The sequence below is a fragment of the Lissotriton vulgaris genome, chromosome 4_1 (assembly GCF_964263255.1).
Source record: "Lissotriton vulgaris chromosome 4_1, aLisVul1.2, whole genome shotgun sequence".
Lineage (NCBI taxonomy): Eukaryota > Metazoa > Chordata > Amphibia > Caudata > Salamandridae > Lissotriton > Lissotriton vulgaris.
In genome coordinates, this window is record NC_141691.1 from 623,232,312 (window position 1) to 623,376,490 (window position 144,179).

A 144,179-nucleotide genomic window follows, 5' to 3' on the forward strand; every position below is an offset into this window, starting at 1 on the left:
GGACTTCTTTAGTGTTTCCACAAAAAAGGAAAACCTCGCCATTTGTAGCATTTGTAAGTTGGCAGTTAGTCGTGGTAAGTTTGGTTCCAACTATGGTACCGGAGGCCAGAGAGGTCATCTTGAAAGAAAGCACGCTGTCCAATGGTTTGCGCACCTACAGGCGATCAATGAAGGCCGAATTGCACGTAATGATGTTTCATCTGATGATGACGAGGAGGAAGAAGACGTGTCAAACATTTCACTTACACCCAGTACCCCTGTCAGCAGCACACCCCATGTGAGCCACACTAAGAGTGTGGGAGAGAGTGATACACCATTGCAAAAAAGTTCATCAGCGAGCGTAACTGGGTCGAAGATATCATCATCATCCCGTAAATCTTTGGTCCAGGGCAACATTAAAAAGATGTTGTTTACAGAAGCGCAATATGAACGCAACCACCCACTGACGCGTCTGTATAACACTAAGCTGGCTAAAATGCTAGCTCTGGACCTTCTCCCTTTTTCTTTTGTAGAAGGGGTTGGTTTTCTAGAATTAGTGGCAGCGCTCTGCCCTAAATGGAAGGTTCCTAGCCGGTTCTATTTTGCCCGAGTTGCGGTTCCAGCACTACATGAAGATGTTCTGAAGGTGATTGGGCAGCTTTGCAGAAGAGTGCTGTTCACACTATACATCTGACAACAGACATGTGGACCAGTGGCGCAGGCGCTGATTACATGTGCATCACTGCACACTGGGTCTCTTTTTCAGGGGCTAAAGCAAAGCTAAACGCAGGTGTTGACGCGGACATTGTTTTTAAAGCTGCTCGGAAACATGCAACACTAGCCATGTTTGGTTTGGAGAAACGTCACACAGCAGAAAACATTTTGGATGTCTTTAACACAAAGGTCCTTAACTGGCTGTCCCCACTAAAACGCCAGGTTGGTTATGTTTCCACGGACAATGGCGCCAATATAGTTAAGGCCATGAGGGACGGTTACTATTTCAGAGTGCCGTGTTTGGCGCACTGTATAAACCTGGTTGTCCAAAAATTCTTGGGTAATAAAGGCAGTGCAGCGTACAGTGTATTGGACACCTGCCGAAAAATGTGCAACCATTTCAGCCATTCTTTTAAGGCCCGGAAGCAGCTGAGGAGCCTGCTATATCAACGTAAAATGCCAGTGAAAGCACTCATCCAGGAGGTGGTAACACGTTGGAACTCAACCTTCTACATGCTTGAGCGTCTGTATGAGCAGTATACGGAACTCGATCAATATTTCCTTACAGAGGGTACAGAGGAGCTGAGGATGGGTGCGGCGCAATGGAACATAGTTCAAAGCCTGACACGCATGCTTCGTCCTTTTGAGTTCTTCACGCGTGCAGTCAGAAAGGAGGACTCTAATTTGGGAAACGCTATCCCATTGTTGTACATGCTGGAGGACCAACTGAAGGAGGTGTGTTCTGTGTTTGAAAAAGATGACAAAAACCAAGACTCTTTGCTTCTGGCTGAGAAATTATTAGAGCTCCTACAAGGTGATGAACGTCTTAAAAAGATCCACTCAGAACAGCATTACATTTGTGCTACTATTCTGGATCCACGCTACAAAAAGGCGCTGGCAGGCCAAGCATTCTTTCCTTTTGATGATGAACATGTTCCAAAGTACAAACGTTGGCTAGCCTTGTCAGCCAGGAGGTTTGAAACAGAACGGCTGAAAATTGAAGGAAATGGCAGTACATCAGCAGGCCATCCCCAGTCAAAACAATCCACTTCTGCACCTGTGGCTGTGGCACAAGTGACCTCTCAGCCGTTAAAGACACCGGCAACCGGATCATCTGCACGAGACACAACAGAAACATTGGAGGCTGAAGAGGATTGGCTATCTCTGCGTGGGTTTGGTTCTCAAAAGGTCAGAGGCACAGCAAGAGCTAAGCAAAGTGGAGGAACCTTTGATGAGGACCTTGAGTCGATGGTGAAGGACTATCTGAATGACTCAACAGAGGTCTATGTTAATTCTGACCCATTGGCGTATTGGCATGGGAAAAAAGAATTGTGGCCACAGCTCACCAACCTGGCTTTAAACTACTTGTCTTGCCCACTCGCAAGTGTGTCTTCTGAACGGGTTTTCAGTGCTGCTGGTGGCATTGTAACTCCCAAACGGAGCCGCCTCTCGCCCAAAAATGTGGAGAGGTTAACAATGATCAAGATGAATCAGCACCTCATACCACCAGATTTCAGAGTACGAGAAAGCGTGCCGGATGAAGAGGAGGTGGCCAGCAACATAGATGATGGAATTTCTACTCTGTCAGGTGACACTGAGCTCACCCTGCCTGAATTCGCAGAGTATGATGACGAAGCCTTATTCTTATTCCTGGACCGTGATACCGAGCCCTGAAAATGAGACAACGAATCAATAACTTTCTTTTTCATCCTTATTCACTTTTATTCCTGTGTGTCTGTCTTTCTTTGTTGTGCACAGTTAATATATTTCAAACTTTAATCAGATAATCACAAAATCAAGCCCATCAGCAGAACTGTCTTCACTGGTTTGCTAATTGATTTGAAGTTGCCGCAGTCTGCATTCCTCAGGTTCACAAGTTCAGAAGAACATGCTCCTCTATCCTCCTCCTCCAGACTCCTATTTCCATCAAACCAGAGGGCTGGTTTACGCCCAATGAAGAAAGACTCAGCACTTGTGGGGGTGTTGTTGTACCTCTTTGCAGGTGAGTTGACGGCTCTGGGGCCATTGCTGGGAAGCTCTAATACCGGATAAAAGTGTTTTTGGACCAAATCCCAGGCGGAAATATTTTTATGTTTTTGATGAATTGCTTGCCTTTGAGGTGCTCTTAGGGGGGGTTCCGTCTGTTTGTGGGTGAGTTTCGGGGTCTGGGAGCACTGCTGGGACACTCTAATCTTGATTGCATTTGCTTTTCAGGAAATTTGTCGTGGCAACCCCGACTTATGGCCTAGCTACGTAGCGCATTTGGACCGAAGGCCGAGAAATATTGCAAGTATGAGATTTTGCTTTTGGCCTGTTTGGGGGTGTTATGCTTCTTGGCGGGTGGGTTGGCGTGTCTTGGGGCATTCCTGGGAAGGTCTAATACCGGGTAGAAGTGGTTGGGACAAAATCCAGGCCGATTTTTTTTTGGCTATTTCTGACATTTTGCTCAATGTAGCGTTTTCGGGGGCCTGTTTGGGGGGCTTCCTGGTGTTTGTGGGTGAGTTTCGTGGTCTGGGAGCACTGCTGGGACACTCTAATCTTGATTGCATTTGCTTTTCAGGAAATCCGTCGTGGCAACCCCGACTTATGGCCTAGCTACGCAGCGCGTTTGGAACGAAGGCCGAGAAATATTGCAAGTATGAGATTTTGCTTTTGGCCTGTTTGGGGGTGTTATGCTTCTTGGCGGGTGGGTTGGGTTGGCGGGTCTTTGCCTTGGGGCATTCCTGGGAAGGTCTAATACCGGGTAGAAGTGGTTGGGACAAAATCCTCGCGGAAAAGCCTTTTGGCACTTTTTGTAACTTAGGGTTCGTTAGGGTTAGCCCTAGCAGCAGGATTGCATGTGTTTCGGGGTGTTCTAGATTTTTGCAACTGAGTTCTGGGGTCTTAGAGCACTCGTGAGAATGTGTAATTTTGGTTGCAAGTCATTTGAAGAAAATCCATGGTGGGAAAGGGGGGATTTGGCATAGTTAAAGAAAGCCTTTGCCACTATTCTTAACTTAGGGTTCGTTAGGGTTAGCAGTATTTCTATTGCATGTGTTTGAGTGGGGGGGATTTCGAGTCTTGGAGCGATGCTGGCTATGGCTAATTTTGCTTGGTTGCTTGCAAGTGGTTTGAATGCAATCCACGGTGGGTAAGGGGTAATTAGGAAGGGGGTACTTCGGCCTACTTTTACTTTCAAAGTAAGTTTTGTCACCAGTTTTCTGCTAGGCCTCGTTTTTTGAGATTTGATTGGGGGTCTTCTACATTTTTGTGACTGGCTTTAGTAAGGGTCTGGGTGGGAGCACTGCTAGGAAGATCTAATTTTGTTCTAAAACACAGTTTACAGTACACCTAGCTTGAGGGGAAAGATCCGCTACATTAATTTGCCCATACTTATTTATCCTTCAAAAGGTGACTCAGACAGAGTACGCACTTTCAAAAATATTGTACTGTCTACTAGGAAAATCAAATTGTGACTTTTTGCACTCCACAGCCTACATACCTTATATTTATTTATCAGTGGTGTTGTAATATTATATCACTTCCTGTTTTTCGTTGAATAATTACAGGCCGGGTTTCAGTCTCTGCAATGGGGAAAAAAGGATGGAGTCAGGCTTCACAGTAGCGAGCCACAATTCAGCATCAGGCAGTCAGTGGACAGGGTGTCTTCTGGTGACCAACATCGATGGATGAAGCGTCGGCTAAAATGGAGGAGTGCCGCTAATAAGAGGATTTTTTTTCTGCAGGCAACTTACTTACCACTTCCAACAGGACAACTACAACCACATAGATACAGTATCCCTTGCCTTTTTCTCTGACTGTGACTGCATTTCTTGGATCTCTCTCTGCTTCTAAATTGATCCCTTAACACATCACTTAGTCCACTCCACTATCACATCTGCACCACACATAGTCATTTGTAAGTGCTCCTACGTAATTCGCAAGTCGCAGCACGCCCCAGGCCGTAGAGGACTGGGATGGCCCCAATGATGAAGCATGTCACCAAGGGGCAACCCTGGTGAGTGAGGGGACACCTAGAAAAAAAGCAATTTCTCCTTTTCTATCTACTATACCTTCCAGACCAACCCCATTGAGTGTTGTTGTGAATGGATTTATAGTGACCAGCAAGGCTCTCGGGTATCTGGCTACAGAGACCTTATGTTGAATATCGTTATCAATAATTCCACACAGGCCCTGTACTGTCGCATTCTTTCTTCCACAGTTGTCGAATGTACTACTTACTTTTCACTGACATGCATGCAGTAGTGCATGCACTTTCAAAGATTGATGGATAGGTTTGTACCCAAAGAATTGTTTATGTTCAATTGTTTGTCTATGCTGTGCTTTTTTTTACAGGGTGTCTTCTGGTGACCAACATCGATGGACGAAGCGTCGGCTGCAATGGAGGAGTGCCGCTAATAGGAGGATTTTTTTTCTGCAGGCAACTTACTTACCACTTCCAACAGGACCACTACAACCACATAGATACAGTATCCCTTGCCTTTTTCTCTGACTGTGACTGCATTTCTTGGATCTCTCTCTGCTTCTAAATTGATCCCTTAACACATCACTTAGTCCACTCCACTATCACATCTGCACCACACATAGTCATTTGTAAGTGCTCCTACGTAATTCGCAAGTCGCAGCACGCCCTTGGCCGTAGAGGACTGGGATGGCCCCAATGATGAAGCATGTCACCAAGGGGCAACCCTGGTGAGTGAGGGGACACCTAGAAAAAAAGCAATTTCTCCTTTTCTATCTACTATACCTTCCAGACCAACCCCACTGAGTGTTGTTGTGAATGGATTTATAGTGACCAGCAAGGCTCTCGGGTATCTGGCTACAGAGACCTTATGTTGAATATCGTTATCAATAATTCCACACAGGCCCTGTACTGTCGCATTCTTTCTTCCACAGTTGTCGAAAGTACTACTTACTTTTCACTGACATGCATGCAGTAGTGCATGCACTTTCAAAGATTGATGGATAGGTTTGTACCCAAAGATTTGTTTATGTTCACAATTGTTTGTCTATGCTGTGCTATTTTTTCTTGTCTCCCAAAACCTTTCCCAAAAACCCCCGTACCCATCCATTTTTCAAACCCTAACCCTCTTCCCCCGGGCTGTGTGGTTTTGATTGATGTGTGACTAAATTACAGCAATAAATCCACACACTTGCTGGGGAGGATAAGGTGATAGCAACAGGCTGGTGAAGAAATCCGAGGATATATTCTTACTCTGCTTGACAAAGAACCATTGCTAATGTGAAAGAACTTCAACCGAATTAGTAGTTATACTTTACCATTTGTTAGGCTACAATGTGGCACTGTTCTACTGTACTTCTGTCACCTGCTATATTCTCAGTTGTACCGTTGAATTGCTCAGGAGGACAAACCAGATTTCATTTTCTTTTTTTTCATAGGCATGCAACTGCCACTGTGTCACACCACTAGTACCACCGCTATGAGGAAATTTTATCCGACCAAGATTGCCAACCTTATTCGCTGTTTCCCGTGGAGCCAGCCCTGGGTCTAGCCCTACTTTCAAACACAAATTACAGGTAAGATAAGCGTTTGGTGGTTTGGGGGTATAATGGAGTATTAGTAGGAGAGACGAGAGACTGAAGGTAGTACTACTAAAGTCCTAGGACTCTTGGATTCACTTCACTTAGTCTGTGAGAGGCACTTAGTGTTGAAAACATTTGGGCATTTACACTTAAAGGAAGAAAATGGAACTAAACTTTCAGGAAAACAAAGTCACTGTTAAACCCCCACCCACCAGGCAAGCAGTAAGAAACGGGTATGCTCAGATAAAGTTTGAAAAAGTATATTTATATCCCTAACAAAATAATCTCCCGCAAGACCCTCCCTAACCCCAACGATTGTCCTTCAAAAGTCCCCAAAAACCCAACTCCCAATTCCCACCCCCCAAAAGTCTCTAAAAAAGGGGCAAGGGACACTATGGGTGGATGCTGTCAACTTTTTGGGCCAGGGCATCATGCTCCTGGCGGAGCAAGGCGTGCTCTACGCGGAGCCCCTCCAACTCCTTTGAAAAGTGGTGGAGCTCCTGCTGGAGGCGGGACACCATCAGGGTACTGCGGCGCAGGCGTGCCTTCAATGCCTTGTAGGTGCAACGGCTGTGAGAGGAAGCTGTTGTCCTTGCTACTCGGCGGTGGCGTTTGGCTTTGGCAGCCCGGCTCAGTCTGGGTGGACCACTGTGCTGGGTGGCACTGGCAGCCCATGGGGGAACGGAGGCCGATGCAGACGACGTAGTTGTTGTGGTCGACTGCACACTTTCTTCGTCCTCCAGGGCCACCAGCCGCCGATATTCGGCCACAGTGGCATCGATCCTCCGTTGCCGGGCCGCTCTAGCCAGCTCCTTCCTCCTTGTTCGTTTGGAAGGAGAACCTATATGAAGAAAGAAAGACATAGTCTGTAACCAATGCTCTTTAAGATTAACTCAATCATTCAGCAGAAATTTGTGTTGCACTACAACTAGCAACTTGCAAGCGCATTACATAACTATTGAGGCCAGTATCTATCTAACCTCACACTTCTTCATCCTTGCTCTAACATTAGTGGGAGTTTAAGGAACAAATTCTACGAGCACTATGGACTTCCATTGGAGTCGACTATGAAAGTACACCAGTCTTATTCTTCTTCTTGTCTCTTGTTTAGGAAAATTGGTACGTTATCTTCTGCAAGCCGGCATAATGCCAGCGCAGTAAACTTGCACCCGAGAAAAAGAGACGCACGCCATGAGGAGTGACCTAGACTTGCGTTGCGTTACTGTACCCGTCCAGTACATGCAGGTGGTGAAGCTCTTACTTTTCTATTACGGGTGGCACTGAGAATACTCTGTTACAACTCAAGGGCTACTGCTTAATTAATTTAACTTTCACCCTACAGTGGAAATGAGTACTAGAAATGGAAAATTGAAGAAGATAAATAATCTGATTATCTATCACTTCACATGGGATGTTTTTGCTTATATATGGGATGACTTTAGGTGCTTTGCTTTTTATTGAGTGACCAGTGATACATCCACACATGAATGACTGAGTACTACTAAACTTATTAAGAGAGGCAGGGAGTGGCCACCGTAATAACCGGATCTATGCTGTGCTTGCAATACAAACTACTGCTACTATTGATGGTAGTATTTGGACAAAATTAAAACTTCTTTTCCTTGCCTTTCCTACACTGGAACGGACGTGCGGGTGCAGGGTTACATGCTCTTCAAAGTTACACTTAGTTCATCCACTGACCGTCTACTCTCTCTAGATCATGGGTACTCACAAACTTTCTCTCAGGGGCTAAATTTACAGTGTAGTTTGTGGCCGAGGGCCGCACTGGTGGGGGCGGAGTCAGAGGGGGCGGGGCTAAAGCAAAACGATAACTTGTGACCATGAGGTTGCACACAGGTCCCTGCAGCAGATGCCCTCATCCACTGAGCCACCAGACCCAGCATTTACATACATCTCTCTCCCTCCTGCTCTCCCTCCTGCCCTCCCTCTCCATCTCTCTCTCCCTCCTGCCCTCCCTCTCCCTCCCCCTCTGTCATCTCACTGTGTGTGTGTCTATCTGTGTCAGCCTTCAGCCCGGGTTGAGACCGCTTCCTCAACGCGCACACACAGACAACAACACCAAAGTACTTAACAGGTCTTTAAAAGACCATTAACATATTATTGAGGCTTTGTTTGTTGTAGCGCCCCTGCTTCTCCACCCTGACAATCACTGCTTGCCCGGCCCCACAGAGCAGAGGCTTTGTTCTATTTCACCTCTTTGTGGCCTTGCATCTCCACTCTGCTCTGTGGGGGCCGGGGGAGCAGTGATTGTCAGAGTGGAGATGCAGGGGCGCTAACAAGTGAAATACAAAAAAGCCTCTGCTCTGTGGGGGCCGGGGGAGCAGTGATTGTCTGCAAGGTCTGCACACCGCCAAGGAAGGCTTGCCGGGCCACCACCGGCCCGCGGGCCGTACTATGAGTACCCCTGCTCTAGATACACATATGCTATCTAAGAGTCAGATAGTAGCATGATCCAGGTATATGGACACATACAGTTTCTGTGTCACCCACCCAGGCTGTTGTCCTTCCACCCATCATTGCTTCATCATTCACCCAGCCATGCATCTCATATTCTTGCCATCCCAGCTAGTCTTCAATCTCAATAAGTAAGGAATATATAAGAGCTTACCTCTGGCCGCCACCACCACCGTCTCAACTCTCACAGCCGCCGCCTCCTCCCCTGAAGAATCGCCCTCCGCCTCCGTGTCGAGCACCACCACCTCCACACTGGCCCCGCCACCAGATGTTCCACCTACAAAGTACATTTAAGAATGTTAGAATAAAGCACTCACTAGTCTTTGGTCTAGGAATGAAGACATGTGAAAACAATGTAATTTGTGACTGTCTACTTGAAAGTTTAAAAAAATGTCCCTTTTTCCAGGGAAGGTTGTCTTGCTGCACTTTTTGGCACAACTGATGAAGGCTGTTTTTTTAACACGCACCATTTTTCTCCACACAGACAGAAGATGGACTTCTAACAACAAGATCAAGTTGAAACCAGGTGAGAGCTCGGCTCGACCACAAGAAATGTCTTCAATTAATCGTCAGCACTAACCACTTTTCCATTATCAGTTAAACGTTTAGTTTTATTATGACTTCATTTTAATAAATGTGTTTACTTTTAATAAAGCTTTTAAACTTAAATACAATCTGTGTTTTTTGGTCCAGACTAGAGTGACTGAGCGAAAGGTTTTGCAATTTTTGCAAGCATGAGTCCAGATAGAACACTTCAAAAGACATTATGGACAATCCCAGAGGACTGCACTAAGTTGAGCAAGCTATTGCTGACTAGAATCATGGGAGTTTCGCCAACCGTGCAATCTTAGTTAGCTACACAGACAGACTAATAAGAATAATCTAGTAATACCACAGGGAGTCATAGTAGAGGCAGGATAAGAATTTAGATACAGTCTACAAGAAGATCAAAGACAATTTTGAAAAAAGTCAAATGAGGAACGCTAGGAAAAATAGGTACTAGTCTAAAATGAAAACTTACTGGGGCCAGCAGAGGAGCCCTCGCCTGCCCGATCCTGGCCCTGTTGAACAGCATCCGCCGCCTGCTGCTCCTGTGTCCTCCTCTCGCCCCTGGGGGGAGCTGACGTACAACATGAAAGAAAGAACAGAAAACATGGATGATTGTAGCTTGTCAATGTCAACCAAATCAAACATTTCAAAAGAACAATAACAAAATATTTCCGCAAAATTATATTGATTAGGGTTAGTTTTCATTTATTTGCGGACCTGTGACTTCGAAAGTCACGTAACTCACTAAACAAAGTACTGAAACGTTCACCTAGGACTGGCAGGCAGCAGTCCGCAGGCAAGACGCAAAGTGACAGACAAACTCCATTGTGATTTCAGTCAGATCAGTGACAACACTAACAGTTGCCTGCTACATTACCAGTCATTTAAATAGTCAAACTATCAATCCACCGCCACTATTTTTCTTATTGTCAGGGGTACAAAGGAAGGGGCAGATTTAAGCCCCTTGCGGCTCTTTTGCGCCGTTCTTGCGTGACTTTTGTGACGCAGCAGCTAAACAAAAAAGGGCGCCATGGTGCGGCGTATAATATTATAACAACGTGACGCATTTGGGAGATGCATCCCGTTATAAAGCCCTGCGCCATCAGGGGGCGTTCCGGCGCAAGGGAGGGCATTCCTGCGCTGGAACACATCCTAAAAGTGGCTGAGGGAAATCTACAAAATTTCAATCAGTCACCTTTAGGACAATGATGCGTCACACAAACCCTGCACCTGCTTGAAGCAGACGTACGGCTTGACCCAGCATTGGGGAGATAGGGTACCCCAGAGCATTGCTGGAGCTGCGCCATCGTTGTGACGCAACTCCAGCAGTAAAGCTTCGGTGACGTTTTGGGCCCATGGTGCGCCGCATTGCAAATACGGCGCACCATGTTTGGTGGTGGTAGTGGGCCGCACAATTAATGGCGCATCCCTGCTACTTTGCAGGGATGCGACGGTAATTGCAATTCTGCCCCTTAGGGGCATACTTACTTACGCGTTCTGGCGCATCTCCAGAGATGCGCCAGATCAAATGCGTCACGCAAAACTACCCTTGCGACACGGCAGATGCGCCTCATTTACAATGCGGCGCGCCCTGGCGCAAGGGTAGGCACTTGCGTGACGCATCTCGTCACGTAAGAGCGGCGCATCGCTGGAGTCACGTCGCCAACGCAATGCAACTCCAGTAATGCTCAGGGCCACCCAATACTTAACATGCTGTGTCAGTCCTTTCGCCTGCTTCGAGCAGACATAAGGAATTGAATTGACGTAGCAGCGTCGCAGAAGTGCCTGCGTTAAATCTTGTAGATTTCAGGCAGGCAATTTTGCGAGGCGCACAGCCGCCGGACCGCCCACCCTGCGTACTAGGAACGCACCCATTGTGGTGCAGGCCCATGGCTTTATAACGTGACGCATCTCCCTAGATGCGTCATGCTGTAAATGACTCGCAGGGATGCGGCACGTTTACGCCGCTGTTGCGTCACGCAAGGCAACGTAAACGTGGCGCAAGGGGCTTGTAAATGTAATCTGCCCCCTAGTGTCTAGCATTACGCAGTTCTGTAAAGTACACTCATACATAATAGTTACTCAGGCCAATGAGACCACGAAATAGAAAACAAATAAGCATAGTAGCAACGCCACTGAGAAGGAGAGCAGTGCACCTGAAATGCACAGAAGATTTTGAAATATAATTTAACTACAATGTAATCGTCATCAGCGGCATTATTGGCTTGCTCCATGTAAAAAACAAATATTTGCAATACAACAACACAGAGCAGGAGAAAACATCATAGTAGTGGGTGATTAAATGGCTACTACTACTCACCAAGCCCGGGGATCTCCAAGCCGAGCTGGTCCAGCAGGTCGCGCTCGCGGTCCAGGAGGTCCGTCCAGCGATGGGTGACCTGGCTGTAGGTGCGCTGGACCCCGTAGAGGTGGGATATGGCCCAGCACACCTTCTCCCACCGCTTCCGGCGCTCCCGCATGTTGTAGCCACCGGCCGCGATCCTGCCGCCTCCCGCGATGGTCCTGGGCAGGCGGCGCTGGACGAAGTAGACCAGCGCGCCCACTTCCTCCGGGCTGAATATCTCCCGTCGCGTCACCTGCTCCCCCCTCAATCTCCCGCATGCTGTCCTGGCACAGGGTCCAGCACTACTCCCCGCCGCCGCTGCAGCCCTCAAGTGCCTGGGCAGCTTCACGGCGCCTGGCTTGACCATGGTCTGGGCAGGTAAGGTAGGAAGAAGTAGAAAATTAAGAAAGAATAGGATAGGGAAGAAGAAAAGAAAAGAGTTTAAAAAAGTAGTTTAAAAGTAAAGAAAAATAGCAGAAAAGACAAAAATATACAGCTAGGAAAAGAGAGGGATAGATAAGAAGCAAAATCGTAAAAAAAAAAACTGAAAACAAGCAAAGGATGGCAAAGATACCAAGAGGATTAAACACCATGCCCAGACACAGGAAATGAATGAAAAACAAGATGGCCGGCGCCCGTTCACGAGCGCGAAAGTAAGTTCGCGCAAGATTTTCCTTGCGATCTCGAGCGAACCTCTAGATTTCCCGCGCGATCTCGTGCGAACCTCTACTCGCAATGCGCTTACTGCGCGAGATTATACATAGCGGGCGGAAACGGAAATACGTCACGCAAACAAAATGGCCGCGCCCGTACTCGACCTTGGGGTAAATTCGCGTGTTGCGCTGCAAGCGGCTCGCGAATACTGCAAAAAAACTCGCGAAACAACAAGCCGCAAAAAAATAAAATGCTCATTCACACGAATTGGCGGCTTCCGCGGTCGGTTTCGCACGACGCCGCGCCCCGCGAATAGCGCGAAAAAACCGAAAAACGATTTTAGCAAAAGCAAAAGCAATGAGCAGGTGCAAAAGGTCAACCTCATGATTTGTAACGATTCTCTGTAGTGCTTCCTGAGGGGGCCCTCCAGAATTCGGTTGCCTGCTTGCAACTATTGTGTGACCCTGCTCTGACCTTAACTGTATGCCACAAAGGTCCTGATTTACAGCTAAAGGAGCAGACAAGCAGGTGCCAGGCTGGAACTTGAAATTCTTTCAGTGACACATTAATTAGCCCCTAATTCATTATTGTCAGTTGGGGCAGGGCAGGTGTTGTTAATAAACTAACCCCAAATTAATTCATGTCAGTTCAAGCAGGGCAGGTGGGCTTGCTTTTCCCCCCATCTTCTACAGTGATGATGAACCAGAGGGTGGCATTGATGTAACAGAGGGTGGCATGGGTCAAAGAGAGGGTGCCAGTGGTGAAACAGAGGGTGCTGGGAGGCTGTGATGATGAACCAGACGTAGAAACAACATAGTCGCGACCGTTGCGAGCCGACAAGTAAGTTCGCAATTGCGAACTAGTACCAAATCCTCGCGAACTGGCAGAAACACTTGCGAACACAAAAAAAAAAAATCCACAAATTCGCGAGAATTCGCGGATTTTGCGGATTGCGAATTCGCAAATCCGCAAAATTCACGAACGCGAGATTCGCAAAATTCGCCCATGCTTACCTGTGACCTTTTGAGAACCAAACCCAAGCCGAGCTACCCAATCCTCTTCAGCCTCCAATGTTTCTGTTGTGTCTGGTGCAGATGATCCGGTTGCCGGTGTCTTTAACGGCTGAGAGGTCACTTGTGCCACAGCCACAGGTGCAGAAGTGGATTGTTTTGACTGGGGATGGCCTTCTGATGCTGATGTACTGCCTTTTCCTTCAAATTTCTGCCGTTCTCTTTCAAACCTCTTGGCTGACAAGGCTAGCCAACGTTTGTACTTTGGAACATGTTCATCATCAAAAGGAAAGAATGCTTGGCCTGCCAGCGCCTTTTTGTAGCGTGGATCCAGAATAGTAGCACAAATGTAATGCTGTTCTGAGTGGATCATTTTAAGACGTTCATCACCTTTGAGGCGCTCTAATAATTTCTCCGCCAAAACAAAAGGGTCTTTGTTTTTTTCATCTTTTTGAAACACAGAATACACCTCCTTCAGTTGGTGCTCCAGCATGTACAACAATGGGATAGCTTTTCCCAAATTACAGTCCTCCTTGCTGACTGCACGCGTGAAGACCTCAAAAGGACGAAGCATGCGTGTCAGGCTTTTAACTATGTGCCATTGCTCCGCACCCATCCTCAGGTCCTTCTGAGCTGTACCCTGTGTTAAGAAATATTGATCGAGTACCGTATACTGCTCATACAGACGCTCAAGCATGTAGAAGGTTGAGTTCCAACGTGTTGCCACCTCCTGGATGAGTGCTTTCACTGGCATTCGACGGTCATGTAGCAGGCTCCTCAGATGCTTCCGGGCCTTAAAAGAATGGCTGAAATGGTTGCACATTTTTCGGCAGGTCTCCACTACCTCGTACGCTGGACTCTATCACTCAAGAATTTTTTGACAACCAGGTTTATACAGTGCGCCAAACACGGCACTCTGAAATAATGACCCAGCTCCATGGCCTTAACTACATTGGCGCCATTATCCGTGGAAACATAACCAATCTGGCGTTTTTTTGGGGACAGCCAGTCAAGGACCTTTGTGTTAAACTCATCCAAAATGTTTTGTACTGTGTGACGTTTCTCCAAACCAAACATGGCTAGTGTTGCATGTTTCCGAGCAGCTTTGAAAACTTGGTCCGGGTCAACACCTGAGTTTAGTTTTGCTTTAACCCCTGAAAAAGAGACCCAGTGTGCAGTGATGCACATGTAATCAGCGCCTGCGCCACTGGTCCACATGTCTGTTGTCAGATGTATAGTGTGAACAGCACTCTTCTGCAAAGCTGCCCCAATCACCTCCAGCACATCTTCATGTAGTGCTGGAACCGCAACTCTGGCAAAATAGAACCGGCTAGGAACCTTCCATTTAGGGCAGAGCGCTGCCACTAATTCTAGAAAACCAACCCCTCCTACAAAAGAAAAAGGGAGAAGGTCCAGAGCTAGCATTTTAGCCAGCTTAGTGTTATACAGACGCGTCAGTGGGTGGTTGCGTTCATATTGCGCTTCTGTAAACAACATCTTTTTAATGTTGCCCTGGACCAAGCATTTACGGGATGATGATGATATCTTCGACCCAGTTACGCTCGCTGATGAACTTTTGCGCATTGGTGTCTCACTCTCTCCCACACTCTATGGGGTCGATTAGGATCGCGGACGGACTTGCGTCCGTCCGCGACCCCAGAGCAGGAGGGAACCTCTGCATGGCATGCGGAGTTCCCTCCTGTGCAATTAGGATGTGACCGCAAGGTTTGCGGTCACATCCTCTATTTTTAACATTGCGGCGGGTGGAGCTTCAAGCTGCACCCGCCGCAATGTTAAAAATGCACGCATTGCATTTGCATGCAGTAAGAGGCAGGCACCGCGCGGTGCCTGCCGCTTTCTTCATGCAAATGCAGGGGGGTACCATAGGTACCCCCTATGTGCACCCCCCACCCCCCCTTCACCTAGAGGGCCCGCAACGGGCCCCTGCAGTGAAGTTCCATATGCTTTTCCACGGCGGAAAACCAGCCGCGGAAAAGCATAATTTAAAGGCCATCCTAATATGGTGGTCGGTGTCTGGAAGACACCGTCACCATATTAGAGCTTTTCCGCCGCGGTTGTAAGCCGACCGCGGCGGAAAAGCTGCAGACGGAAACCAGGACCCACCAGCCATCCTAATGTGGCGGTGGGTCTTTGGTCAGTCCGCTGCGGTTTTTCTGCATCCTCGGGGCCGGCGGTGGCTTCCGCCGGCCCCGAGGATGCGGAAAAACCGCAATCATAATGACCCCCTTAGTGTGGCTCACATGGGGTGTGCTGCTGACAGGGGTACTGGGTGTAAGTGAAGTGTTTGACACGTCTTCTTCCTCCTCGTCATCATCAGATGAAACATCATTACGTGCAATTCGGGCTTCCTTGATCGCCTGTAGGTGCGCAAACCATTGGACAGCGTGCTTTCTTTCAAGATGACCTCTCTGGCCTCCGGTACCATAGTTGGAACCAAACTTACCACGACTAACTGCCAACTTACAAATGCTACAAATGGCGAGGTTTTCCTTTTTTGTGGAAACACTAAAGAAGTCCCAAACTGCGGACTTGAAATGTCTTTGGGGGCCGGAGGAGACGGCGATACTGGTGGTGGTGGTCCTGCTGCTAATGCCAGATGTATGTATGTATGTATGTATGTATGTATGTATAGGCATTTATATAGCGCACTACTTACCCGGAGGGTCCCAAGGCGCTTCGACCGCTGCGAAACCCTTCCTGGCTTCCCTGAGAGATGGTCCCTTAATGGGTATCTCCAGGGTGAGACCAGGCATCCCCGGCGGTCTGGTGGGGCCGTTAGTGAAGATGAGGCAAGCTAATGCCCAGAGTTGCCGAGTGTGATCACTGATCAGAGTGGGCACCGAGGCGAGAGAATTATCGAGTCCGCTGACCCTGGTCCAGAAACCTGCCGCGCCGGGAATCGAACCCTGGTCCCGGGCCGTCCTCTGCTCGAAGTGGAGGATGTGGATTGCCGAACTTCAGTACGTTTTGCACTTTCACCACCACTAATTGAGGTCGAGGTGGATGGAGGTCCCTTCTGGCGACTAAGAAATATGGAAGCGGTAGGTGTTGGTGTACTAGTTAACTCCAATGATTGTGGTGTTTCTTCCATTGCCTCCTCGTCGACAACATCATCACGCTCAGCAGCTTCTCGGGCTAGGGTCAATATGTCTTTTTGCTGCATGCCCGCTGGGGCTGCAGTGACCTTTATGATGACTGGCTCGTCGTCGTGAGAGGCTTCATCAGCAGCAGTATCCGTCACTTCTTGTTGAGCCTCATCACACTCCATAGCTATGAGTTTTTCAACGACCTTCCTTTTATGCTTAGGTACCTTTGTCAGATCATGGTGTGCCTCACTCTCAGACGGCAGTGGTGCTGGTTCCCAATTGGGATCCGTATCATCAGAAGGAGGTGGGCTTGAAGAAGATGTAGACACCCTCCTTGATCTTTTCCTTGCTAGGGATGTGGAAGACAATGAATGATCATCAGGAGAAGTGGCTTCCTCAAATGATACCTCGGTTTGATTGTCGATTTCCTGATGTGCCCCTACTTCGGGAGGAACAACTATTGTGGGCACTTGTGACCCTCCATGCACCTCTGCTTGCGCATCTCCTTGCGCTGCCTCTCCTACACATGTACTTGGGCTTGTACTTGCACATATGGTTGTTGTTGCGGCTGTGGTTGTTCAACACTTGTCAGATGAGTTACAACAACCTGTGTTGATTCAGGGACATTGCTGCTACTTTCTTGCGATGAGCCAACATCACTGGTCGATGGTGATTGAAGAAGTACACTGACTGCCTCTGCAGCACTCAAGAGATTTGACTTAAGTTGGCGTGGTGGTGGTGGTGGAGGCACTGAGCCCAATGGAGCGGGGGTGCTGCTACCAGCTTGGTCCCCAGCAGATCCCGCTGCTGCTGCAGGCGTACTTTTTTTTTTACTCCCAAAAAACACGGCGGCCGGCACACCAGCCTCCTTGGTAACTTGCTTCTTCTGCTCCTTACTGGCAACTTTCTTGCTAGAGGAGCTACAGAGAAATTTTTTTGGGGCCATCTTCTTCAGAGCAGGTCAGAACAGCAGGCCGCAGTTGCACGAGTTGCAGAGTTGTCTGTGGCCAGACGTGACGTCGCGTGACGTTATGCTGCACACACACACCGCTGCAGGACTTCTTCCTGGCACTGGTGGTTCTCTTGAGTCTTGTGCACCTAAAAGCAATGGAAGACAGAGGAACATCAGTTCAGTTATACACCCCCAAAAAATCGGAAAAAAAACAGAAAAATCAGCACAATCCCATGCCCTCCATGATGTTTAAATTCAAGACACCCCACAGAAAGACTAGGCCCATGCAACACTCACTAGTCACTACCCCTGGTGAAAAGGCCACAACAACAGGCCAAAAAACGAAAATCACAGAAAAATCAGCACAATCCCAAGCCATCCAGCCCCTCCATGATGTTTAAATTCAAGACAACCCACAGAAAGACTAGGCCCATGCACCACTCACTACCCCTGGGCATAATGGATGAAAGCTAGTCAAAATGGGTGCAGGCCTGAGAACACTGCCTGCATTTAAAATGGCCCCCTCCCTCACAGCACACGGCCAGGGCCTGTAGCAACACTCAAAATGGCCCCCAACCACATGGCCTGTCCACAACAGGCCAAAAAAACGAAAATCACAGAAAAATCAGCACAATCCCAAGCCATCCAGCCCCTCCATGATGTTTAAATTCAAGACAACCCACAGAAAGACTAGGCCCATGCACCACTCACTACCCCTGGGCATAATGGATGAAAGCTAGTCAAAATGGGTGCAGGCCTGAGAACACTGCCTGCATTCAAAATGGCCCCCTCCCTCACAGCACATGGCCAGGGCCTGTAGCAGCACTCACAATGGCCCCCAACCACATGGCCTGTCCACAACAGGCCAAAAAAACGAAAATCACAGAAAAATCAGCACAATCCCAAGCCATCCAGCCCCTCCATGATGTTTAAATTCAAGACAACCCACAGAAAGACTAGGCCCATGCACCACTCACTACCCCTAGTGAAAAGGCCACAACAGGCCAAAAAAACGAAAATCACAGAAAAATCAGCACAATCCCAAGCCATCCAGCCCCTCCATGATGTTTAAATTCAAGACAACCCACAGAAAGACTAGGCCCATGCACCACTCACTACCCCGGGGCATAATGGATGAAAGCTAGTCAAAATGGGTGCAGGCCTGAGAACACTGCCTGCATTCAAAATGCCCCCCTCCCTCACAGCACATGGCCAGGGCCTGTAGCAACACTCAAAATGGCCCCCAACCACATGGCCTGTCCACAACAGGCCAAAAAACACGAAAATCACAGAAAAATCAGCACAATCCCAAGCCATCCAGCCCCTCCATGATGTTTAAATTCAAGACAACCCACAGAAAGACTAGGCCCGTGCACCACTCACTACCCCTGGTGAAAAGGCCACAACAGGCCAAAAAACGAAAATCACAGAAAAATCAGCACAATCCCAAGCCATCCAGCCCCTCCATGATGTTTAAATTCAAGACAACCCACAGAAAGACTAGGCCCATGCACCACTCACTACCCCTGGGCATAATGGATGAAAGCTAGTCAAAATGGGTGCAGGCCTGAGAACACTGCCTGCATTCAAAATGGCCCCCTCCCTCACAGCACATGGCCAGGGCCTGTAGCAGCACTCAAAATGGCCCCCAACCACATGGCCTGTCCACAACAGGCCAAAAAAACGAAAATCACAAAAAAATCAGCACAATCCCAAGCCATCCAGCCCCTCCATGATGTTTAAATTCAAGACAACCCACATAAAGACTAGGCCCATGCACAACTCACTACCCCTGGTGAAAAGGCCACAACAGGCCAAAAAAACGAAAATCACAGAAAAATCAGCACAATCCCAAGCCATCCAGCCCCTCCATGATGTTTAAATTCAAGACAACCCACAGAAAGACTAGGCCCATGCACCACTCACTACCCCTGGGCATAATGGATGAAAGCTAGGCAAAATGGGTGCTGGCCTGAGAACACTGCCTGCATTCAAAATGGTCCCCTCCCTCACAGCACATGGCCAGGGCCTGTAGCAGCACTCAAAATGGCCCCCAACCACATGGCCTGTCCACGACAGGCCAACAAAACGAAAATCACAGAAAAATCAGCACAATCCCAAGCCATCCAGCCCCTCCATGATGTTTAAATTCAAGACAACCCACAGAAAGACTAGGCCCATGCACCACTCACTACCCCTGGTGAAAAGGCCACAACAGGCCAAAAAAACGAAAATCACAGAAAAATCAGCACAATCCCAAGCCATCCAGCCCCTCCATGATGTTTAAATTCATGACAACCCACAGAAAGACTAGGCCCATGCACCACTCACTACCCCTGGGCATAATGGATGAAAGCTAGTCAAAATGGGTGCAGGCCTTAGAACACTGCCTGCATTCAAAATGGCCCCCTCCCTCACAGCACATGGCCAGGGCCTGTAGCAGCACTCAAAATGGCCCCCAACCACATGGCCTGTCCACGACAGGCCAAAAAAACGAAAATCACAGAAAAATCAGCACAATCCCAAGCCATCCAGCCCCTCCATGATGTTTAAATTCAAGACAACCCACAGAAAGACTAGGCCCATGCACCACTCACTACCCCTGGTGAAAAGGCCACAACAGGCCAAAAAAACGAAAATCTTAATATCTTATCTTATCTTAATAGTCATTTGTTGAGCGCACGTACACCCTTGGGTTTCTTGGCGCTATAGAATCAAGACAACAACGCCATTCCTAAGCATAGGCCTGTTGGAATAACCAAGTTTTTAAAGATTTTCGGAACGTCAGTAGATCCTTGCTCTGTCTAATATAAAGGGGGAGAGCATTCCAGAAGGAGGCAGCCAGATGGTGAAAACAGCTGCCGCCCTGGCGTTTTTTTTTAAATGAGGAGACATTTGCAAGAAGTAGATGTTTAGAGCGTAGGTTGCGCGAAGGTGCGTAGTTGGTAATAGATTGCCTAATAAATCTAGGGCCATAGTCATGGAGCGCCCTAAAGGTGATACATCCTGCTTTAAAAGCAATCCGCTGGGCCACTGGCAGCCAGTGAAGTTTTTCTAACCCAGCTCTAATTGATTGCCACTTTGGTTGTTTCCAAATCAGTCTTGCCGCCTGGTTTTGGACAATCTGTAGGCGTTTTAGTAGTCCCACCGGAAGACCTAAATAGAGACTGTTTGAAAAATCTAACCGGGAGAGAACAAGGGCAATCACCACTTGAACAAGTGCAGAATGTGTTAAGAGATGGGCGATCTTTCTAATCTTCCTAAGTTGGTAGAAACTAGCAGAGACTACCGTTGCCACCTGTCCTTTGAGGGATAGATCCTCATTGAGTGTAATCCCCAGGCTTTTTACCGATTGGGTCTTTGTTGGGGGGGATCCCATGTCTGTTGGCCAGCACAGTTGCCCCCAGCTCAGTCCACTTTCCCCAGGCAAGATCAATTCTGTCTTGCCTGGGTTCAGTTTAAGATGGTTATAGGTCATCCACTTTTGTATGTGTGACATTATGGCTGAGCATTCGGTTGCGGAGTTTGGGGAGTTTAGAGGGATGATCAGCTGAAGATCGTCAGCATAATTAAATAGGGTTAAGTTATAATTTTTTAAGGAATGAATCAGTGGGCGGAGGTAAAGGTTAAATAATAAGGGGGAAAGTGATGAACCTTGGGGAACACCACAGGTCGATGACATCTTGGGGGCTGTAAATGATCCCAAACGCACCGATTGTGTGCGGTTTGTGATAAAAGAGGCAATCCAGTTCCGAGCAGGGCCCCTGAGGCCGGCCTGTTCGACACGGTTGATCAAGATGTTATAGTCAACCGTGTCGAACGCGGCCGACAAATCAAGGAGCACCAGGGCCTGGTGGATGCCTTTGTCAGCATTAGATCTTAGTTTGTCTTGAACAGCCAGAATTACAGTTTCCGTGGAGTGACATGGCCGGAATCCTGCTTGGTTAGGTTCCAAGTATTCAGAGCTTTCAATGAAATTGGAGAGACATCTGGAGACATGTGCCTCCAGAAGCTTAGAAAAAAAAGGAAGAAGGGAAATGGGTCTATAATTAACTAAAGTTAAGGGATCAGCTCCTGGTTTTTTTAATAGTGGAATCAAGGTGGCGTTTTTAAACCCGTCAGGGACTTTGCCCTGGTTGAGTGATTCGTTCAGGAGGGGAAGAATTGCTGATGGGATTGCTAGACACACTTCCTTTAAAATGTGAGGGGGACAGCTGTCAAAAGGCGAGCCTGATTTGACACGTGAAAGAAGTTCAAACAGGGTCTTCTCATCGATGGGGGGGAGTGTGTCTAGTGTGGTTGGATTGAAGTAGATATCTTCAATAGGTTCCCTATTAGAGAGACCTTGAATGCCCTTTTTAATAGTGGCGATTTTCTCTATAAAAAAGTCATTCAAGGAGTCGCAAAGCTCTTGTGAGGTCGCCAGGGGAAGCACAGTCCTTTCACTGTTACACAGGTCATTTACAATGTTAAAAGTTTCCTTTGTTTTGTTTTGGGAGTTTAGAATTTTTCCAGAGAAGTAGTTAATTTTGCTTTGTAGGATAAGCTTCACATATTTCCTCCGGGCTATAATATATTCCTCCTTGTCTTGAGGTTTATATTTTGTTCTCCATTTCCTCTCTTTTTGGCGTACCTCGAGCTTTAGATGTTTGAGATCCGAGGTAAACCATTTGTGTGCATCTCTGGTACGTGCACGTGTAAATTTTGTGAGAGGAGCATGAGAGTCAGTTGCCTCTGAGAGCCAGTGTGTAATGTCCTCTTCCATAAGATTTAAGTTTACCTCCTTTCCGGACAATGGTACCGTAGATGCCAGTGTTGCAATAAAGGCAGGTAAATCTATGGCTTTCCATTTCCTGGTTTCGCCGCCCGCCAGAGGTGGATTTTTTATATAGCCATCGCTAGTTAGCATGAACTGGATAGTAGCATGGTCAGACCAAATGCAAGGCGTTATAGAAATTAATGTACAGGAGAGATTATACGACCAAATTTGGTCTAGCGTGTGGCCTTTCTCATGCGTAGCTACATGTATATGCTGTGTAAGATTAATGTTAGAGAGTAGCTCTGAGACTTCAATCACAGAAAAATCAGCACAATCCCAAGCCATCCAGCCCCTCCATGATGTTTAAATTCATGACAACCCACAGAAAGACTAGGCCCATGCACCACTCACTACCCCTGGGCATAATGGATGAAAGCTAGTCAAAATGGGTGCAGGCCTGAGAACACTGCCTGCATTCAAAATGCCCCCCTCCCTCACAGCACATGGCCAGGGCCTGTAGCAGCACTCAAAATGGCCCCCAACCACATGGCCTGTCCACAACAGGCCAAAAAAACGAAAATCACAGAAAAATCAGCACAATCCCAAGCCATCCAGCCCCTCCATGATGTTTAACTTCAAGACAACCCACAGAAAGACTAGGCCCATGCACCACTCACTACCCCTGGTGAAAAGGCCACAACAGGCCAAAAAAACGAAAATCACAGAAAAATCAGCACAATCCCAAGCCATCCAGCCCCTCCATGATGTTTAAATTCAAGACAACCCACAGAAAGACTAGGCCCATGCACCACTCACTACCCCTGGGCATAATGGATGAAAGCTAGGCAAAATGGGTGCAGGCCTGAGAACACTGCCTGCATTCAAAATGGCCCCCTCCCTCACAGCACATGGCCAGGGCCTGTAGCAGCACTCAAAATGGCCCCCAACCACATGGCCTGTCCACAACAGGTAGAAAAAACAAAAATCACAGAAAAATCAGCACAATCCCAAGCCATCCAGCCCCTCCATGATGTTTAAATTCAAGACAACCCACAGAAAGACTAGGCCCATGCACCACTCACTACCCCTGGTGAAAAGGCCACAACAGGCCAAAAAAACGAAAATCACAGAAAAATCAGCACAATCCCAAGCCATCCAGCCCCTCCATGATGTTTAAATTCAAGACAACCCACAGAAAGACTAGGCCCATGCACCACTCACTACCCCTGGGCATAATGGATGAAAGCTAGGCAAAATGGGTGCAGGCCTGAGAACACTGCCTGCATTCAAAATGGCCCCCTCCCTCACAGCACATGGCCAGGGCCTGTAGCAGCACTCAAAATGGCCCCCAACCACATGGCCTGTCCACAACAGGTAAAAAAAACAAAAATCACAGAAAAATCAGCACAATCCCAAGCCATCCAGCCCCTCCATGATGTTTAAATTCAAGACAACCCACAGAAAGACTAGGCCCATGCACCACTCACTACCCCTGGACATAATGGATGAAAGCTAGGCAAAATGGGTGCAGGCCTGAGAACACTGCCTGCATTCAAAATGGCCCCCTCCCTCCCAGCACATGGCCAGGGCCTGTAGCAGCACTCAAAATGGCCCCCAACCACATGGCCTGTCCACGACAGGCCAAAAAAACGAAAATCACAGAAAAATCAGCACAATCCCAAGCCATCCAGCCCCTCCATGATGTTTAAATTCAAGACAACCCACAGAAAGACTAGGCCCATGCACCACTCACTACCCCTGGTGAAAAGGCCACAACAGGCCAAAAAAACGAAAATCACAGAAAAATCAGCACAATCCCAAGCCATCCAGCCCCTCCATGATGTTTAAATTCATGACAACCCACAGAAAGACTAGGCCCATGCACCACTCACTACCCCTGGGCATAATGGATGAAAGCTAGTCAAAATGGGTGCAGGCCTGAGAACACTGCCTGCATTCAAAATGGCCCCCTCCTTCACAGCACATGGCCAGGGCCTGTAGCAGCACTCAAAATGGCCCCCAACCACATGGCCTGTCCACAACAGGCCAAAAAAACAAAAATCACAGAAAAATCAGCACAATCCCAAGCCATCCAGCCCCTCCATGATGTTTAAATTCAAGACAACCCACAGAAAGACTAGGCCCATGCACCACTCACTACCCCTGGTGAAAAGGCCACAACAGGCCAAAAAAACGAAAATCACAGAAAAATCAGCACAATCCCAAGCCATCCAGCCCCTCCATGATGTTTAAATTCAAGACAACCCACAGAAAGACTAGGCCCATGCACCACTCACTACCCCTGGGCATAATGGATGAAAGCTAGGCAAAATGGGTGCAGGCCTGAGAACACTGCCTGCATTCAAAATGGCCCCCTCCCTCACAGCACATGGCCAGGGCCTGTAGCAGCACTCAAAATGGCCCCCAACCACATGGCCTGTCCACAACAGGCCAAAAAAACAAAAATCACAGAAAAATCAGCACAATCCCAAGCCATCCAGCCCCTCCATGATGTTTAAATTCAAGACAACCCACAGAAAGACTAGGCCCATGCACCACTCACTACCCCTGGGCATAATGGATGAAAGCTAGGCAAAATGGGTGCAGGCCTGAGAACACTGCCTGCATTCAAAATGGCCCCCTCCCTCCCAGCACATGGCCAGGTCCTGTAGCAGCACTCAAAATGGCCCCCAACCACATGGCCTGTCCACGACAGGCCAAAAAAACGAAAATCACAGAAAAATCAGCACAATCCCAAGCCATCCAGCCCCTCCATGATGTTTAAATTCAAGACAACCCACAGAAAGACTAGGCCCATGCACCACTCACTACCCCTGGGCATAATGGATGAAAGCTAGTCAAAATGGGTGCAGGCCTAAGAACACTGCCTGCATTCAAAATGGCCCCCTCCCTCCCAGCACATGGCCAGGGCCTGTAGCGGCACTCAAAATGGCCCCAAACCACATGGCCTGTCCACAACAGGCCAAAAAAACGAAAATCACAGAATAATCAGCACAATCCCAAGCCATCCAGCCCCTCCATGATGTTTAAATTCAAGACAACCCACAGAAAGACTAGGCCCATGCACCACTCACTACCCCTGGTGAAAAGGCCACAACAGGCCAAAAAAACGAAAATCACAGAAAAATCAGCACAATCCCAAGCCATCCAGCCCCTCCATGATGTTTAAATTCAAGATAACCCACAGAAAGACTAGGCCCATGCACCACTCACTACCCCTGGGCATAATGGATGAAAGCTAGGCAAAATGGGTGCAGGCCTGAGAACACTGCCTGCATTCAAAATGGCGCCCTCCCTCCCAGCACATGGCCAGGGCCTGTAGCAGCACTCAAAATGGCCCCCAACAACATGGCCTGTGCACAACAGGCCAAAAAAACGAATATCACAGAAAAATCAGCACAATCCCAAGCCATCCAGCCCCTCCGTGATGTTTAAATTCAAAAAAACCCACAGAAAGACTAGGCCCATGCAACACTCACTACCCCTGGTGAAAAGGCCACAACAGGCCAAAAAAACGAAAATCACAGAAAAATCAGCACAATCCCAAGCCATCCAGCCCCTCCATGATGTTTAAATTCATGACAACCCACAGAAAGACTAGGCCCATGCACCACTCACTACCCCTGGGCATAATGGATGAAAGCTAGTCAAAATGGGTGCAGGCCTTAGAACACTGCCTACATTCAAAATGGCCCCCTCCCTCACAGCACATGGCCAGGGCCTGTAGCAGCACTCAAAATGGCCCCCAACCACATGGCCTGTCCACGACAGGCCAAAAAAACGAAAATCACAGAAAAATCAGCACAATCCCAAGCCATCCAGCCCCTCCATGATGTTTAAATTCAAGACAACCCACAGAAAGACTAGGCCCATGCACCACTCACTACCCCTGGGGAAAAGGCCACAACAGGCCAAAAAAACGAAAATCACAGAAAAATCAGCACAATCCCAAGCCATCCAGCCCCTCCATGATGTTTAAATTCATGACAACCCACAGAAAGACTAGGCCCATGCACCACTCACTACCCCTGGGCATAATGGATGAAAGCTAGTCAAAATGGGTGCAGGCCTGAGAACACTGCCTGCATTCAAAATGGCCCCCTCCCTCACAGCACATGGCCAGGGCCTGTAGCAGCACTCAAAATGGCCCCAACCACATGGCCTGTCCACAACAGGCCAAAAAAACGAAAATCACAGAAAAATCAGCACAATCCCAAGCCATCCAGCCCCTCCATGATGTTTAACTTCAAGACAACCCACAGAAAGACTAGGCCCATGCACCACTCACTACCCCTGGTGAAAAGGCCACAACAGGCCAAAAAAACAAAAATCACAGAAAAATCAGCACAATCCCAAGCCATCCAGCCCCTCCATGATGTTTAAATTCAAGACAACCCACAGAAAGACTAGGCCCGTGCACCACTCACTACCCCTGGTGAAAAGGCCACAACAGGCCAAAAAACGAAAATCACAGAAAAATCAGCACAATCCCAAGCCATCCAGCCCCTCCATGATGTTTAAATTCAAGACAACCCACAGAAAGACTAGGCCCATGCACCACTCACTACCCCTGGGCATAATGGATGAAAGCTAGTCAAAATGGGTGCAGGCCTGAGAACACTGCCTGCATTCAAAATGGCCCCCTCCCTCACAGCACATGGCCAGGGCCTGTAGCAGCACTCAAAATGGCCCCCAACCACATGGCCTGTCCACAACAGGCCAAAGAAACGAAAATCACAAAAAAATCAGCACAATCCCAAGCCATCCAGCCCCTCCATGATGTTTAAATTCAAGACAACCCACAGAAAGACTAGGCCCATGCACAACTCACTACCCCTGGTGAAAAGGCCACAACAGGCCAAAAAAACGAAAATCACAGAAAAATCAGCACAATCCCAAGCCATCCAGCCCCTCCATGATGTTTAAATTCAAGACAACCCACAGAAAGACTAGGCCCATGCACCACTCACTACCCCTGGGCATAATGGATGAAAGCTAGGCAAAATGGGTGCTGGCCTGAGAACACTGCCTGCATTCAAAATGGTCCCCTCCCTCACAGCACATGGCCAGGGCCTGTAGCAGCACTCAAAATGGCCCCCAACCACATGGCCTGTCCACAACAGGCCAAAGAAACGAAAATCACAAAAAAATCAGCACAATCCCAAGCCATCCAGCCCCTCCATGATGTTTAAATTCAAGACAACCCACAGAAAGACTAGGCCCATGCACCACTCACTACCCCTGGTGAAAAGGCCACAACAGGCCAAAAAAACGAAAATCACAGAAAAATCTGCACAATCCCAAGCCATCCAGCCCCTCCATGATGTTTAAATTCATGACAACCCACAGAAAGACTAGGCCCATGCACCACTCACTACCCCTGGGCATAATGGATGAAAGCTAGTCAAAATGGGTGCAGGCCTTAGAACACTGCCTGCATTCAAAATGGCCCCCTCCCTCACAGCACATGGCCAGGGCCAGTAGCAGCACTCAAAATGGCCCCCAACCACATGGCCTGTCCACGACAGGCCAAAAAAACGAAAATCACAGAAAAATCAGCACAATCCCAAGCCATCCAGCCCCTCCATGATGTTTAAATTCAAGACAACGCACAGAAAGACTAGGCCCATGCACCACTCACTACCCCTGGTGAAAAGGCCACAACAGGCCAAAAAAACGAAAATCACAGAAAAATCAGCACAATCCCAAGCCATCCAGCCCCTCCATGATGTTTAAATTCATGACAACCCACAGAAAGACTAGGCCCATGCACCACTCACTACCCCTGGGCATAATGGATGAAAGCTAGTCAAAATGGGTGCAGGCCTGAGAACACTGCCTGCATTCAAAATGGCCCCCTCCCTCACAGCACATGGCCAGGGCCTGTAGCAGCACTCAAAATGGCCCCCAACCACATGGCCTGTCCACAACAGGCCAAAAAAACGAAAATCACAGAAAAATCAGCACAATCCCAAGCCATCCAGCCCCTCCATGATGTTTAACTTCAAGACAACCCACAGAAAGACTAGGCCCATGCACCACTCACTACCCCTGGTGAAAAGGCCACAACAGGCCAAAAAAACGAAAATCACAGAAAAATCAGCACAATCCCAAGCCATCCAGCCCCTCCATGATGTTTAAATTCAAGACAACCCACAGAAAGACTAGGCCCATGCACCACTCACTACCCCTGGGCATAATGGATGAAAGCTAGGCAAAATGGGTGCAGGCCTGAGAACACTGCCTGCATTCAAAATGGCCCCCTCCCTCACAGCACATGGCCAGGGCCTGTAGCAGCACTCAAAATGGCCCCCAACCACATGGCCTGTCCACAACAGGTAAAAAAAACAAAAATCACAGAAAAATCAGCACAATCCCAAGCCATCCAGCCCCTCCATGATGTTTAAATTCAAGACAACCCACAGAAAGACTAGGCCCATGCACCACTCACTACCCCTGGACATAATGGATGAAAGCTAGGCAAAATGGGTGCAGGCCTGAGAACACTGCCTGCATTCAAAATGGCCCCCTCCCTCCCAGCACATGGCCAGGGCCTGTAGCAGCACTCAAAATGGCCCCCAACCACATGGCCTGTCCACGACAGGCCAAAAAAACGAAAATCACAGAAAAATCAGCACAATCCCAAGCCATCCAGCCCCTCCATGATGTTTAAATTCATGACAACCCACAGAAAGACTAGGCCCATGCACCACTCACTACCCCTGGGCATAATGGATGAAAGCTAGTCAAAATGGGTGCAGGCCTTAGAACACTGCCTGCATTCAAAATGGCCCCCTCCCTCACAGCACATGGCCAGGGCCTGTAGCAGCACTCAAAATGGCCCCCAACCACATGGCCTGTCCACGACAGGCCAAAAAAACGAAAATCACAGAAAAATCAGCACAATCCCAAGCCATCCAGCCCCTCCATGATGTTTAAATTCAAGACAACCCACAGAAAGACTAGGCCCATGCACCACTCACTACCCCTGGTGAAAAGGCCACAACAGGCCAAAAAAACGAAAATCTTAATATCTTATCTTATCTTAATAGTCATTTGTTGAGCGCACGTACACCCTTGGGTTTCTTGGCGCTATAGAATCAAGACAACAACGCCATTCCTAAGCATAGGCCTGTTGGAATAACCAAGTTTTTAAAGATTTTCGGAACGTCAGTAGATCCTTGCTCTGTCTAATATAAAGGGGGAGAGCATTCCAGAAGGAGGCAGCCAGATGGTGAAAACAGCTGCCGCCCTGGCGTTTTTTTTTAAATGAGGAGACATTTGCAAGAAGTAGATGTTTAGAGCGTAGGTTGCGCGAAGGTGCGTAGTTGGTAATAGATTGCCTAATAAATCTAGGGCCATAGTCATGGAGCGCCCTAAAGGTGATACATCCTGCTTTAAAAGCAATCCGCTGGGCCACTGGCAGCCAGTGAAGTTTTTCTAACCCAGCTCTAATTGATTGCCACTTTGGTTGTTTCCAAATCAGTCTTGCCGCCTGGTTTTGGACAATCTGTAGGCGTTTTAGTAGTCCCACCGGAAGACCTAAATAGAGACTGTTTGAAAAATCTAACCGGGAGAGAACAAGGGCAATCACCACTTGAACAAGTGCAGAATGTGTTAAGAGATGGGCGATCTTTCTAATCTTCCTAAGTTGGTAGAAACTAGCAGAGACTACCGTTGCCACCTGTCCTTTGAGGGATAGATCCTCATTGAGTGTAATCCCCAGGCTTTTTACCGATTGGGTCTTTGTTGGGGGGGATCCCATGTCTGTTGGCCAGCACAGTTGCCCCCAGCTCAGTCCACTTTCCCCAGGCAAGATCAATTCTGTCTTGCCTGGGTTCAGTTTAAGATGGTTATAGGTCATCCACTTTTGTATGTGTGACATTATGGCTGAGCATTCGGTTGCGGAGTTTGGGGAGTTTAGAGGGATGATCAGCTGAAGATCGTCAGCATAATTAAATAGGGTTAAGTTATAATTTTTTAAGGAATGAATCAGTGGGCGGAGGTAAAGGTTAAATAATAAGGGGGAAAGTGATGAACCTTGGGGAACACCACAGGTCGATGACATCTTGGGGGCTGTAAATGATCCCAAACGCACCGATTGTGTGCGGTTTGTGATAAAAGAGGCAATCCAGTTCCGAGCAGGGCCCCTGAGGCCGGCCTGTTCGACACGGTTGATCAAGATGTTATAGTCAACCGTGTCGAACGCGGCCGACAAATCAAGGAGCACCAGGGCCTGGTGGATGCCTTTGTCAGCATTAGATCTTAGTTTGTCTTGAACAGCCAGAATTACAGTTTCCGTGGAGTGACATGGCCGGAATCCTGCTTGGTTAGGTTCCAAGTATTCAGAGCTTTCAATGAAATTGGAGAGACATCTGGAGACATGTGCCTCCAGAAGCTTAGAAAAAAAAGGAAGAAGGGAAATGGGTCTATAATTAACTAAAGTTAAGGGATCAGCTCCTGGTTTTTTTAATAGTGGAATCAAGGTGGCGTTTTTAAACCCGTCAGGGACTTTGCCCTGGTTGAGTGATTCGTTCAGGAGGGGAAGAATTGCTGATGGGATTGCTAGACACACTTCCTTTAAAATGTGAGGGGGACAGCTGTCAAAAGGCGAGCCTGATTTGACACGTGAAAGAAGTTCAAACAGGGTCTTCTCATCGATGGGGGGGAGTGTGTCTAGTGTGGTTGGATTGAAGTAGATATCTTCAATAGGTTCCCTATTAGAGAGACCTTGAATGCCCTTTTTAATAGTGGCGATTTTCTCTATAAAAAAGTCATTCAAGGAGTTGCAAAGCTCTTGTGAGGTCGCCAGGGGAAGCACAGTCCTTTCACTGTTACACAGGTCATTTACAATGTTAAAAGTTTCCTTTGTTTTGTTTTGGGAGTTTAGAATTTTTCCAGAGAAGTAGTTAATTTTGCTTTGTAGGATAAGCTTCACATATTTCCTCCGGGCTATAATATATTCCTCCTTGTCTTGAGGTTTATATTTTGTTCTCCATTTCCTCTCTTTTTGGCGTACCTCGAGCTTTAGATGTTTGAGATCCGAGGTAAACCATTTGTGTGCATCTCTGGTACGTGCACGTGTAAATTTTGTGAGAGGAGCATGAGAGTCAGTTGCCTCTGAGAGCCAGTGTGTAATGTCCTCTTCCATAAGATTTAAGTTTACCTCCTTTCCGGACAATGGTACCGTAGATGCCAGTGTTGCAATAAAGGCAGGTAAATCTATGGCTTTCCATTTCCTGGTTTCGCCGCCCGCCAGAGGTGGATTTTTTATATAGCCATCGCTAGTTAGCATGAACTGGATAGTAGCATGGTCAGACCAAATGCAAGGCGTTATAGAAATTAATGTACAGGAGAGATTATACGACCAAATTTGGTCTAGCGTGTGGCCTTTCTCATGCGTAGCTACATGTATATGCTGTGTAAGATTAATGTTAGAGAGTAGCTCTGAGACTTCAATCACAGAAAAATCAGCACAATCCCAAGCCATCCAGCCCCTCCATGATGTTTAAATTCATGACAACCCACAGAAAGACTAGGCCCATGCACCACTCACTACCCCTGGGCATAATGGATGAAAGCTAGTCAAAATGGGTGCAGGCCTGAGAACACTGCCTGCATTCAAAATGGCCCCCTCCCTCACAGCACATGGCCAGGGCCTGTAGCAGCACTCAAAATGGCCCCCAACCACATGGCCTGTCCACAACAGGCCAAAAAAACGAAAATCACAGAAAAATCAGCACAATCCCAAGCCATCCAGCCCCTCCATGATGTTTAACTTCAAGACAACCCACAGAAAGACTAGGCCCATGCACCACTCACTACCCCTGGTGAAAAGGCCACAACAGGCCAAAAAAACGAAAATCACAGAAAAATCAGCACAATCCCAAGCCATCCAGCCCCTCCATGATGTTTAAATTCAAGACAACCCACAGAAAGACTAGGCCCATGCACCACTCACTACCCCTGGGCATAATGGATGAAAGCTAGGCAAAATGGGTGCAGGCCTGAGAACACTGCCTGCATTCAAAATGGCCCCCTCCCTCACAGCACATGGCCAGGGCCTGTAGCAGCACTCAAAATGGCCCCCAACCACATGGCCTGTCCACAACAGGTAAAAAAAACAAAAATCACAGAAAAATCAGCACAATCCCAAGCCATCCAGCCCCTCCATGATGTTTAAATTCAAGAAAACCCACAGAAAGACTAGGCCCATGCACCACTCACTACCCCTGGTGAAAAGGCCACAACAGGCCAAAAAAACGAAAATCACAGAAAAATCAGCACAATCCCAAGCCATCCAGCCCCTCCATGATGTTTAAATTCAAGACAACCCACAGAAAGACTAGGCCCATGCACCACTCACTACCCCTGGGCATAATGGATGAAAGCTAGGCAAAATGGGTGCAGGCCTGAGAACACTGCCTGCATTCAAAATGGCCCCCTCCCTCACAGCACATGGCCAGGGCCTGTAGCAGCACTCAAAATGGCCCCCAACCACATGGCCTGTCCACAACAGGTAAAAAAAACAAAAATCACAGAAAAATCAGCACAATCCCAAGCCATCCAGCCCCTCCATGATGTTTAAATTCAAGACAACCCACAGAAAGACTAGGCCCATGCACCACTCACTACCCCTGGACATAATGGATGAAAGCTAGGCAAAATGGGTGCAGGCCTGAGAACACTGCCTGCATTCAAAATGGCCCCCTCCCTCCCAGCACATGGCCAGGGCCTGTAGCAGCACTCAAAATGGCCCCCAACCACATGGCCTGTCCACGACAGGCCAAAAAAACGAAAATCACAGAAAAATCAGCACAATCCCAAGCCATCCAGCCCCTCCATGATGTTTAAATTCAAGACAACCCACAGAAAGACTAGGCCCATGCACCACTCACTACCCCTGGTGAAAAGGCCACAACAGGCCAAAAAAACGAAAATCACAGAAAAATCAGCACAATCCCAAGCCATCCAGCCCCTCCATGATGTTTAAATTCATGACAACCCACAGAAAGACTAGGCCCATGCACCACTCACTACCCCTGGGCATAATGGATGAAAGCTAGTCAAAATGGGTGCAGGCCTGAGAACACTGCCTGCATTCAAAATGGCCCCCTCCTTCACAGCACATGGCCAGGGCCTGTAGCAGCACTCAAAATGGCCCCCAACCACATGGCCTGTCCACAACAGGCCAAAAAAACAAAAATCACAGAAAAATCAGCACAATCCCAAGCCATCCAGCCCCTCCATGATGTTTAAATTCAAGACAACCCACAGAAAGACTAGGCCCATGCACCACTCACTACCCCTGGTGAAAAGGCCACAACAGGCCAAAAAAACGAAAATCACAGAAAAATCAGCACAATCCCAAGCCATCCAGCCCCTCCATGATGTTTAAATTCAAGACAACCCACAGAAAGACTAGGCCCATGCACCACTCACTACCCCTGGGCATAATGGATGAAAGCTAGGCAAAATGGGTGCAGGCCTGAGAACACTGCCTGCATTCAAAATGGCCCCCTCCCTCACAGCACATGGCCAGGGCCTGTAGCAGCACTCAAAATGGCCCCCAACCACATGGCCTGTCCACAACAGGCCAAAAAAACAAAAATCACAGAAAAATCAGCACAATCCCAAGCCATCCAGCCCCTCCATGATGTTTAAATTCAAGACAACCCACAGAAAGACTAGGCCCATGCACCACTCACTACCCCTGGGCATAATGGATGAAAGCTAGGCAAAATGGGTGCAGGCCTGAGAACACTGCCTGCATTCAAAATGGCCCCCTCCCTCCCAGCACATGGCCAGGTCCTGTAGCAGCACTCAAAATGGCCCCCAACCACATGGCCTGTCCACGACAGGCCAACAAAAACGAAAATCACAGAAAAATCAGCACAATCCCAAGCCATCCAGCCCCTCCATGATGTTTAAATTCAAGACAACCCACAGAAAGACTAGGCCCATGCACTCTCACTACCCCTGGTGAAAAGGCCACAACAGGCCAAAAAAACGAAAATCACAGAAAAATCAGCACAATCCCAAGCCATCCAGCCCCTCCATGATGTTTAAATTCAAGACAACCCACAGAAAGACTAGGCCCATGCACCACTCACTACCCCTGGGCATAATGGATGAAAGCTAGTCAAAATGGGTGCAGGCCTAAGAACACTGCCTGCATTCAAAATGGCCCCCTCCCTCCCAGCACATGGCCAGGGCCTGTAGCGGCACTCAAAATGGCCCCAAACCACATGGCCTGTCCACAACAGGCCAAAAAAACGAAAATCACAGAATAATCAGCACAATCCCAAGCCATCCAGCCCCTCCATGATGTTTAAATTCAAGACAACCCACAGAAAGACTAGGCCCATGCACCACTCACTACCCCTGGTGAAAAGGCCACAACAGGCCAAAAAAACGAAAATCACAGAAAAATCAGCACAATCCAAAGCCATCCAGCCCCTCCATGATGTTTAAATTCAAGATAACCCACAGAAAGACTAGGCCCATGCACCACTCACTACCCCTGGGCATAATGGATGAAAGCTAGGCAAAATGGGTGCAGGCCTGAGAACACTGCCTGCATTCAAAATGGCGCCCTCCCTCCCAGCACATGGCCAGGGCCTGTAGCAGCACTCAAAATGGCCCCCAACAACATGGCCTGTCCACAACAGGCCAAAAAAACGAATATCACAGAAAAATCAGCACAATCCCAAGCCATCCAGCCCCTCCGTGATGTTTAAATTCAAGAAAACCCACAGAAAGACTAGGCCCATGCAACACTCACTACCCCTGGTGAAAAGGCCACAACAGGCCAAAAAAACGAAAATCACAGAAAAATCAGCACAATCCCAAGCCATCCAGCCCCTCCATGATGTTTAAATTCATGACAACCCACAGAAAGACTAGGCCCATGCACCACTCACTACCCCTGGGCATAATGGATGAAAGCTAGTCAAAATGGGTGCAGGCCTTAGAACACTGCCTACATTCAAAATGGCCCCCTCCCTCACAGCACATGGCCAGGGCCTGTAGCAGCACTCAAAATGGCCCCCAACCACATGGCCTGTCCACGACAGGCCAAAAAAACGAAAATCACAGAAAAATCAGCACAATCCCAAGCCATCCAGCCCCTCCATGATGTTTAAATTCAAGACAACCCACAGAAAGACTAGGCCCATGCACCACTCACTACCCCTGGGGAAAAGGCCACAACAGGCCAAAAAAACGAAAATCACAGAAAAATCAGCACAATCCCAAGCCATCCAGCCCCTCCATGATGTTTAAATTCATGACAACCCACAGAAAGACTAGGCCCATGCACCACTCACTACCCCTGGGCATAATGGATGAAAGCTAGTCAAAATGGGTGCAGGCCTGAGAACACTGCCTGCATTCAAAATGGCCCCCTCCCTCACAGCACATGGCCAGGGCCTGTAGCAGCACTCAAAATGGCCCCAACCACATGGCCTGTCCACAACAGGCCAAAAAAACGAAAATCACAGAAAAATCAGCACAATCCCAAGCCATCCAGCCCCTCCATGATGTTTAACTTCAAGACAACCCACAGAAAGACTAGGCCCATGCACCACTCACTACCCCTGGTGAAAAGGCCACAACAGGCCAAAAAAACAAAAATCACAGAAAAATCAGCACAATCCCAAGCCATCCAGCCCCTCCATGATGTTTAAATTCAAGACAACCCACAGAAAGACTAGGCCCGTGCACCACTCACTACCCCTGGTGAAAAGGCCACAACAGGCCAAAAAACGAAAATCACAGAAAAATCAGCACAATCCCAAGCCATCCAGCCCCTCCATGATGTTTAAATTCAAGACAACCCACAGAAAGACTAGGCCCATGCACCACTCACTACCCGTGGGCATAATGGATGAAAGCTAGTCAAAATGGGTGCAGGCCTGAGAACACTGCCTGCATTCAAAATGGCCCCCTCCCTCACAGCACATGGCCAGGGCCTGTAGCAGCACTCAAAATGGCCCCCAACCACATGGCCTGTCCACAACAGGCCAAAGAAACGAAAATCACAAAAAAATCAGCACAATCCCAAGCCATCCAGCCCCTCCATGATGTTTAAATTCAAGACAACCCACAGAAAGACTAGGCCCATGCACAACTCACTACCCCTGGTGAAAAGGCCACAACAGGCCAAAAAAACGAAAATCACAGAAAAATCAGCACAATCCCAAGCCATCCAGCCCCTCCATGATGTTTAAATTCAAGACAACCCACAGAAAGACTAGGCCCATGCACCACTCACTACCCCTGGGCATAATGGATGAAAGCTAGGCAAAATGGGTGCTGGCCTGAGAACACTGCCTGCATTCAAAATGGTCCCCTCCCTCACAGCACATGGCCAGGGCCTGTAGCAGCACTCAAAATGGCCCCCAACCACATGGCCTGTCCACGACAGGCCAACAAAACGAAAATCACAGAAAAATCAGCACAATCCCAAGCCATCCAGCCCCTCCATGATGTTTAAATTCAAGACAACCCACAGAAAGACTAGGCCCATGCACCACTCACTACCCCTGGTGAAAAGGCCACAACAGGCCAAAAAAACGAAAATCACAGAAAAATCAGCACAATCCCAAGCCATCCAGCCCCTCCATGATGTTTAAATTCATGACAACCCACAGAAAGACTAGGCCCATGCACCACTCACTACCCCTGGGCATAATGGATGAAAGCTAGTCAAAATGGGTGCAGGCCTTAGAACACTGCCTGCATTCAAAATGGCCCCCTCCCTCACAGCACATGGCCAGGGCCTGTAGCAGCACTCAAAATGGCCCCCAACCACATGGCCTGTCCACGACAGGCCAAAAAAACGAAAATCACAGAAAAATCTGCACAATCCCAAGCCATCCAGCCCCTCCATGATGTTTAAATTCAAGACAACGCACAGAAAGACTAGGCCCATGCACCACTCACTACCCCTGGTGAAAAGGCCACAACAGGCCAAAAAAACGAAAATCACAGAAAAATCAGCACAATCCCAAGCCATCCAGCCCCTCCATGATGTTTAAATTCATGACAACCCACAGAAAGACTAGGCCCATGCACCACTCACTACCCCTGGGCATAATGGATGAAAGCTAGTCAAAATGGGTGCAGGCCTGAGAACACTGCCTGCATTCAAAATGGCCCCCTCCCTCACAGCACATGGCCAGGGCCTGTAGCAGCACTCAAAATGGCCCCCAACCACATGGCCTGTCCACAACAGGCCAAAAAAACGAAAATCACAGAAAAATCAGCACAATCCCAAGCCATCCAGCCCCTCCATGATGTTTAACTTCAAGACAACCCACAGAAAGACTAGGCCCATGCACCACTCACTACCCCTGGTGAAAAGGCCACAACAGGCCAAAAAAACGAAAATCACAGAAAAATCAGCACAATCCCAAGCCATCCAGCCCCTCCATGATGTTTAAATTCAAGACAACCCACAGAAAGACTAGGCCCATGCACCACTCACTACCCCTGGGCATAATGGATGAAAGCTAGGCAAAATGGGTGCAGGCCTGAGAACACTGCCTGCATTCAAAATGGCCCCCTCCCTCACAGCACATGGCCAGGGCCTGTAGCAGCACTCAAAATGGCCCCCAACCACATGGCCTGTCCACAACAGGTAAAAAAAACAAAAATCACAGAAAAATCAGCACAATCCCAAGCCATCCAGCCCCTCCATGATGTTTAAATTCAAGACAACCCACAGAAAGACTAGGCCCATGCACCACTCACTACCCCTGGTGAAAAGGCCACAACAGGCCAAAAAAACGAAAATCACAGAAAAATCAGCACAATCCCAAGCCATCCAGCCCCTCCATGATGTTTAAATTCATGACAACCCACAGAAAGACTAGGCCCATGCACCACTCACTACCCCTGGGCATAATGGATGAAAGCTAGTCAAAATGGGTGCATGCCTGAGAACACTGCCTGCATTCAAAATGGCCCCCTCCCTCACAGCACGTGGCCAGGGCCTGTAGCAGCACTCAAAATGGCCCCCAACCACATGGCCTGTCCACAACAGGCCAAAAAAACGAAAATCACAGAAAAATCAGCACAATCCCAAGCCATCCAGCCCCTCCATGATGTTTAAATTCAAGACAACCCACAGAAAGACTAGGCCCATGCACCACTCACTACCCCTGGTGAAAAGGCCACAACAGGCCAAAAAAACGAAAATCACAGAAAAATCAGCACAATCCCAAGCCATCCAGCCCCTCCATGATGTTTAAATTCAAGACAACCCACAGAAAGACTAGGCCCATGCACCACTCACTACCCCTGGGCATAATGGATGAAAGCTAGGCAAAATGGGTGCAGGCCTGAGAACACTGCCTGCATTCAAAATGGCCCCCTCCCTCACAGCACATGGCCAGGGCCTGTAGCAGCACTCAAAATGGCCCCCAACCACATGGCCTGTCCACAACAGGCCAGAAAAACGAAAATCACAGAAAAATCAGCACAATCCCAAGCCCTCCAGCCCCTCCATGATGTTTAAATTCAAGACAACCCACAGAAAGACTAGGCCCATGCACCACTCACTACCCCTGGGCATAATGGATGAAAGCTAGGCAAAATGGGTGCAGGCCTGAGAACACTGCCTGCATTTCAGGTCAACAAAAACGAAAATCACAGAAAAATCAGCACAATCCCAAGCCATCCAGCCCCTCCATGATGTTTAAATTCAAGACAACCCACAGAAAGACTAGGCCCATGCACTCTCACTACCCCTGGTGAAAAGGCCACAACAGGCCAAAAAAACGAAAATCACCGAAAAATCAGCACAATCCCAAGCCATCCAGCCCCTCCATGATGTTTAAATTCAAGACAACCCACAGAAAGACTAGGCCCATGCACCACTCACTACCCCTGGGCATAATGGATGAAAGCTAGTCAAAATGGGTGCAGGCCTAAGAACACTGCCTGCATTCAAAATGGCCCCCTCCCTCCCAGCACATGGCCAGGGCCTGTAGCGGCACTCAAAATGGCCCCAAACCACATGGCCTGTCCACAACAGGCCAAAAAAACGAAAATCACAGAATAATCAGCACAATCCCAAGCCATCCAGCCCCTCCATGATGTTTAAATTCAAGACAACCCACAGAAAGACTAGGCCCATGCACCACTCACTACCCCTGGTGAAAAGGCCACAACAGGCCAAAAAAACGAAAATCACAGAAAAATCAGCACAATCCCAAGCCATCCAGCCCCTCCATGATGTTTAAATTCAAGATAACCCACAGAAAGACTAGGCCCATGCACCACTCACTACCCCTGGGCATAATGGATGAAAGCTAGGCAAAATGGGTGCAGGCCTGAGAACACTGCCTGCATTCAAAATGGCGCCCTCCCTCCCAGCACATGGCCAGGGCCTGTAGCAGCACTCAAAATGGCCCCCAACAACATGGCCTGTCCACAACAGGCCAAAAAAACGAAAATCACAGAAAAATCAGCACAATCCCAAGCCATCAGCACAATCCCAAGCCATCCAGCCCCTCCATGATGTTTAAATTCAAAACACCCCACAGAATGACTCAGTGCACCCACCACTGAGTACCCCTAGGCAGAAGGCCCCAAAACAGCCCAAAAATCGAAAATTCCAAAATTGTAGTTGCAGCAACTGTAATGCCCCAAACAAACTTACTTGTGAAATTTCTAATCCAAAAGTGATCCAAAGAAAGTCAAAAAGGCCTCAAATCCAAATATCCAGCAGCATCCACAAAAAGTAATCCTTCCAGCTCCAGATCCAAATGAAAAGTGACCAGGAGATGGACAAAGCACTGGGAGGAGCCTGCTGGACAGGAACAGGAAGTTGAAGACTGTGGGGCACTTCCTTCCTCCCACCCCCCCTCCCCAAAATGGACTCCTCGCAAAAAAAGTGCAGGCAAATGTCAACCTGAGGAGTTATTCAGATAAAAATCATCATTTCCAGAAGGTTTATGCTGCTTGCTGGTGGATTTCTTGTGCAGAATTGCAAATTTTGTATTTTCGCGAGTGCGAGATTGTTGCTGCTCGCCGCATCTCCAAGCTCGCAATTGCGAAGTACCGCGATACGTGATCACGGCGTACTCGCGTTGACAAACTCTCGCTGTGCAAGTTGGCAAGCCGCGATTATGTAATCGCGCTTGCCAAATTCCCGCGGGATCCCGCAGCAAGATCCAAAATGGCGCAGCACTCGCAAAATATCAAGAAAAATAACTCGGCAAATGCTGAATGACGGTAAGTAAACGCTGCGTGCCGCAAAATTGTATCACCAAGAAAAAAAAAATCTGCTGCGTGCGAATTTGCGGATTTTCGGCAAATTCGCGAGCGTTCGCGGATTGCGAATTTACCGAAAATCCGCAAAATCCGCGAGCGTAACGGATTTTCCGCCCATGCTTAGTCCTCCCCATTCTGAAAAAAACATTATTGAACCCAGCCTCCCCAGACAACTTTAGACCAATTTCCAACATTCCTATCTTGGCCAAAGTGTTGGAAAAGTGTGTAGATTTACAGCTAAGTCACCACATCAACAACTTCCATCTACTCGACGACTGCCAATCCGGCTTCCGACCAGGACACAGCACTGAAACCACCATGCTCCACATTGTCGATGACGCTCTTCAAGCCCTTGACAAAGGCAAAACCTGTATCCTAATCATCCTGGATCTATCCTCGGCCTTCGACACAGTCAACTACAAGATGCTACTCGAACGCCTCAAACTGAGGATGGGATTCGATGGCACAGTCCTTGACTGGTTTAGTTCCTACCTTCAAAACCGTTCTCAGAGATTCCTTATCAATGGCGATCTGTCCGCTCCCTCCGTGGTCACGGTGGGAGTCCCTCAAGGATCAAGGTTGTCCATCAATCTCTATTTAGAACCTCTTCCTGAAGTCCTTCGTACTGCAAATATCTCCTTCCACATGTACGCTGATGACACCCAGATCTATATAAAAATCTCCTCTCTGGCGGAGATCCTCACCTTGAATGAAGCCCTGAAAGTGACATTCAGATGGCTCTCCTCCAACCAACTCAAACTCAATGCTAAGAAAACCGAGTTCCTTTTAATCTCCCCGCCCAAGAGCAACCCTGAGATCCAGTCATGGATTAAAGCCATCACATCCTTAAACTGTACCCCAACCATTGTGGACTCGGCCAAATCTCTGGGAATTACCCTGGATTATAACCTAAACATGCGAGACCACATCAACGCAATGGCCAAAACTGCCAGATTCCACCTGAGATATCTATGGAAACTGAAACCCTTCCTTGACGCTCCTGACCTAAAACTAGCAGTCCAATCCCTAGTTATCTCTAGACTAGAATATGGTTGCTCAACCCTCTCCGGTTTACCCAAGACCTCGCTGGCTCCATTAAAAGCCTGCCTCAACGCAGCCGCTAGACTACTTACAGGCTCCAGAAAATTTGATCACATCACTCCTCACCTGAAAGCTTTGAAATGGCTTCCCTTCGAGGCTGGGATCCACCTCAAGCTGGCTTGCATCACGCACAAGGCCTTACACTCTAACTCCCCTGCGTATTTTTCACAGAAGCTTGTGATATCCGGAGGAAGCAGAAACCTACAATCGACCAATGTCCTCCTCCTCCGGCCTGCACGCTTCAGGAAAATAAAAACCTACAATCGGGCTTTCACCGGGACTGCACCAAGAATATGGAACTCCCTCCCTCCTGATATCGGAAGAATACCTTCCCTGGCACGCTTCAAAAAAGAGGCTAAATCCTTTCTAATGGGTAAATTCCTTGGATAATCCCGCTCCACAGCTATCGGAGAGACTATTTCTGCGACCCTGTACAGGACTCATGTGATATCCTACCTATTGTATGCCTATTGTATGATTCTGTCTCCTCACAATGCCCTGATGTACAGTTTTCCCCTATCCCTAATGTACTGTACTTGTGTGATATCCTGCCTTCCCCATGACCCCGCACCCTCCCTGATGTACAGTTTGTCCTACGATGACCCGCCTCTGCATTACCCCATGAATATGTAAAGTGCTCTGATCCCCTCACAGGTCATAAATAAATAAATAAAATAGCTTACTACAGATCTGATCCGGGATCAATGTTACAGGAGTGAACATCTCTATGTCCAAATTGACCTCTGCCCCCTTCTGGCCCAAAAAAGCCTTCTTACAATTCATCCCTCCACAGCTGAAATATCTGCATGTTCGGTTACAGCATTATCCATGGGCCTCAGGCTAGTGGATGGATGGGCTGAGTCTATCTGGACATTGACAACCGCAGGGATATCACAGCAGGTTCATGCTGGCAGGTCCCTCCTAGCATCTTCCAGTGAGAGCCTCCTTTCAGTAACTGAATTTCCTTAGATGGCCCCCCACCCCGCCGCCTGCACCAAAAAGGAATCAATGGTGGCAATTGTGTTACCTGCAGTAGCACTGCTCCCTATTTTCCTATTGCCCATCTGTCCACCGGGAAGGATACTTAAGTGGTGGCCGCTGTTGAACAAAGGGGAGTGGCCCCGCCTCTAGAGGTGAACAGTGCCCTGGGGGATGTAGTCCTACCCCAGGACATGCAGCGGCTACAGAGTTTCAAATGTGGTGCAAACAAATGTCCTGTGCGTTTTAGCACCTGTGAGGGCTGGTGACCCTGCCTCGCATGTGAACAGTGCCCTGGGTGAAGTAGTTCCACCCCAGGGTATGCGGTAGCAACAGAGCTTCAAATGGGGTGCAAACAAACAAGTAAGTCATTTTATGCTATTGTATACAAAGATGCCAATTGCTCGTAAAAAGTGGTTATTACTGATATTTAAAACCTTTCTCATTTAATGATCTACAGATGCGCTGTCACTTTGTTACAAGACTGATCAGCCTGCGATCTTTTTTACTGTAGCAGTATAGATATGGTCTGCTTGGTTAATAACATTTACGGGTAAATAGGAGGAAGAGTACAATAGTGTAACATTAATTTTCCTTTTTATTTTTATAATATTAATTTACCAGTGCTGGTCCATTTTATGAAAGTATCCTTGCCTTTGCATGAAGGAAGATAATTGTATGGCAACTTCTGTGGTGTAAAACTACTAGAAACGAATGGAGCAGACAGTTTTGGAGACATAGTGGAGTAAAAAGGGAGCAGACAAATAGTTTTTGGGACATAGTGAAGTACCTTTTCTGACTACAGAGCAGTCTCCCACCCCCTCTGTTGTTGTGATTATCATTAAACTGTGATTAATGGTTAAAGCTCCTGGTTTTATAGTATTTATTTTTCTGACTCCGTGTCTATCCATATTTATTTTTGATTCTTCGAAAAAATAACATTGCAATTTGTTTCACATTTATTTTAATTAGAAATGTAAACTTTCTTTCAATGCCTTAAGTAGCCATGTAAAAACAACAAAATATTTTTCTACATTTATTTACAATTAAATATTAAATCTCAAGACACATTTCGATAGCACTGAAACCTGAAGATAGCCAAACATTGTAATGTTTTTGCCGTTTTCAAATTTCCTGTATTGAAGTCCTCCAAACAGGCTTGTCAGAAGGTTTACTGGGCCACAGGTTGACAAACTCCGGTGGGGTCCCCGTAGCATGAAGCCTGTTACAAAATAAACAGACCTTTTGGGTTTGTCAATGCTTGCTTTGTTTTGTCATGGTTTTTGCAAAACTGTATTGTTGGGACGCTGCCGAGAATTCAAATTAAATTAAATTAAAGAATGAAAACTGTGATTATAAGGAAATACATGTTTTTGGCCTCAAAAAGTACACATTGTCATACTAGGCCCAGGCACTTAGCCAAACTACTTTGTGCGTGTATGTGGTCCTTGTGAAAGGGCAGAATGCAATCACTCACAGTGCAGTTAGCCAACGGCTATGGTGCGTTGACCCATTGCCCCTTGCTGTATGTTTTAGGGAGGCAGAAGTAGAATGTAAATGACCCAATAGTTGGCCAACAGATAAAAGGGTTGGCAGAAAGCCTCTATAAATAACAATTTTATACTTGTAATTTTTGTAAAATGTAAATGTCTTAGATAAAGCTAGACCCAAAAAACCCAGCCCTGTGGGAAAAGAGGCAACACAGCAGTTCCAGCATCTTTTGCCATTTAGTGATATTAGCTATATTAGCTTGCTCTTCACTTATGCTTAAAAATCCATAAATAAATGATGCAGCACGAGGACAAGTACTAAAAACGTGTGGGGCCTGGGGACCTTTAATACCCATTGCTTCAGAAAGTATTGTCTATACAGGAGGACAAGACTACTCACAAAGACTCCCATATTACAGATATTCAGAGAGTGTGCTCTCAAGGGTGAGAAGTTGCTTAGCTGTACCGAGTAAAGTTGTTGATACTTCTAGCTCCACTTAGGATTTTAAGCAGATATTCAGGGTATTTTTTAAATTCCTTTACACGTACCCTCATTCGCAAACACAAAAGAAGTATCCCTTCTGCTCAATGGGAATGGAGGTTGTTATTAATCAACTGAAGGACAGAGGGAGAGAAGTACTGAAAGACGGCAAAGCAGGGCTAAATGCAAGGAAATGTCTTGCTTTTTTCTAGTCTGTCATTCCTCACAGTCTTCAGCCTAGATGGCTTTGGTCTTCCTCATTGTGAACTGGCTTTTCAATTCTGATATGAGGGGTAATTTTTGTTTGTGTTTATCGTACCAGTGGATAAATATCGTACCAAGTACTGGCCTTTATTTGAAAAGGCAGCTAATAAAATTAGTTGATTTCTGTTGTGCCTTTTTTTCATAAAGCATAGACAATAAAACATTGTATTCTTTCTGCATATTTGAATCAAAAGGAAGTGAAAAGAGGAAACCTAAAACGTTGAGTCTTATTCATGTGTTTAGTGGAAAACTATAGGTAATTAATTACTGTGATCTTCCATGAGTAACTGTTTCTTACAAATCATAGAAGGATTGCAAAGTTTAAAGTCTACTTTGTTAGGTTAGCATAATATGAGTTATTACAAGTATCTTGATTCATATCATTGGTGGGGAAGATGGCTGCATCTAACTTTGCCCCTTGTTGACTCCGGTTTATCTCCACTTGAATTCGTACAAATATTTTCACGTTTTCTTTCACGGTGACAGTGGCAGTGGCAGTGGCACTGGAAAGAGGGGTGTAGGAGGAGCTGCAGTGTAGGAGGTGTAGGAGGAGCTGAAGTACCTTCAAGTAACCTCTAAAGATTTAAGCTGGAAAATCAACAATAAGATGGTTTGAAATGTTCTTTTTCCTGCAGTGATTGATCCTTTTTAAAAATACAGAAGGTCAAGTGTCAGCCATCTTCCTAAGTTAAACATATGCTAATTCTTCTCACATCAATGTCTTTGTTTACCTTCTATTTCATTGACTTTCAATATGGAACTTTTATCGACAAATAAAAGCATTATCTTTATATGTTTCTCAAAATATACCAACAGCATCAAAGGTACAAATGTGATACATTGGCTTTTAACCCTGTAGAGAACTCCTGCCATATTCATTTTACTCTGTGGACTCATTATTTCTCAGTTCCATTTAGGTCTGCCAGACTCATCTCCGTCCTCCAATATCTGGCAAAGGTCACAGAGAAACTAACTAGCTCACCGACCACCTCTGCAACCACCAGTTCCTCAATGCACGCAGTCCAGATTTAGGCCCAACCGCAGCACAGATGCAGGCTCGTTACCACCACAGACGACATCCGCCTGATGCTCAACAGAGGTGACATGGTATCCCTCATTTCCTGAACCTTTTTAAAGCATTTGACATGGTCTCACACCAAATCCTCATCAGGACCTTTCACAAGATTGGTGTTAGACCCAGCGGTTTCTGGCTGGCTGGGATGGATCAATCAATCAATCAGTCAATCAGGGGTTTATAAAGCACGCTACTCACCCGTGAGGATCTCAAGGCGCTGGGGGTGGGGGGTTACAGCTCAGGATCAGTCAAAGAGCCAGGTCTTGAGGCTTTTCCTGAAGGTGTGCAGAGTGGAGGAGTGTCTGATGTTGAATGGGAGCTCGATCCAGATCTTTGCTGCGACGTAAGAGAAGGTTCTTCCGCCTGCTCTGGTTCTGTGGATGCGTGGGGTCTCTGCCAGGGCGAGGTCGGTGGAGCAGAGGTTCCTTTTGGGCACATGGAAGGAGACAGAATCCACCATCCTAGATAGGATGAGTATTATGCACTTGTCAGATAACCTGTGCTCACCCTTGGGTAGCTAGGCACAGAGAAGGCAGGCTTATTCTCAGGGTCAAAATGTAAAGGATTGGCACAACACCCTGCTTGCAACACACTGAGTACACTACAAAAAGACTCCACATGGTATGCCTAAATCACTGGACTTTGTATTACACACATATTGAAATCAAAACAACATAGACATTGGATATATGCTTCACAGTTATATGCAATTGTCAAACTCTACCATTAGCAGCGGAACAGCATGAACAGATATGTACTAGTTGTAGGTATTCTCTTGCCCCATTATCAGCTCGGGGATGTATGACATCACAACGCGTGCTTTTACCACGCATGCTTTTACATTGCAAGTTTTACAACGCATGCCTTTACAACGCATAGTGTTGAGGGGTGCTGGATAGTGAATAGTTTAATTTACTATTCCAACTCCAGTCCCCGTGGATAGTAGGGAAGGTGTTGGATAGTAAATTAAATCTATTCCCTATCCTAGAGCGCCCCCCAGCGCAATGCTTTGTAATGGTTTGCGTTGTAAAAGTTGCGATGTAAAGGCACTGCGTGGTAAAAGTTGCGTTGTAAAGGATGTTTCCCCAGCTCAGCCTTTCAAGCAACAAAAACCCATGTGCATACTTCCCCAGGGTGTTACGATCCAAGCAATCTCCCCACATCAAAACTGACAGAAACATATATGCAGGCTGTTCAGAGGTATTCTACTTTCCTGCTAACAGATTAGCATAAAACACAACATTCCCAATATCGCATACCCGTACAGTTGAACTGGTTGTAGGAAATGACCCAATTAAGGTCATCCGGGTCTCTTACGACCACCTCATAGCCTTCCAAACAAGTGAAGAGTCAGTCAGACAGAAGAGAATATAAACAATCATTTATTAGTAAAATACACTGCAACGGATTCCAATCTGACCAGCACCCAGGGATGACTGTCGAGGGGACTGGCTCCCCAAAACTCAGTAACATATAATCATTCTTCTGACAACCCCCAACCATGCCCCCGGTGGAAAGTTACCAGCTTGAGCAGTACATGAACAAAGAAGGAACAGAAGGATGGACTACCACCTGCGAGATGGGTACACACTATCACTATCTCAAGGTTGCCTTGCTAGGGCTCGGCTCCTCCTAACGTGGGAGCAAGGCTGAGAGAAGGATAGGCATGCATGGGCTGAATGGCCTATTCATTAGTAAGTCGGAATCCAACCTTGACCATGAGCAAAAAATTGCTGAACACAGACTTCTGCTGAAGAAAGCAATACAGATAATTGGAGCTTAATCCAGTCACAGTGTACCATAGCCTCAGAACTGCATAATGGTGCTACAAACGCTAACTAAGGAAAACTCAGTGGGGTACATTAGGCGTGGGGGCTGCTACTATGGACATGGACTTATAAATGCTAACCTAACATAATGCAAAACAAGTCTGTGAAAGTACATCAATTGCTAAATTCCAACATGGTCAAGAAATCACAGGTTTGTCTACACTGTGGGATCCAGTCCCTCAGCCACTCAAACTACACCAGTCAATGATGCACGTTGCACCCACTGATAACACTATGATTAGATTGCCAGTCAGTTAGTCAAAACACTTTATTTGACCTAAAATCACATAGATCATAAAAGTACAAATTTATATCGACAAACATCTTTTAATAAAAATATCAAGAATAAATATTTAAAATATATCAAAAATCCATAAAACAGCAAATACCAGGAATAGATTTTCAGGACCACCAAGTGGAAGGAAAAAGTTACTTAGTTTCATCCCTCCACATTAGGCCTTCAGGCACCAGGCAGCACCTTCACGATTGTGAAATCTCTATCCCCCCCAGAGGCAAAAGACTGTAGCACAGGAAGCTGCCACGCTTCCAAATTGGAGAAATGTTCCCCTCAGGCCCTACCCTATCAAAGGAAACTGCAACCACTGGGAGTGGAATTGAGGGGGCCTTTGTAGTGCCACCTAACTTACCACTGGCTTGGCAGGTGACACTGGAGTGACAAATCCCCTTGGTATCTTCAGACATGTGGGGCCAGTGAAGGTGAGAGACATGCCTGCCCCATTATTTGCTTTGGCCAAGATGTCCTGCAAGGGGAATGATATGTACGAGGTTTAATAGAAACCCCCTAACTTTCTGAGATATGACCAACATCCTGGTGGCACCAGGCTTGGGGTCCCTACTCTCAGAAAGCAGGAGACCATCTTCCCACTATGTCCTATGGGGCCACTTACATTCCCTGCCTCCTCAGTAGCAGCTCGTTGTCTGAGTTGTTGAAGAGAGGGGCAGAGTTTCTGCTCTAGGTTCAGGTTTTTCAAGGAAGGTCCCACTGCTGCCAGCAGCTCTGCCATGTCAGCCCACGTTTTTCTGGGACAATTCCTTCACAGGTACTGAAATCATCTCATTCAGGAGACTGAGTCTCACTGGGAGTTTGTCAGAACGATAAATCCTTACCCTTCCTGCTCTTTCTCTTGTGAGCTCGCTGGTCCATTGTTTCAGGATCCAGAGCCTCCTCAGCGCTTAACTGTTTAGCCGGAGCCTAGCTGACAGCAAAGGCACAGGCTGAGATTCCGATCATCTCTGTATCCATTCTGATCTCCACTTCAGACCAGGCTGACATTTCGAAATCATTGCCCAGCAGGTAGTCCACAGGTACATCTGGGGAAGCCACTACTCTCTTTGGGCCAGTTACCCCTCCTCAGCTGAGATTAACAACTGACCTGGAATGATCAGTCCTGACATTGCAAGCATTGGTTACTTGGTAAAGAATTTACTCTGGAGACACAAGTTTCTGTGTCACCACAGTGACACTGGCCCCTTTGTCCCTGTAAGCTACAGCTTTCTGACCATTTACGAGAGACTGCTGTCTGTACTTGCCCAAGTTGGTGGACCTTACAAGTAAGACTAACACAGCCTGAGTGGGTGTCCTGACTAGGCCAGACCCCACTTCAGTTCCCAAGATTAACCCTACTAAACACTCTGGGACACTGCTACTACCAGTGCTATTACTAGGGTCACTATGTGTGCTTTAGAAGCAATAGTAGCAGCAGTAGTAGTATCCTTGGTGCTAGATGTAAAGCAAATGGCATTCTCTGCCCTAGGGCCTTTTTCCTTACATAGATAGCACCAAGGTTTCGTGATAGAAGAACAAGAGTGTTGGGACCCACCTCCAGAGGAAGACTTTTGGGGACCTTGTGAAGACTCTTTCTTGTCCTTAACTTTCTCCCCAACCTTCTCTTGGGCCTTAGAAGAATCTTGCTTCTTCTGGTTACCACCACCATGAGATTTATGCTTCACCCTGGCGTGGACCCACTTGTCTGCCTTCTTTCCCAGTTCTTGGTGAGAGGCCAGATCCGAGTCCACCAGGTACCAGTGCAGTTGCTGATTCTGACAGTTATTAAGGATGTGCTCCTTCATCAGTAATTGTACAGTCCTTCACAATCATGCACATTACTTCCATGAAGCCAGCCTTCCAACGCCTTAATAGCATTATCGACAAAACCTACCAAGTCTTGAGTGTGTGCCTTCTGTGTGTCCCTAAACATAACCCTGTCTTGCTCAGTAGTTAAACTAAATCCATCTATGAGGGCATTCTTCAAGACTGTGTAATTATCTGTATCTTCCACCCTGCCAGTGAGAAGTTTGATCTCTACCTTTGTTAGGAAAGGAGAGCCACAGGATAGCTGTCCACTCCCCCTAAGGGGCCCTCTCTAAAGCAGTGATCCATTTATGGATGTCATCCCCCTCCTGGTAAGGAAAGACTATCCTGCTCAAGTTACTAGTGTCAAAGGAGTGTTCCCCAACCCTGGGGTCACTGGCGCTGCCACCATGGGATCCTAATGCCAAATTCTTCCTAGCCCTGAAATTCCAGGGTCTCCCTATGTAGGGCCAACAGTTCCTACTTGATTCTGATCTTGGCTCTCTCACAGTTGAGCAGATAGTATTCCCTTTCTAAGGAGTCCTCCCTCTGGCTCGCGATGGAGGTCCCTATGGAATCAACAGAGGAGGCTGAATTTACAGAGGAGGACTTCATCCTCCCCTTGACTCTTTGCACCCTGCCAGGAGGTATAGCGGGGTCCAACTCTAGGGCCTCCCTCTGTGTCACTGGAAATATTCCTTGGAGGATTAGATATCACTAGTGAGGGGTCTTCAGACTCCTCCAGGTCAGGATTAGAATTGCAGTCACTGGGGTGAGACACCCTAACTCTGTTTCTGCAGCCACACAAACCATACCCACATCGATCTGCTCTCCTGACCTATCAGGATTCTGGAGGTCATCTTGCAGGAGCAACTCTAAGAACTGCTTTGTGTTAGGGTTGCTGCCTGTCTTACGTTTTCTGGATGCAGCCAGAGCCCTACGTTTCTGGAACTTAGGACCACTGTATCTCGAGATGTGGGGCTTCACTGGGCTCACCAACTAAATACATGGTACTAGGTGTAGTGTGGTGTTGCACCTACCTACACTAGTGAAATTTTAATTTCCAAAGATTCGAGAAAGGGTTGTGCTAGACCCTTAACTACCAAGTATTTATATGTGCCTGGCTAGTGATGGTCCTTCATGTAAACTTTACCTAGATTAAACGGTAAAACAGTGAAGGCTCTAATCCTAACTGTTGCACATCAATATAGGAGGCTGGCTTAGTATCTGATGTGATACACCTTGCACTAATCAAGACAACCCTTGTGATGATTGTAGTGGTCTTTGAAAGCCTTTGAAAGCTCTCAAATTGGTAGCTGTGGAGAGCAGCCTTCAGGCGTATCTTGAAGGAGTGTACAGCAGCTTGTTTTACCAACTTTAATATGTAGATGAAAAGAAACCACACAGTGTTTATAAAAATAGGTCTAATTCATTACACACAATATCACTAACACATTTGTATATCTCCAACCGGAGATATCAACACAATACACAAGAAGTAGCACAAATGTAGACTGGTCTCAAGGGGGAAACCAAACCATATATTAAGGAAGTAGAATGCGAACTGCAAAGGAGAGTGCGACTTGGACCAGAATGTCCAGAGGAGCAGGGGACACAAGGTACCACCCAGGTAAGTACCCAGGAACCCCACGAAGGCTGTGTGTAGAGTGAAAACACAGCTGAGTGAGCAATGGGAGTCAAAGGAGAAGTCGAGTGTGCAGTTTTAAAGAAGAAGGACGCTTCCTGGAGGACTAAAAGAAACCCTTTGGAAGATGGAAGGTTGGAAAGCCACCCCCATCTGTGGATGTCCCGGGAACCAGATTATCTGCACCAAGGAAGCAGGGTGTATAGAGGTGAATTGACATTGGAACCTGCCATAGACAGCAATGGGAGACTTCGAAGAAGATGCCTCTGGAGAAGATGGCGAAGGAGTCCGGTGGAATCCAAGGGTGGATTCTGGAATTGTAGAATCTGCAAGCAGACGGTACAAAGTCTGAGGTGACCAGGAGTCACGGAAGAACAATGCACTCCAATGTCAAGAGTTTCTGAAGTGTTAACAGTGACCCTGTCACTACAGCTGTGAGTACCAGGTGATGCTGAAGAAGACCAAGAGCCGTACACATGTTGTCCCATGTCTGATGTCAGTATCTAGGTGGTCAGTGTCCTACGGGAGCACCAACAAGTCTTGGTAGCCACAACTGGTGTGGAAGGTAAAAAGGAGCAAACGCTGGGACAAGAAAGGTTTAAGGGACTCACTAAATGCAGTAGAGTCAGAGCAGGCCTCGAGCAATCAAGGGGGAGCCACTGAAGCAAGATAAGACTCCTTACTCAGCCACTAATACACCCACTCACTCACTAATACAGTGCCTGACATATCTACTCATAAACACATACAGCAACTCACACACTGAGTCAGTCACCCATAGAACTACTCACACACCTAGTCACCCACCCATACAGTCTTCACACAGCCACTTACTCACCCATACAGATACATACCCACCCACTCACTTACTCATACAGATACTAACATGTACTCACTTACCTATACAGTCACTGACACAAGCACACACTCACCCACACAGCCACTATCACATTCACTCACTCACCCATATAATCCACCACTCGCCTATACTGTCTTTCACATACCTCATTGCTCACCCATATACCTAACTGACACATCCACTTATCCACCCACACAGCCATACACACACTCACTCACCCATACAGCCACTGACTCTCCCCCTCAACCATACATACATGCAGTCACACACACACCCTTAACCGCCCACACAGACACTCAGACAACCATACAGGTACTCAGCCAACCAATCACTCACCCATACAGCCACTCACATACACACTCACACACCGATACAGCCACTTAAACACAGTGGCGTAGTTATGCCTTTTAATGCCAGTACCAGCCTTTACCGCCCGCTGCGGCGTGACAGTGGTGGGACTGGCGATCGATTCCAGCCTTTGACGCCCCCACGTGGCCGCAGAAAAGAGTGGGGGGGTGCCACCCCAAAACTCACCCTCGCCCTCCTTTGCTACGCCACTGCTTAGACACCAACTGACAGACTGATACAGACATTCACACAACCTGTCAATCACCCATACATTCACTGAGACACCTAATCACTCACCTATACAGTCAGGAACACACCCACTGATTCACCAATACACGTTGGGGTATATATATTTACCACTCATACACTCACAGTCAATGGATGATATCAGTGATGTCCGTTGAGATGCCTTCGGTGATGTCAATGACCATTTTTCATGAGTGATGTAATATGTGAGGTCATAAGCAGTGCATTGCGGGGCACGAGTTATAGTTAGCTCAGTGAACTATAACTGCTGAACACCACTAGTTGTCTATGAGGCAAAACCCGAGTCTATCTATAGAGTCCCTGTAACCTTTGTTTTTTTCAGTGAATTTCTAAGGTTTGTGAATTCCATTTCCTAACTATAACATTCTGGTAACCTTTGCTTTTTTCAGTGAATTTCTAAGGTTTTATAAATGCTATTTCCTAATTATAACATTATTGTAACCTGTTTTTTTCAGTGAATATACATATATGTATATATTTAAAAAAAATTATATATACATATACAAATACTAGATATATATAAACAATGTTAGAAAATAGTGGAGCCTGAGAATAATAAATATAGTATTCCTCCTATAGTCTATGCAAAACTAGGACAAAATTAGACTTTCAGAGGGGTTACATTACTATTCTCATTCCAAACAGGTCAACAGTAGGGAAAGTATTGGACTTAGAAGGGGTAAAACGTACCCTTCCACCTCCTGTCTATGCAACTGTAGTGAAAACATTGGACTTCAAGGTATAGGTTTTACTTTTCCCACTCTAGTCTGTGCAATAATAGGGAAAGTCTTGGACTTTGGAGGAGAAAGATTTACTGTTACCACTCCAGTCAATGCAACAGTTGAAAAAGCATTGGATTTCGGAGGGATAAAATTTACTATTGCAATTCCAGTCAGAGCAACAGTAGCGAAAGCATTGGACTTCGGAGGGGTTACATTTCCTATTCCCACTCCAGTCTGTACAATAGTAAGGAAAATGTTGGACTTCGGAGGCGTAAGATTTACTATTCCCACTCCAGCTTGTGAACAGTAGGGAAACAGTGGGACTTTGGAGGGGTTAAATGTATTATTCCCACTCCAGTCTAAGCAACAGTGGGGAAAGTGCTTCACTTCAAAGACATTGCATATTTGAATAACTCTATTGATTTAGAACAAACATAAAATTCTTAATGTGAAAATTATTAATTAACCATAAAATACACATATAAAATAAAAAAATTACATGATTATTAAACAATTAAATAATAATCCATTTAAAAAAAAGGTTAATTATATTTTACTTAATTCACTTCTCACACTATACTCCTACAAACCTAGTAGCCCTCACATAAAATATAACTAAAATAAATAAGTATACCATAATCTATATAAGTGATAACCAAAAAACTAATTATTAAAAAATGTATTTTGGTTTGTTAATTAATTATTACTTAATTAACATCCCACCCAATACCCCAAAAAAAACCATAACTACAGTATAAATCAAATACATCAGTATTGCATAATGTACATAATTAATTATCAATTACATATTTAAATAAAGTATTAATTGTTAATTAATATTTACCTTCCCTCCCTATATCCCTGCAAATCCTACAGCCCACACCTAAAATATAACAAAACCATATTATTATTACACAATTTATAGAATTAATAAGAATTCAACTAATGAATATTAAAATAATATGAATTGGTAATTATTACTTAATTTACTTCCCACCCTATACCCCTACAACCCCAGCAGCCCACACTTAAATTATAACAAAAAATATACTTATTGCACAATTTTCATAATGAATAACCAATTAAATTATTAATAATAAATTAATATGTAATTGCTAATTATTACCTCATTAACGTCCCACCTTATACCCCACGAACCTAGCAGCCTACTACAACATTCGAGGGTACTAATAGCAATGAAATTAAACATTGAATATCTCTTAAAATTACAAAGTGTATTTAAAAATATTATTAACAATTGTACAAACAATAGTAATATATACAATTAATGTTTAAATTAAAACACATTAAGAAAATTTAAAAAACTATATTTTTTACAACTATATTGTTGACAACAAAGTAACAACAACGATATTCTTAAAAAGGATATTACTTATCTGAAAAAAAACGATATTCTTGACAACAATATTTCGGCATCACAATTTTTTTGTATCAAGTTATTTTTTTCCTGATATTTCTGTCTTCCGATATTCCGAATCATATTTTGTTTTCACTTTACTAAGGCAAGTAGCATTTAGAGACAAAAAGAGCGAGCGAGAGAGAGAGAGAGAGACCCTCATCAGAGACACAATCATTGTTCTGTTTGTTTCAAACTTCTACGTAACTTTTGAAGATGGGCCACCCTAAACCTAAGAGGCAGAGAACAGCAACCAGAAGCTGGGTGGAAACACTTTCTCATTTAACATATTTGCATGGGCCAACAGGAGGTCAGCCAGTGCTTAATTTATAAAAAAAATATAAGTGCAAGCAGGGTCTGCATTACCTACTGACAATCTCACTTAAACAAGTGTACCATTTGTTTACTATTGCAATTCACCACAAGTTGTGATAACCTGGAAGTGCAAGGTTTATTATTTTAGGTACCACAAATCGGGTGTGAGTGGAGCCAAGTAGGTACATAAATGTTTAGGGACCCTTCAAGGTGGTCTGACTGCAAGACGAAACCTCTCTACACCCGAGGGGTCCAAACCTGCCCATTTCAGGGTACCATTGGATAGTCAAGCATTTACTGCCTTTGCATGCCTTAACATAAGTGCATGCCACAAGGAAAATGTGGTCACAGGGCGTCACCGGGGGAGTATTAGTAAAACAAACACACACCCTTTCTCTCTTGAAGCAAAAGGATACCCTTAAGTTATTTTTATTATTTTGTTCTACATTTCTGCATTAAATTGCTAAACACTCATGCTGTGCTACAAATGGGCTGAGGTTGCTACCATGTAGTGTACAAGTGCTGGGGTTTAAAAATGAGTGCCGGTGGCAAACGTCAACACAATTTAAGCATTGACTTGTCAGCACAGAGCTTTGTCATGGAGGTGAAAGGTTTACAGCACAGCATAATCCATGTTCAGACACCTGAGTTCCCCAGGTTTGAACATTTTTTCAAGGGCCTTTTTTGATACTCGACTCAGGAGTAAAATGTAGCACTTAACTCAACCTCAACTCGACCTCCGCTGCCTGCACATTGCCCTTCATGCCCAGATTCTGTGATTTGTTGTGTTATCCATCTGCACAGTATTTGGGATCAAGATGTAGTGGTGATATTTGTCGTTAATGTAGGCCTTGATGGGGAGGAAAAGACTTGCATGCTATCACAACCAGGCATATCCTTCAATGTGCTGATGAAAGGGTAGTTCCCATGGAGTCTCTATTTGTTGCACTCCCCTACTTTCCAAAACCATAAACGTCTACAGTAAGCAGACTATGAGACAAACATTTCCTCTAACTGAACTGTCTAGCCTTGCTGTATCTGCAAGTGTGCGCCTGGCAATGAAGTGTGTCAAGAAGCAAATGTGAAATAATATTGGCAGAGAAACCAGACATTTTGTGATAACCTATCTCAGTCTGTCGAATACACACCCTGCAGCTAGAATCGCAGATCCTCAGACGACCGTAGCTGGTTGGTGTTGGCAGCCAGTTAGTGGTGTCTATGACATGAAAGTTCCACGATGTAGCTACCAAAATCATTTCTTGTAGATATTACTTTGTTGGTAAGGTCCCTGATTTCCTGCCCATGACATGTTACTCTACATGCATATAAACTTACACCCAAAGTGAAATACAAGAAAGATTCTACTGGTCTTCCCTGTAATATTGACAAAGATCGCTGTCAATAAGAAAAGACTGTGGATCAGATTTAGCAAGCCTTTGCATTGTCTTGGCAATCACTCAGGGCAACACAAGGACAAAGCAATGGCTTCCGCAATATTCATAAAGCCACGCAAAGGGAGATTTACACAACTTATACGTGGCTTTGTAAAGAAAAGTGATGGAAAGAAGTGGCTTTAACTGTATTACATTACATTTCAAGCTGGGAGGCATTCCGTGAGTGGAGCTTGGTCTTTCACATGCAATCAGCTATGGATTTTGGCACATTCTCAAATTTACTAAAGCTAGCAGACATGAGAATGCATCAAGATGCTACGCCATTCCCAGTGACACGTAATGAGAAAAAATATGTTTATTTCACCTTATTACTTCCTCTTCCCATATGTGCTGCATTCCGCATTGCACATAGAAAGATGAAAATGCCTCTAAGGCACACAGTGGGCCAGCGCAAGGAACGAGCAGAAATACTCAATATCTTTGTAAACACAAAGCATATCTGCTCTTTCCTAATCACACAACCCAGCGCAGCAAACTTTGCTTGATGCCTTGCATCGTGTGAAAGAACAGACATCCGTTGGGAAATAAATAAATGATGGAGACATATCTAATATTTCCCATACATCTGCCCAGATGGAAACATAAGCACTTACCCCAGTTACATCCAACAAAAAACTAAAATCAAAGAAAATTCCAAGTAAAATGCAACCTTTACAAAAATCTGCTTTACAATGTGTGTATAATATGTACATTTTTCTTAAAAGGCAAGAGATACAAGGCTAACCATTGCATTAGTTGCAAAAAATCTGCACTTTTGTTTGCAATTTACAATCTTTTTATTTATTTATTTATTTCAGTTTTTTCTCATATTGGGGCCCCACCTAGCTTGCTGTAATAAATGTCTCCATAGTTCACATATATAAACAAGACACTCCAATATGCTTCAGCCTCTACCTTTTACAATGTAAACACTCAATACCTAATTGATGACCAATGTCAGCTTTCATACAAATAAAAGAAAAATATTTTTCAGCAAGTGTACAATTTTCATTGTATGTGTTTGCATGGTGGCATTCTATATTTAATCCGAATTTCCTTGTAGGAATTAGACAAGACAAGATGAACAACAATGCCAATAATAATCTGGATATTTGATTGTAAAGTGAATCATGCCATTATTATAAATGATGTGATCTGACGTCATTGAAGTTCTGAAAGAGGAGAAAGTAGAGGCCGTGTGGCTGGTTTGTAACTTCAGTGGAGCCATTGATTGCACATGAGAAACCGTGGTGGTGCAGACGCAGGCAGAAATCAATTTTGGCAATGCCAATACATTAGGCTTTTGTACAACGAAAAGGTTTTCTCTGCCTACAGTAATACTCAAAGAAAGAGTACCAAATGGGAATCAGAATTTCAAGCTTCCTTCAAATACCCAAAATTGTATCAGCAGAGTCACTGAGGGCCTGATTAAGAGTTTGGGGGATGGTTTACTCTGTCACAAACGTGACAGATATCCTGTTCGCCAGATTACGATTCCATTATATCCTATGGAACTTGAAATTTGTTGTTCGTGATATTCGTCATGTTTGTGATGGAGTATCCCATCTGACAAACTCGTAATCAGACCCTTAGTGTAGCCTACATACCGCTAATTGTCCACTGAACCCACCATCTGGTATCGTAGCGCTTCACCGCTTAACTCGCTCTTGCCTGCCTGAACACTAGAAGACATCTCAGCGCTAGTCTAACAGTTTAGATTCAATATCGGCTAAAGGACATAATACCGCTAAATTACCTGTTTAACTCATTATTGCCAAGTGAATTTCAATCGTAGCGCTAGACTGCCATAGAGCGCGATTTTAGAATATTTTAATTGCATAGTCGTGTTTAGATCGTCTGTGTCTGTACTTGCATAGCGCCCACTCGGTCTTTACCCCAATCCTGCTTCGGTGTTTAGCTTGCAGCCATTTTTGTTGTTGTTGTTGTGCCCCCTGGCCGGATATCCTCCACGCACCTGCCTCCCAGCTGCTCCTCCCTCCCACAAGCATTGTAAGCGCCGCTCTCCCCTCCGCGAAGCTGTGACTGCCCAGATTCCCATCAGAAGCGGCTGCTCCCTCACGCTGCTCCCAGCTCCACTGAACCCACCATCTGGTATCGTAGCGCTTCACCGCTTAACTCGCTCTTGCCTGCCTGAACACTAGAAGACATCTCAGCGCTAGTCTAACAGTTTAGATTCAATATCCGCTAAAGGACATAATACCGCTAAATTACCTGTTTAACTCATTATTGCCAAGTGAATTTCAATCGTAGCGCTAGACTGCCATAGAGCGCGATCCTGCTTCGGTGTTTAGCTTGCAGCCATTTTTGTTGTTGTTGTTGTGCCCCCCTGGCCGGATATCCTCCACGCACCCGCCTCCCAGCTGCTCCTCCCTCGCCCCTCCCCTTCCACTATCCGTATATGACAGATGCATTCTCGCGCAGCATTCACGCGCAGCGGACGCGCCCCATGCGCGCCGAAGGTACGCCAAAGGTAAGCCCGTCCACGCCTGGACCGCGCCCAGCGCCAGACGCCTTACCCTGCCCACTTGCTTCACATATGATGCCGCAAATCTCCTCGCCCTTAACCACGGACACACACCACAATGCTATGAAGCTGCCCCGGGACGTACCCACGGCCCCTTCGCCTGTTGCTCCTGCAAATTTACCAGCGATAAGACCCATACCACATCCACTAACCCCAAACACAACTCCAACTCTAACCACCTGAAGTGCATCCTGCTGAACACCCGCTCGGTCAACAGACAGGCCACCGAACTCTGGGATCTACTCGACACTACATCACCGGACATCGCCTTCCTTACTGAAACATGGAAGAACGCATCATCAACACCCGACATCGCCATTGCCATCCCTGACAATTACAAGATCATCCGGAAAGACCGCCCCGTCCAAACAGGAGGAGGCATCGCCATCGTCCATAAGAACACCATCAAAATCACGACCAGCTCCGACGATAACCTCACAACCGCCGAAGACCTCCACTTCCAGATCCACACCGACCCCAGAACCACACTTACAGGCACCCTCATCTACAGACCACCAGGAACATGTAAACAATTCAGTGAAGGCATCACTGACTTCATCAGTCCACATCAGTCCACATGCCCTCGCCTCCGAGAACTACATTCTACTAGGAGACCTCAACTTCCACCTGGAAAAGAAAAACGACAGCAACACCACCACCCTTCTCGACAACCTGGCCAATCTCGGCCTCAAACAACTTGTTGACACCCCCACCCATGTATATTTTCAAAAAACAAGGGGGACCCAATCAGTACCTAGGGACCTTGGGCAATCAATTATTATGAAAAACAGTGGTCCATAGGATTAAGTTTTCACAAAGACAAATACAAATATAGACTCCAATTAGTACTATATTGACAAGTTTTTCAGTACCCAGCCGGGCCTCAGGAGGCTGATGTAGATTGCTCGGAAAGGTGCGCTCTTTACCTACCATTATGGCCAATTTTTGAGGCATGCAAAGAATCCACGTTCACGTGACGCATGGTTATACCACATCGATACCTTAGCCACAACCTCCACTGTCCAAATGTGTTTAAGCTCACGGGCTGAATGCACACAATAAAATTAGCGCAAGACACTGCTTCACCACTGCGCCACTCTTTAAAGCGACACATATAGCCACAACCACGTTAGCTTTAAAGGCTCACAACCACGTCAATATAGTACTAATTGGAGTCTATATTTGTATTTGTCTTTGTGAAAACTTAATCCTATGGACCACTGTTTTTCATAATAATACCCCCACCCATGTAGCCGGACATACGCTCGACCCAATCTTCACCTCCAGCAAACACATCTCCTTCGATCACACCACAGCCCTCCACTGGACGGACCACTGTTGTGTTCACTTCAGCTACAAAACCACCTCGACCCACAACCCCCCACAACCTATTCCCCGAAGAAAATGGAACAAAATCACCACCGACCAACTCCTCACATCGCTCAACCAGAACCCAACTGCCCTCTCATCGGACCCAAACCAAGCTGCCATCAAATTCAAACAATGGAACACTCACAGCACTGATGAATTAGCACCCTTGAAAAACCATCACACCAAACAAGACAGCAAAAAGGCCCCCTGGTTCAACGATGACCTCAAGAAATCCAAGAAGCTATGCCGTACTCTCGAGAAAACATGGAGAAAAAACCCAACCACCGACAACATGACCACCTTCAAGTCAGCCACCCGCAAACACCACCAGCTGATTCGATCCACCAAGAAATCAGCATTCAAGAATCGACTCGACAACAACGCCCATAACAGCAAGGAACTATTCAACATCGTCAAGGAATTCACCAACCCCACCGCAGCCTCAAACGACATCACTCCCTCCCAAGACCTCTGCGACTCGTTATCCTCCTTCTTCTACAACAAAATTGCAGACATACATAACAGCTTCGAAAACAGTCGAGAACGAACAATCCTGTCCACCGCCCTCAGAACCTAAACCGCCCTCCAACTACCTCAACGCCTGGAACCCAATCACCACTGAAGACACCATCCGCCCAATGAATTCCATCCACTCTGGCTCGCCAACCGACCTATGTCCCCACCACATCTACAACAAAGCAGACTCCATCATCGCACCCCATCTCCGTGATGTCATCAACTGCTCCTTCAACTCTGCTACCTTCCCAGAAAGTTGGAAACATGCCGAAGTCAGCGCCCTCCTGGAGAAACCCACAGCAGACCCCGCTGAACTTAAAAACTACCGCCTCATATCCCTCCTCCCATTCCCGGCCAAAGTCATTGAGAAAGCCGTTAATAGCCAACTCGCCACCTTCCTGGAATCCAACAACTCCCTCGATCCATCACAATCCGGCTTTCGAGCCAAACACAGCACCAAAACCGCCCTCATCGCAGCAACAGACGACATCCGAACACTACTGGACAACGGAGAAACAGTGGCCCTCATTCTACTCGACCACTCCGCCGCCTTGGACACTGTCTGTCACAGCACCCTCATACAACGCCTCAGCAACATCGGCATAAAAGGTAAAGCCTTGGACTGGATCATCTCGTTCCTTGCCGGAAGAACCCTGAGAGTCCGCCTCCCCCCATTCAAATCAGAGGCCACCGAAGTCATCTGCGGTGTACCACAAGGATCATCACTTAGTCCCACCCTCTTCAACGTTTACATGAGTCCACTCGCTTCCATCGCGCGCCAACACAACCTCAACATCATCTCCTACTCTGACGACACCCAGCTGATCCTTTCCCTCACCAAAGACCCCAACACCGCCAAAACCAATCTTTACGAAGGCATGAAAGAAGTAGCCATATGGATGAAAAACAGCCGCCTAAAACTTAATTCAGACAAAACGGAAGTGCTCATCCTAGGATCATCCCCCTCTGCCTGGGACGACTCATGGTGGCCTTCGGATCTGGGCTCCGCTCCCATACCCACAGACCATGCACGTAACCTAGGCTTCATCCTAGACTCCTCCCTCTCGATGACCAGACAAGTCAACGCCGTCTCATCCTCCTGCTTCAACGTACTTCATATGCTCAAATAAATCTTCCATTGGATCCCCACCGAGACAAGAAAGACTGTCACCCACGCACTGGTTACGAGTCGACTAGACTACGGAAACACCCTCTACGCCGGAATTACAGCCAAACTACAGAAAAAACTCCAACGCATCCAAAACACATCGGCGAGACTCATTTTAGTCATCCCTCGCCAAGATCACATTACCGGCCACCTGAAAGACCTCCACTGGCTTCCCGTCAACAAGAGAATAACATTCCGTCTCCTCACCCACGCACACAAGGCCGTCTACAAACTAGGACCCGAATGCCTCAACACTCGACTATCCTTCTATACACCCACCCGCCAACTAAGATCCTCCAATCAAGGCCTTGCCGCAGTCCCGCGTATCCAAAGGTCCACCATGGGAGGTAGATCCTTCTCCTACTTAGCGGCCAAGACCTGGAACTCACTCCCCACTCACCTCCGCCTCACTCAGAACCACATCTCCTTCAGAAAAGAACTTAAAACCTGGCTATTCGATAAATAATGAACCCCCTCCCAAAGCGCCTTGAGACCCTCTGGGTGAGTAGTGCGCTATACAAATTCTTGAACTTGAACTTGAACTTAGTGTGCCATTGCATGCACCATAGAAACATAAAAATCTTCTGATGTGAAATATCTACAGTATCTCCATTGAAGGCAGCCATTCTAGCACACAGTCCATGTAAGCACCTGGAGGAATAATCTCACATACTGACATACACGTAGGGCCCTACTATGGGAGTTTATTTACAAGACCCTGTGTATCTGTTGAGCAAAAGATATTTATACACACCAAGACAGACTCGGGAATATTGTGAGGAAATGGTTTATTAGTTGGGGTGTATTGGTGTTCAACACGAATAACAGAGTCACAATCTTTTAGGTCCAGTCAAAGGTTCCACTGATTTAAACCTAGTTCAACCCCTGGTAGCTATGGCACAGAGCTGAAAGGCTTAATTGAATGAAAATGTGGAAAGCATCTAAAAGTACCAAAACAGTTCAAATGTCCAAAAAAAACAATCATAAGTCCTCTCCAGTTTATAAAACTAGAGAAACATTTAGTAAGCAAAATAGCACCATAAAGAATGACAAAAATCCAGTAAAAGGAAATAGAGATCTGAATTTTTGAAGATGTAAGTGAAAATTGCACCAAAAAGTGCAAAGACCCGGTAGACCATGCCTTAGCCACGATCAGACAGTTAACAAAGGCGAACCATTACCCAGCACTTATGATTGTATAGAGTGTTGTTCAATACATGCTGAAATTCCAATGGTCGCCTAAATGTTCTACAGTGAAACCAATTGCTACATGTTTTAGGGATCACGCACACACAGTCGGCTCTGGACAGCAGAGCCCCATTGTGCAGTATCTAAAAACCAGCAATAAAATTAAGTAACAAATGGGGAAGACCACGCAACAAGGAGAATGTACTTATAAATATATAATTGCTCTTGTTTCAATTCACACACTGAAGCTCCAGGGCACATACACACACCACACACACTCATTATCTATCAGTCCTTCTCTGCTCCACAACTGACATGTCATCTCTCTCTTAGAAAGTGCCTATTCAGAATTGTTGTACTCATTCTCTGGGCAGCTAGCTTAATTAATAGTTAGATGGCAACATGTTACTGTAAGCAGGGGCGAGATCAATTTCAGTGGCATAGTATGGGTGCCATTGGTCTTAATGCAATGCAAGGAAATTACCTGCCTAGCACACTTATTAATGAGTACAAGGCAATGGTAACTGGGATGCAGTGGGCCTCTCCCACCACAGCGTCGCTGTGCTACAGCACCTACCGTACTAAAAATACCCGTGTTCCTTCTTCCATGGACCTCTTAACCCCCAAATCTCTGCTTGCTTCCTAAATCTCTTCAACGCCTTCCTCTTGTGCTTCACTCTGTATCACGCTGATTTTTACTTTTTAATCTTTCCCACTCCCCTTTTATCTGTCGACTTCCCCTACCCTCTACATTCTCATTGATGTTTCTTTTCTCACAGCATCTCTCCCTATTTGTATCTCCCTTTTTGCCTTGCTTGTCTAATTCACACTCCCTTCTCTGCCTGTATATATTTACTTCCCAAGGCTATTCTTCATTCATCTAATTTCTACATTTTTTATCTACATGCTCCCCTTCTCTCCTCACTTTCTCTGTATCTGGCCACATTCTGCCTATCACTCTCCCCAAACGCCACCCTTTAGCTCTCCATTTCCTTCCCCTCACTCTATTGTCCAGCGATGTTCGCATACCACTGTGTATTTAGCCCCTGTGTATCTTTTTTGTCTTCCATTACTCCGATTCTTATTGTTCTCCTTTTTCTCTCCTCATCTTCATATTTGCAAACTGTCCTTTTTATTCTCTGCTGCATCTCTGCATCTGTCCACATCTAGTTACCTTCTACCTTTCACTGCTTTCCGCCTTTCATCCTCTCGCCTCTCTCCCCTGTAACTCTCTGCTCTTCTTTCCCTTTTACTCTTCTCTCCTCTGTCGTTTTAATCTGTTGTTTTTCTCCATTCCTACCTCTACCTTTCAGTCTAAACTTCGCCACACCACCCCCATTTTCTCTCCCTTTTCCGTCTTTTTCTATGTATCGCTCCACACTTTCTTTTCCTTACTCTGTTTATCACTCCATCATTCCATTAGATCTGCCATGAATCACTCCATTCCTCACTTCATCTGTACTCTATAATATCATTTCCTTTCCTTGTATCTGTCCACCCCCTCTGATTCGCTCACCACTCTCCAATTTAACTTTGCATTCTCCTCGGTATCCCTCTGTTCTGTTCTCTATATATTTTTGAGGAATGTGTAATCAAAAGAACTTTGATGACATCCCTTAGGCACTCATGTAGGTGTAATCCTCCAAAAGATTCAATGGGAAATAGGTATTTTCAACTGAGTTTATTTCTCATTTTTCAAGTTTTTGATAACTTTCAATTCAAAAGATATATCCACTGCCATAATGCATATTAATATTCACATTCCATATTAATATTCCTGCTCCAATGCATTTCGGGCTACCAGCCCTTCATCGGGGAGCCTATACAAACAAAAGACGAACATATCTGTCACATGTTGGCAACTGTTTGTCAAGTGTAATTAAAAAAAAATGGTAAGAGAAAATAATAGACCCTTAGTTCAAAGTATTCACCAAGTAACGTGAAGAGAACAACGATTCCGTGTGAACTGAGAGAAAATACGCGATGCTTTAACCTTAGAGTTACCAATGGATAGTAAAGTCGGTTAACCCGAGAGGGCTTGACAGAGCGTTAAACCAATGTAGTGCACCGGTGTCTTAAAGTACGTAAAAGTGAAACCAGTCACCGAAGGTAGAAAGCGTGCTACGAAAGCAATGCATGAAGTTCTAAAGCGTCATGAAAACTTACTTATGGCGAGGTTCATAGCGTTTCGGAAAAACGCCGACCGCAGACCGGCATGGTAATCCGGAAATGCGGTGGTGAAGTTAATAAATGATCGTGAATGGTTAGTTCTAGGACACGTGATCGCAAGTGGAGAAAAATGAAAAGAGGACTGAAAAATAAACATATGTCAATGTGTAGAACAATAAAGTACGTAGTGAGGCAAGATGGTATAAATAAGGATGTATAACAAATGTTAACGTAGTAAAACAGGTTGTCAAGTTGCACCTGTTCTGATCCCATCTCCACTGTGTGGTTTTTTTAACATGGACGTTTGTCAATTAACCTGCCACCTTCAATCAGTCACCATCTTTCTCAATACATGTCCCACCACAATGTGTTCGCAAATAATTACATGTGAGAGCTACCATCAACAGTCCTGAATACCAATATAACTTGCACATTTACCGCAATGCTACTTTATTTGTTTATAAACAAACCTAATTAAAGAGGAAAAATAACATAATGTAAACAATAACAAGATAGATGAGCTATGTGCAAAGGGGGGAATCAGACAGGAGCTAACGTAGCGCCGAAGTGGGACCTTCCACATGGGCTGGTAGGGGGAGGAACCCCAATTATCAGCAACACCATTGTATTGTAGTGGTAAGTTACCATTGTTTGTATTACCTCAGTCGGTCACCCATCAGGCGAGCACCCGGTGCTATCTAAGGGCTCAGTGGGGGTCTCAGGTAATGCATCTTCAGAGCGGGGTCCCTGTCCTGTGTCTGAGTCCGTCCGATGAGACATTCACTCCTCTCGATTCTCCCAGCTCGCCATTACCTCACTCCATAGCCCGGCTATTGGATGCTCCTCATGCCCTTTAGATTCCTCCCAGCTAAGCGCCCTGCCTTCTGTCCCCACCCACATGATGACGTCTCTATTCCAGGCCTCAAATTGGATTCCTCATAGAGATCTCCATTCTATTGCAATTGGAGGTTTAGCCAAACCCAGCGCAAGATCTTTCAGCCTGTTCCCAACTTTACGCTTTGGTAGTCTGGGGGAGAGACCTAGTAGACAAGTCTGTGCTATGGGAGGCAACGCCCTGCCCAGAATTTCTCTAACCTTTCAGAGTACAGCCTCCCAAAAAGGCTGCAGGTTTTTGACAATCCCAGGTCATGTGTCCAAAATCCACATCTGGGTGCATGCATCTCGGGCAGTGGCGGACTTCAACCCCTTAAGTCACATTAAGGCGGTGAGGCATCATGTACGTCATGTGTGTGTAGTTGAATTGTATATACTTTAGGCGTGTATTGCGAGAGATCTTCTTGAGGTAACGCAAAACCCTTCACCTTTCTGCGTCCGTAAGTACTGTGCCTCCAGTCTTATCCCACTTCGCCCGCAGCTTGCTCAGGGGTCCGACCGATGATGTTTGCAGAGCTACATAGAACCATTTCACTAGGTGCCCACTGTCCCAAGTGTAAATTAAGCATGTTATACTGGATGGGTCTCTGGTAACCTTAGGAGGAGTTCGCGGAATTGCACTACGGGAAGTGCAAAAAAACCTTCCTCACACTACGCGGAGCTCCGGAACCGGCGGAGTATGGTAGAAAAATGCAATTTGGGGTGATTGCACAGTGCTGGATGCTTGTCCACATTGTGCAATCATTGCGAACAGCACCCTGCACTGCGCAACAATACCTTTTCTGCCGCTCAAGTAGATTATTACTTGAGCAGCAGTTTTCTGAAGACGAATGGGCAGTTTCTCAACGCAAGCACTCGTGAGCATACGCGACCACTCGTAATGAAAAACCTGATCCCCGTGTTGAGAAATCTCGCGGGAGGTTTATTTGCCTCGCTTGCGCATGCCAACTTGACGTTGGTGAATGCGAGTGAGGAAAAAAACTCCACAATCGCAGCGTGAAGCGGAGTTTTTCGGAATTCCGCGAGCTCCGTGTTACGTGGAGTGCAGGAAACACCGCAAACTCTGTGAGCGGAGCGGAGTTCAACGCACAGGGTTTGTCTCTGGCTCGTACCTCCATTTGTGCCATGACTGTGCAAATGTGTGTACCAGGACCACATATCACAGGAACTGGTCCGGAGGAAGGGCGCAGTCCTCCACCAGACTGACAAACTGGAGCAGGGACTTGTCCTGGAAGCAATCCCCGACGTTGTCCAACCCCGCCTCTGTCCAGCAGGCCAATTGTTTGCTTGTCAATGTAGTCTGAGGATCGCCATGCAGCAGACCCACAAGTGGCAGCACGGGGGTGTACTTTGCAAGTTAACGCTCCCTGTCCTGGCACCGCCTCCAGGTTTGGAAAGCAGTGCACTGTAACAATGAGCAATACGGGGTAGGCAGATCACTAGAAACAGCGTATCGCCAGGATTCAGATTTGTGGAAGGTACGTCTGTTGTTTAAAAATAGTATTGTTTAAAAATAGTATCACCCCACTATAAATAGAGCACTTGTTTAGGTTTCTTCAAATTGAACTTTATTATTCACAGACAATGACGAAGAGTATATCTACTATTTTACATTGAGAGAAATTCATGATCTTTGAAAAAACATTCCCAAGCAAAATTGTTCACGACATTGGCAGTAAGGGGCACTGGAAGTAATGAGAAAAGGGTATTCGGTCTAATCAGTTACAGTTTGTCTTATTTATATTATAGATGTGTCCAATGTGTTGAAAGTAAGATGCCCTGATGAGAGCCCCATAGAGAACCCGTGAGCTTGAAACGCGTCAGCAGTTGCTATTAAATTAGCAAAAAGTGGATAAAGGATCAAAAAAGAAAGAGAATTGATTCAGGATTAAGTTTGGACTAAAATATCAGAATGCTTAATGATATCCAATTAAGCCATTGCTTGAGTATATGTAGCACATTGGTTTGTTTCGATGTATCTATGGTTGTGTAAAGTCTTGTGCAAAGTATTGTTCATGCCAGAAAAGCGTCGGTTTTGTAAATTGTTGTAAGTATTGTGCAAATTGTGATGTATGTAAATATGTATATGGCATTTTTGTGGTCCATGTGAGGGATACAAAGTCCTTCCAAAAGAAAGAGTTGTTAAAAATAGGGTGAATAAATAACCCAATCACTGAAAGAATATAGTGTGGTTGTTGTAAAAACTATTTATAGGTAATTAGGATACCAGGTTTTCTTCTTTTTTCGAGTACATATAAGGCCCTACCTGGTTCCTGTACATTGGGCCTAGCCCCCCTTTTTCAATTAACCACTGTAGCTGAGCAGCAAACATATAATACTCAAAGTTTGGTACCCCTAAGCCAACCTCAGACACTGGGCATTGTAACCTTTGAAGAGACACCCTGGGACGCCCATCACCCCATACCAGTTCTCGCAGCAGGGAGTTCAGGGGGTCAGAACCAATTGATGAGCATTAGGACCAGGAGACTGACAAAGAAGTACAATAAGCGCAGGAGAATGACCATTTTAGAGAGGGAGATCCTAGCCATAATTATCTTTATGTTGTTGTTAGTAAGATTGTAAAAAGTTCCATGTAGACGTTGAATATAATAGATGAGAAGACGGAACCTTGTGGCACTCAGAGGAAGATGGGGAGTTTCTGGGATTTTTTAGTTCCCAAAAAAACAGGAATAGATAAGCAGTGAGTAATAACTTGCAAAGCTTGTCCTAGTGCCTTATCTTACACAACAATTCTACAGGTATCAGCTGCAAATAACCCTTTCATCTTGCTGCTAATAGAAAAAGATATCTGTATGAACTTGTTTGTGTTGGTAAAAGGTTGTTGTTGAGAAAAGGCATTTACAGTATCTAGTTGAATCCCATCCATGATTACAGAATCACAAGTGCTTTTGGGGTTATTTAGAGTATGGTGAGCAGTCTGCAAGGCCACCAGGTCAGCTGAGCTCATCATCTCTGTCTTCTTGGTGGAAGACCACCCACCATGGTTTGTGATCCTCAGGAACACAGCAGTGTAGTGGAAGCGCCATTGCACAGTAGGTCCGTTGCTGAACCTGGTCTTATTTATCAATGCAAAGGTTCATTGCCTGAATGTTTCATATTAGTTTGAACACCTCTGGTTGACAGTGACACAGACAAACTGGATGCTGTCTTAAAAATGGGATAATGTTCACATATACTGCTATTGATGTCAATTATTCTGGTTTGCTAAAGAATTGTTATATGGGATCATGACATGCTGAAGTTGTGGTTCTAGCTACTTATATGTGCAAACATTTTATGTAAGAACCCCATGCTTCTGGTTATGTGAAAATGATTGAATTTTGATTTTGGAATTCTGGAGACAAAGTTCCTTTTCTGTTAGGGACTCTGCCCATTTCTTTCTGATTTTGATGCTCCCTTGGAACATGAAATTATTTCTGACTTTTCACTATTCTGTAATAACCCTGCTTTTGAGCCTTCATGGCATTATTTATGTATTGCTTGAGTTTTAGATTTCTGTAATAAAACCCTTTAATATTTCTTATGATCTAGAACTAAGTTAGTGAGTGGTCTCAGCTACTAATTTTAGTACTCTACTAAACTGATGTTGTGAAGGGTACTTTTTTACACAAGATCAAGCAGTTTGTGGTACATTTTTGGGTGATCTGAATTTTGGGGTATCTTGAATATTGGCATATGAGATTCTGCATTGAGAAATTGGTAAAAGAGGATGGTTGTGGTGTAATAAGAGCACCTCTGCTTTTTAACAGACCCAGAAATGGTTTCCTGGTATTTAATGCCCTCTCTGAGATTTTTGGCCTTTTCTGAAACTTTACTGGTGGTTTCAGAGGTTGGAGTTTCTCAAGGCATCTGACTTGGAGCAAACTAATTGATGTACAGTGTGTACTTGTGAAGTATGTTGAAGTAGAAGCTAGTGAGATTGACTGGTGCATGCTTTGTGAGATGTTTGGATATGTAATGCTAATCAAGATCTCGAGATATTGTGATGATACTTGTCTCCATAAGGTAACATGTAGTGTGAGGTGCCACATGCACACAGTTAGGAGTTTCTGACATTAATGAATTTTCTTTTCTACGGTTGTGTGCCTCATCTAGGTTGGTGTATCTTTTCTCCTAAGAGAAACATTAAGAAATGCATTAATGAGGGAAGATTGCCAATGGTTGGGGGTCGGCCTAGTGTGAATTGTAGTTTTAGAACAGTACCATGAAAAATGCCGATTTAGTAACTCTTTGGCTATTATTTGTGAGACTTAATTTATTGACTCTAACTTGTTGATTTTCTTCCTATTTAGGTTAAGCACACAACGGTTTAATAAGTTAAAAGTTGATTTTGAAGGTTCTCCAATTGTTTTACACATTGACAGAGAAGTTGAGCTGTGATTGGTTAGTAAGCCAGGGTGCTATGCTGGAGCTTGTGAGATGCCACCACAAAGCTGCATTGTCATTGGTTGATTGCTGACTGAGCCATGCTGTTATATGTTGATCTTTGACAGAGCCACGAGGGGATTGGTTGTTGTTTGCTAGTTCGTTTTTTGTGATTTTTTGATTGTGTTGAGCAGAAATATTCGTAAATGTAATTAAAAAGCTTACAATCTCGGTGGTACCTGCTGTTGATGGTCAGAAAATACCTGCAGAATGGAAACTTGCATACCCAATGATGATGGATTTTGAGTTCTATATTGTACATGAATTTCCAAATGCATATACTTCTTCCACTAAAGACCTTTCTTTTAGTGGATGCCTTTAAAATTAAAATGCTGGATTTCGTTACACAAACTATTAGCACCATGAAGCCGATTCCCAGACCTACACAGTTTGAGGGATTGACTGAATGGGATCAAATGGCAACAGAGAAAGATATAGAAAAATTGTTGTAGCAGGTGAAGGGGTCCTTTAGCAGTCGTTGGAGTAAAAGTGGGATCAACAAGAAAAATGCTGGAGTGAGGTCACGATCGAAGAGGTGAGAACTTATACTGCTATAGTTTATTTTTCCCAATTGGTTCTTTATTGCTTTTTTACAGAGGCATACATCACATTGCTGGTACGGAAGGTATACAGGTTGTTAAAGTTCCTCTAAACGTATTGGGGGAACAAATGATCAAAGCAAAACAAAAGAGGGAAAGAAACTGAATAATGATTCTGATTAGGAGGATAAATCTTTTAATGATCTTTTGAATTCAAGATCTCCCGCATATTCTGCTAAAGTAGCTGGGGCAGATACGTCTTGTTCTGGTTTGGGACCTGACAGGAGAGCAGGAGGAGATGCCCCTACTGATATACGAGCTCCAATAGTTGTTGTACCAAATGCACCAACTAACATGGCAATGACAGTAATGCCTAGTACCAGTAGGTACGCCTAACCTGTTGCCCAAGCTCAAGTTAATTCACCTGATAAAACAGCAGTGATAGTGGAGCCTCCTAAAGTTATTAATAATAGCTTTTAAAGATTGAATTTTGTGAAATGTAACAAGGGAATATTCATCCAAACAGGTTGTTGACATACAATGTATTGAAAGGAGATATATGATAAAAAAAGCATCCAGATGCAAAAACGAAAGACATGGAAAATTAAAGGATGTGACTGATGAGTGGGAAGTGGAGATTACCAAAATGGACAATTTTAAATGAAATCATGGATTTAACTCATGATGAAAATAAAGATATCAACTTTATTACTTTGAGAACCCATATTAAACATTTGATTGAAAAAACAAGAGACTGGAGTGATCTGAAACAATAAAATAAAGATGGAAGAAAGTGACAGTATGTAAAAAGAAAGGAAACTGAAGGTAGGGTGAAAGGTATAGTGATTGATTCAGAAGCTGAGAAAGGCATGGTTTGGGAGTTTCCTTTGAGGTAAGTACATGGTGGGAAGCATGTGACATGGATAAGGGTTGAGCTTCATGCCTTTACTACAAACTTCCCTAAATTATAAGGAAGAACCAGAAAAGTGGTACATAAAGGAGCACAGATTGACAAACATATTAGAAGTGCTGTGTATAAGGACTTCTGGAGCTCCTATCAAAAATACAGCTTATATGCTGTATCTATTGAAAGCAATGCTACAGACATAGGAAATTGAAGTCTGTGGACCATAATGCAGGTAAAGATTTAGTTACACTTGGCAACAAGTATGCGAACGAGATAACAAAATACTGTGCATTACACAATGACAAGAAAGTACAAGAAAATGAGGATAATGAATTACAAATAAATACCCTACAAAATGCAGAAACTGTTTATTGTTTCTTTATGAATTCAATTCTGACTTCTTTTAATGAGTGGGGAGATTTTTCAGATGAGGACAAAAAGAAATCCCTTGAATGGATTATGCCATACCATCATGTATAATACACTCACTGTGTTCCTGATCCATCCCTAACCTAGGATACAAAGTTTTCAACCTAAAATGTTCCATGTCCTTTATCTGCTATTCTAAAGACTTTATCTCTCCATAATCTTTATTCATCTATCATTATATTCTCTAATGACATTATGCTCCTCAGGACTCAAGATACATACACACATGTAATTTTAGTTGCAGCTGCCAAGGCTTGTTGGTGCTCCCACCAGACACCAACACCCTAGTTCTTGACTTCCAATGTGGGACAGCTCATTCACGGCTTCTGGTTTTCCTCAATGTCACCTGGTCCTCACAGCTGCAGCAACACGGTTACCATTATCCCTCCTGCATTTTCTGACATTGGTGGGCATTGCTCTTCCGTGCCTCATGGTCACCTTCAAGTGGCATAGACTCTGTCCTTTCTGCTTGTAGGTTCTTCTCTTCAATAATCCATCCTTGGATTCCACCAGACTCTTGCACAGTCTTCACCAGAGGCATATTTACTGAAGTCCTTCATTGTGGTCAATGGTGGTTTCCGGTGTCACTTTGCACCATGCACCCGGCTTTCCTGGTGTAGGTATCCTGGTTCCTGGGGTATCCATGGGTGGGGTGACTCTCCAACCTTCTGTATTTTATGAGGTTTCTTCAAGATCTACTGGGAAGAGTCCTTCTTCCAAATTGTAACCATTACTTTCCCGTTGACTTCCATTAAGTACCCTGCAGTGTTTCCACTCTGCATACAGCCTCCGTGGAGTTCCTATGTACTTACTGAAATGACTTGAGGTACAGTGGTTTGAAGAAGTAAGTAGGTTTATTCAGTAATACAACCCCAGAGGCAATCAAGGTCCTACTACCTTCAGGAACTGTACACCTCTGATCTGCTCCCTGGATTCCACACTCTAGAATCCAGTGAACATGACATAGCAATATAGAACATTAAGAAAGGTACAAGAAATATACCAAGATACAACATATCTCCCTTCCTATAAAATAACTAAAACAAAATAAAATAAAAAATGACAAGAAACATATAAAAGAAATAAGATGTAGCACTAGACAAGATTCTCAAATTAAATGCACCAAGGCGTACGGGCATTTATAATCTTTCATCCATATTGGTTTAAACTTAGGTCGAATGTACCTTTCTTTCACATCCATATTTGATGCATTGACTAAAGATTTGAGAGGAACAGATACATCATCCCTATTCTCAACAGACGTTTTTGGAACCTTACTTTCCTGACTCAAAATATGTTTGCATTCTAAATCATTACATCTCGTTATGCTTCTCACATTCCACCGCTTACCATCATCCAATTTCACAATATTTCCAGCGGCATAAATGATTTGTTTTGGTCTAGACCATTTGGAAAACCCAGGTTTTTGATTCCCCATCTGCTGTGTGCGTACCCACTCTCCAACTCTAAATGATCTTAGAGAACTCTTGACCTTAACATTATGATCACGAACATATTTATTCTGATACACTTGTACCTTAGTCAAAACATCCTTAACATCAAATGTTTTTGTGCTATTTTTTTTTTACATCCAAGTTGGTTTAACTTTAGACCCAGCCTCGCCCCTTTAATAAAGAAAAAGGAGACACTCCCGTAGCTGTATGAGGAGTATTCCTATAGCACCATAGCATTTCTTTGACAGCATCTTTACAATTATCATCATTGTTACTGGCTAGTTGTATGCATTCTTTTAACACTCGGTTAAATCTCTCCACTAAACCATTTTCTCTTGGCAGCAAATTCTTCTGCTACAAACTGTGGACCATTGTCCGATAAAATGACACTCGGGTATCCCTCCCTGCGAAAGATTTCATCACAAAACTCAAATATTGTTAGAAGCCTTGATATCCCTTACGAATGCAACCTCTGGCCACTTAGTGTGAAAATCCATCAGAACAATAGCATGTTTATTCTCAATCCCTCTTACATGAAATGGACCACATATATCAATAGCGACTTTGTCCCAAGGTTTATCAGGAAAAGAAGTTGCAGATATGGTAGTTTCCTGAGACTTGTGAGATTTATCACTGCACATACACGCTAAACAATTCCGAACACATCTATCTATGTCTTTGTCCATACCAACCCATCAAAAGTCATTCCTAGCTCTCCTTTTCATGCTGGTCCTACCGCTATGTCCTTCATGTAATAGACTCACCATCTTGTCCCGTAGTGTTGAAGGTACAACTAATCTGTCACCTCTTCTAAGGATACCATCAAAAAAAGATAATTCTGACCAAACCATTTTATAATCAGCAAGAATAGTCTTGTCCAAAGATGACAAATCTACACCTACATGCAAATTATTGACTATTTGTTGTAACACACCATCATTAGCTACAGCCTGAATCCATTCTTGCTCACTTATTGCACTATTGCACGATTCTTCAATACTGGCTACTAACCATTCATCACCATCTTCTATTATATTATCCATATCACAAGGCAAAGGAAGACGAGACAAACAGTCTGCATTGATGTTTTTTTGACCTGGAACGTAGTTTATCTGAAAATTGTATTCTTGCAATCTGTACAACCATTTTGCTATTCTAGGTGTGGCCCTAAAAGCACCTTTTGTCGTGAAAATGTCGATGAGAGGTCTATGATCTGTCCTCAATTCAAATGCTGTTCCCCAAATAAATGTTTTAAAGTGGTCCACACCCCACCAACACGCTAAAGCCTCCTTTTCGATTACAGAATAAGAAGGTTCAGCACCTTTGAGCGTGTGAGAAGCAAAAGCTATAATCCGTTCAGCTCCATTGTTTCTTTGCATAAGAACAGCACCTAGACCATATGCGCTGGAATCCACGACAATAATAGAGGTATGACTAGGATCATAAGGCTTTAGAGCAACTGCTTTTACAATATCCAGTTTGATATTATCAAATGCCTGTTGACACAAAGTGGACCAAATAAAAGAAGCACCTTTTTTCATCAATAATCTTAATTCATGTACCTTGTCAGCAAACTTTGGGACAAATTTAGAATAATATTCTGCAAGTCCCAAAAAAGATCGTAATTGATCTTTATTGATTGGATGAGGTGCCTTTTCAATTGCATCCAACAATTTCATTTTAGGTTTAACACCTTCATTGGAAATGGTATGTCCAAGATAATCAATTTGTTTTACACCAAATTTACATTTCACAGCACACACAGTCAATCCAGCATTTTGTAGTTTATAAAGAACATTATGCAATACTTTATCATGAGTAGATGAATCTTTACCCTAAATAAGAACATCATCTTGAAATACTCTCACGTTTACTTCATCCTTCAAAATACTGCACATTACTCTCTGAAAAAACGAAGATGCGGATGCTAATCCGAACGGCATTCTGAGATATTGAAAGGCACCCTCAGGTGTAATGAATGATGTTAAATGCCTAGATTCTGCATGTAATTTGACCTGATGATATGCATTGGATAAATCAATTGATGAAAAGTACATGGCATCCTTGATGCTGGATATCATTTCATTGATGTGTGGTAGAGGATAGCGGTCAACCCATATATTCCGATTTAGATCTCTCAGGTCCACACACATCCTAATTTTGCCATTGGGTTTCCGAGCCAAAACAATGGGACTAAGCCATTCAGAGCTCTCAATAGGTTCAATCACTTTTGCATCACACAACCTGTTCAACTCCTCTTTTAATAAATCCCGCAATGCAAATGGCACGTTTCTTACTTTATGAACAGTCGGTATACTGTCTGCTTTAAGAATGATCTTGTGTTCGAACTTAACTAAACATCCAAGATCTTTGCTAAATAACTTGGGAAATATAGATTCCCACTTTGATGAAGAATTGTCATTGGTTAACAATACTTGATCAGGATAATCATCAGATAACAACACCTAATCAGGATGATCGGGATTTAATATTAACCCCATTTTTTTTTGATCCTTCAATCCTAATAAGGCCCGTCCTTGTTCAACAACATAAACTTTGCTCACACAAGATCTACCTTTAAAGGTTAACTGAGCATCAAAATAACCCAACATAGGTAATTTTATACCACAATACCCTTTGTGTCGTACATCAGAAGATATTAATGTTGTTTTGCTCCCATTTTCCCACATACTTTTATCAATTATAGTATGGTGAGCATGAATCTGCCCAAAGTGCCATGCTGTCACGATTTATTAGCACATTACATTTGGGAGGTTGATAATCTTCAGAAATATCATTCACAGTATCATCATGCACAACCATCACTTCAATACTAATCTCATTGTTTTCATTTTCATCATCCTCACTATCAATTTGAGGTTCAACAACATTGACAGAACGTTTCCAATTGCCATAATCACCAGTTCTGCACCATTTAGCAAAATGACTTATTTTTTTGCATTTTATGCATGTAACTTTAGTAGCAGGACATTTGTTGAAATCTGCGGTATGTTTTTGACTTCCACATCTGAAACATATTAATTTGTTAAAATTGCTTTTGCTCTTGCTAACATTAAATTTCGCATGTTTGTTGTCACTTCTAAATGCTGTTTTTTTATTACTATTACTTATCGCATTAACATTACTAGACTCATCTTTATCTTTCTGTTGCACGGAACTCAATTCTTTAACGTAATGAGACGTGTTTTCCATTTTCCTAGCTGTGTCAAGGGTTTTTTGCAGAGAAGGATTTTTAAGTTCAAGAAAACGTTCTTGAATTTTGATATTCTTAATATCTATTAAGAAATTGATCTCTAATTATTTCCTCATGCAAATCTTTGAATTTACAAGTAATGGCCAGGTTTCTTAGACAAGCTACGTATTGTTGTACATTTTCCCCTTGCAACTGTGCTCTAGAGAAAAATTTGTGTCTTTCTACGACTATGCTAGTTTTCTTCCCATAGTTTTCTTCTAAAGCTTTTAAGGCTTCAGAATATATGTCTACAGATGTGTCATTTGAACTAGTTTCACTTGTTTCACTGCCTTCATCAACAGTGTCAACAACTGTCGAAACAACACGATTAACTACAGGTAAGGTTTTTAAAACTTTCCTCCCTTCAACCCCTAAATTATGTTTTAATAAAGCTAATTTCCTAGAGGGTAAAAATACATCGCCACCAATAGCTTCTAGGTAATTTTCGAATGATTCTGACCAATCCTCCCAATTCATTGAAGGAGGACCAGGGCTTTGTAAGAATTTAGGAGGAGCTGTAACAGAAGATGAAACATCCATACTGACTTTATAAATTAAATATCAAAAATTTAGTACATTCACTGAATATATAAGGAGGAAAAAAAATGAACTAAAATAAATAATGTAGTCACCGTTGTCTGGATAGCTCGAGGTGCTTTTCACACTTCACTGCGCACTGGTGTTTACTTTTTAATTAGTAGTCTTGAGGTGCTGTGTCTATTTTCAAAAAACGCTGTTTAAACAATATATTCGGAAGACAGTTCTTTGCATGTATAAAATAATGCGATGTTTAAACCTTTTATATTATTTCCATCAATTCTCCGTGTATAAGCTCTGCTTTTTAACACTTGTGCCCAATATACTACGATCGCTGCTCTTTGTCGAAGGATTTCCTTAGTGTAAACGATAAATGTTTACTGTTGCCATGGGAATTAAAGATGGCCGCCATGCGTCAAAAGCGTAGAGACGCGATGATGCCTTACGTATTTCCAGCACGATGACGCTGACGATGACGATGACGCTCAAACGCTAAACAAAATAAGTTTTTGCAGCGCGTGGAAGAAAAACGAATGAATTGAAAATCAACACAGCGCGTGATGACAAACTCCAGGCTGAATATTGTAAATAAACAAGGTAACGATCTTCAGGCAAAATGTTGCTTAAAACAGTGGATTACAGATATGATCACGAAGGAAACGATCTTCAGGCAAAATGTTGCTTAAAACAGTGGATTACAGATACGATCACAGAGGAAAATTGTCTTCAATATAATTAAGAGTTAACAAGGTGTAATGTAGGAAAAGAACTTCAATATTCAATATTCCTCAAAACGATTAGATGGGTTGTTGTCAGAAGCAAAACAAGGAAGAAATTTTTTTTTTTTAGGAGGTTTAGATGAAATGGTTTAAAAATGTTCATCAAATACCTTGTAAGTCCAACGTTAAAGTCTGCCTTAGGGGTTGTAAATAGATGTCCATCAAGTCAAATTCTTCATTGAATCGATTCTATTAATTTCTTCATCGATCCCATCCTCGTGGCCACTGAAATGACTTGAGGTACAGTGGTTTGAAGAAGTAAGTAGGTTTATTCAGTAATACAACCCCAGAGGCAATCAAGGTCTTACTACCTTCAGGAACTGTACACCTCTGATCTGCTCCCTGGATTCCACACTCTAGAATCCAGTGAACATGACATAGCAATATAGAACATTAAGAAAGATACAAGAAATATACCAAGATACAACACTTAACTTGGGTGGTTCCTTGTGTCCCCATCTCTTCTGAGTCTCCTGGTCCAAGTCCCAACTTTGGTCGCAGTTTGCATTCCACTTTTTTGGTATTTGGTTTGGTCTCCCCTTGGAGACCGCTATGTATTGTGCTTACTTACCTGTTACAATTGAAGTAATGCTGTGTATTTGCGTTCGTATCTCCGGATAGGAGGTATACCAAAGTGTTAGTGAGTGTTGTGTAATAAATAGAACTATTTTTATATTTACACTATGTTATTCTTTTTAATTTAACCTACACTATATGATTAGATCTGCTAAAACAAGCTGCTTAACACTCCTTCAAGATAAGCCCAAAGTCTGCTCTCCACAGTTACCACTTAGAGAGCTTTCTAAGGCTGTGTAAGACCACTAAAATCACCATAAGGGTTATCTGGATAAGTGCAAGGTGCTTCACTTAAATAAGTGTGCACCATATACTAAGCCAGACTCCTACACGGACCATGCTCAATTGTGCAGACCTATATTTTCATGTATTAGCACATTAAAGACAGAACTATTGGTTTAAAAATTATTTTTAACTGCCTGATGCTTATATTGTTCATAATTGGAGGGAGAGTGAATGACATATTGTTCTGCTATTGGTGGGGTCAGTCCATCTGAAGAGAAAGGCCAAATAAATTATAACTACTACTAGTTTAGTGGATGGTTGTGTGACCCATATCAGCACCTGGGTTTCCGACACCTCTGGAGCCCCGCTTCAAGCTTAATGGTGATGACAGCGGTGCAGTAGAGACTGGGCCTCTCTCTTGATGTCCTTGGTCCTCCTAGCATTGTTTGCATTGCTAAACTCTTTCCACGCTTACCTTCTGAGCTGCAGATACTCTTAGGTGCTAAGTGAGAGCAACACAGTTGCTTATTGGGAGGCTCTTGCTTTTCTTGTGTCTATGTGAGGCAAATGTATTTAGGGTGCTTGGAAGAGGAGTAAGAGATACGCTAGAGTCAGAAAACGCTCACCAAGAAGAACAAAAACGGAAAATAAGTGACTTTATTTGAACTGTATGAGAGTCATGTGTGCTGGGAGTGGGGGTTAAAGGAATCATACAAAGGTAGGACATAAACACATGAAAATACAATCTCTTAATCCACCCCTTCAGCAGTCCTCAAGCATGCCAATTCCAAGTGAAGTCTGCTTCTTTGTGGTCTGATAATTGGCTGAGCTCAAGGATATGGGAGTCTAGAGTGGGTGCACAGAAACATTTAGAGACAATGTGTTGCACTGGGTTCTGCCCCTGCAGTACATCTGGATTATTTGCTTTTCTGATCTCCCAGTTTTTGAACTTTTTACTCTAAGTGAGTCTTACTAACAGTCCCTCACCCATGATAATCACATGACAAATGGACTGCACATGTTTACTGTCAGAGTCTGCCTTTTACGGTAAGGCCTCTGTGATGCAACACGTTTAAGGGGCACTTGGCTGGTTGGACATGAACATGTGTAAACATGTGTTCGGGCTGCGTGTGTGAAACTACTATTATGCACAGCCCGCTAACAGAGCGCAGGTAGCTTGGCACAATGGGAACTCTGCAGAATTAGGTATTCACCTGGGATAAGCCTCATGAGAGTAGTATAGACTATTAGAGACCATCAGTGTCCTTTACTGTTTTAACTATAGTGACACTCCATTACACACATATGGAGGGTACTTCCTTAGAATGTATTCTCACTTCTCCTTTGCCTACAGAGACCATTGAAATCTTGAATTGGATTTTAACCTGCGTGAGAAACCACATTTTTAACTTCCAGATAACTGTACACATTACGAGTTATTCAGAATTTCCATGTTTTCCTGGCTCAGCTCAGGATCAGAGCCCAGGTAATTACATTTTCTCCAGAAGCAGGAACAAAGGCCGTCTTCACACAAAAGGAGCAATTAGCAATACTTCTCCCAGCTCCTTAGGAGGAAAGGGTTGAGACAAAATGATCTGTATCAATCACCCAGCTGTCACTCTGCACCAGGACTGGGCCTGCCCAAGCCCACTGAACAAAGGAGCCAACACAGACAACTGGTGCAAACTTACTGGGTGGCTTCCTTTAAAATTCTAGAATGAAAGTCAGAGTGCCTGTCTTCTGAAACATTCCTCTCCCCTTTACTCTTGCACAAGGGGAAGACTGGCTCATGCCTGGATACTTTCTACCTACTTCACTGCTGGATCCTGGGCCTGCCATTGAGAACTAGAAGGAGGAACCCATTGACACCCACTCAGAACCCAGGACTCTGTCCAGTTGACCCCAGGACCAGTGTGTCTCCCCAAGGGCCAGTGAGGGCTGGTCCCCTTGCACTCCCTGAGGGCCGATTGGGAGAAAGCCCTGGGCTTTTCTGCACCCCCAACAAAGCCACAAAGGAGAACTGGCACAAGGAGCCAGGAGGGCCAGCCTTTTCAGGACTGCATCACTTTGGAGGTGGGAATGGTTGTTGCAACTTTCCCTTGTGGAAAGTGCTCACCGCCAGTAAAATGAGCCCAGGATTGTCCAATGTGGCCCAAAGTAGCTTGAGTTATGGCATGCTAAATTTTGACAACCTTTAACTCTCAGAGCACGTGGAGCTCCACTGCTTGGCTGATCAATTTCTCCTAGGGCAGACCAGGGCCCAGTGCACAGTGCCAAAAACGTTTTTATGAAACACCCTTGCCCGTAGGAGCGAGCAAGGCGGAGGTTCCTGCTGGCTCCCATGGTTGCATGCAGGAGAGTTGGCTGTGCGGGTAGCTAACCCGGGGCTGCCCGGGGTGCGTTCCTGAGGCTGTCCCGCATTAACAAAATATGCAGGTGCCCAATTGGCAGCAGACACCCCAAACCAGCAAGAAGGGCCGGTGGCGCAATTCCACATGACCCAATGAACTCCAAAACAAGAGGAAAACAAGAAGCACAGCTCTCCCTGGCACAGCAGGAGAGCCACTAGTATGATATTCTCTGCCTTTTGGAAATCTCACCCAATAATGCTTTGTGTGGCCTCTTATTTCAAATGTATTTTCTCCCTTATGTCTGCTTGTGGTGGTCCCTGGACTGGGCCCACCACCAGATTAATCAGCACAACGTGGCCTTGCTTTTCATGTTACTTTCTGGGTCTCATCCTAAGTTGGGGAAGGCGCAAAATCATCGCTTGTCTTGCTTTTTGAGGCATTGTATGCTCTCCCATCGTTGGAGCGTTTGCTCTACAGCTAGAGACGTTTGCTCTCTAGGGACTTGTTGTATGGTATCATAGGGAAGCACTAAAAGAGTATAATGCACTGTCCATGGATTTATGCTTTTTAGGTGCCGATTGTATGGTTGCAATGTCTAGGGGTTGTTTTGACCATTACAGTTTAATGCCAAGTATATAAATGAATGTACAAACGCAGGGCCTCATTTACACAGAATTGGCATGGAGCAGCGCATGGTAATTTGGCTGACAGCCATGATTTAATCCATATCTATAAGGCCATGCAAATCCATGCAGGGTGGCTTTGCGCCACGTCATCGATATGATTGAGAGGCCTGCGCTACCAGATCATCATAAAAAGTGATGGTCCAGATGCGAAGGCCTCTTGTAAATAGGGCCACAGAGTTTACTCTTGATAAATGTTCATTGGGTTTTCATAACACCTTAGCTGCTTTGGAACGTCCAGCTCCAGTGTGCTGAACGTTCCATTGCGCAGGTGCAGCTGGAAGGTCCAACGGCCGACGGCAGCACTCCCGAGGTAGTGGTGCCGTCGGCCATTGGTATAGGCGCAGCACTTAAGAGGTTAATGATTACACATTTGTTATTGATTAATCATTATCGCAATAATGACGATGATTCATGCCAAAACAATGTAGTTATTACACAATGACTGTTGAAACTTACTTGATATGTTTGGTGACCACACTAGGGGGTCACCAGTGATTAAACAATTTCAACTATGGTATGTTCCATGTGACAATGTATATTTGTAAATTACTGCATATTATTTCGTAGTGTTAGCGTAATAAATGCACTTCTCCTTTTCCTATAGAAAAAGTACTGACTGGGCAATCATTTATTGAGTGTTATTTTTGCGTGCTAGTGATTGGTGATTACTGCCCACATCACATCAATCGAGTAGGCTCTGGGCTGCTCCACTTCACTACCATGTGCGAGTCAAGTGATACATTGGGGTGTTTGGTTCCCACTAAGAACAAATGTGGATCTGTTACTTGTGATGGCCTCACAACTAACCGTCCAATTTCCAAGCACAATGCTACTATAGTTGTGTGTGCTCAACCTGCCTTATCCATTTCTAGAGCTGAGGGCACTAGCGGAGAAGTACATTCACAAGTCTACTTATTCAGTGGTTTATGGAGCAGAAAATGCATCACATTACTTGTTCAACAGGCATACATTCTACCTCACTATAACAACATGTCCCACATATGTCTGTCCTATGTGGATAGTCCTGAAAATTCACTGATTTGACCTACCATCTTGACATTGGGATGCCTAGTATAAGGCACAAATTGCTGCTGCAACGAGCTAGTTGTGTGATGCACAAAGAGTGACAGGTATTTAAGTGACAAACACCTGCATTTCTGTGAACAGACAAAACAATCAGCATAGAAAGTCTATTGCGAAGCACAGGTTGCACACTGTCACTCGCATTTGGGTAAACACGTTTGCACAATGCTCGGCCACTCCTTTATGGTTGAACAATGATTTGTATGGAAGTCTTCTCTAGAAGGGTTGAAGCGGTGTTTAGAGTGTGTCCTTGTTCATACGAGGATAACTTGTACACCGCATACCATACCACAAACTCCTCTTTATTAATTGTCCAGGTGCTTCCACAAGTGGAAGATAGAAGTTGTTATGTTGTTTTGCTATATTACTGTTTCTCGTGCAACGACGGGTACCTACAGTAACACTGATGTCACATTGCGGTTGATATCGCATGTACTAAATATTGTACCATTCTCACTTGTTGTAACGCACCATGTGTAACTCCCAGGAATATCGGAGTCATGTGAGTCAAATTGAAAATCAATAAAAAAAATATTTTAAAAATGAGTGTCCTTGTAACACAAGCTTTCTATTGACCTAGTACTACAATGACCGTTGTTCCTATTCATACGGTGACCACCTCACTCCAGGGGCCTTATTTATGAAGGCCTTGCATCAGTTTTGCGCCGCCGGTGCGTCACTTTTTGTGACGCACCAGCGGTGTAAAAAATGCGCCTCGTTGCGCCATATTTAAAAAGTGGCGCATCTAGGTGGATGCGTCACTTTTTAAACCCCTGCGCCACATTATACCTGCGTCAGGTATAATGTATGCAGAGAGGGCGTTCCCCCGCAAAAAGCCTCGTAATAGTGACGCAGTGAAATCTATGAGATTTCACTGCGTCACTTTTAGGACGCTGTTGCGTCAAAATCTTGAGCCTGCCTCACAGCAGGCGTAAGACTGAAGCAAGCCCTTTCACATGGGGCTTTCCCCATGTGAAAGGACGCATTGCTGGAATTGCGTCACTTTTGTGACACACTCCAGCAATGCGTCACTTTTGCGCTTACAGATACGTCAGAAATACTGACGTATCTGTAACTCCTTGCGACATGATGCGTCATACATTAAATATGACGCATCAGGAATGTCGTAAGGAGTGCGCAGTGAAAAGTGACGCATCGCTGTTTTTACGCAGCGATGCGTCACTTTTCATAAATGAGGCCCCAGGTCTTTATGGACACTGTTTCCAATCCGGAACTTCTCATCTACAAATTATTGATTTCAGGTGTGTACGTAAAATGTGTTCAATGGAAGGAAAACAGGACTACACCTACCAGAATGCACTAGATATTCATACAATTCATACAAAGCGCCTGGAAGGAACTGGTCACGGTTTAGGGCAGCAGATGATAATAAGGCATTCACGTGCTAAAGACATTTCCTGTAAACTTTACTCTTAAGCCTAACGGCCTCGTAAGTGAATCTCACACAAAATTAAAAATGTCGTCTTCAAATCCGCTCTTGATCCGTTGGACTTAATAGAAACCCAGGCCTTGTCAATTCTCTGAAGGTTAATTTGTTCTGCGTCACTTCCATACGCTCATTGTTTAATTTCCATTAGTGGAACCTCCGAGTCTGTCTAAATGGTTTGCAACGCAGTCAATGCTAAATTGATGGTGGCTCACCTGCACATTTTTAGCATCAGAGATGCATGAAAAAGTTTCAGTTTCTCCCACTTTGCCTTACTGAGATTGTTAGTAAACAGCCATCTTTTGCTGTGCATTGACCTCTCGCCAGCACCTGCTTCACAACTCACTTCTTTAACAGGGTGACAGCGGTCACCGTGGTTATTGGAGGTCTGCTTTTGAGGGATGTAGAACCGTTATACACCCAGGCCACAGAGCACATTGCCAGATGTTCCTGCTGCTCAGCACCGTGAGCTTTCTGGAAATGTAATCCTAGTTGTATTCTCACAGGCAGCATATAGGGAATAAACTATCAACAGCAATGGCATTTAAATTGAAAAATCAAACCCGTGCAGGCTCGTATAAATGGTATTGAGGAACCATTCGCAAAGCATTAAGGTGCTCGGATCAGCACTGCGGGCAGGGAGGAAGGGAGCAGCTGCTCAGCGCGCCTTACACGGGGCTGATTTCTGGCGAGGAGCTCTCTGTTAGGCCGGTGGGCGCCATATTGTCACGGAGGTGTCACAGGGCAGTGGAGCACGTGCAGACGTTTCCATTTTGAAAGACTTCTGGTCCCTGACGCTTCTAGAGCAGACAGGGCATGTTGGATGCACCATGAATTCTATTAGGACCAACTGAAATGACACTTATGCAAAACAATAACATTACTGGTGTCTGTAAAGTGTACAATCACCTCGAGGAGTCTTTTGTGGCTATTTGTATATAAAAGTTGCTTATTATTAATATTACTCGAGTCCTCATTTTAACGACCCTCGATTTACGAAAGGTTGAGTGGACCCGTGGGCCGTGGCATTAGGACCCGTGCCCAGGAAGTCAGGTATAGGCTTCTGCAGTGGGTGCATTAACCTACTGAGCAACAAGGCAGGGCCCAGTGGTATGAAGAGGACTGTTCCCTCCCTCAGAATGCAATGCTCAAATAATAGAAGTGGGAAAACGCATTGATCTGTTCTGTGTAGCATATCCAAGCTTTACTGATGTAAATATCTACTCGCATGAGAATTCTGGAACGTTACTCGCTTTTTGATAGCATGAAGGACTCAATGTTTGAACAAAACGTCTGATAGTGCGTATAGTGGCTTATTTAAGGCTGGCACACTAGAAGTAAGAGATTTTCCTCATAGTTATACATTATTACAATTTATATTATTAGCACTGCTATGCCATTAATAGCAATACCAGCAATATTTCTATTATTATTACGTTTTTTAATTGCATAGTTGCGAACTGTCCCGTTTTTGCAGAGGCAGGCCCGGCAAGTTGGAGACTGTTCCGGGTGATATTGTTGCAAAAACTGTTCCTCTTGATTACACACAGGTACGCAAACAAGAACTTTCTATATGCAGCAGCCTTGTGCGGCAAAGTGACCCGGATTTTTTTTTCTCAAATTTTGGCAACTATGAAATTGCAGCTGATACCTCTGGTGTCTTGGCGCTGGTTTTTGCTGCACTTACCAGTTATTGCAAAATACGTAGCATCGTTTGCAGATTAAAGTAAAAACCATTTGTTTCTTGCTCAAACTGACCAAAAGTTACTAAAAATCCGTACCTTTGGTGTAACTCTGTAGCAGACACTTTGTGCTCCGTATGCTGCAGAGAAAAGGTATTCTTTGCTCCATCATCTCGGAATGTTCCATCATCTAAAGCTATTTGTGTAATATGTTCAACTCTTTACCGAAAGGTGACTACAAAAGTTTTGCAAAATGTTGTGCCAATATTTGCTCTGCAAGCTTTAATAAATTTTGATCTGTTTTAGCTAGAAAAAATGTTTGTAGTTGAACTCTGCCCATGATGAAGTAGATGACGGAAATCTCTAACAACCACGGCAGGGTCAGTGATTATAGGGAAAACAGCAATGCTGCAAATACACACACATTTTCAATTGCCCTGCCAATTAAATTATGCCCTAAACACTGTAAAAAAATAATCTAAAAATATATAGCCAATTTACCCACATGTCCTTGACGATACACGCTGAAACCACTGTTAAGAGCGAATGTCAAATACTTCTACATACTCATATCTCACCTAATTAAAACAATATCCAGCGTGTGTGAATTAATTTACCACACAGGAGACAAACAGGCCAAAACTATGGCTAAGCCACATACATTTAGGACACAAATTTAATGATAATCTGAATAGTCATATGCTTCCAGTTTTTCACTTGGTGCAGCCAAACACTAGGAATTTTCAGCAACCTCATATTTTTTTTAAAGCAGGAAGTGAAGAAATTCAGGAAGGTGTGATGGCATTGAGAATGCTGGCTTTCCTTCACCATAATTCACTGCAAACTGTGCTATATCGCTGAAATGCAGTACTTCCTCATACTTACATGTAAATATTAGATTGACACCTCTGCCAATAGTGGATGTCATCCTTCCCTGCATTACAACACTATTTCCAGGAAAAATGCGTTGAAGAGGAACAGGCCAAAAGATGCAGCTGTGAGTACATCAAAGACAGGTTTTCACTCAATTTGTGTAAGTGGTATGTCTGGGGTTTTCAGCATTGATCAGACTAGCAACCAGGCAGATATACGTGAAGCAACCCATTATGGTGCGACTCATGTTGACCAAGCAAACTTCATTGTCAATTATGCACAACAAAGCACATACATTGTTATTGTTAGACCGGGTCTTTACAGTGGGTTTATCCACAGGTTTTTGCTTTGGGCCTTCTGTTTCTGGCCTGTTTTTGTTAGTTTTATGACTCTGTGCACTTTACCACTGCTGATCAATTCTAAAGTGCACATGCTCTCCCTGTAAATTGCATGTATGGATTGGTGTTTCCATATTTGGCTGATTTGATTTACTAGTTAGTCCCTAATACTGTGTGTGCCCATGGCCTGTGGATCAAATTCTGCTAGTGGGCATGCAGCACTGATTGAAGCAGCCTCAGTCTAAATGTATCTCAGGCCTGCCATTGCAGAGCCTGTGTGCAGTTTGGTACTGCAATGTCAACTTCGCAAGTGCACCCACTTGCCAGTCCCTAACCGTCCCTTTTCTTACATGTTAGTCGACTCTAAGGTAGGCCCAAGGTACGACTGTGGGCAGGGGGCAGAGTATGTGAAATGTAGGACATGGCCTGTTGTGTGTGGCCTGATAGTAAAATACTGCCAATTAAGTTTTTCACTATTGCAAGGCTACCTATTCCCATAGGATACAATGGGGAGTTTGCTTATAACATCTTATAAAAATAACTACACCTGGGAACAAGGTAGGAAAATAAAGTTTATTATGCCTGTACTCAGAATGTTAAAATGCATTTTTTAGTGAGGGTGACTTTTACATTCTGTGTTTGAAAATACCACTTTTAGAAAGTAGGTATTTTCTTGCTTAGTCATCCAGTGTGCCTCTGCTAAGATGTGTATTGGCTGTCTGGCTTTGGAGTGTCAAGGCTGGGGGTGTGCTGTGGCTCCAGAGAGTCTGGATGAGTCAGGGCTAGGCTGAATAGGCCTGTTCTGCATTTGAAGTGATGGGAGAAGTAGCACATACACCTGAATAGGGCTGTGCTTGCCTTCCACAATGATGGTCCCGCCCCCCGGTGGTGTGTCTGGAGCCAGGGCTCACACTGACAATGGAGGTTGTAGTGCACTTGCAAAGAGACCCCCGGGAACTGCTTTGGACTGGGCTCAGAGCACTGGGCCAGGGAGAGAACAAAGAGATATACTGTATAAAAAGAGGGACACATACCCCGGACTTTTAGATCACTGCTGAACTAAGGAACCTTCCAGGAAGTAGGACTGGGAAAGCTGGAGGAGGAGTACCATCCCTGTGCTGTGTGCTGTTGGGTTGGCCTGCAGTGGTTGCTTCTGTCGTAGGTAGGGAAAGGACTGGACTGTGATTTCATCATCCTGCTGTTAGAGGTTTCTCCAAGGGCTTGAAGTAGACCTTGCCTCCTGTTGGAAGTCTCAGGGATAGAAAAGACCGCAAAGATCATATCAAGGAAATCAATAGGAACCTTTGCCAAGGAGAAGAGCTGGAGAAACTGAGGAGGAATACTGCCCCTGTGCTGGTTCCTGTCTGGGGTTGGCTTGCAGTGGCTACCTTCTGCCAAGAAAAGTGAAAAGGACTTTGCTGTTTGCTGTGTCCCCTGCTTGAGGAATATCTCCAAGGGCTTGAAGAAGAGCTTGCCTCCTGTTTTGAAGTCTCAGGGACACAAAGACTTCACCCCCAGCTCCTTTGAACTTTCTTGCTGGGAGTTCTAACTTGCCAAGAGGTGCCTGTAGCTGTTCTGGGCCTCTGGCGGTTTTTCTGGGTGTTGGGAGCTGGAAAAGCAATGCAAGAACGAGAAGCATCCATACCTGTTTCTGACACATTGCTGAAGAAATCATCACATCACCTACCCGCGGCTCGAGAAATCACTGCATCGAGTGCACCAATCCCTGAAGTCTGAGATCACTGCACCGATTCTGAAGCAAGCCCTGCTGTGAGTCTGCACAAAGCCACGTGTCATCCCAGATTGTCACTTCGCATCGCATCGAGGTGCCAAGTCTGTTGCATCATTGGGGGACGTAGTAAGAAACGTATGCATCACTTCCCCATGCTGTAAAAAACCAACACATCACCTCTTCTCCGGTAAGGAACTGACGCATCACCTCCCATGCACAGCAGTAAGGAACCAAAGCATCACCTCCCCCAGGGCAAGGAATCAACGTATCATCTTCCCTGAGTGTAAGGAACTGATGCATCACATTCCCTAAGGCTCTATTTTTTGTGTGTGCGATGGATCCAAGGTACTTTGTGTGAAAAGTGTTGCATCTCGAATTTGCTTTGAACTTCACTATTTCTACCATTTGAAAGTCATATTTTTATCACTGTATTGTGGATTTTTGTTGTTTTGGTCTTGTTTGGTTTAAAAAAATATTTCTTATCTTTCTAAACTGGTGTGGTGTCCATTTGTAATGTTTTGACTGCATTTCTGTATGTGTTCACAAATGCTTAGCACACTACCTCTGAGATAAGCCTGTCTGCTCGTGCCAATCTACCACAGGGTGAGCAGGGGTCATTTTGGAAGTGTATCCCCCTTACCCTGACTAGGAAGAAGGGTCCCTACTTGGACAAAGGTTCCTACCTCTGCCAACTAAAGACCCCCATTTCGATCAGCTATAAACACACTCTTTCCTCAAATTGGCTAGTGGAATCTCACTGAAATGATCAAAGGTGAACATTAAATGTCATACTTCCATAAATTTCACTGCCCACTACAAAAAGTGTGTCTCAAGCGAGTGGGTCCTCAAACTGCAAGGAGAGGAAATAACCAAAACTTCAACCACGTGGATTGATTTTAGAACATACATTTTCAAGTAATTTTCACAAATTGCATGGCTGTTGTTTTCTAGCTCCATTATTTTTTTAAAATCTAAGATAAATAGTTCTTCAGCAAAACTTTTATATAATGGTCCATTCTATCAGCAGGCCTCTAATATTTCCCATTAGGTAAATACCCATCTATTCACAGGCCCCTGTAGCATCATGTATTTCAAGAATGCCTTTTGTCCATGCCACTTTTTCTCTCAACCACCTTCCACCTCTGACCAAATGTGCAAATGATGTGTATTAGATAATTCTGATGTAATATTACTGATGGACTAGCCAAAACTGCTTATCTAATATAAGCTGAGTAATAAAATATATAGGGCCATATTCAAAAAGGTAAACCTACCCTTTTGGTGTAAGTTTATTATTTATTTGCTATTAATAGACTACAAGTGTGGTTTTCTGTGTAGTATTTTTACAACTGCAGAGACTGTCCTATTTTTAATGTGTGGAGTTCATCAAAGTTGAAAAGATACTACACCTAAAACTACACTCATCATTTCTGAATATCCAAAAAATAGTTGGTTTACTGGTTTACACCAAAAGAGTACGTTTTTCTTTGTGAATAAGGCCCAAAATGTGGAAGGAGTTCTGTGGTGTTCTTTTTTTTCCAATTTTAAAAAAATTAAAGTATAGATATACATATCAGAAGATACAAACAGTACAGAGTATGCAGGGGGTACGTTCGGGATTGGGCATAGTCTTGCCACCAGGTTGTGCGCTGTGCATGTTGAGATATCTTCTCGGCTTGACATTCCGTGTGCAGCGTGCCCCCCCCCTCGGAAAGAGAAAGAGGAAGATAGAGGTGAGGGGGCGGGGGGGCGTTCTCAGGCTTGTTCCAAATGTGCGTCAAGGGCCTCCCACATGCCAGTTTTGGAGTTGTGCTCCTTCGAGAAATTGCCTGTGATGTTGTCTGCGCCTCTGAGGAAGGTGACCCAGTTTATCCAATTTTTTAAGGTGGCTTTGGCAGTTTTTTTCCAGTTTGTTAATATGATTATAACTGCCGCTGTCAGTAGGATGTCCACTAGGTCCCTTTCCTCTTTGTTTCCTAGGCTGTGTGTCATGAACCCTGTGGCTAGATCTACAAAAGTAATTGGTATGTCCTTGCCTGTCACGTCGTTGATAAAGTTGTTTACTTTCTTCCAGAAGTTCCTGACTTTTTGGCATTCGAAAATGAGGTGTTCCAGGCTTCCATTCTCTCTTTCCCAGTTCCAGCATGTTCCAGTGTCTCTTATGCCTGTTTTGTGGAGCCTCGCCGGGGTCCAGTAGGCTCTGTGAAGGAGCCAGAATTTCGTTTGCGCCAGTTGCGGCGTGACTTTGTTGCAGGTCGCTGACTTCCACAGTTTTCTTTTTTACTTGTCATTGAGGTGTCTCGTTGTTAGTGCCGCCCATGTGTTCATCACTTTCTTGTTCAGCATGGATGTTTGGGGGCATAGTAGTTTGTATATTTTTGCAGTGTGGTGGCCTGTGGTGTTGAGGGTGTCCATGTAATTGATGATCGTTGGTGGTGTCTTGCTTAGGTTCGCCTTTGTTGTGGCCGTCTTTATTTTTAGAAATGTGTATAGTTCTGTGGCTGGGAGGCTGTGGATCTGTTGCAGATTCTGGAAGGTGAGTGGGGAGTTTTTCGTTTCTAGCTGGTTTGGCGTGGTGACTCCACTCTTCATTCATAGTTCGTTGTCCAGTACTTTGCCCTGGTAGAGTATCCTTGAGTTGTACCAAATTGAGTTCCATTTTGTTCCCCCGATGCGTTGTTCCATAAGTTTGTCTACCTTCACCAGGGCCTCTTTGGTGTGTCTGATGATAGGGTTCAGTCTGAGGGGGTGTTTGTTTGCAGTGAGCAGTGCTAGCGGGTTTAGCCCACCTAAAATGTTTCTTTCTACTTTCAGCCATTCTGGTTCGTAGTTTTGTGTGTTTGTGACCCAGAATAGGCCTTGTTTGGCTAGGCAGGCTGTTTGGAAGTGTTTGAAGTTCAATATGTTCAGCCCGCCCAGGTTTTTCGTTAGTCTCAGTTTCTGCAGGCTGATTCTCGGTCTCTTGTCCCTCCATAAGAATTTGTTTAATAATTTGTCAAGCTTCTTGTGGAAGTTTTCTGTCAACGCCAGGGGTAGCATGCTGAGTGTATAGTTTAAGACCGGCGTTACCATCATCTTTATGGTTTCGACCCTACCCCACCAGCTGATGTATTTGGGCGACCATATGTCTAGTCTCTCTTTTATCTTCTTCAATGTTGCTTCTTCGTTGTGCTCTAGGGTGGCACTTAGGTCTCTCCCAAACAGTAGTCCCAGATACTTGAGTGGTTTTGTTTGCCAGGCAAGACCTGATTGGCCCAGTACATTTCTTGCTGTGTGTACATTCATTGGTTTGCACTCAGATTTATCTTTGTTGAGCTTGTACCCTGAGGCGGCTGCATATTCTCCTATGGTGTCCATTAAGGCGGTGATTGATGTTGTGGGTTTTGTGGTGGTGATGAGGATGTCGTCTGCGTATGCTGCCAGTTTCACCGTTTTGCTTTTGATTGTGATGCCGGTTATGTCTTTGTTTTCCCTTATCATGGCTAGTAATGGTTCGAGTGCTAGCAGGAACAGTCCGGGTTATAGGGGGCAGCCTTGCCTTGTGCCCCTTTCTAACGTTAGGGCTTCTGATGTACCTCCATTCACCACGACTCTGGCTCTTGGTTTGTTGTACAGGGCCATACCCATTGTTCTGTATTTAGTGCCCAGGCCAAATTTCTCCATGCATGTGTCCAGGAAGGGCCAGGATACTCTATCAAAGGCTTTCTCAGCATCTAGTGCTATCATCACCCCCTGTTCTGCACTGTGTGTTGTTTGATTGATGAGGTGGCAGAGCAGTCGTGTGTTGTCTTGGAATAGCCTATTTTTGATGTAGCTTACCTGCAAATTGTGGATGAGTAGTGGTAGGACCCTATTTAGTCTGTTTGCCAGTATTGTTACGTATATTTTGCAATCTACATAGATGAGTGATATGGGTCTGTAGCTTTGTGGGAATTGCGGGTCTTTTCCTTCTTTGGGGATTACGATGATGTTGGCCTCCGACATTGACTCCGTCATTCTGCCACTTCGGATACAGTGCATGTATGTTGTTGCCATGGTTGGTCTCAGTTGGCCGAGGAATGTTTTATAGAAGGCTGCGGTATACCCATCTGGTCCCGGTGCCTAGTTCGTTTTCAGTTGGTTGACCGCTGCATCGATCTCCGCATCTGTTATGTTCTCTTCGAGTGTCTCTCTTTGTTCGGTCGGTAGTGTTGGTAGGTTGATTCTGCTGAGCAGGCTTTTCCCTCCGTCGTCGTTCAGTTTCCCGTCTCCACTGTATTGTTCTTGGTAGAATTGTCTGAAGACCTCTAGGATCCCTTTGTTCGTCGTTTGTGATATGTTTGTTTTGTCCGTTATGGCTGCGATTGCGTGCTGTCTCTGCTTCGCTTTCAGGTACGATGCTAATTGTTTCCCTGCTTTGTTGGCTGAGCATAGGTTTATGGCTTTGTATTTATTTATCCAGGTGCCTGCTCTTTCACTCAGGATCTTGTTCAGCTCGTATTTTTTCTTTGTTAGGGTTGTTAAGGTGTTTTTGTCTGTAAGGTTCGCACAATGACCTTTCTCCAAGAGGCCTATCTGTTCTTCCAGTTCCTTTATTTTCTTGTTCCTGCCTTTGTTCATTCTGGACTTGATGTTGATAAGCTTCCCCCTGATGGTTGCTTTTAGTGCATCCCAGATGGTGTTTTCTCCACTTCGCCATTGTCGTTGGCCTCTAGATATTCTTTTATGGCTTCCTCAATTTCCTTTATGTTGCTCGGGTTCTGCAGGATATCCCCGTTTAGTCTCCATCTGCTGGTCGGTTTGTCATTGTGCCTCCCGCTCATTGAGAGTGTGATGTGTGCGTGGTCCGAGATGGTTATTGGTGCTATTTCAGTGTGATCGATCAGATGTGAGTGTGTTTTGGACATTAGGATGTAGTCAATCCTGCTGTAGGAGTTGTGTGGGTGAGAGTAGAAGCTGTATTCGCGCGCCTCAGGGTGCTGCAGCCTCCAAGGGTCCGTGAGTTGGAGCTTGGTGCAGAAAGCTTTCAGAATGTTTGGGTTCTGGGTGTCATGGCTTGCTCTGTGCGGGTGTCTGTCTGTTGCTTGGTCTAGGACCTGGTTCATATCTCCTGCCACGAGGGGGAGGTCTTCTTGTGGGATACCTGATAGTTTTGTACTGACCCTCTCCCAGAATTCTTTGTCATCCGAGTTTGGTCCGTATATGTTGGCTATATGTATTGTCTCTTCTCCCCTTTTCAGACTCGTCAGTAGTAGTCTGCCTTCCTCATCTGTGTGTGTTTCCCCAGCTGACATATTGGCTTTCTTGCTTACTATTGTGACTACTCCACGTTTCTTGTGGTTGGCAGGAGAACAGAAGACCTCCCCTATTCACCTCGCTTTCAGCTGTGAAGCCTCTTCTTGTGAGAGTCTTGTTTCTTGTAGTACATAGACGTCCCCTTTAATTTTTGCCAGGTAATCGAGCGTTTTCCTGCGTTTGACTGGATGGTTTAGGCCTTTGGTGTTCAGGGACACCACTTTGAGGTTTGTGGCTATCTTGGCTTGTGTTGGTGCGGTCATGGTGGTTTCTTTGTGTCGTTGCTTATGGGTGGCTCATCAGACGGCCTGCTTAGGCCTGCTGTGGGTGCCATTGAGCTTCGTCGCCCACTTGGAGATGTCCCCCCCGGGCTGTGGGTAAGTGAGGTAAGTAAAGGTAGGAGTGTAGAGATAGTAAAGACATATAGAAAAAGTAAAACATGCTTCTGTACTGTGGTATTCGCTCGCTATCTCCCCTTTATCCCTCCTCCCCTCCGTCCTCCCTCCTCCCCTCCCTCCCCCTCCCCCCGCTTTTTGAAATGTGAGCGTGTGACAACAAGAGTCCTTTTCTCGCCCTCTCCCAAAGTTATGTTATGTTATGTTATGTTATGTGTTTTTATTTGGCGCACAGATGCTCCAGCTAAGGAGCGTCCTGGCGCCCGACAAGGCAGCAGCACAACACAACAAAACAATATCAAACAGTGTAAAAAACTAAGGGAATAAAAAAGTTTTCACCGCACGGCGAAAGGAGAGCAGGTCCCTCTCAGCACGAATCACCAGGGGCAGGGAGTTCCACAGAACCGCCGCGCGTACTTGAAACGAGCGCCCTCCTGCCCTACTCCGTTTAAAGCGTGGCACAACAGCCAGTTCCAAATCCGCAGATCTTAAGGCTCGGGTTGGGGTGTAGTGAGCTAGAAGAGCCACAAGAATCGTTGCTGGGGACCCCTTCAGAATCTTGTAAGCGACACAAAGGACCTTAAACTGGATCCGCTGGGCCACCGGGAGCCAGTGCAGTGAACGCAGAGTGCTAGAGGTGGGGCAGAATCTAGGTAGGCCTACCACCGCTCTAGCTGCGGCGTTCTGGATCCATTGTAGACGCCCAATCTCTGCCTGATTCAACCCAACCAGTAGGGAACTCGCATAATCCAGCCTAGAGATGACAGTGGCTTGGATCATGAGCTGCCTCGTGGGGGCATCGAAAAACTTAAGCACTGGACGAAGCCCACGCAGGATACCAAAACAGCAGGCCGCCGTACGTTTGGTATGACACACAAACGTAAGGGTAGGGTCCAGCCAGACCCCGAGGTTCTTAAGCTCGGCGACTGGGATGGGAGCAGGACCCAAGTCCCCTGGCCACCATCTCTCTCCCCAAAGTTCCGGCCGTTTGCCAAAAACCATGACCTCGGTCTTACTAGCGTTCAGCTGGAGACAGTTGGACGTCATCCAGGTGGCAACCGCCCGCAGTCCTTGTTGAAACCTGGGGGCATCGACTTCGGCATCCCCGCTGATCGTAACCGCTAGCTGGGTGTCATCGGCGTATGACACCATCGTCATACCCCATTGCCTGACAACCTCAGCTAGCGGCCTTACGTAAAGATTGAACAACGTAGGACTCAGCGAGGAGCCTTGGGGGACCCCCAGGTTCAACGGATGGAATTTGGACTGGTAAGGTGGGACGGTCACGCTAAAGGCCCGATTGGCTAAAAACGATCGGAACCACTGGAGAGCAATGCCGGTGACACCAGCCTCCTCTAGGCACAGCAGAAGGATCGGGTGCGAGACGGTGTCAAAGGCAGCACTCAGGTCTAATAGCACCAGCGCTGCCGTTTGTCCCGCGTCAAGCACGGAGCGAAGATGCTCCACCATATAAAGCAGAGCCGTCTCCGTGCTATGACCGGCCCTAAACCCATTCTGCGTAGCATCGAGGATATCTGCATGGCGGAGATGTTCCGAGAGGACTGCGTTGACATGCGCCTCCTTCACCTTGGCCGGCCACGGCAGGAGTGAAATTGGCTGATAGCTCTCCGGCTTGCTACCGTCCAGGCTGGGTTTCTTGAGGATAGGACGAACCATGGCTCGCTTCCACTTCAGTGGGACCTCGCCAGATGTAAGTGACGAGTTGATCAAAGAACATAGCGGCGAGATCTCATGTACCGCTAGGTCTTTGAACACAGCTGGGCAAAGCGGGTCCTCTGGTGACCCCGACCTCACCTGCCGAGCCAAAATGTCGAGACTATCAGGTGTTAGAATAGGAAAGGAATGCAACCCCTCAGATGATAACGGCTTAAGAGGTGGATTAGCCGCGGGGGTGGCCGCCGGAAAGGCTCGATAAATGGCATTCACCTTTTCCAAAAAGAACTCTGCCAGTTTTTCACAGTGCTCCACCGAGCTCTGGTGCGTCGAAGTTACCTTTTTGGCCGTGAGGTCTTTTAGCACCTTAAAGATAGCCTTAGACGGGTTCGAACTTGTCCTAAATTGTGCAGCATAGAAGGCGGCATGGGTTCTACACACTGCCCGGTGATACAGTTTCACCGTAGACAGGTAGAGAACCTTCTTCATGCTGTTATAAGACTTGCGCCAAGCCCGCTCTGCACGCCTACAAGAAACCTTCAGTGCCCGTAGCGAGTCATCGTACCAAGGGCTGGCTTTACCGGTTCCAGTTTTACAGCATACCATGGGAATGAGTGTGTCTAAAGCCCTAGAGACCCAACGGCAAAACCTGTCATAGACCTGATCAGCCGACCCCGTGATGTCAAATGAGTCGGCCGATAGGAGATGGAAAAACTCGTCCAGCTTGAGTTTATTCCAACGACGTCTTGGAATAGTGCACACCACAGGCTTAGGTTGTATAGCCGGTGTAGGGCAATGGATCTGTATCAAGTAATGATCAGTCCATGCTAGAGGTGTGTAGCTGGAGATGCAGGCATCCGTCAGATTGGTAAAAAATGGATCAAGGGTATGACCCCCTGAATGGGTGGGCTGTGCCACCAGCTGAGTCAGCTGGAGCGCCTCAAGATCGGCCACAAAACTGGACACCGTGGGGCTATCTATATTGTCAAAGTGCAAATTTAAATCTCCAATGATGGAGAAATTGGAGCACCCCGCAGCCAGTTCACTGATGGCATCAGGTAGCGCCGCTCTAAAAGCCACTTCACTCCCTGGGGGCCTATATATCAGTAGCCACGACAGGGTGAAATTAGGTGTAATAGCTACCTTAAACATTGCACTTTCGCAACCCGGGATTTTTTGACCATGCCACGTACATGAATAGCAGGACTTAACCGCAAGGGCTATTCCTCCGCCTCTAGAAGCTCGGTTCAAAGTGAATACCGAGTATTCCGGCGGGAAGGCCAGGTTGACAACGGCCGAGTCGGCATCCTGCAGCCAGGTCTCCGTCAGGCAAAATACGTCAGGAGCATCCTTGTCTAGCAGATCGAAGATATCTAGATGGTGCCTGACAAGCGACCTAGTGTTCAAGTTCCAGATGCTGATATAAGACTGTGGACTAATGGCCACAGCGATATCATCCCTACAGTCCCTACTTACGGGGGCAGAAAGTGTGAAACATCCGCATCCACACATAAAAGGGCCGTATAAGGGATCCACACGAGGCGCAGTACAAGTCACCCCGGACCGGTTGATGGCAGCTAGGCTGTCTCTGGTGTAACACAGCATGGTAAACAGGAGAACGGCCAGGAGAGGGGTCAGAGTCCAGCCACGTCCAGCGCGTCCTGTCGCGGACGGGCGCAGACGGGCAGGACTCTGGCACGACTCCGGCCACGCGAGGACGCGCCCGCTCCGCGATCCCGCTACGCTGGGAGGGAGCATTAAGTAGGCGTCCCCTCGCTGGCTCATGCGCAGTCAAGCGCTGGCGGAAGGAAGCTGCTCTGCCCCACTCTAAGATGGCGCCCACCCCAGGAACCAAGCCCGCCAAGCGGCGGTGAAGGGACACAATTTAAGGTGCAGGTGAGGGGGATTTTTAAAAAAGAGCCCAGCAGTCTGCTAAGCGCTAACGCGCAACACAAGTCACATACAAAATGCAAATTTTAAGTTTAAAACGCGGTATACACGCCACGCGCTCCTGCAGCAAAGCGCTCCGCTACCTTGTCTGATGGGATAGAGCCGGGACTCGCCTTAAGTAGGCGTCCCCTCGCTGGCTCATGCGCAGTCAAGCGCTGGCGGAAGGAAGCTGCTCTGCCACACTCTAAGATGGCGCCCACCCCAGGAACCAAGCCCGCCAAGCGGCGGTGAAGGGACACAATTTAAGGTGCAGGTGAGGGGAATTTTCAAAAAAAGAGCCCAGCAGTCTGCTAAGCGCTAACGCGCAACACAAGTCACATACAAAATGCAAATTTTAAGTTTAAAACGCGGTATACACGCCACACGCTCCTGCAGCAAAGCGCTCCGCTACCTTGTCTGCATAATTATTGCTGAGAAGGGGCAGAAGATCCCTGTCACACTTGTCCTTGCATAGTATTTCCCCCCTTACTCGATAGCGTCTGCGATAAAAGGATATGGTTGTGCTGCTGAGTCCTGAGTAGTTGTTGTGTCCATATTCTTCTCCTTCTCGCCACTCGTTTGGGGGGGTTTGTTTCAGTCAGGTAAGGTTGTCACGCTTGTGCTAGTCTGAGGAGACTGAGGTAGATTGAGGTTGTATTCTCCCCTTGTGCTTGCGCTTTTCCGCGACCGTGCTTAGGGTTTACTATATTCCTAACGTTGAGGTAGGTATGTCGATAAGGTTGAAAGGAAAAAAAAAACAGTGTTGCTGGGTCTATGCATAAGCGTCTGCTCTTTCGTCGCTTATGAAGGCGTTATTCCTCTTCGCCATCCGCCGCGTCTGATGAGGCCCTTCTTTTTGCTCCTGGGCCCTGTGCCTCCATGTTCTCTGGTTCCGGCCCCCTCAAGTATCTTTTCAGCTCATTGGGGTCATCGAACACAAGTGTGTTGTTCTTGTCAGTTATTTTCATTCTTGTTGGCCCGGCGAAGCTGAATGTGATATTGTCTCTATGCATTTTGTCCCGTAAGGCAAGGAAACCCTTCCTGGTTTCTACTGTGAGTTTAGAGTAGTCCTGCCTGATAGTTATTTTTTGGCCGTTCATGATCAGCGGTTGGCCCTTCCTGGCAAATGCAAAGATTGCATCTGTTTGGTTGCCTCTCAGTGGTTTGCATATGATCGGTCTCGGGCTGTCGCTGGTTTGGAGCTTCCTTGCCGGGATTCTGTATGCTTTTTCTATTTCGAATAATCTTTCTATTTCGAATAATCTTTCGAATCTCAGACCCGTGATTTTTGGTAAGAGGTTTTCCAGCAGGGCCGCACACGAACCTGGGGTGTCCTCTTCTCCTTCTGGCACTCCCAGTAGCCTTATGTTCCCCTTTCTTCTCTTGTCATCGTACTCCGCCTGGATCCTTTCCAGGGTGTTCGTCTCCCTAATGACAAAGCCCAGATCCTTGTGGGTTATTCTTGTGAGGTCTTCCAGGTCTCCGACTCTTTTCTCAGCCTCATCTATTCTGCCATCAGCTCTGCTCTGTGCTGCTCTTGTGGCTATTAGCTCCATCTGGATGTTGTCCACTATTTTTTTTGAAGCTTTTGCCAGGTCGTTGCCCTCGGTGATTTTCTTCAGGAGTGTGTCTAGTGTGATTGCTTCATTGCTTTGGCCATTCTTGAGCTTGCCTGGTGACTCTGGGTATTAGTTTCTACTTTTTTTGGGGTCGTTGGCGATCTTTTTATCGTCCTTGCCCGCCATTGTTTCGAACCCTCTCCTGATTTGGTGCGATAGGAGCCTCCCTGCCTTTTGCTGCCTGTTGGGGTCCTTCTTGGGGTTCCCGGTTACCTTTGTATTAGTGTTCTTCAGTGTTTGTATGCTTGGATCTTGATACCGACTTGGCCCCCTCACTTTTCTGGTTCTGGTCTTTGTCTCCGCCAGTTCCGTGGAGTTCTCCCCTTTGGCTGTTGATCTGTAGGCGCTTCTTTGTTGTAGCCAGTTGTCTGTCTACACGCTGCGCTCACCGGCGCTACTTTCATCAGCTTTCTGGTATTGAACACTTCCTGGGGCGATTGGCCAGTGCTAGTTGCGCTTGGAGTGTGTGCTGGTTTCGTTCTGTTGGCGCGGTTTGCTGTTACTTGTTATTTGTTACTCGTAGCTAGCTTCCCACTATTTTGCATGCCCCTTACAGAATGGCCGCCACTTCGTTAGCGGGCTCTTGTTCCTATTACCAGGTCGTGTACTTGCTTCGGGATGTCGCGGCGGCAGTTCGTCTCCTTCGCCTGCCTGCTGCTTATCTGTGTGCCTTTAAGCTACCGCTAGCTCCCCCAAGGCTGTATCTCCCTTGCAGCGCTTGCTCTGGGCCTGCTCTGGGTTTTGGCTGGCTGCGCTTCTCCGTTTCGCTCCGGTGGTGCTTTTACTCGCTTCCCGCCTGCCGTCGCTTATGCCCTCTAGCTAGCTCACCTGCTTCGTGTTAGTGGGCTCTGGCATGTGTGGGCTGTTCTGTTGTTGGCCCCCCTTGTGGCCTTGGCTTCTGCCCGCGGGTACTACCGCCTGAGCCACTGGTGTGAATGCCGCCGTCTGGTTGTGATTGTGGCTTGGCATGATGGCCTCCCTTGGCTTCAGTTTCGGTTTTGTTTTTTACACACCGCCCCGAGCGCTTGCTCCTGATTCTTTTTACTGCCCCTGCTGGACTGCTTGGGTCGTCAGCTCCTTGTGGGGGGTTTCGGTGTTCCGGTGTTTCTCCTTCCGCCTTGTTTCGATCTCTCCGATCGCCCTGTTACTGCTTGCCTGCTTGCTTGCCTTCCGCTGCCATCTTGTGCTGCTTCGCTCTTTTCTGCTCGCTCGTTCTTTGCAGGTTTTCCTCCTCTTCTGTCTCCCCACGGCTGCTGCCGGTTTCATCTAAGTGGGCAGTCCGCCTTCATACGCCTGCTTTTGCGCAATTTGCCTCACACCGGGTTCCTCCGCCATTATGCTCACCGCTTGTTCGACTTCCGGGTCGGGAGCTCTGGACCTATGAGTGCTTACTCCTCGCCATCCAAGCCACGCCCCCCCCCCCCGGAGTTCTGTGGTGTTCTATAGTTGTGGAATTAAGATATGTTCTGGAATGCAGTGATGGTTTCTATGATGGAATGACAGAGTCAGTTTGATTCTGATCCAGTTGACTGTTGGAAGTTGCTGGGTTCTCTGCTACATGTAGCTTATTAAAGAGGATTTCTACAAGTTATCCAGAGATGTGTGAGCCTTCTTCCAAAACCTAACATTGAAGATAAGCGACGTGGTGCTGCCAGCATGAACACATGTCCCAGCTGAAGAAGCTGCACACTGAGCCCTCAACACTACGAAATATTTCTATTTCTCAGATCGCTCACGTGAGTGGCACCTGCTTTTAAATACTTAATAAGATATTCCTACCTTTCTACGATTTAATTCATTTTGTGTTTTAATTGATTTCATTGGTGCGGTCCCTCTTGCTGCATAATGACTGTGTGTGACTCGAGCATCAGGAAGGCTTGTGAGCATACCTCGTGATGCTGCAGATATACTTACTTCCTTTATGTATCTATATACATTCAATGTACTAATGGATGTATATATTTATCACTTTCTTCTAATTTAGCATTTCCAATGCACTAGCCTATTTCTCAGCCTATAATTCGCACAATATATCTTCTAGCCCAACCTTCTGACTCATCTCAAACTTCTTTCTACTACTCCTTCCAATGCACTACCCTATCTCTCATCCTATGCATCTATCAATATATCCTCTACATCCACTCTCTCATTTATCCCAAACCCCATGCCACTACTATGATCGCCAAAATAACCCTTTCTAGACTCTCTCCTGCTCTACCCCTCCTTGCATCATCTGACACCTCTTTTTACAACACCGATCCCCTAAAACAAACCTTTCTAAACTCTCCCCTCTGACTCCTCCCCTCCAAAACTCCTTTTACTCATCCAAAAGCCTGTTACTACTGCTACGACCTAAAAAAAAATTTTAAAACATCCTTCACTCTTTTATCCCTCCAATATCCTTTTCAATCAAAATTAACAGACTAACATGTTCACTTCTCAAATTCCATATTCAACTATACTAATATACTGCCCAAAGAACTGAATAACATATCTACTACTCAAATTACTTCATATTTATACTATACTAATTTTCAACACTAATCCTTTATGGGTTCCGGAGTGGCGTGCTACTCGCCAGAAAAGCGATTCAACACCCATCAGGGTTAACAAGTGCTACATAAATGCTAATCTTTCTTCCCCTTTTATCCCTCCGCTATCCTTCTCACTCCAAGTAACAGACTAATATCCACCACTGAAATTACCTCATATTTTACCATATTAATTCACCACTAATCCTTTATAGGCTTCCTGAATAGCGTGCGTCAACAAGAGATAAATAAATACAAACTTTTGTCCTCTATCCTTCTGCTATCATTCTATATCCAAATAACTGACTAACCTATCCACCACTTAAAATGTACTTGCATCTTTCACTATACTAATTCAACACTAACCCTCTGTGGGTCCCGGAGTAGCGTGCTACCTGCCGAAAAAGTGCTTTGACGCCTTGTCAGGGGTAGTAAGCGCTATATAAATGCAATTACAATACAATACAATACATGTGCCACCTTAAAACAGCGGACAACAGAGTGCAGCACTGTGATAGCATCTAAGCGTTGCTTGGCAACATCACATCAGCGCCTCAGGAAAGGATTGTGTACTAGGATCGCACCAGGAAGCGGTCAAGCTTCGCTTCTCAAATTACAGCTCTGTCGAGGTGTTGCTTGACTATGATGCCGGTTACAAATAAGACAGGGTGAGGATTCTGCCTTGCTTTGGATGTATTATAGCAGTCCAGTGGTATTTACATTTGAATAGAGCCACATGCACTGTGTCAAGGAGTTGACCTATTCTTACTTGCTTTTGATGAATGCATAAGAACATGGTGTGAGGAGCTGAAGTACATTCACGCTGATTTATGGGAGGGACTGGCAACTAAAGTACTATACTGCCATTCAGGTATTGAGGTTCAATACCGGCATCTTTCGTTAACAGTTGTCACATTTTGTTATAGTGTTCATTTTCTGTAAATTCTGTTGTACTGGTGTTGTTGGTATATTGCTTTATTTAGTTGTTTCATCATGCAAAATGTTACTGCACAGTCATTTTTCCTGTGACTCGGCGAACCTTAATGAATATGAGATATGTCTAAGAAAATAGACTTACATTATCTACCTAAAGTAAGCACTATTCTAGAGCTCTGCCATTTAGAGAAGAGATTGCAACAGCAAGGGGAGTCGATAGAGCAATATATCACAGAACTACATAAGCTGGCTTCCACGAGCAGCTTTGAAACTCATACAAAAGAACGTTTGAGAGACCAATTTATGTTGGGATGTGTACTCGATAAGGCCAGGCAGTGCATGTGGCAGAAAGATAATCTGTCTCTACAAGAGGTGCTCCAACAAGAAATAAATTCCTTTATCTGGGTATATGGATGAGATGAGTTGAGGGAGAATTTATAGAGCGCTACTTTGCCCAAGGGCGTCAAGGCGCTAGAGATGGAATTAAAGAGCTGTGTGGAGGAAGACGGGAGTAAAGATCAGTTGTAGGCCTGCCTGAAAAGCCAGGTCTTCAGAGCCTTTCGGAAAAGGGGGTGGGAGGTAAGTTCCTTGATCTACCAGAATAGCCTTGAAAAAACTAAGGAGGGAGAAAGGAGGTCTTGCTTTACCTGACCTACAGTACTATGCTTGGGCGTTTCAACTTTCACATTCTCGAATGTTATTAAAAATGCCTACGAGCAGTGGGGGCAGGAGAAATGCTATTGGCTATGTTAAAAGGGGCAGGTCTACCGGAGGAGGGTTTTATGTTTAAATTTGGGGACCAACATTTTTTTAAGAAAGTCAAACTTAAGGTCCTTCAGGGAATTGCCAGAATATGGGCAAGGTTAAAAAAACTTGGTAGGTATCAATTACTTCTCAAAATTAGAGCCACTTTGGGACTCACCGGTTTTGCCGGAATGCCTTCGGGACAGGCTGGCTATGCCACTTGAAGATGTTGGATTAAAAGTATGGGGAGATCTTGTTAATAATGAAACACTCATCTCATGGGAAGATCTAAAAAAGAGAGTGGGCAGTGGTCTTTCAAGATTTAAGTATATCCAGTTACAAAGCTGGGTACAGTCCCAGATTTGACAGAAAAATTCTATTGGTGGGGAAACAGTCTAGAGCAGCAGCTAGTTGAGAGGCCAATAGGGAAGAAGGAGGTTTCACACTGGTATTGGGCTATAGAAGAGGCAGTGGATGGGAAATTTAATCTTTCTAACAAGCTATGGAGTGAATAGATGCCAAATGCACAGTGTGATCTCCTATGGCAGGATTCATTTAAACATCTTGTTTGTTTAGTTAAACCTGCATGGTTGAAGAGGAGCCATCTGTTCACTGTCTGTTGTGCATACCTCAGGCTATCTAAAATCCTTAAAGAGTCTCAAGTCAACTGTAAAAAGTGTGAGTTGGCAGAAGCCTCAGACTTACACATGTTCAAAGACTGCCCCCCCCCCCCCATCGATGCATTTTGGGAAGTAATATGGATAACAACGGAGAGTATCCCGAGAGTACCAATTCAAATGGACCTGACTTTATTAATTTTATTAATTTTTGTCCTTAATAGCCACATTGTAGGACCAGCCAGATCTCTTTTATTATTTTCGGTCATAGTGGCAAGGAGACAAATTTGTAAACAGTGGGTAGACCCTGTTCCTCCTAAACACTCGGATTCGTAGACCTCATTATATAAAAACATCTAAGATGGACTTGGCTAGAGCTTGTAGCAGAAAAAAGATTGCATATTGGGACCTGCTGTTTCAATGGAAATAACCTAAGAATAAGCGAAACTTTATTCATGCTATTTTTTTATTTTGTTTATGTCATGACGAAGGGTGGGTCCGCTAATTATGCCTATTGGCTACTCCTTGGACTATTCTGGGTCTTTTCCCGGGTCACCGAAAGAGTCCACCTGGTCCTTACAGGAAAAGCTGGAGTAAAACCTATTTCCTTTTTTTTCTGAGGGGAAGTAACATTTCGTTCTAGAAATATGCCCCTACTGGCTGAAGATATCGAGAGAATCCATCAAAAGAGCCTATGTCATCCCAGGTCGCTGAGTAGGGGTATGAACAGACGGTTTGTTTACTATGGTTAAAGGCGAATGAGGAAAAAAAAAAGAGGTGCTCACAATGGCCAATACACATGAGCTTTCTAAAGCCTGTGTCAAAATAATTCACAAAGATGCATCTCTCACTGATAAACCGGAAAGTGCATCCATCAACGGGTGCAAGATAAATCAGTAGTACAAGATAAGTCTGCATTAAATTCCAAGCTAGCAGCATCTATAAAAGCCTTTCAGACCAAAACGTCAGTTGTGGCAACTTGGGCCGTATGGTAAATCACAAGGATTGTCCAGGGTGAAAGGTTCTTTGTGAGAAATGTGGGCGAAAGGGCCACTATGCAAAGTGTTGCAGGTCAACAAGAAACTCTAAGAAAGTGAGAGATATTGAGAGTACTGATAATGATTTTGTTGAAGAGGTCACCATCCTTTAAGTAAAAGGGCGTTCCTCAGAGGGCCCTTTTGAGGGGGATCAGGTCAATGATGAAGCCGTTAAAATGCTGGTTGATTCTGGTGCCAAGGTGACACTTATACCAAAATTCTTTTATGAGCAAAATTTAAAGAGGAAAGTAAAATTATTGAGACCTGACATTAGGCCTAAGGGGTATGGTAGAGAACCCATAGAGTTGCTAGGGTATTTTTGGGGAACAATTAAGTTTATGAACAGAATCATACCAGGAAGGGAAAAATATATGGGAATCCCTCTGTCAGAGACAAGGATATTACTAGTGTTAAAAGTGTCTCTGGGGGATGAGGGGAGAGGAGTTGGCCTAACTGCTATGGTGGTCGACCTCAAATCTGGGGAACTGGGTTTGAGTCTCTGCAAAGACGCTGAACATCCTGTGATTCTGGGCAAATCACTTAATCTCCCCATGCCTAATAAAAATGAATGTGTCCTCATGTAACACAACTAGTGCTATGTAAAGCGCTCTGATACCCGATACCTTTGGGTCAAGTTCAGCTACAGAATGGTTGGCCTCTGTGCTAATGGAATGCAAGGTAAATGGTGAGGCCAGGCTATGTGTAGACCTTAGAGAACTCAACAAAACAGTGGTACTTGATCACTATCCACTGCAAAACATCAATGAAATTTTGTGTTCCCTTAATGGTGCCAAACATTTCTCCTCACTTGACCTAACCTCTGCGTACCACCAGATAACGTTGCATCCCCCATCTCAAGAACTGTTGACCTTCTTTAACCTGTTTGGTACCTTCAAATTTTTGAAGATGTTCTTTGGGCTAATATCTGCTGCCTCATGGCTTTGGAGAGCAATGAAGAAGATTCTTAATGGCATTGAGGGCGTGAAGGTCTACCAGGATGATGTGTTGGTGTTCGGGGCTCCTCTTGATGAACACAATGGTAGATTACGTGAGGTATTGACAAGATTGCAAAATAGGGGGCTGACATTGAAATCAGAAAAATGCAAGTTCAATGTGACTGAAATTGAATATTTGAATATTTGGTATTTGAGCTAAAATTGGATTGGTGGAATGCATCAAAAACTCAGAATGAGGAGGAGCTGGTAAAGTCTTTTGGCATGGCTGAGTTTTACAATAAGTTTGTGCCACAGTTTGCTGACAAAAACAGACTGTATCAGAAATTTGCTGACAAAAGGCAAGGAGTTTGTCTGGTGTAAGTTGTATGAGAAGGAGTTTGAAAGTGTAAAATCTTGTTTAGATAAGGCTTCAAATTTAGGAAGCTTTGAGCCCAAGGATGAAACTTTTGTCATGACCGATGCTAGCTAAAAAGTTTGGGGGCTGTCCTAATACAAAGATCAAAGGGGCAGGACAGGACTATATTGTTTGCATCACGAGGGTTGGGAGGAACAGGGCTCACCTACTCAGTGATCAAGAAAGAGGCATTGGGAGTCTTCTGGGTGATGAGAAAGTTAAATAAATTAATCTGGGGTGCAAGTTTGCCATCAGGACAGATCACAAGCCGCTTAGGGAGGAATTTTCAAAGAATGGTGTAGATTTTGTTTTTAATGGAATTCACATGTGGGTGGCTACCCTCCAAGAGTTTAATTCTGATATATAATATGTATCCGGTGCCAACAATTTACTGGCAGACTGTTTTCAAGGATGTGTTATACAAATGATGAGGTTCCAGAAGAGGGAAGAGTGTGAGGAGGAGATGAATGTTTGTCTGATGGTATTATACTGGAAGGAAAGTGGAGGAAAGACTTAATGGAAGACACAATGGTACAGAAGGTTATTGGTATGGTTTCAGGTGGCTGGTGTGGTAAGAAAGAGTGTGAGGATGATATCAGAGGACATTGGCAGTTGAAGGATGAATTTGGTAAAACTGTTTAATAATGCAGTGAAGATGAGTGGGATCACTGAAATAATATCGAGGGACAAAATATCGACTTGCAAAAATATCGTGGACAAAATATCGACAGTCAAAATATCGAGTTTGTATCTACAAACAGGTAAGTACAAAAATATCGAGTACAAAATATCGTTTACAATAATATAGATGTAAAAAATATCGACTTTATTAAAAACAGTGTTAAATTAAATTAATATTAAAATTTAATTATTAAAATATACTTAAAAATACTTACATTAACTTATAATAATGAAATAATAAATGAAAATAATAAAAACAAATGTTTACAATCTTATTTGTTAAAACATATATATATAGTAACATACTATAATTAAATAATATACTATTATATTACCGTACGATACCAGAAGTTTAAAAAATACTATTCCCACTCCAAAGAGTGCAAGCGTAGGGAAAGCGTTGGATAGCATAGGGGTTAAAATTACTATTCCCACTCCAGTGGGTGCAACAGTAGGGAAAACTGACCCTGAACCCTAAAAATACCCCTTTACCCAAAAACCCAAAACTGACCCTGAACCCTAAAAATACCCCTTTACCCAAAAACCCAAAACTGACCCTGAACCCTAAAAATACCCCTTTACCCAAAAACTGAAAACTGACCCTGAACCCTAAAAATACCCCTTTACCCAAAAACTGAAAACTGACCCTGAACCCTAAAAATACCCCTTTACCCAAAAACTGAAAACTGACCCTGAAACCTAAAAATACCCCTTTACCCAAAAACTGAAAACTGACCTTGAACCCTAAAAATACCCCTTTACCCAAAAACTGAAAACTGACCCTGAACCCTAAAAAAAACCCTTTACCCAAAAACTGAAAACTTACCCTGAACCCTAAAAATACCCCTTTACCCAAAAACTGAAAACTGACCCTGAACCCTAAAAATACCCCTTTACCCAAAAACTGAAAACTGACCCTGAACCCTAAAAATACTCCTTTACCCTTAATTAATTAATATTATTTAATTACCAATTAATTATTAATTAACAATAACAATAAAGTAAGTATATTAGCACATTAGCTGTAATTAATTTAATTTAATAATTAATATTATTTTCTACCAATTAATTAATTAACAATAACTAAAAATTATATATATAAATAAATTACTCTAATTACTGTAATTAACTAATTAATATTATGTATTTACCAATTAATTACTAATTAAAAATATGTACAAAATATAATAATTAATTAACTAAATAATAATAATTAATTACCAATTAATTAATAATTAAAAATATTTACAAACATATATTAATTAATTAATTATTATTAAATTACTCCCCACCCTTATCCCCTATTAACCCAACATCCCGCTCCTAAACATTAACTACAATTTAGATTACTATTAATAAAAAAAAAATATTTTTTTAACCTTTTTTCTACATATTATTGAAATTTTTTACTTTGACTATTTATATATATTTTGTCGATATTTTTGTACTCGATATTTTTTTACATTATTTTAATCGATATTTTGACCAACGATATTTTTGTTATCGATATTTTATTATTATCTATATTTTTAACTCGATATTTTGTCCATTCAATATTTTTGAGTCAATATTTTGTCTGTGCACCGATGAGTGATCATAGAATCTGCAGCCTAACAGGATGGATAAATATCATCTGGTGGAGGGGGAATCCTTATGTCTTCATGGTGCACAACCAGTGAAAGACGAGGTGGTGAGACCAAAAGTATCAGGAGTTTGCTGTTGCGGCTACAAGATTGCGTTTAAAATAATTGTCACTCCTCTGTAACTGGGTCTGTGATGCAAGTGTGCATGTTATTTCATCATATAACGTTGTCACTCTTCTCATATTCTTTTTAAAATGTTGGGTGCGGGAGGTGATGTTGTCTTCTATTGTTGTTGGATGATGCTATGTTCTGGAATGCAGTGATGGTTGCTAAGATGGAATGACGGAGTCAGTTTGATTCTGATTCAGCTGACTGTTGGACGTTGCTATTGGCTGAGGTCTTTGCTAAATGTAACTAATTAAAGAAGAATTCTACAAGTTACCCAGAAATGTGGGAGCCTTCTTTCCAAAACCTAACAAGTAAGTTTACCTTTCTGAATACGGTATATAATTTGGAAGGAGTTCTGAATGTGCACATCAAGAGCAGTAAATCTCTAAATGCTATGTTTGTAGTGTTTGTAGCATGTCATCGTTAAATGCCTCAATGCTAAAGCGGTTGTACTTGAAGCAAAAACTAATATTATAAGAAGTCCTTGGCTGTAAAATATTCTAGATTAATTAAAAAACACTAGTGTTATTCTGTTATGCAAACTTCAAAAGGTATTTGTTCAGCAATTCGATGTATCTTCTTTTTAATATACTTTCCTCAGCTGTAGGGACAGAATTCTTTTGTAAATGCTTTCTTAATGCATACATATTCACTCCAAGTATTAACCCTTCAAGGATTTCATCCTCTGTACGCATTTTGTATTATCAAACCACTACCTAAGGAGAAGTAATACATTTAACAGAAGTGTTTACCCTTATTTGTAACATTACGCATATCTTTTCGATTATGTCTGGAATGAGCTGTCTCACACTCTGAAAATCTATAATGATGTCCATGCTGCTGTAGTGTTTGGACGTATTAAGAGTAGAAATAAGTGTATATTGAAAATCACAATATAAGAGTCAGTTTGATATTTCCCCCATAGCCATTTTGTAATGGCCCACCTTCCTTTTACTTCAGCATTTGATTTCACACATTCAGTGTCTCTTCTAGCATCTATTAATCAGGAGATGGAACAAGACTATTCCAGTTAATAAATTAATTTAAATGTAAACACTAGTGTATCCTACTTTGTCATTCACCATATTTCTGTTTTTGATATGCAAATTTTTGTTTCATGCAGACAAATAATATCTGACACTTGATTAGCCATTGACTAAAATATTCCATCCCTTTTCTTATTTCTCAGCCATTAACATTCTAATACTTGCATTTCTCCATGTACCCATTTGTACAATTGAAACCCTTCACCTGGTATGATTACCCAAAACATATTTTTTCAGTTCAAATTTTTTATTGAGAAGAAAATTAAGTGACCATACCTAGTAAACACTATAAATCATATATCATCACATTATAATCGTGTTACTTACAGAGAACATGAATTGGACCAAAATACAGGAGTAAGACACTAAAGGTATATAGAATGAAGCATATATTTATAAAAAGGGAATAAAATAAATTTACAGAACTATTAGGGAGATCAGGGTGGTTTGGGAACCTCCTGTTGCAATGGCTTTGTTACAGAGCATCTCCTGGCACTATCATCAATGAACATCGTTACAGGTAACCATAAATCGATACATTTCGTAGCCATTTGAGGAGGATATACAAAGGCAGTATCCAGCCTGTGATTGTGGCATACAGTGTACCACCAAGCTTTGTAATACATTTTTGAGAAGTCTTTCAATTGACAGTAATTCATTGAAAAGCAGTGGCTAATAATAAATCAGTAATCTTAACATTGAGTGAAACCCCCCTCGTAGATAGAAGAAAGACTGCCTAAAAAGATATGAATATAAGAGAAGGGAAATTTAGTGTCATAAATCAAATTAATTTGTGACCATACTTGCTTCCAAAAAGTTTGTACCAATACGCAAAGAAATAACATGTGGAACAAATTGGCGTTAGCGGAGGAACAAGTCCAGCATGTATCCGGAGAGGTTGAAAACCGATTGCTTAAAGTGTCTGGAGTGATTGATTGATTGATTGATTTATTTGTTGATTAATTAAAACCATTACAACAAAGAACAGAAATAAATACAAACACAACACATTACCTAATTAAATATTCCAGGATTCAATGCATAAAGTTGACCACAATCAATTAACTTTTTCCAGTTCGGGGTAATTTAAAATTATTATTTCATTTTTAAAACAGTCTATAGGGCTTGGCATTTTTCAGGGATAAAGTGCACGTATGTCATTCAATAAAAATAATACACATAATAAATAGAACATTATCTAAAAAGTAGTACTCTAAAAACAAACAATTAGTACATTAAAAAGAGCCATAGAAATAATTCATCATCACCTTAAAAACAGCAACATCCTCATTTCACAGCCGTAACAAATTTAACATATACTTTGGGTGTCAACCTTACATAATTTCGTTTCCCCTGTAAGCATACATTTTACAAATTGGTGTATTATATGGATGTTGACAAGGCTTAAGCAAAATATTAATGCTGATCTACAAGTCTTAAGTCCCATTTCTTTAAAAATAGGTTTTAAAAGTGTATTCCGTTCCTTCATCATTTTTGGGCATAGTGTTAGCATATTCAGCAAGGTTTTATGATATTGACCACATAGCCGACAAATCTTTGATGCCCATTTGGACTTCCATTTGGGGGTTCCATCTTTGGTTGGATAGATTCCAAACCTTAATAACATAAATTTGTACTTAATTTAGGGTTTTTGATAAAAAAGTAAATAGGGTTGAACCATCATTTTGTCGAAGCAATTGGCAATGGACCAAAAGTGTTTTTTTCTCCAACTCATATTTATCCAACACTTCTGACAGCAAGGCAAAGGTTGAATAAATTAATTTTTTATAAACCATTTTACTCCTTGTTTCATCTTCCAATTTGGGACATTCGAATTTTAGGAGACACTCGGCAAAAAAATCCTGCCAGCTTCTAGAATATTCGCTGGTCGAAATCTCGATCCAACACATATTGACCAACGTGCCCTCCTCGGCTCGAGATAATGCCAATAGTGTTTTAACAAATGCAGCTTTACGTACCAAGAGCTGATGCCGTAAGCCAAATTCCAATCTTAAATTGGCATGTGAAATCTGCCTAGGAATCCTAAAGACTGATTTATATGTCCTTGCAACTATGGCCTCCAATACTTTCACGTCTCTACCCTTAAAAATAATGGACCCATAGTCCAGGGAGGGAATAAGTTTTGCTTTCATGACTTTAAGCAGGTGGTCATAATTGGGGCATACTAATTTATCTCTTAATTTACGAAATGCAAAAGCAAGTGAGGTACCTTTGGCCTCTAAGTTATTGAAATGCTGTCTAAATGATAGTCGATCATCGAATGTAATTCCCAAATATTTATACATTTTTACACAGTCAACAGACAAACCATTGATATTCAATTCCTTTACTCCAAGTTTGCCTTTCCCTATAAACATTATTTTAGTTTTTTTTACATTAATTGTTAAACCATTTTGGGTTAGTGGCTGGAGTGAATAAAAGTCTATCATATAAAAAAAAAAGTGTTTGTGTAGTGTTCGCTGCTCTAGAGGCTTTGCGTAGTTTGGGCCAGATGCCATTCCAAAGAAAGAGGGGCCAGCTAATCTCAAAGTCTTTTTCCCAAGCCTCTTCAGTTTTTGTTTTCCGTCTGTTAGTGTCAGAGCCATGTAGATGATTGTAAATAGTAGAAGCTTTAGGCGTGGTCATTAACAGGGCATGGAGTTTTAGAAAGGAATCTGAGTAAATTGTATTTATATAAGAAGGAAGTCGGTAAATTAAAATCCTGCTTAAGTGTTGTAAAGGGTAAAAATTCTGAGTCTGAAAATAATTGATGGATTCATATCAAACCTCTTTCTCTCCAAGTCTTCCAATAAAAAGGTTTGTCACAAATTCGTAAATCTTTATTATGCCTAATTGATAAATTTAAAAAGGAATCTTTGGAATCAAGATTGGAGTGAGAGGGTAGTTGAAGTAGTTTGGACGTATGCTTTAATATAGGAGTAAAGATGGTTTGAGGCTTGCGTGAAAAAGATAAGTATTCGCCAAAGGAATAGGGAGACATATATAGGTGTTCAATGGTGGTCCAGAGAGGGCAATTACTTGTATGGTCAGGCAACCACAACGAAGCCTGTCGTAGAAAGTAAGCTTTATGATAAACATGGAAATCTGGAAAGTTTACTCCGCCTTCTGTTTTTGGACGGGTCAGTTTTGACAAAGACATTCAAGGTTTCTTATTATTCCAAAGGAAATAGGATAGAATGGAGTTGACTTTTTTAATCATTTAGAGGCAATGGGGATTGGGATATTCGAAATAGTATACAAAACTATGGGTGAAAACATCATCTTTATGGTGTCCAAATGACCCCACCAAGATAAATAAAGGAGATGCCATTTAGAAGTCAATTCTGAGATTTTTTGGATACATTTGTTCATGCATGATGTGACCGTTTCTGAAATTGAGGGTGTGAAGTGCATACCTAAATACTTAATATGATTCGGACTACATTTAAAATGAAAAGCTAGGAAATGGGTTCTAAAAGTATGTTTCGTTAGCGGTAGGATTTTGCATTTATCATTATTTAACTTATATCTGGAGATAAATGAAAAATAATTCACCTCTGCCAAAAAACCTGGGATTGATTCTTCTGGTTTAGACAAAAAAAGCAGAATATCGTCAGCATAAGCTGCAAGTTTGATGTGAATATTTGGTGTTTGGAATCCATAAATATTGGGGTTCTGACACAATTTGGATAGAAATGGCTCTAGGGCCAAATTAAAAAGGAAAGGAGTGAGAGGGCAACCTTGGCACACCCCTCTTCCTAAGTTAAAAAATGAAGAAATTAAGCCATTGACGCAAACTGCAGCTCGGGGATTTGACTAGAGGAGAGACATTGAATTTATAAAATTGGGACCGAATCTAACCCAATTAAGAGTATAAAACAAATATTTCCACTCAACTCTATCAAAAGCCTTCTCGGCATCCAGTGCAATTGCTGCCAAAGGGTAATCAAGATGGGAAGATTTGGAAAGGATATCGAAAAAGAGTTGTGTATTATCTGTAATGACTCGTCCTTTAACAAAGCCAGACTGTTCCTTTCCTAGTAAGTTTGGCAAGTAAGAGTCAAGGCGAATGGCTTGAGCTTTAGAAAATATTTTATAATCAATTTTGAAAAACGAGATAGGCCTGTAATTTTTACAGTATTTAGAGTCTTTTCCTTCTTTAGGAATGAGACAAACATGGGCCTCGGAGAAGGTGCCCGAAGAATTTTTTGAGGCAGAAAAAAAAAATTGATAAGTGAATGTAATCTAGGTGTTGAAAGCTTGGAAAAGTGATTGTAAAATTAGACAGTAAAGCCATCTGGGCCAGGACCTTTATTGTTTTTGAGATTTTGGAGAGCTTTTAGGAGTTCTTGTTGGGAGAGGTCTGATTCCGAGGGGGATAGATTCAAGGGAGCCTCATGGGGCTTTTGAATGTTTGAGAAGAATTGCGACAATAGGTGGTCTGTAGGGTGAGTTTCTGACGAATATAAAGATTTATAATAAAAGAGAAAATTCATTTAGAATTTCAGCATCCTTAAATTTTAAAACAGAGTGTTCGTCAAAGATAGATTCAATGTTTAGTTTGTTTTGACGGACCTTTAAGTACTTGGCTAAAATCTACCCAGCTTTATTTTTACCACCATAGAACTTTGCACTGGATTTCAATAAATAGAGGGAGGCATCTTCTGTTGATTTCTTGTTAAATGTCAATTTGGCGTTAATGAGGGCCTTTAAACATTCTTCCGAGTGTGATGAGTAATATGAATGTTCTAGTGTCTTAATGTCTTGGAGGAGATCATTAGTGGTCCTACGCGCATCCTTTCGTTCTTTGAAACGTAGTGCAATATGAAAACTCTGGCCGATGCTTAAAGGCGTCCCAGATGGTTGCAGGAGAAAGAGAGTCGGTAATATTTCTTTCAAAAAATTCTGTGGAGAAGGTAGTAAAAGTGTGGTAAATTTGGGATCTAAAAGGAGTGCATTGTTAAAACGTCATCTTCTGGGAGCATCATTTCTAGGGAGTATATCAAAACCAATAGAAACCGGGGCGTGGTCTGATAGAAGAATGGGACCGATTTCTGCATATATAAGGGACTGTGAAATGTTATGGGATACAAAAACATAGTCAATTCTTGATTGGGTATGATGGGTGGGAGAATAGAAGGAATACTCTCTGGTAGTTAGGTTGCAAAGGCGCCATGCATCGAGCAATTTATATTGATGTATAGTGTAAGTAAAGGATTTATGCGACTTGCTGGGCACAAAGGACACCTTGGAATTTCAGTCTAGAAATGGGTCTAAGACTTGGTTGCAGTCTCCAGCCATATTAAAATTGTCTTCATTGTAATGAGAGATTTGCTTAGCCAAAGCGGCCAAAAAAGAGGCATCACCGCCAGTAGGTGCATAAACATTGAGAAGAGAGACTGGAATCCCTTGTAACGAGAGTTTAACGATGAGCCATCTCCCTTCATTGTCTGATTCCTGTGACAACCGCGTAAATGGTAAAGATTTACGGCATAATATCACCACACCATTTTGTTTGACATCCCCTGGGGAGAAGTAAACCTCACCTACCCAGCCCCTTTTCAATTTCATAGATTCAGTATCAGAGAGGTGGGTTTCCTGTAAGAAAACAATATCAGCATTTAACTTAGCTAGGTGCCCTGATACTCTTTGCCTTTTGATGGGAGAGTTTAGGCCCCTAATGTTCCATGAAACTAACTTAAGTGACATCAGACATTAAACTGGGATAATAAAAACAGCATAAAATACCAATCCAGATTCATAAAATAAAAAATCAATCAATAGAATAATCTAATTCTGTAATGCAAAAGTCCAATTCATTGCAAAGGTATAATAGAGCAGCAGAAGAGATAGATGGAAAGAGAAATGATGGAGCGTGTTTAAGAAATTGAGAAACATAGAGAATAACTAAGCAGAAGCGGAAAAAGGTGAGAAAGTTATAATTGAAAGAATTCAAAGTTGAGATACTGAAATAAAGTTCATTTCAAAAGGATTGCTTGTCGTTTAGAGAGCTGAGAAAGAAGGGAAAGAGGAGAATGAGTTCATAGCGTAGAGATATATATAGTGTAAATAAGTGAATATAGAAATAGGAGAAGAGAATGGTCATGTGAGATAATACAGGTAAAAAGAATTGATGACAAGTAAGTAAAGTAGAAGAATATAATGCAGTTGACAAAACACGAAACAGAATAGAAAGTACTCCTAAAAGGAGAAAACATAGAGATGAGGAAATAATAGTCAAGAATTGAAAAGACAGTACAAAAGACCTTACAAGAAACATACCTACAAAAATGGAACTAATAGGTGGGGGTGGAAAGGACCACATGGAGCAGACAAGACATGGGAAGCTGAACCGCATCGGGGGGACATCACGTTATACTTAAACAGAACTGCAAAAAGCAAAGAAAAGAAAAACATGCTAGCCCACAGATTTTGTATTAAACAAGAAACAATATTAAAACGATATGGTAATTGAGTCAGGATAATGTAAGTCATAAACAACTCAAATTTCAATAGAGAAAAGCTAACAACCCACAAATGAGAATAACATCATCAAACTGGTCATTGCAAAAGCAAAACATCTTAAGGTTCATGCCACAGACAAGTCAAGGAACAGGAAAGGGAGAGGGTCTTGAGGAGTCCATATGCGATGTGCTGGGAGAATTGGTGAAGCTTTGTAGACAAGAAGGATCTTCGTATGATGTTGTTTTGTTGTTGTAAGTGACTTTAAATAAGCATGGGTGATATAAACCATATCTGTCTCCCATGGAGCGCAAGTCAGGTCTCATATTTAGGAAAGCTTTGCGTCTAGCTGCTGTAGCTTTTGAGTAATCCTGTGTGAAAAACAGTATAGAACCTGACCAAAAAATCTGTTTAATGGCTTTGGAAGCTGTCAGTACCTTCAATAGGGCTGTGTATTCGAGAAAGTAAAGAATAACACCTCTTGGACATTGGGAAGGGGTTGTAATGGCTGGAGGTCGGCCAAGTCTATCAGCTCTCTGTATGGTTATTAGATTGAAGGCGCTGGGATTCTTATCTAGATTTTTACCTTATCAATTCTCCAGAATCCCAATACAGGTCGACTGGACCTTTTTGTCTGCTAAGAAGTGTAGAGGGGAGGTTTCCAAACTCATAATTAAACAGCTTTGCAAATCGACAATCAAATTCAATTTAAAGAACCACTGACTACGAACTGAAGTTAAGAATTTATTACAAAGCCAAAAATAATTGGACATACAAGCACCTCAACAAGAGGTTCAAGAAATAAACAGGCACTAATACAAACATAATCCTACGAAGGAGTCTCAGACGACTCAGAATGAAAAGCAAAGTCAATTATAGGAACATCAGGCATCCAATTACTGTCCCTATTTGAAGTCTGAACTGCATTTACAAAAGGAAAGGAAAGGTTAGTCTGTCCCTACACTAACTCTAAGGTGACATCCCTACTTAAAAACTCCCTTTAGGCAAGAGTAAAGGTGTCAGCCGTGAAGACTCCCTAAGAAGTGCATTAATGTTTCTCAAATAAGTAGACTAACTACTGAGCTCTTTCTAAGATGCACCTTCCTACACCCTACTCTGCCCTAAGTTCCCTCAACACTGTCTAAGATTGCCTACATCCTGCTGTAGCAACCTCTTGACAAAATCATCTCTAAACATAAGTTCTTTTCCACATTAAAGCGTCACCTTCTATCTTTTACACGTGCAACTCTTAATATGGTACGTTTATTAATCCTACAATACACACATTTAGTAGCTTTTCTACCTCATATAAAGCATTACCCCTCCTGTTAAGGCTCTACATTAGATTGCATCGTTATGAATACATCGATTACACATTGCACTAATTCCCAACCTACTGTTATATCTCTAAAAACACACATTAGTATACCCTCTAAATATGAGGGTGCTGACTACGGGAGATATGGTGCACCCTTACTATTTTCAAAATGACATGGCGCTCTCTCAAGAGTATCCTCTGGTAGACAAAGTGTCTTAGGGAGGCAGGAATTGAAGAAGTTGATAGGGTCTGCACCTTCTCTTCCCTCCGCCAATCCATAAATGCATACATTGTTCCTCCTATTACAATTTTCCAAGTCCTCACCCTGCTTTTGGAGTGATACAACTTGAGATTGCAAGAATGTGACACATTTGGTCGTTTCAGTAAAGGAGGAAACATTATGTTCCACAGTCGTGAGTCTAGTATCCAGTTGAGACCAGTTGTCTGACAGAGTTTGTAACTTAGAGTTAGTCTCCTCAATAAAAGGTCTGAGAGCTCTTATTTCATGCAATAATAGTTCCATTGAGACTGGAGAAGGTGGTTTGGGTGGCGAAGGTGGGTCTTTTTTTAAGCGCTTGACGTTAAACTTCCCTGGTGGTGCTGCGGCGGAATCTATTGTAGTGCTATTATTTTCTGAGATTAGCAGGCTGGAATCCTCCAATTTGGAAAGTTCTGAAAAAGGTTTTGATTTTTTAATAAAAGAGCACTAATACAAACATAATCCTACGAAGGAGTCTCAGACGACTCAGAATGAAAAGCAAAGTCAATTCTAGGAATATCATGCATCCAATTACTGTCCCTATTTGAAGTCTGAACTGCATTTACAAAAGGAAAGGAAAGGTTAGTCTGTCCCTACACTAACTATAAGGTGGCATCCCTACTTAACAACTCCCTTTAGGCAAGAGTAAAGGTGTCAGCCGTGAAGACTCCCTAAGAAGTGCATTCACGTTTCTCAAAGAAGTAGACTAACTACTGAGCTCGTTCTAAGATGCTCCTTCATACACCCCACTCTCCCCTAAGTTCCCTCAACGCTGTCTAAGATTGCCTACATCCTGCTCTAGCAACCTCCTGACAAAATCTGCTCTCCACCTTCGGGGTCTGACCCTAATACAAAACTCCCAAAATCGCAGATATGCCCAAGGCACGCCCCTCTGGGCAGGTGTTGGTCTTTGGATTATTCCAGCATGGCATCCTTCCAGCCAGCGTCCGTTGAGGTGTCCTTGGATCCCAGGCACCTTCTCATCAAATGTGGCAGATGAACATTCCTCTGGCACCTACTCGTCCTCACTCCTACCGGCCTTACTTCCAAACAATGGATCTTTCTCCTTAACAAGCTCCGTGGCCTTGCACCTGCAACTGAAATACATGAGAAGCAACCTTGTGCACATCCAAAGTTACAAAATCAAGATTCGCTGAGAACAGCACCCTTCCCAACCAGCAACTATTTCACAAGAATAACCAATGTTAACTAAAGAAAGTACAGTTAGGCCTCTACTGGCTTTTCTTCATGACCCAGGCCTTTACGCGTTTAAATGCATTTCTAAACGATTCGACATTACTAGCAGCCCGTCCCAATGTTGTCCGGGTATGAATTGCTGCCGGCCAGTAGTATATTGTTTTGTAGGATTTCGTTTTGATAGCATTTCTTATCTGTGACAGGCCTTTGAAACGCTCCAATTCACAGTGCAATGCTGATGCACTTGAGTGCGCGTTCAGTAGTGTGTGAACTCTAGTTTCCCTACTTTATTTTTCCTTGCAATATTATATAGCGCGAACTCGACAACATGGCATGAGCACAATTTACATTACAGAAGAACGCATTAATTTATGGTAGGCACAGGGAGACAAAGCGATTCGCCTGGAATCACAGGATGTTGAGCTGATGCCGAGATTCGAACGCAGCTCCCCAGCTCTAAAGTTCGCAATTCTAGAACTTGTGGCGGGAGGTGTGTCTAAAAGTGTATGTCAGTGCTGGCCATCAATGAGAGAGACCTGTGCATTTTTCAAATGGGTGGTGAAAAAATATGAGTATGTTGCTGGAGATGTGGGCCGCTGTGCCACCAATGTACTTACCGGGGAGGGTAAACACCCATCATTCTGCAACTTTCTTTCCGCATACCATCACTCTGCATACTTTCATTACGAAAGTACCATGACTCCGCAATGCCATTATAACGCATGGCATTGGATTTTATATGCTTTCACCACGCATACATTTACAACGAAATTCATTGTAAATGCATGAATGGTAAAAGCATGTTTTTTTTAATGTTTGGATAAGGTAAGTATGGGTATAGGGGTATATGTTTTGGGGTACTGAGGTATATGTTTTGGGGTGTTTGGGTATTTTAAGGGCTCAGATATAGTTTTGGGGTACAGGGGGCAGGTTTAGGGTTTAGGGATAGGTATGGGTTTTGGGGTACAGGGGTATTTTTAGGGTTCAGGGGTAGGTTTGGGGATACAGGGGGGATATATGATGTTACAACGCGGACTGTAACAACGCATACCGTTACAACGCGGATTTTACAACGCGGATACTGTAACAACGCATGTATTTACAACGCATTTTTTTACAACGCAGGTACCTTTACAACGCAGACCATTACAACGTAAGTATTGGTAAGTATATATTAATATTAATATTATAATAGTAAATTAATTTTTTTAAATTAATTAATTAAATATAATTTAATGTAATTTTATTTAATTTAATTTCAGTTAATTAATTAAAATTAAAATTAATATTACTTTATTTTTACCCTGTACCCCTGTACCCCAGAAACTCAAAACTGACCCACAACCCCAAAAATAAATTTAAGTAATTTTATTAAATTTTATTTAAATTAATTATTGTTAACTTAAATTTTTTTTTACTTTACATTTACCCTGTACCCCTGTACCCCAAAAACTCAAAACTGACCCTCAACCCCAAAAATAATGTAATGTAATTTAATTTAATTTATTTTCTATTAAATAATTTAATTTAAAATAAATTTTAATTTATTTTTACCCTGTACCCCAAAAACTGAAAACTGACCCTGAACCCTAAAAATACCCCTTTACACAAAAACTGAAAACTGACCCTAAACCCTAAAAATACACCTTTACCCTAAAACTGAAAACTGACCCTGAACCCTAAAAATACCCCTTTACCCAAAAACTGAAAACTGACCCTGAACCCTAAAAATACCCCTTTACCCAAAAACTGAAAACTGACCCTGAACCCTAAAAATACCCCTTTACCCAAAAACTGAAAACTGACCCTGAACCCTAAAAATACCCCTTTACCCAAAAACTGAAAACTGACCCTGAACCCTAAAAATACCCCTTTACCCAAAAACTGAAAACTGACCCTGAAACCTAAAAATACCCCTTTACCCAAAAACTGAAAACTGACCCTAAACCCTAAAAATACCCCTTTACCCAAAAACTGAAAACTGACCCTGAACCCTAAAAATACCCCTTTACCCAAAAACCGAAAACTGACCCTGAACCCTAAAAATACCCCTTTACCCAAAAACTGAAAACTGACCCTAAACCCTAAAAATACCCCTTTACCCAAAAACTGAAAACTGACCCTGAACCCTAAAAATACCCCTTTACCCAAAAACTGAAAACTGACCCTGAACCCTAAAAATACCCCTTTACCCTAAAACCCAAAACTGACCCTAAACCCTAAAAATACCCCTTTACCCCTAACATATAACATTTAAAATATAACTATATACTTACCAATACTTACGTTGTAATGGTATGCGTTGTAAAGGTACCTGCGTTGTAAAAAAATGCGTTGTAAAAACATGAGTTGTAACAGTATCTGCGTTGTAATAGATGCGTTGTAACAGTAGTGCGTTGTAAAAAATGCGGTGTAACAGGTGCATACCATACAGGGGTATTTTAAGGGTTCAGGGCTAGGTTAGGGTTTTGGGGTACAGGGGTATTTTTAGGGTTCAGGGCTAGGTTTGGGTTTTGGGGTACAGGGGTATTTTATGGTTCAGGGGTAGGTTTGGGTTTTGGGGTACAGGGTTATTTTTAGGGTTCAGGGCTAGGTTTGGGTTTTGGGGTACAGCGGTATTTTTAGGGTTCAGGGGTGGGTTTGGGTTTTGGGGTACAGGGGAATTTTAAGGGTTCAGGGCTAGGTTTGGGTTTTGGGTTACAGGGCTATTTTTAGGGTTTAGGGATAGGTTTGGGGTTTGGGGTACAGGGTATATTTATAGGGTTAAGATGGGTTAGGGTTTAAGGGGGTTAGGGTAAGCGTGGGTTATGATTATGGGGTGCAGGGGTATTTAAAGGGAGCAGGGTGGGATTAGCACACGAAATGAGACATGGCATGAAGAGCGGAAACGTACCACACACCCCCAGTGCACGCCCACAGCACAACACAGACACGCCCGCAAGGGACTACTTTGCTGGCACGGTTCTTTTACCTTTTAAATGTATATGGTGGGCGTCTGCATAGCCTATGTCCTTCTGCTGCAACTGCCCTTTCCAACGCTGTATTGGGTGTTGTGATTGGTGCTGTGGTTCCTGAGATTACCCGCCTCAAAGGTTTGGGCTCTCTCTTTATTATATTAGTATAGATAAGCAGTGCACTCTATTCCATTACAAAGACAACATTACATTTCATCTCTAAACGTAAGTTCTTTTTCACCTTAAAGCGTCACATTCTATCTTCTACACATGCAACTCTTAATATGGTACGTTTAATAATCCTACAATACACACATTTAGTAGCTTTTCTACCTCATATAAAGCGTTACACTCCTGTTAAGGTTCTACATTAATTTGCATCGTTATGACTACATAGATTACACATTGCACTAATTCCCAACCTACTGTTACATCTCTAAAAACACACATTACTATACCCTCTAAATATGTGGGTGCTGACTACAGGAGATATGGTGCACCACTACAATTTTCAAAACATCTTTGTGCTCTCTCAGTTCCCCCCTTTTATGACCTGTGCCATCACACAATACACCACCCTCATGGAAAGAACCGAGTTAAACAGAGCTTGTTGCCTCTTTTCCTCTCTTAAGCATCTCCATGTTCTTGAGATTCCGATATTGGCTGTCCTGCAGTCTCTCCATTCGCCTCTCTTGCATTCTCAATGACCTCTCCAATCTGCTTGGTCTGTACCATTTATAAGCTTGTACCAAACCCTACAATCGAATCACACATGCCACAACTATGATAAGGGGTTTCAAAACAAAACCAAGGAAACCTTTTCCAATGTTAGCAAACCAAATCCCAACTTTGCCAAACCCTTTGCCAACTTTTTCCCACACGGTTTCCTCAGTTAAATCCTCAATCTCTTTATGGATCGCAGTAATGTTGCTTATATATTTCTCCAGATCTTCGCTGTTGTCTGGTATACAAGTACAACATTCTTGGACCTTCAAAAGTTTACAGACTCCTCCCTCTTTTGCTAGAAGGACGTCTAAAGCAAGACGATTTTGTAAAACCATAGTCCTTATCGACAACATCTCACCTTCAACCAACACCAACAACTTAGCTGAAGTCATTGACAACTCAGCCACAACAGTCGCCAACCTTCTGATTTTCACCTCATTCATGATCACTCCCAAAGTTGGTATCATTGCTCCAAAAATGTCTCCAACTATGGCTCCTGCACTTTCACTTCGCTTCACTCTCACATGTTGTCCTCCTCAAAAGTTCAAAATCTTCCGTATGATAAATCTTGGGAAACATGATTGCTAGATAGCACGTTCCATACAATTTCTCAGGCAGTCGCACATATGCATTCCTCCCACAAACAAAATACACAGTCAGAATAATCTGCACCACACTTTGCAAGAAGTCTTTTGAATAATACTCCAAAGTGAAAGTATGCTCACACGTGGTATGGCTTACATACACATTCTCATAATATATCTGTGGTCTATGAAAGCACAACTTCCCTTTCTGCACTTCATTTAGAGCTATTGGACCATAACTTCCTTTTGACTTGTGCAGCTTTTCTTTATCGGTCCAATGTCCTGAATCTCTCAACTGTTTTTGTCTCCGGTACCTATCTTCCACTTGTTCTATAAATTTCTTCTCTGTGTCTGACAACAAACATGTCAGATTATGGCGATGAGCATAAGACATATCCAACTCTTGAGTCCCAATAAAATACGTCACAAGCCTGTCTTCTGATTTGTAATAATCATACTTGTTAAAATGCCTGTAAGCAGGTGCTTCAGGAAGTACAGCATCATAATTCGAAAAGAAATACTCAAAATTATTTCTTCCAGAAAAAATACTAAGCAGCAAACTACATGAAATTCCGTAAGTCAATGGAAGGTGATGGTATCTAATATCATCATCTACAGAAGCAGGCAATTGCATACACACATAACAATCTTTCGCATTCATGGCCTCAATATATTCATACAACAATTTCGCATACGTATTAAGCTTGAAATTGCCTCTAGACAGATCTGCATGTATTCTACGACTCTCCTCTAGCAGCAAGGCTCTTTCGTCTCCTATATTGACCTCTTTTTAGCTAGGAGTAGTAGATGTAGGTGTTCCCTCTACCTCCACTGCCTGTTCATGTGGTACTAAATACGAAACTACAACTACCAGAATAATCACTCCTCCTATAAGTGTGCCTACAATGCACCTAGCTCTAGGATTCGGATTTCCAGCCTCGATGGTCTCAAGACAATTTGCAGCTTCTCTTGTTCGGCAACAACCTTCACTGTCTCTTCTCTCCAACCTCAGTTACTTGAATCAGTTCGAACCACACCTTAGAAGCTGGAAGTCCCCTTTGAATTTCAGTTCCTCATTTACAGCTTTCAAAGACAACCCTAACCCTTCTCTGTCCTCTATGGGAAGTCCCTAAATTTATTCTACTCGAACCTAGGTTGTCAAATCAAATTTTATTTACAGAAAAGTCTCAATCATCCATAATAAGATTTGTGCCAACCGCTTCTAGCACATATTCCAAAAGATCAAGACGAAGCACAATAGATTCATGAGATGATATTTCAGGACCAAACGTAGGGAAAAGCAGTCTACTCAAAATCAGATGACAAATTCTGCTCAAAATCAGTGGATTTGGGACTGTGATTGTCAGTACACATTCAATCTCAAGTCCTGGTACCAACAACAGTACGTCCAACTTGATATTAGGACTGGTACTGATCACTGTCACTGCCCTCACCCTCCCCGATCTCAAAACTCCTGGCATCAGTCACAATGTAAGTACACTCAGGAGTCGCATACCTCTTGCAAGGCACCCTTGTTCATCTTGATCTTCTTAGACCTCCACAAGCTTGCCCTTCTTCGCCTTCGTCCGATTCAGATTCCTCAGACACAGGAGCAAGGTCTCTTTCAGAAACCAGTCTCAAGTTCAATCGCCTTTGTCTCTCCGGCCACTGTTTCTCTGCTCTGCTGGCTCTCGCACTTTCTGCTTGCTCACCCTGCTCACGACTTTCTTCAGCTGAGTTTGATTCTGGACCACTTTCACAGCAACTTCCTCTTTCGGAGTCAGTTTCAGATTCACTGCTGTTGTGACCCTCCTGAGCTTGACCTTGTGAGCAACCAGCTGCATCAGACACCCTCACAGCTTGGCTTGTCCCCTCCTGTGGCCCTGCCACATCAGCTGGATTTTCATTCGGGAAAGGAGCTGTTTCTTCCAAGGGTGCTGAAACTTGACGGGTATGGGAAGCATGTATCCAGTTTGGCAGACCCACCACACTTCACAGCAGTGTTCGTGACTAGGATGACTAGGTAAGAGCCTCTCCACCGAGCATCTAAACAGCTCTTTCGCACATGCTTCCGAATCAACACCCAATCTCCCTGACTCAGGTTGTGACAGAGATCCGGGACCACAGCAGCCTGCACCTGATGAGACACAGAACGGACGACATCAGCGAGTCCCTTGCAAGAATCGAGGGTCATATCATATGTGATATTAATCTGGGCCATTGCTGGCACTGCTGGCAACCTAATCACCCTTCCCATCAACACCTCATGAGGTGAAAGACCTGTTCTCCTGTCTGGGGTACTGTGCATACTCATCAACACCAAGGGCAAAGCATCTGGCCACTTCAGCGACGTGGATGAACACACTTTTGCCATTTGAGCTTTTAGAGTCCCATTGATCTGCTCCACTATTCCAGAAGCCTCTGGACGATAACTACAATGGAGTCTCTGATCAATGTTCAGTGCTGTGCAAAGCATCTTCATGATTTTGCTATGAAAATGCGTTCCTCTGTCCGATTCCAAAGAGGCTGTAATCCCGAATTGAGGGACAAGCTCCCTTAACAACAACTTAGCTACTGTAGTTGTGTCGCACCTGCGGGACCGGTATGCCTCCACCCACCTTGAGAACACGCACACCACCACTAAGATGTACCTCAAGTGGTTGCACCTTGGCATCTCAATGAAGTCCAATTTCATTCTGTTGAAGGGCCTCCCTGACCCCCCAATGTGACTCATGGTAACTGCAGTCCTCTTTCTGACATTCATCTGTTGACACGTAACACATCTCTGACATACAGCTTCTGCCATCGCATGAAACCGTGGGTTGTACAATGTCTGTCGGAACACTTGCACCATCACATCTCTTCCTAAATGCACTGCACCATGAATCTGTCTTGCCATCGGACTCAGCAACTCATCCTGCAACACTGCTCTTCCATCATCAGACACCCAAATGTCCACATCCCCTTTCATGTAGCCTGAATTGATCCACATATTCTTTTCGTGGCCTGACACCTGTTCCTGCAAACACTTGGGCTCATCCCAAGTATCTGCCATGGCCAGCATAGCATCATGTTAAAATAGGTTCTTTCTTCGCCCCCTACAACATGGTTCTCAGTGAAGATATAACCTTGTTCGGCACAGAATCGTGCAACCTCGTCCGCATAGCGGTTTCCGAGTGAAACAAAATCTGTCCCTTTCCTTTGAGCCGTGCACTTTACAACAGCGATTTCTTAGGGACGTTGCAAGGCCTCTAAAAGCAACCTCACGAACTCCCCATTGCGGATGGGCAATTCTGACGATGTCATGTAACCTCTCTGGGACCACAACTGTCCGAAGTCATGAACCACACCAAACCCATATTGGCTGTCAGTGTAGATGGTAATCCGAATCTGATCTGCTGCTATGCAAGCATGTGTCAAAGCAATGATCTCAGCCACCTGAGCGGAGCATACCCCTTCCAGGCATGCAGCTTCAACTACTCCGGTAATGGTAATTACAAGAAAGGCTGCTCTCAACTGACCAACACTGTCCCTTAAACATAACCATCAACGAAGAAAATGTCATCAGGGTCAATCAATGGTTCATCAACAATGTCAGGTCTCGGTTTGGTACAAAGTTTAGTCACATCAAGACAATCGTGATCCGCACAATCTTCATCAAGGGTGTTTGGCAACATCATCAAGGTAGCAGGATTCAAAACAGAACACCTCTCAAGGGTCACATTTTCCGCAGCAAGAATAACCTGCTCGTAGCTTTGACTTCAATGAAAAATTTGCGATCCATTGGCGACAGTAGCCAACCATCCCAGGGAACATTCTGACCTCTCTTTGAGTAGAAGGCACCATCATACCCATGATTTCCTCTATCCTGTCAGGTGACACCTTCCTCTTGCCTTTTTCTATTCAGTGACCAAAGTACTGTATTTCATTCAAACACTACTGTAACTTGTTTGGCGACATGAAGAAAAAGAAATTTTACATGGCCTATGTGTCCCCTGCGTGTACCCCAACGTTTAGTGTATGTGCATGTCACCCATGCATTTTCCCTTAGTGGCCTGAATAATGAGGCCTCTGCATTTACGTTCCACATTAGGATGCCAGTCACCAAGTCTTCCATGAAAGAAACGTTAATATTGCACTGAGGCCCAGGTGGCCCATGTGTTTGCATTGTGCACTTTTAAGATCGAGAAGAACCCATTTTGTGGCTCAGCCAGAGCCAGTCTTCGAATTAGGGTTTCAGGCCTCCAGACACTCTGAGGGCTGCAGCTACGTATCCCTGACCTCGCATACTTCTGGCTAAGCCGAGAGGGGCCCAGCACGGGGTGCCAAGACAGTATTGTGCATAACAGTTATCTGCTTGCTCTACAGAATCACATTCCTGCCTGGTGAAGGAGGTAAACAGAACCCGTCTGCAGAGATAGGGCCTAGCCTTTCTGTCTCCGATTAAGTGAATTGCAGAGCTCGCGTCCATAGAAAGCTCAAGGCCTCCACGCAATGAACGAAGAAATAGATGCCCACACTGGCTCTTGGTGATGAGCGACCTTTGCTTCAGATAATACATCCCCGGACTTAAGATATCAGATAATACCAGACGTGCTGGTCGCCCTGACACTGAAGGCCTCCCTACCAGACCGAAAGTCAGCTCCCCCCAGTTACACGTCAGTTGCACGTCATGATCAAGTTGCGCACACAAGTAGGGCAAAGGTTCCAGCTGGCCATGCAACCCCCTCCTTGTATCCACCCATCTATGACTCACCTATGACTCCTCAAGTGTACGCCCTCATGCACGCCCACATGCTCTTATCTCTCTTTCTCTTGCTCTGCCTGGAGCGCTCCTCCCTATATGCGAAAATGAATGTATAAATTTTGTACTCTGTGAATAAAGTTTAGAAGACCCTTCCTGAACCTTAGTGGTGATGGAACCGATTCTCCCCTAACTTGAGTTATTGAAATAAAGCCCTTTTGAATCGGACACCACGGACTCTGCCTCTCATTTAATGCATGACCCTTTGTTTATTTATAGAAATTATGACAGGGTAATATCTTATTTACCACATAAATTTGGCGCCCGAACAGGAACAAATCCCCTTCCCCACGCGCCGGAGATGTAGGTCCAGCCCTTGCCCCCTTCTACAGCCGTGACGGACTTCAAAGTGTACACGCCAGCGGGACTTCCTGCTTACTCCCTCAGGCCCACGGAGGAGACGGACTGCGACCAGGCATCCACACGAGGCGGTGAGGATCGCGGATCATCCCAACCAGAGCCCAACCCGTGAGAGAGCAAGGTCCGAGGTTTCCGAAGGTCCACCTGTTCCGCGCATGCGCAGTATCAAGTTTCCCAGGCCTTCAAGTTCTGCTTCCCGGTGAGTACCACTATTGGGAACGCATAAAGTTAAAGACGGGTTCATTTATATGAACACGGTAAAGACGGGTTTGTTCACACGAACACAGTAAAGACGGGTTCACGGTAAACGTGGACACGGTAAAGACGTGTCTCTTTACGAGACCGGTATGGTTATGCTGTATTCCAGTGCATAAAGTTAACTGTTTTTCAAGTACATGGAGTTAAACTGTATCTGTTTTAGTGTTGTAGTGTTGTAGTGTGAATGATTGTTTCAGTCAGTCTATTTTGGTGTGTATTGTGTTTTCATTACGTTGGTTTCAACATGCCACTGTTTTCGAAATTACGTCAGATAGGGACCAGGAAAGGCATACTCGAAGAGCCAGTTAACATCCCGCCTAGAGACACACCTGGTCATTTTATGTATAATAAGCACGGGCTAGATGCCATATTGTATTTAGATCTATGGGTAGATTACACAAAGGATTTAGAGGAAAAGTACAGATGGCCTGCCTCGGGAACGTGGGATTCTGAATGCATTATGAGAGTAGAGGAAGCGCTATGGAAAAAGAAATCAAGACCCTCTCAGAAAGATGCCATTGAGTTATGGCGCAAAGAGTCACATAGGAGAACAGAGAAAGAATTCCACCAAGCAGAGAGATCTAAACAAGCAGCGGGAAAAGCCAAAGAAAAAGAACTGCGGGAGGAGGGGGAACAGGTCAAGGCGTGTCCATTCTCTGCCAAATGATTCAGTAAGGCAATTCTATCAATCCTGCATGCATCTTCAGTCTCTGATGCAACAAGGAAGTTGTCAATGTACTGTACGAGAACCAAATTCTGCAGCAGTACAAGACTCTCGAGATTCTTCTTCAAGATCTGATTAAAGATCGATGGACTCTCTGTGTACCCCTGAGGGATACGACACCATGTTAAAACACAGTTTTCCAGCTTAAAAGCAAAAGGAAATTGGCTCTCTTCATGCAGAGGAATCGAGAGGAAAGCCTGACACCGATCAATCACGGTAAACCACTCAGCTTGGCACGGAATCTGTAACAATATCACAGATGGATTCGGTACCACTGGATAATAGGGAACAACTATGTTGTTTACCTGGCGCAGTTCCTGCACAATTCTGAACTTCCCGCTCGGTTTCTGCAATCCCATAATAGGCGAGTTACATGGACTGCCCATTACTTCCTTCAGGATCCCTTGCTTGATCATAGACTCAATTACAGGTTTTCTCCCTGCAATCTTTTCTGGAGTAAGATTATACTGAGGCCTTCTTGTGAAGGACTGGGTTATTTAAGACCCAGCGGTGCCAGGGGACAACACCTGAAACCTTCGTGGGTAACCTGTTCCGGCGTACAAATGACAGAGACACGGGACACTTCCTTCGGCGTCAAAGATTCGAGGTTTATTTACTGCAGGGAACACAGAAGTCACGTGAAGTACACAGCATGTAAGTTCGCGGGATCTGATTCAATTTGCTACTGTGGATCGCTCCTTTTTATACAGTTTTCTCCCATACGTTAACATGATACACAAAGGTTTACAACTTGGTTCCCATCATTATCCCCAAGAGGGGTCGCTTTGATGTATTCAAGGTCCGGAACATAAGTACAGAAACATTCGGTGGTTCCCAACTGTAAAAACCCATCTTCCCACCATTAGTACATTCCAATCGGCAGTAAACAGATCAAAGAAGGAACAAGGACAGGTGCAAGGAAGGCAGAAACAGTGGGGAGATCGGAAAGGGTGTAAAAGGGGTGGCATCGGGAAACACGAGCTGCAGGCATCAAAGGGACGTGCCTAATGAGATGCACGGCTAAGACAATAGACCGGCACGGCAAGATGTGCCTCGAGCAGGGACATCTGCCTTACAGTATCATCCCCCTCATCATAAAGACACTTTCAAAGGAAACGTGTCTTCCGCAAGAGTCTTGGGAATCCCAGGGTCGCGAAGCGGACAGCATCCGTTCGCTGGCTACTTGAGGGCAAGAGACAAAATGGATGCCGTATCTAAGATGGAACCCGTGGGTACAGATAGAAACCCACGAAACAAACGAACGGTTCAGGTTAGCACAGCGAAACTGCGCACACCCACTAAACTCGTCATTTGCGGTTCATAGATACCAGACTCGACCATATTCGTGCGAGTCGAAAACACCACTTACGATCGTCACGGAACCTCAGACGCTCCTTTTGCCCTCATGTAGGCAAGCACTAGTCAGAATCATACTCGATATTCATCAGACCATCTAGATGTTGCTGTAACATAACTCTGTCCAACTGAGCTCCTTTGGTAACAGGCGGCTGTCTTATACACGTCGTAGCACAGAGGCCACATAAGGCAGGACCACACTGCACACAAAGGCAACACGTGAACAGAAACGCTACAACAACTCCGATGATCATCAGAATCTTCCAACCCCAGGTCGACATCAGGCCCCGAAACCACCCAAGTAACGTCCAATCCCCTACGTCCACGTGTATGGACTCAGAGATCTTATGCAACTTTGAGATGGCTTGATAGGCAGTCGGAGCGTTATCTGGAATGAAAATACAGCAGCTCGAATGGATCACCTTACATACTCCACCTCGATCTGCTAAGACCACGTCTAAAACCATACGGTTTTGTAACGTCATAAGCCTATCCGCCTGAAGTTCCGTGGTGATATTACCAAGGGCACTGGCAGTGATATTAGCTGTCGATTCCACCACTCGAGTCAATTGTCTCAGGTTCCTACTATTAACCATAGGCCCCCAAAACGGGAGGAAACCCTTGAAAAAGTCTCCTGCCTCTTGACCGGCAGTGTCCTCTTCGCTAATCACGCCTCTCACAACTCTAGTCTTGTGATAGTCTGCATCAACAGTGAACGTCGGAGGCAACAGATTTGCGATATAACATGAGCCCACAAAGTCGGAGGGCAACCATGTATACGCACGATCATGGCAGACAAAGTATGTACCCTTGGCAGCCAGAAACACAGGGGAGGAGAGCATCGGCAGGATATAAGTCTCGGAGCAAGCACTCTCTCCAAGACGAGCTCTCGATCTTCGGCCACGACCCAGTAGACAGAAATTACCAAGGTGGGGTACGACCCGTATCGGAGGCAAGCTTTTAAGCTGTTTTTCACCAGTGAGCGCACTATACTCGACCTTACTCAGAACCCTATAGGCTTGTACCTCTTCCTCTGGGATGAGCGACGGTTCATAGATATCCCTATCTAAATCATCTATCGCTATAGCCAAAGGCTTTTGGTACGAACCAGGGCCAGAGTGGGAAGGATGTGGCTCTCGATTGGGGTAGGAATCTAGTGCACTTCGAAACATTGTTTGAAATGCTCGAGCTGAACCCTGGGAACTATAAGGAAGGACCAGATATGGAATTCCCTTATCCGTGGTATGTGGCATTAACCCGCACACCCAACAATTAGTAGTGTTAACCACTAACTGATGCTGATGAAGGAGCTGAATAAAGGAATTATTTCTGAATTCCGCACGTCTAGCCTGTTCGTGTTCAGGTAAGATATGGAAAGAATGAGGGGATACAGTGGAGGTAGGTTTAGGTTCAGAAGTAAGAGTAGGTATGGCAGAAGGTAGGAAGTACGGTATCATGTAATACACCCCACCCGCCAATAGCGAAGAAAGAACCAGAAACAGAAGGAACACTTGAAACATAAAACATTTGGTACGAGTGATCTGTTGCAGTTTAAATCTTTGCGCCTGAGCTTCTTCCAAGTCCATCAGCTTCGAAAACGCCATCCCCTAAGACCGTCCGCAACGTTTCTTGACGCACTTCGTTCTGTGTAGCAGTAGTCAATCCCTAGGAGTTCCCAGGAACCGACGGTCTTTGACCTAGTGCCAAGACCTACTAACCAGAAGGAAGTACACGCGCTGCCCTACGGTACACCTGGATGCAAGGTATCTTATTCACAAATATATACAAAGTCTCTTAGCTGTGGAAGCAAAAACACATATATGGAACGAAACTCAATATTTACAAGAATAATCACAATTATACGGGGGTTCAGACTGATCGTGGCAAATGGGATAATGCAGATGTCGAGGGGCAAAACGAAAATTTATTAGTCTTTGGTGCTGGATCGCAAAAAGTATTGAGTTTTCCCAGGACGTGTCTGTTCATCAAACAATGGATCCGATGAAGGAACAGAGTTCTGTTGATCAGTCAATCGTTCAGATCTTGAGTCTTGTGATGACAAATGTTCAACAATGTCGTTCTGCTGCACTGAGGATTCTCCAGCAGGTTCAGCGTCACTAAAAGGTACGAAGGTCTGGAATTTCTCTGTTTCAGATGAAGCAATGCCTTTCCTCACCCACGAGTCCGCCGGTAAAGGTATAGGTACCTTTTTGGTGTGGGTGGCATGCACCCAGTTCTTGCGACCTTCCAAACGGACAGCAGTTCTCGTGGCAAGGAGGACTTGAAAAGGGCCAGTGAAACGGGGCTCAAGATTCTTTTTGCGAGCGAAGTTTCGTGTAACCACCCAGTCTCCCGGTTGGAGCTGGTGGCCTGGACCCTCCGTCTGCGTCGGCAGTGCTTCGTAAACCTGTTGGTGAATTAACCTCAGTTTAGCAGTCAGATCATGAAGATAATCAATCAACATTGGGTACTCAAGATCAGAAAACACACTCATTCTAGGGACCCCCCAAACATTCGCAGGACGGCCGAACACTATTTCATAGGGACTGAGCCCTACTCGGGAGTGTACGGTCACCCTTGTTGACAACAGAGCTAGAGGCAAAGTGTCAGGCCACGAAAGACCAGTCGTAGCCTGAATCTTAGCTAGTTTGAGTTTAAGGGTGCCATTATACCCTTCAACCAAACCTGCTGACTGGGGATGATTGGCGCTATGGAATTTTTGGTTAATTCCAAGGCCCTTACACACACTCTTCATCACACTCCCTACAAACTCACTTCCGTTATCAGACCATACAATTCGGGGCATTCCATACCGAGGAAAGTATTCCTTCAGTAGTATTTTCGCAGTAGACAGGGCAGTATTGTCTTTGAGAGGGTAGGCTTCAATCCATCGGGAGAATGCGCAAACCACAACTAAAACGTATTTCAGGTTATTGCATCGCTCCATATGGATGAAGTCTAGCTGGATCACTTCAAAGGGATATGAAGGGGGAGCAAAATGGCCAGGAGGTGTAGGGGTTCCCTTACCAGGATTGTACAACATACATACCATACAATTCTTAACCAATCTCTCAGCACATTTCGTAATACCATCATTCTTCCACACAGGGGACAACAACTTACAAATACCTTTCACACTAATATGTGCTAACCCGTGTGCCATCGTCACAACAGCCAGCACATACGCATCTGGCAACATCCATCTCTTATGTTCCGACAAATCAACCCAACAACCATTCGCATCCAACTTTCCCGTACTCTCTTTCCACTTTGTCTTTTCAGTATCAGTGGCCTCGTTCTGAATCGCTTTCACACTTTGGATAGTATCCTCACACATACCAGTCTCTGTAGGCCACCTAACCGAACTCGTCACATACATTCTAGTGCTAAGGTTCCGGGCAGTCTCCTTAGCAGTCTCATCCGCAAACGCATTACCACGGCCGACATCATCCGTCACCTTACGATGCGCACTACATTTAACAATTGCTACCTGCTTAGGCAACGTAAGTGCATCCAGAAGATCATTCACAAGCTGTCCATGCTGAATCTTTGTACCATGCGACGTCATAAAACCTCTCTCTCTCCACAACCGTCCAAAGCTATGGGCGACGCCAAAAGCGTATTGGCTGTCGGTAAACACATTCACTCGTTTCCCTTTCGCCAACACACCCGCTTTAGTTAAAGCAATCAGTTCTGCAGCTTGGGCAGAGTTCTGATTCAATCTCGCAGCTTCCACACCAGTATTCAAAGTTACCACAGCATACGCAGTAGTCACATCACCATTTGGCAATTTAAAACATGAACCATCCACATACAACGTTCCATCGGGATCTTCCAAAGGAGTGTTTTTAAGGTCCACTCGACCTTTTGTTTCCTCCTCAGTCCTTAAGAAAACAGTCATGCGCTGCTACTTCATCTGACTCTGCACTGATTGGCAATAAGGTCGCCGGGTTTAGAACATTACAACGTTTTATCTGAATATGACTTGCCAACAGCGTCAACTCGTACCCAGACAACCTTGCACTCGTCAAGTGCTGGGTTTTCGTACGATTCAAAAGAGTGTCAACTGCATGTGGAACCATCACCGTAAGCATATTATCCATGACCAATCCTGCTGATTGTCGGATGGACACCGCAGCTGCCGCTGTTGCTCTCAAACAACTCGGCAATGCTCTAGCTACCGGGTCCAAGGTCGAGGAAAAATATGCACATGGACGTTGCTTATCACCAAAGGGTTGCGTTAAGACACTCAACGCACAACCTTCCCTCTCGTGAACGTATAATGTAAACGGCTTGCTGTAGTCGGGAGTACCTAACACAGGAGCCGAACACAATGCGTCACGCAGTTCAGAAAAACTTTTCTGACATTCTTCCATCCATGGTAAAGGAGTTGGAACATCCTTGCACGTAAGAGCCACCAATGGTTTCGCTAACAATGAAAAATTTGGAATCCACTGTCTGCAGTATGACGTGATACCTAGAAAGGCACGCACATCTCTTTGGGTTGTTGGCATAGTCATTCGCGCAATCGCTGCAATTCTCTCTGGGGTCAACCGTCTTCCCTCCTTTGACAATAAGTGACCTAGATAGGTTACTTCTTGACAACAATATTGAAGTTTAGAAGGTGACACCTTGTGATGTAAGGCACAGAGATGTTGCAACAACGACACCGTAGCAATTTTACAAATGTCCTGAGTATCTGCGGCCACCAATAAGTCGTCGACGTATTGGATTAAGGCTGCACCAGCCGGCAACACAAATGCATCTAGTTGGCCCTTCAAGGCTTGACTGTATATCGATGGACTCTCACATTAGCCCTGAGGAGCACGTTTAAACCGGAAGCTGCGACCACCAAGAGAGAAACCGAAAAGGTCTCTGCTTTCTTCAGCAATCGGGATACTGAAGAACGCATTCTTCAGATCGATCACTGAAAACCATGACGCCGAGGCTGGAATCAGAGTCAGTAGCGCCGTGATGTCAGGTACAACAGGGAACTGAGGAATCACAATTTTATTTACCTCCCGTAAATCGATAACAAAACGATAAACAGGCGGTTTCGAAGGATCGGTACGTTTCAAAATAGGCAGTACAGGGCTGTTGCACACGTTTCCCCGAGTCTCCTCAATAACATCTTTCTCAATCAGATCATAGATGATCGCCAACAGTGCCCGTTCACCGTCAAGAGAGATTTGATACTGGGGAATACGTGGCAGTCGCACATTAGATTTCAAGTGAACAACATAAGGGGGGATGTCAAGCAGGCCCACGTCATTGGGACCTGTTGCCCACAAAGATGCAGGAAGAGAACTCAATTCCGGTGGAAGCTTATCGAGAGACAAGTACATTGGAGAGATCACTCTCTCACCCAAAGTAAGCTTCACTCCCGCAGGAGAACAGTACAAAGTCGCATACAAACGTTTTAGCAAATCCAGGCCCAAAAGATTTTCACCACAACCAGTGGTCAAAATCAACGGAGCTTCGAGCTCACGTGGCCCAATTGTGAGGGGCAAAGGGCACGAAACCGGATTGCTAACAGGGGCGCCAGAGAATCCAACGGAAACATTTGTTAAGCCAGACAAAGGTGCGCCAGGGAGTTTCGAATGCATGATGGAACTTTTCGCTGCACCAGTGTCCAACAGAAAAGGCTCAACGACGCCCGATGTGACAACTGCGACGTAAGGCCCTCTCTGATCAACCGGAACTGATACTACTCCCTCTCCTTGTCTATGGCTGTCCTAGTAATTACCGTCGTCAGTTCCCTGATCGACGTAATAGTCATCTACATTGTACTGCGCAGATCGACCTTGCGACGATCCACGTTGATCAAAACAATTATTGGAATTTGACGAATTGTCTGAACGATCATTTTGAGCACCACGACCCCTACCACGTGATGTCTGCTGAGAACCACCACGACCTCCTCGAGATATGTTACCACTGTTACGCTCATTGAGGACTGGACAGTTGAATTTTAAATGACCCTCCTGTCTACAATAGGCACACTGATTGTACCCTAACGAAGATCTCTGCGAGGAGGAGTCATTTTGCGATTGCGACCTATTAGATTGCGACTGCGTTCGATTACGTTGTTGCGACTCATTCTGATTCGAACGCGGAGGATACGCCTGCTGCAACAACACTTTAGTTTTAAGTTCTTTCGTCTTTTTATCGGCGCGGTCATTCTCTTCTTTCTCCCTATTCTCATAATACTGTGCCGTAGCCAATATTTGAGCAGAGGTAGAGACAACCCACGCGCTCTCAGAATTTTTCAATTTGTTGCTCAAGTCGGGCAATAAGTTAGAGACAAATTTATCCACAAACAACCGCTGACCACCCTCGGTACCCATATCCTGACCACTGTGATCGATGAATGCCTCCTCAAATCTCGTAAAGAAGTCAGAGACACTCTCGTCCTTCTTCTGTCTGCAAGCTGACAACTTGTCCCAGTTCACCCTCATAGCTGGCATAAGCTTTTTCATTAGGGTAATAATTCTCTGAGGGAGAGCAGTAATAAGCTGTTCAGGCTTAGCCCCACCAATTTGTCGTGTATCTGCCGCAGTAAGGGCAGCCCAATCACCACCTAATTCGTTTGCATGATCTTCCTGACGAATCTTGGCCCATACCGGTTGCGGTACGACATTGCCGAACAGCATATCGATATCGGCAAGATTCATTATCGTAGCATCTACGAGCTGCGACAATTCCTTATAATACCCTGCAGGATTTTTGCGAGGGTCAGGCAAAGATTGCTTCACCTGTAGAACTTCCGATCGTTTCCATGGGAGAGGTATCCATACTCTCTGGAAATGTGGCAGGATAATAGGAACAGCATTAGCATCACCTGGCATCCACACTGGTGGAACTTCGCGCATGGGAAACTGACCAGACGCATCTAACGGTCTCTCAATATCCTCAACGAACAATGCTTGAGGCATCATAGAGGGGCGAAGAGCCAATAATTGCTCAACAGCACGTCGAACATTGGTACCTACTATCATTCCGCTCGAAAACTGGAGCTGTAGGTTGGTCAAAGCAGTTAATACATCGTCCGATGCATCAGCCGATATTTGGTCACGCAAAGCCTTGCACATTTCTTCAAAAACATATCTTTGTGTCGGTATATTGAATTGACTAAACGTATTCAATACCGAACGTGGAGGATTCCTATAGGGGTGCAGCATCCATGCCATCGCCATATTGTACAGCGCAGCACGTTCCCTATTACCAGGAAGCTGACTACGTCTTTGTGGACCGTCCGAACCAGCGGACTCAGGAATAGGTCCAAGAGAATTAACAAAGTTAGCAGCAACTAAAGGGGTACGACGTCGGGTAGATGGAGAAGTATACGATAGAGTAGTAACAAGAGAAGAATCGGGAACAGAAGAAGCAGCGGGAGTAAGTAGAACAGGAGCAGCAGCGGGAGCAGGAGTATGAGGAAGTACAAGCGGAGGAGCAGTAGGAACAGAAGTAGGCAAAGGAATAGGAACAGTCGGAGGAGCAGGTTGAGGAGCAGGTACAGGAGCAGGTGCAGGAGGAACCACAGGAGCTGCGGTACCTTGTGCGTACGGAGGTGGTGACTTCATAAGATAGGACATTAAAGGATCCTCAAATAATTCCTCCTTCTTATCCAACTCCGTTGGCAAAGAGGGATAACATTTATCTATAGTCATACGCTGAAGCCTATCAAAAACTTCCTTTTCCTTTTCCTCCTTATCACGCTGAAACTGCTCTGCTTTCTTTACAATGGTAGCAACACCATCTCTCTGTCTGATCTCTTTCTGTCTGGCTTCTTTGCGCCATAACCGAAAGGCATCAAACATGGCCGGCCTTGACTTCTTCTTAAACAATTTAGCCTCAAGATTATCTAGAATCGGGGTCTCGAAACTACCATGAGGTGGCCAACTAAGGACACCATCTTTTTTGGTGTAGCGAATCCAATATTCATTAAAAGTAATCGGACCTAACCCATGTTTGCTGTAAAGCTCATAAGTGGGAGTTCAAACCGGAGGTATCGGACACGAGTCCTCCAGTCGGGAATCCGTACCACAACGTCTGAAACAACTGAACAAAGTACTACGACCAGGCATCTTGCACACTAGCCGAGCTTCACAAACTTCAAGGGTTACAGGATTTACCAAGTCCCTGCAAAGAGCAAAAACCCTCGGTTTTTGGCGGCTGCAGTCGTCAAATATTACAACAAAGAACCAAGTACGAAGAACCACAAATGCAATGGAACCATGCAACAACTAAGCAACCACAACCAAGGACTCTGGGAGCGACCCACAAATACTTAACTCAAAGATCGATGGCGTCACCAGGAAGGCCCGTCAATCGTCTCGCTGTACCAAGGTCTACGCCAGGCGCCAAAACAGGTCTACAGTCAGGGCAGCAGTCCGTCGCAGCCGTCAGGAGGCGGGAATCTTCGCGGGAAAAGTCGTCGGGCCACTTATTTCGACAACAGGATCGATGAAGCGGGGTGCACCTTCCCTCGGAGATTTCACACGAAGTTCCTCACGATCGTCGGGCTTGGACTGGTACCACTGATGCAGCCCCACTTTGGGCGCCAACTGAAGGACTGGGTTATTTAAGACCCAGCGGTGCCAGGGGACAACACCTGAAACCTTCGTGGGTAACCTGTTCCGGCGTACAAATGACAGAGACACGGGACACTTCCTTCGGCGTCAAAGATTCGAGGTTTATTTACTGCAGGGAACACAGAAGTCACGTGAAGTACACAGCATGTAAGTTCGCGGGATCTGATTCAATTTGCTACTGTGGATCGCTCCTTTTTATACAGTTTTATCCCATAGGTTAATATGATACACAAAGGTTTACAACTTGGTTCCCATCATTATCCCCAAGAGGGGTCGCTTTGATGTATTCAAGGTCCGGAACATAAGTACAGAAACATTCGGTGGTTCCCAACTGTAAAAACCCATCTTCCCACCATTAGTACATTCCAATCGGCAGTAAACAGATCGAAGAAGGAACAAGGACAGGTGCAAGGAAGGCAGAAACAGTGGGGAGATCGGAAAGGGTGTAAAAGGGGTGGCATCGGGAAACACGAGCTGCAGGCATCAAAGGGACGTGCCTAATGAGATGCACGGCTAAGACAATAGACCGGCACGGCAAGATGTGCCTCGAGCGGGGACATCTGCCTTACAGTATCATCCCCCTCATCATAAAGACACTTTCAAAGGAAACGTGTCTTCCGCAAGAGTCTTGGGAATCCCAGGGTTGCGAAGCGGACAGCGTCCGTTCGCTGGCTACTTGAGGGCAAGAGACAAAATGGATGCCGTATCTAAGATGGAACCCGTGGGTACAGATAGAAACCCACGAAACAAACGAACGGTTCAGGTTAGCACAGCGAAACTGCGCACACCCACTAAACTCGTCATTTGCGGTTCATAGATACCAGACTCGACCATATTCGTGCGAGTCGAAAACACCACTTACGATCGTCACAGAACCTCACTTGGGAATTCAGCATTCTGTTTGACCTGAATCTTAACTGGTTCAACTCCTTTGATCAATCCTATGTCCACTCCAGTAAAGTCCCACACTTCCTGTGAGACTGAATCTCTCAGGTCTAGTGGAAGCTCTTCCACTGTTAAAACAGGATACATCTCTATGCAAACATGCTGATTAGCGACTTTAAAGGTAGCATCATCATCATTCGTTTGCAATTCCACTCCTTTGGTGGTACGATGGTGCAATTAAGTTTACACAGGAGATTCCTCCCTAGTAAACACACAGGACTCGAGTCGCACACCACAAACTGGTGTTTGTCATGAAACGATCCTATTTTCACAGGGATCGGTCCTGTCAAAGGATTCGTCATCTTCCTATTTGCAACACCTACAACTTGAATTGTCTGTCCCGAGAGGGCTAGGTTGGGGACTACTGCAGATCTCACAGTAGAACGGGTAGCACCAGTATCAACCAGAAAGGTGGTGGGGTAGCAAAAAAGTAGGAATCCAAAGTACTGGATTCAGAGACCTAGTTTGTGTGTCATGGTCACTGCTCAGAATTTGTCAGTACACACCAAAAGGGAAAGAAAAATTTCTTTCTAGAGTCCCCTCACTCACCGGGGTTTCCCCACGGTGACATGCTTCATCATTGTGGCCATCCCAGTTCTCTACAAAAAGAGGCGTGCTGCGACTAGCGAACTACGCAGGAGCACTTTTGTTGTGAGAGACTATGTGTGGTGTAAGGTGAGATAGTGGTGGAGTGGGTGTGAGTGAACTTAAAAATACCGTGCTAGTGCGCCTCAACAAATTTTATTTAGCTCCTAGATTGGTATATTAAAATGGGGGTGACACTGCTATTTAACCTTTAGTCAGGGCTAAATCAGTGTGTGATCAACATGTTTCAAGCTCCCCAGGCTTTTCGTCAGGACCATACAGGGACCAGCCATGTATTATCCACTCCTATAACTTCCTAATTAGGATGTGTAAAGTTATCAAATACATTTAACGCTGTTATATTTAAAACATGCGTATTATACATACGATTGTACTTTTTCGTTGTTTCTGAAAAAAGAGAATGACACATGATTAGTGGCAAGGGGCCCCTCCTTAAGAGGAAGGGTATCACACCTATAATTCACGCCTTATAAAAGGGTATTGGTGTCCCTTCTGCACGTTATTGGTGCGTGCAGGCTTTCCAGTCCAGTGCATTCGTAAATAAAGTGGTGTGAAACTAGTAGTTTGTGAATTCACACATAAAAACAACACAGGACTATAGACAAGACACACAAAACATAGATTTCATCATGGTAAAAACGACATATTTACATTTAGTGGTGCCTAATAGCACTTCATGGTCTCTGGTGGGGGCAGGATCACCTCATGGAAACATTGCTGTCGGTTTAAAGAAGTTATTAGAGATAGCGTACAGCGATTAATTTGCGTACATTGTGTTTCCAAGTAAACGCAAAACGATCGTTTTCTAAAATTCGGGACCTTTCTACCGTTTTTGTGAGCAAAGTACTTACTTCCTTCTCGGCGAAACCGTACCGTGTTACCTACTCTTTCCCCTCCGGACCGCATCTTAGAGCTGGTACGGAGAAGGGTGTATTTGAGGTTGCCGCGTTTCCGGGTCCGTTGTTGTTAAACTAGACCGTTTGGTCTACAGCGGCCATCTTAGGAGGATGCTAAAAGCACGAACGATAAAGATATTGACAAAATCCAAGCGGTTACCGAAAAAATGTTCGTTTGGCATCTTCAGAGTTGTTTTTTGATTGATTTGGAGTTAGATCGTTATTTTAGTATTTCTCATAGTATGTTTTCTTTTAATTATAATTCTATGCGGTAAAAAACAAGTATTTATGCTTGTTTTTCAAGCAATTTTTTGTCATTCATGCTACAGACCGAAATTAACGAGCTTATTTTTCATATACAGACAGTGAAGAGCTTATTATTCACAAAGCGGTACTCGTGGTTTCGCTTACTTGGAGTTATCGGGCATATCCCTCTGTCGAGCGAGTTGTGTTGTTGTTACTCAACTTTATTTATTATTCTATGTACAGCAAATTATATTATATTTACTCAACCCAAATGTTTCTTCTGTAGTGGTCAATATATCCCTGTCGTCTCGGGCAGACATAATGTGTTTGTATTAGAGGTCCTTGCCTGTCATGAAAAAACAGGTTTATGATGTTTGCCATCAACATCCTCTTACACAAATGGTCCCCTCTG